This window comes from Anopheles coustani, chromosome 3 (assembly GCF_943734705.1).
Source record: "Anopheles coustani chromosome 3, idAnoCousDA_361_x.2, whole genome shotgun sequence".
In the NCBI taxonomy this organism is placed as follows: domain Eukaryota; kingdom Metazoa; phylum Arthropoda; class Insecta; order Diptera; family Culicidae; genus Anopheles; species Anopheles coustani.
The window spans coordinates 74934181-75078359 of record NC_071288.1 but is presented as its reverse complement, the minus strand read 5'-3'; the positions used below and the strand labels follow the sequence as shown (position 1 = coordinate 75078359).

At 45.7% G+C, this 144179-nt stretch overlaps 1 protein-coding gene across 3 annotated transcripts; it reads left to right on the top strand.

Annotated features, from left to right (window-relative positions):
• The first annotated feature begins 30406 nt into the window (after nucleotides 1–30406).
• Nucleotides 30407–143536, top strand: LOC131259492 (dystonin). Of its 3 annotated transcripts, XM_058260995.1 has the most exons (26): nucleotides 30407–30486; nucleotides 30856–30893; nucleotides 39907–39968; nucleotides 58727–58816; nucleotides 58908–59078; nucleotides 81188–81467; nucleotides 82797–83505; nucleotides 83569–83773; nucleotides 83842–84210; nucleotides 84855–85770; nucleotides 86664–87294; nucleotides 87368–87503; nucleotides 116884–117030; nucleotides 117097–124607; nucleotides 125179–127358; nucleotides 127442–127628; nucleotides 128555–128599; nucleotides 129311–129388; nucleotides 129641–129930; nucleotides 130008–130237; nucleotides 130326–130443; nucleotides 134911–135068; nucleotides 138195–138349; nucleotides 139188–139481; nucleotides 139829–139888; nucleotides 140830–143536. In XM_058260995.1, exons 1-26 carry the CDS (start codon nucleotides 30407–30409, stop codon nucleotides 140987–140989), a joined length of 15300 nt encoding a protein of 5099 aa, XP_058116978.1. In that variant the 3' UTR covers nucleotides 140990–143536. The 3 variants fall into 3 exon arrangements, with proteins under 3 accessions (XP_058116978.1, XP_058116979.1, XP_058116980.1); XM_058260996.1 differs by lacking the exons at nucleotides 30407–30486; nucleotides 30856–30893; nucleotides 39907–39968; ... (1 more) ...; nucleotides 58908–59078; nucleotides 134911–135068 and adding exons at nucleotides 76522–76686; nucleotides 137561–137736; XM_058260997.1 differs by lacking the exons at nucleotides 30407–30486; nucleotides 30856–30893; nucleotides 39907–39968; nucleotides 58727–58816; nucleotides 58908–59078 and adding an exon at nucleotides 76522–76686.
• The last annotated feature ends 643 nt before the right edge of the window (nucleotides 143537–144179 follow it).

Genomic DNA, 144179 nt, shown 5'->3' with positions numbered 1-144179 from the left:
AACATAGTCCCAAGAGTATCCTCCAACTGTTTCACCATTTTCACCTTACATTCCCCTTTCGTAGCTAGTATTGAGATTTAGATCGCTTTAGATGCATTCTGTGGGTCTTCGTTATGGCCTCGACCAAAGTCACTCAAGTCCGGCTACCCAGCGGTCATGGCCTATAAATAGTCGCAGAAGATGCCAAGGGCCGCCTTGGTTGCAGTTCGAGACCGTTGTGAAGTTGTGACTTCTTGCTATATTCATTCTTTGTCCGCCGTGTTGTTCGATTGTTCGTTGCTTCCGCGACAATCGTTTCAACCCGTTGCATTTTTAAACGGTGTCAACTTGCACCACTTTCCCCGTCCCACGAGGATAGAAGATAGATTTGTAAAATAGGTTAGGTCTGTTCTTCTTGGCGTTATCTTTCCCCAAGCAACACATTCTTGCATTGGTATTTTATGGTTGAAGAATATACATCTTCGAGTTGTTGCATATCGAGGTTAGAGTGGGCCCATACTTGCTCAATAATGGATCACATCGATTGATTGATCGTTTTCCCCCTTTTTCCCGGGGGTTTAAAGGAAAGGAAAAAAAAGGTGACTAAGAAGAGGGAGTAAGTTTCATCCTCAAATTTCGAAACATGATCATGCCTTCTTCGGGAGAATCTAACATAGACCTTACGTGTGCTTGTGCATAATCTGATTTTCTTGTCTGTGTTAGATTTATGGTTCGCTTGCAATGCAAACGAATGTGTTTAATATCTCTAGATGATCTTGCGCTACATAATCGCGTATTAATTGCCCATCGTTTTGCAGTTTGGTGTCTTGTTGTCCATTCCCTTAAACGGGTTCATCTTCTCAATCACCGTCAATCTCAATATTCCGGTTTCCTTCGTCAGGTTGTTATTCCTTTCCGGGCGGGGTGGGAAGCGCACCAAGCCCTTCCTCTAGGGTAGTCCGGGTCGGAAACTAACGAAACAACGAGATCGCGCAACGAGGGACAAGTTTTTGTGCTGTTTCGTCGGCTGATCGAAGGTAATGCACCGGCCGACACCCAACCGATGCTTGTCTAGGGCTATTTCTTGCCTTTCCGATCCGCGGTGGAGGGGGAGAGAATCGTTTTTGGTTTTCTGAATGAACGGCGAGGTCTTGTTGTTCGCGTGTGTGCGCGCTCGGTTCACCTTCGCTGCTTTCCAACGGAACGCCATGGCTGGGATCCGCCGGAATGGGACGGAATGTGGTGGTGAAAACTGTACCGCGAGAGTGACTGGTTCTCATTGACGAGCTCCAACTCTGCGATGATGCCGGTTGCATAGCCGACAACGTGTCAAACAAGCTGCCGCGCTGATGGCCGGATGGCATTGCACTCGGTACGACGCCTTTCCGTTCGATATGGCATTTAGCGAACACTTTCCATCGCGATCGTTATCGGAATTTTTTTTTCCGCTGCGTGTTTTTTCCGCTTCATCCTGTGCCATCCATCCTTCCTGTGTCGGGTTTTTATGTCTTTTGTTTTTTGTTATTCCTTGAAACACCCTTGTCATGCATCATCGAAAGGGGTCTGCTCGATAGATCGCAATCTTGGGTTAATGTTAAACGGTTGAAAGTGAAATGAAAATAGTGAAAGTAGATAACAATATTCGCTGGGATCGGATCGATTGCGTTTACTATCGCCAGGCAAAGACATTGTTTTACGGTCTTGCTAACAGTTTTATTTATTCCACTTGCAACTTTGTTGTTTTCATTACTTTATTTTTTTATCATTTTAATATGCTTTATGGGGAACATGTTTGATTTTACCATCGAAATGCAAAACACTGGTTTACGGTCTTGTTGACTTTTCTATTTTTTCCGCTTATCTTTCATTCAAGTTCTTCTATCTTATTCACTGTAAGATTAAACCAACATTTTCAACTTATTCACTGCTAGATGAAACCAAAATATAAAACTTTGTTGTTTATTATTCCTGTAGTTATTTAAATAAGTAATTTCAACGTATGTTTTGGGAAAAATATAATGAGGGCGGAAGTCTTTCTAATTTCTGATGCATTACGTCATTGAGATCGCGTAATCCTGTCTCCTTAGCGAGTGTCTGATTCTTGTCTTCACTGTTTTTGCTTGAACCGAGTTGGGTTATATTACTTACGATGGTTTTTGCATTCCTGATTCCTTTTTTAATTGCGCTTACCCCAGCACAGAAGCTCACACATTATGACTCAATCACAGTCATTCGTGTGTGTAGTGAAAAGTAATGTCTCGCGTTTCTCTGGTGGCATCAGTTTAATCAAACTAGGTGGGTTTTTTTTTCGTTTTTGGTGTGCTAACCTACTGAGTGGTGCTGATTTATGACAGAAACTGTGCGCGCCCCATTGCGCTGACATATTCAATTACATATGTCCAACGTTGTGTGGATGTGCTTATGATACGGCTTATTAGTCAACATAGTCTGCCTTCACCAGCCCCCTGGTGACCTCATGTGTTTGCTCTTCTTTCTCTTCGTACATAGGTCTTGTTGCCATGCTTTCACACGTAGCGTTTAACATTATCAGCGAGGAAATTAGAGCTTGCAACGGAAGTGAGCCTCGCCTTGGAGGCTTAGTTAGTGTTTACTTTCTTTTGCTATCGATAAACCTAATTTAATCACTTTTTTTTAGAACCCGTGTGTTGTGCTAGGATATTGTAAAATGCTGACTCGCTATTTTAATGCTCTGCCACACCTGTATGCCATCAGGTCGTTAGCAGCGCCACTCGCATGAGCAAAGAGTTATTCCTCTTAGATAATTTTTGCAAAACCGCAAACCCGCCCTGTATTCTAATGTTCCTTCAGGGCACCTATTTGGATACCGCAACCTGCTTTATTTACTTCCCATGTACACCGTAGCAGTAGCGTAATGGGTGGAATCGATTGGATGGCCATATTTTCTTACATATGCTCGACTTTTCCCGTCAAACTGACCACCAAACTGGCCGTCTGGTCTGCCGTTGTGTTGCAAATCGCCGTCGGAGAACTTTTCGACTTGCAGAGTATTCGTGAGCAGCTGGCAGCCCTAATTGTATGGTAATTATTCTACTACCACTGACGCCGAGCCCGGCGTTGACACTAAACGTACCGAGTTAGACAGTAGCCAAAAAATAAAAACGGTCATTTTATTCATTCATTTTGAGTTTTCATCTTAGCCTGTTTGAAAGCAAAACATGTGAGCAATTTCAGTTACGCAGCTAAAATTTTACTAAACGTTTAAGGGGTTTTAAACGATTGCAACTTTCACATAACAGCAACTGTCAAACACTCATTTCATTCATTTGAAACAAAACTTAACTTGTCTAAACGCGCAACTAAAATTTCACTTAAAGTGGCCACGGTAGAAATTTATTTCATAGCAATGAAATTTATTTGACAGCTTGCTCAACTGCCAGCTTTGAAAGGAATCAACAATATGAAACCTTTAAACGAAATAAACCTATTAAGATCACTCGCTAGATTCCCAACGGTACATTAATGTAATTATTAATTTTAGAAATGAAATAATTTAGTTCATTTACAATTTGGCACAGTTTGTTTATTCGGAAACTGAGTTGGGAAATTTGCGGTCAACTGAAATGAAAATGAATGAATGTTTCCGATGAATGAATCTTGCTGTCATCTATCTGCACCTCAACGAGAACTACATGTTATGTTTTGATGACTTTTTAAATACGAATGATCGTCAAATAACTCATCGCGGGTCGTGGACAAATTTCCCGGCATACGGCGGCATGGTCGTCGATATCTTCACCTACTGTGTGTATGGGTGTGCCACCTCGAAGATGATAGTCCGCCGTTTGTGTCGCGCGGTTTCTCCTTTCCTCTCGGGTTTCCGCGTATCGCGGCTTTTTCGTATCACTTCGCGAGGGGTGAAAAAGAGAGAGAACTGCCCCTTCTGGGGCGGTTGTAAGTGCTGTGGAGAGAAGAGCGCGCGTTTCTAATTCTACGGCCGTCTTAGTGCGTATTCGTCACACTTTGCGCTACGTGTGTTTGATTTTCCTCTCCGCTAGTCGGTCCGGTGCTAAGGTCCGGCGGTCGCGATTTTTAGTTACGTTTTAACGTGGGAGCTCGCGGGTCGTTTTCCGTTTTCCATTCACACTTGGAAACCGGGTAGGCTTGAGAGAGAGAGGGGAGGGGGAAAGTGCGCGGAAAAAAGCGGTGGGGTGATAGAGCGTTGGTTCTTCCTCTTGTGTGAATGATTTTTTTTTTTCACACACACCTATCGTGCTGCGTCCATTTTTCGCGAACGCATTCATTATCGATTAATAATTACAGTGTTGCGCGACCGGTGTATGTGTTTTCTGTTGTGTGTTTTTTATTCTCCCATGTGAAGTGTTCGAACATCGACCGGCCGACGTCAGTTCTTACCGATTATTTTCTACAAACCCGAGCATTTTTTGTCCAGTGGGATGTTTAGTGTTTTGTTTAGCTTGGGAGATTGCCGGCTAGTGTTGAAAATATGAAACAAACACTGGATTGCCTTGAAAACAGTGTAAATTGATTATTCCTTATCACACCGCAGTGTACAAAGCGATCGCTATCGAATTCGAGGTAGAAAAAAAATGCTAGAAACCCTACTGTGTACTGTTATCAAAAGAATGGCCCATTTGGTCGTGCTGGAAGTAATTAAGTTGGATGTATTTCGTTCAATATTCGCCATAATGAAGCCCAGGAAAGTGTTTAATGTTTCATCACATCAGAAGAATACCGCCGACTGTTGGCGTTGTACTTTTCACCAACACCTCTTGCTGGATTGCATTACGAAACGCATTACGGGTGCGTAACTCCTCGCCCCCCAGATGCACACGTCCGCCCAACGGGGGAAGAAGCAAAAGAGAACACCGTTCGTGCCGCGAAGTTGACTGAAAAAATTACGTGACATCAAACGTCAATGTGACTGGCAAACAAACAGCTGATAGCAACGAACGTGTATCGTTGTGTACGTGCGGCTGTTTATCTGCACCGTCTGCCGGCTGACACCTTGTGGACTTTGCTATCCCCCCTCCTCCCCAGACACTCCAACCCCGGTTCAACGTGTCCGGGGGGACGGAGTTTCCCGAAGAAGGAAGGGGAATAGTGCGTTTCCGCAAGCGATCGATAAACGGTTGTCACCACGGTTGTGATCTCATTAGCCTAGGGCTCTCATCCGGTCTGTGGGGGCGACAGTGGGACTATAGTTTCCAAAAATAAGCTTGACACACTACCCGCCGACGTCACTTTTCTTTTCGTTGCCAAGGGAGGGGAAAAGGGGTGGAAGGGAAATGCGAGATGAGTTGACGTTTGTGGAGCATTGTTAGGTTTTATTGTCACAATTTTCGTGCTTCTTTCGTTCGTCGATTTGATCTTGTTATTTAGTGTTTTTTTTCTATCACTGATAGGTGGTTAATTTTTCTACTGTTGTTTGCTACTCTTTCGTTTATTTCTAGTTGGTTTTGTTATGTATTTTCACTTAACTAGACAATGTAATATTTCTTTTGTTGTCTCATGATATCATGATCATTTTCACGATGGTTGTAACTTATCGTATTCAATAAGGGGCGTTTTGTGCTGATCGCTGTGTTCAGCTTTGCCTCCGGTGTGTCACGTTTCTAACTCGAAAGCGGTGAGAAAACGCGATTCTCTGTCGAATAGCGCAAACTACCGGAGAGCAGCTGAAACGCAGCATGCTACCCAGAGAGTTATTTTAATATTTTCCTGTGTACTCGTGCGATGATCACGCCGTTTTATCGCGCGTCTCGCGCATTTGCGTGCGGCGTTCGGTTTTTGGTGTGTGCGTTTTGTTTATTTCTTCGTCCGCAACCGGCGGTATCGTCAAGCAGGAAGAATCTCCGGTCCATTGTGTATGTGTACGGGACGGCGGTTTTGGCCACGAGACGGACGGTGTAATTGCGTCACTCGCGCGAGGAGCTGGCTCAATCGCGATCGATAAGCCCGTCTGCGATTACATCTACGGCCTAAGGACGGTGAGGTTCAATTGGTTTGTCCTTTCTTTTTTTTCCCGGATGCCTGTCTAGGCGACAAAAATTGCTTCACCGACTGGCCGGGTTATGGTGTGCGGTGTCTAATTTTATAATGCACCGGTGCAATGCACCGGCGAAGCATTACCAACACCATCACCGAAGCGCGTAGCGCGACATGGAACGATGCCCGTCGGTTCGGCTTTCCTGGAATTATGTTCTTTGACACGCGTTCTCGCCAGAACAGCGAGTGTTGTGGTTATGTATGCTATGCTGCTGTTGCATCGCCGAGATGCACCACCTTTTTTGTTCTACTGCTGCGCTTCGTGTGGCTTTGTGGCAGCGTTCGTTCGTGCATTATTTATGTTTCTGTTCGATCGACTCTGTTTTTAGTTTTCGGTCAGTATTTTTTCTTTTCGTCTCTCCTCCGCTGGTTTCTGGTGTCGGTTGCAGCCGAACGGAGCGACGGTGCGCACTGTTTTGTGTATGTTATTTTCCAAGACCTACGTACCAGATGCACTTCTAGACTTTGATGTCGATGGCGTGACTAGGAGTAATATAATGCTTCGGTGGTATGCATGAGATGGCTTGAATACCATCAATTGCTTGCTTGAAGCTTTGGCAACATCGTACAAAATTTTTCATTTTCATTTCATACGAACCCCGAGGTTGGGTTTCAGTGATCTCTTATGCAGAAGGTGGTCTAAGGCAGGGGTCGGCAAAAGGTGGCCCGCGCGCCTAATTCAATAAGAAAATTTTACTACAACACACAAAAGTAAAAACAAACATTTGTTCAAGATATTTTGCTTGTTTTTTCGTTAAAATGGACGTTGAAACTGTTAAATGAGGTGTGCAATACTATCCTCGTATAATTTTGTGAGTTTTTCTTATCACATATTCATTAATGATCGTTCTTAAATTTCTCAGTCTTGTGACTTTTTTCCAAAATCCGGGAGCAACATAACATGTTTGCTTTGTAGCCACAAAAACTACATTTAAGGAATACAACTTTCGACACCCCTACGTAACAAAATATGGTAACACAATATTCAAAGCATCCCGAAGCTGAGTTATTCTGATGACTGTTCAAAATGTTATAAAAAGTACAATCAAAATTTTCCCGAACTGTTTGACAGATTGTTTTGATCGACAAAAAAAAGCTCTCGAAAGTTTTTTTTCATCTTCTGGCCCCTTTCAGGAAACGTGTGCCGACCCCTGAACTATGAGTTTTCAATTTGTTTGTTCGGAAAACCATTTTAAAAATGGATCTTTTGGATTGATTTTTGGTCAACATAATCGGCAAAATGTTTACTAAATACTTACCCTTCCATTCTGAAGTTACCCGATCTTTATGTGTTTGTTTTGCTGCGAAGGCCCTTTCTATTGAAGTATTTTCGGTACATTTACATATGTTACATTTCCTCTCAGTAAGGTTTGGTCCTCATTTGTAATTTTTTTCTTCTTTTTCCTCTCTTTCGCGTTCAAACCTTGCAAAGGCAGTGAATATTAGCCATGTGGAGAAGAAGAAGAATTTACACGAGTTGGTCCCGCAAACAGATAACACTTCTAGAACTAGTGTCGCCTCCAATCGCGTTCCCGCCTGCGTCCACCAAGGGTGACCATTAGAAGGTGCATCATTGGTAGGTGTAGGTGGTCAGCTTTCTTTTATCTTATCACGTTGGCAATTACATTTTTAGCGCGTTGCTTTCAATTACGGGTGATAGAGTTGTTCGCTCGTCTCCCGGAGACAACCGAACGCGGGGTGTTTCGACACGGCGCTGGAGGGACGGGCACGTCCGTCCCTCTAGTATCAATTAGCCGCACACGGGTCTCTGTTTATGATGACCTTTAAAGGCCGAAAGTGTGGCGGTCGCGTCGGCGGCATCATCCGTTTCCGTCGCGGACGTCTGATGAGTGCCATACGTTTTATGGTTTATGAAAGGTTCGATTGATTTGTCCGCGTACCTCAGGGTCTACGTGTCTTATGGAAATTGCATTATTTATGGCAGTCAATGTTGGATGTTCGAAAATCGATCGAGATATATTGGCTAGCTGCTTCTGATTTGACGCTTCAGACGCGAACTTACAGTTTTTGCTGTCGTTTCTTCGTCTAGCAGCAGATCATCTCACCATACTTCGCTCCGCTTCGTTCGCTCGTTTAGTGTTAAAGCAAACAGTGACATCAGCGAACGGTGGTTTGTGAATCTTCTCCCTTGTACGAGCTGACGCGATTTTCGTGGAATGATCGGAGCGTGCTAAGCGGCCAGTTTTGCATTCGCAAAACCGGTGGCAACCCGCGTCGCACCTCGATCCCATCACCATCGGTTGCGTTAGGGACCGGTCTCGAGTGGCACAACACTTGACACTTACCCTGGAGTAGCAATTCCAAGATCATCCCCGCGCGCGCGCGATGTTTCATTGGTAGCTAGGCTTGTCTTTGCTCTCTCGATCGATGACGAATGCTGACGATGACGAGGATTGTGGTGACCTGTTGATCCCCCTCCCGTTTGTTTCCCTCAACCAGGAGCTCGAGATCTTAGTTCTTTACCCAAGAGATCCTCGGAAGGTGTCAGACAGCGGAAAAGAGACTAAGGCAAAATCTAGCGATGGTCAAGCCACTTCTAGATCTGTGACCTACACAGAAAGGAGTGGATGGTTCTCGCACTTATTCTTGAAGCAATTAACGCGATGCTTATACACACTTCCTCCTTCTTCGATAAATTCGAACAAGCTTCAGTACGCCAAGCAAAATGGTTCGGATTAACACCTGAATGACGATGCAGTCACTCGGATATTGACTTTTCCTAGCCCATCTGGACTTCCTCCGGTGCGCCTAGATCACGTCTCCACCCTTCTTGTTGACGCCGGAAGCATTTCCTCGAGGTCGGTGCATCTCGGTGTCTGAATGTACACAACAATATTTGCCATTCCAGCCGCCGTATGCAAATCGCTCGGGAGCGGTTGCCAGTGCGCAATTCCTCAACCTTAGATGGAGCTTGTCTATAGTCACCGGTCGCAAGGCCCCCGGGGCTTTAGGTTTGTGCGATTGGCACCTGCACCTTAAAAATGAAAATAAATAAACCCAAACAATCTCGAGCGAGTCATAGGAGATATTTAGAAGTGGACGACCTAAGCCATTCACCGTCTCGAGTATGCCCTGCTCTGCTGCATCCGTACGGATTTAGCGCTGCCCTCAGCGTTTGAGGAGGCGTTATCTCCGACACGTGTTCATTTCGGAATCGTTTCACGGCGCGAGTGATTCTATCCAGTGCGAAGAGGTTTGCAAGGGCGGTCGTCAATCGACTCCCTAACTACTTGCCGTACCGACGTCCCACGCAGACGACGCGGAGAGTGGTTCACCCCGACGGTTAGCGTTAAGTTCTTGGTGCTCTAGAAAATCACTGGCTTCAACAACGGGTGTCGATGGCCGTCGGTGCGGAGTGATTTCGAAGTGATGGCGCGTAGGTGGTACCTCGGAACCTCGATATGGCTATACTTGGACTTGGACTAGCGAACCTCGATGCCTTCGAGAATGTCGGGGGCTTGTAAGACATTCGGTTATATGTCCTTGTTTGTGTTGTAGGGAATCCCACACTAACTCGATGTTACCCATAGGGAGCTCTTTCGATAATTGGATTCAGTAGAAGTCTGGAGAAACTCGACGCGTGATTCTTCAGTATTGCTACGAAACATACGCTAATGAAAAAATGTTTTACCGCTCTACCATTCAGTCCTCGGGCAACTTGTCTCACAATCGATTTCGCGAATAATTGATTGCGTCCAAAACCTGCAGGCTATAATTGATTTCGCCATAAATTCGATAATTTTGTAGAATTACCCATCAGGGCCTCCCTTAGAGCCTCGGTTGGGACGATATTATCAATTGCGCGAATCATTGTTTTGGTTGGTTCTCTGTTTCGCCAATTCCATCCACCACAACCAATCAATCAGCGACCCGCAATGGTACGGTTGGGCAGTTTTCGGGTTTAATTGAATTAACCCTCACGTCCGCAGTGCACGCGGGAAGGACAGACGAGGACAGATAAGACCGGGAAGAGTTCTTGCTGCACATTTAAAGTTTCGCTTGGGTGGTCCAGTTGATTGTTTCTCTGTGTTCCACTCTGCAAGGCGGACTCTGACGACCCGGAGATGCAATTATTTACATCGATCAGATTTAAGATTCTCCACACCCCCTCTTGTACCGATTTGGTGGGAGATTTTATCTTCTCGCTAATGACTAATTGGCTTTAAAGGGGGGAGCATCGATGGACGACATTAATTAACCCGCAGGAACTCCTCCTCCTTTCACCCATTCGGTTTGGGTTATGGAACATGCTAACAATGTGCATATCGCCCTTCGTTTTGCATCACCCAACAAACACTGGGCTTTTTTGGACCGGGTTCCCCCGTTCTTTGCTTGTAAGGTCAGTGAAGCCTTTTCCCGATCGGAAGATATGTGGAGCAAGTCGGTGGAATATTTATGTGAACTAGGCGCCGCCGCCGCGGGTTGACGAATGCGCTCGCTCTTCCTCTAACGGGACGGGTGAAAACCGGGCCCCAGAAGGTGGTAAAATTATAGGGCCTTGGCACCGGTTTCTCCATCCACACGGTGCCTGCAACAGCCTTAAGGTGGTGGGTGACGAGAGTAGTGGTTATTTATCGCGCGGTAGAGAGAGGGTTGCCCGCGGGAGGATTGATTAATGTGATGATCAATCCCTTCGACGCCGTGCCGAAGGGCTGTGGCTGCCGCTCGACTGCTTCAGCTTTCAAGGAGCGGAGAAGTTGAACGTATCATTTTGCGTCAGGCTTTCCCCGGCGACGACCTCCTTGCCGCAGATTTACATACCCCGGTCAGGTCCGTTGCATCGGCGGGATATGAGGTCGTCGAGTGTTTGTGGTGGCATCTAATGAATGTGCAAATAGAACACGCAGACTGGCATGACGTACGCGTGCCTGTGTGCGGATGAGGTGTGTAATGTGAGACGTTGCGCGCGCACCTCCTGATCGAATCATGCTAGAGAGTTAGTCAACATATCCGATATGATCGATCGATCCGAGGGTCGTGGGTACACTTCACTTCACGATCCGGCTCGTCGAGTCTCGAGCGTCGTTTGCGTAGGTGTTGTAGGGGGTTTACCTCTAAATTTTGAAGCCATAGCAGCAAGCTTGATTGTTTTAACGACATGTAGAGCGAACCCACCTTTGGAGTTTTAAATTTACCTTTGGGAAGAGTTGATGTCTATAGGATAATAAAAATGTTGCCGATCTTTGGAATCATCGAAATGTAAATAATAAATGACAGTCAACAACTATCTTTTCAAACACCACATTATTCCTAAAATGTTAAAGAAAATGTAACGATAATGATGTGATTAATTCATCTTCGACATGTTCGATATTTTCTTTACAGTTTGCAATCTGTTTACAAGTTGGTGTTCCTCTTTATTACACTTCTATTATATGCAAAGTAAGGTCAATGTGGTAGGAAATCGCTGCATGGGTTTGTTTTTGTTACAACCGCAAACGCTGCCTGTCGTCGTACGGTGATTTATACTAATTTGTTTCGTGGGAGAAAGTCTTATCGTATCGCTGTTAGTGCTTGTCGTAGGTTTATCTTATTTTTCATGGTTTTAGTACAAACCGATTGGATCTCTCCCAGGTATTGCGCAACCCTACCGTGCCTTTTGTTTATGTTTCGTGGTGGTGTTTTTGTTTTCGTCACATTACTTTTGATGGCTTCCGAAAGCCTTTTTATTTAACTGCACCCTGCAGGCTTAATCTTGTGTTACATCTCTTAACCACTATGCGAGCCCCACGCACTCCCGCAGGCACTCCTAGATTTGTTCCTTTACTTGGGTGGACAGGGTAGATGTTAGAGCCGGACAATGGGAAAATAAGATCGTTCGATAGGAAGTCGATAAACGAAGCAGATCTGGTAGGATTGCTTCGAAGGGAACGCTACTCCGTTGTTGTTAGTTGTTGTGGGTGCAGTTGCAATGTTAAATTCCACCCAGCCCAACACCTTCCACATCCGATGACATTTTGACACCAGGGGATATTTTACCAATTTTATTATCTCCAATCGTTCGAGCGTTCGGGGGTAATGCCAAGCACTGGAGGGAAAAGCACTCTCCCAGCGCAAACATTAAGATATGGTGTGGTGTGTGCCATCCTGCGGTTTGGAGCGGATTGTTATCCACCGTGCAACGTTTCTCAAGGCATCGTAAACTCTTAAAAGCTGCATCTCGATTGCATGGTCGCATCGCTTTTTAAAAGCATTATCAAACTCTCACCCGCGGCAGCAGGAAGTTGACCGCAACGATTAGCTCATCAGTTTTTACAACATTTTACGATGCAAGTCGGGGCGGAACCGCGGGGTTGTGGTGGAGTAGTCAGTGCGTCTTCCTGGTATTCCGATTTCCGAGTCCGAGGTGTATCTCCCAATCGAATATATTTGCGGAGTTGAGGATATGCTTACGTGTAGGTAATGAAATGAATAGCACTACAGCCTGCAAAGAAAAACCCGTTCTGCCACGAAGCAAACCGGTGTGAAGTGACCGGATCATGGGCCGGAAAGAGGAGATAAACATAGCACCCCGAGCTGATGGTCCACGAGGCTCTAAGGTCCACGAACACGCTGAGGTCAGTAACGTTTTCTGCGCTTGTTTGTCCACCGTTGGCGCCGTTAGCATTTTTCGATCTTCCTCAAAAGTTGCCCGCGGGTTGAAAACAGTCTTACTCCCCCCGGTTGTCTCCTAGTGAGAAAGAGAGATCAGCTTATGCATCTCTGCTGCCTGGAAGTGACATCATTGCTTCTTCTGAAAATGACTTAACCACCAACGGAACCTCCGAATGGGAGAATCTATAGCTTTGCAGATGGAGTTTGTGGGTACGCAATTTTTACAACTTTGTTGGCCTTTTTCGTCTCCGGCTAGACGTGGGTGTTCTGTCGTCCGATTGCGGCGAGATTTACACGCACATCCATACTGGAGCTAGCTGAACTCAATTTGGATTGAACGTTTGTTCTACACACTTCCGAAAGTGGTGGGCGCCAACTTCCTTCCCGTTTAGGGTGCGTCGAAGAACGCTCCGAAGACAGATTTGAGCCCGGAGATACAAGGACCATGCGTGAGTCCGTAGGCATTGTGGAAAAAAACGGTCGAAGAGGAGGCGTTAGTGTCAGAATCTCGGTTTAGTATCTCATGCTAATTGGTTCACATTAGTGTCTGTCTTTAAGTGGAACTAGTCCATCTAGAGTCGCCCGCGGGTTATTGACGAGTTCTATCGGGGATGAGATGATACTGTCCTCTGATAGGTTGTAAATTTTTATGGATATTACTCCGTGTTGACGGCCGTTAAACTAGTTTTGCGTACGAGAAGACGCACTGTCGCGGGTCACCCCACGGTTTTCAGCAGACGCACGGCAAACGACGACATATTTTTGTTTGGTTTCCAGCTTGTTTGTCACGTCGCTGTAGGTGCGGCGTGCTCCGGTAGCGTAGGTCGAGGATGATGATTAACGGCGAGAACCGCGCTCCGGGTCGTGCCGGATAGATGGCGTCATCGTTGTGGGTGGATGTGTCTCGCGGTGAGCTGGAATTTTCGCTGTGGAACGTGCACCTGTTGCAAAAATTGACCCTGAAAGTGGCCTCCGGTAGGTCCGCAGTACTTCGTCGCATGTTGCCCGTCTGGAATCCATGCAAATTGTCTTTTGCGACTAAAGTCGAGATATAGAATGGGCTGCCTATAAATGAGAGCCATTTCGGGTGGGATTCTCAATTCCTGACATTGGGATTAGATGATCTAAAGTTGCTGATTTGGATGTATCGTCTCAATAACATACAACTTCCAGCGGTTTTAAAATATTTGTCGGATGATGTCATAGATACCAAAGCATATGACGTCAGGGTTGAAAAGGTGTCAACGGTTTTCGCACGGTTCCCGTCAATTATGGAAGGAGTGTTTGGTAAATCTGTGTGGCGGGTTGGATTTCAGATAATCGCCTAATGTCATTTGATGATCATATCGGATAAGATCTTCGACTTTGGAGTTTGTTAATCCATTTGGGGGAAGTAGAACCCTTGACGTCATATGCATAGTGGAGCCAAAGATGACCTAAGGGCGACATTGAGATACTGTTATTTTGTTGGGCTATTGGTTGGAGAAGTCATCATGAAGCGATCACTTGTTTGATGGTGTGGCATTTTTTGTCCGTGTCAGGACGTTTCTCCGAGTAAATGGCTTTTTTTTATTACCACCACGGAGGTGAGGTTCATCGAAGCCGAAACAATCTCGGATGAGATTACGTGAACGTGTGCGCGGCTCTCGTCCGGCGTGATTTATCTTCTGCCGTCCATCTATTTGTCTTTTATGGCTGGCCGCGCTACTGCCTTACTCGCATTTCGGGAGAAGGAACACTTGCACGGCAGGCGCATTTTCCGCGAAAAAGCTTTCGTGTTTTTTCGCATGGTTGTGCTTACAAAACAAACAGGCACAAAATAAAACGAGGATAGAGGAACCGCGCTGGTGAATGGGAAAACCCGCAGCCCGATGTGGCTAGTTGATGGGAGTTTAAGTGTTTTAGGATGTGCATCTTTTTGTTTGTTGTTTTCGTTTGCTTTTCCCGCACCGGACCGCAGTGGTGGACTTCAAACGGTCCGTAACACCCAGAGCTTACTCGGGTGGAAAATGCAGTCCGTCCGGCCGAAAATCCCGTCGCGCCGACGCTTCCCTCTCGGTCTCACCTTTTGCTGTGCCGAGCTGAAGGTGGTCATTTTCGCGATTATTACGTGACGGGGGTGATACAATGGGCAGAGGGGAAGTCGCGGCGGGGATGGAATACATCGGGCGCAGGAAAAAGTGTGAAAGTTGGGCCTCCGTACCGGTGTGAAATGGACTGGCAAAGCAAGGCTCGGGCAACTGTAACGGTTTCGGGGAGAACGTCATCGATCGTCATAGATGAAATGGAGAGTCTTTCCTAGCTTGCGGTACAGCTTGATGAAGTTGAAAATGAAACCACCTTTTCAGTTATTTGTTTTTAGTTTTTGTAGTTTTGTTTCTGAATGTTATGTTTTAACAAGTACTTTTTCTGTAATTTTAATTTTGTCTAGTTTTATATTTTTCTAAACCTAGAATAATGTAATGAATTCATACAATTGTGTTGTTTGTCAATTTCTCTGTTTTCGTTGACTGCCAAGGCTATCATTTTTGTTAGCCAGCGGTCAGAAGTTCTAAAATTTGTTTGCCCCATAACATTTTAGAAAGTATTGGTTTAATACATTTTATCAATAAATTTTATCAAACATGATTGTACTAAAAAAGAGTATTGATTGTTCTAAAAACATCTGGGATCAATTCAATCGACAGGGAAAACATTGCATTCATATAGGGGAATGTATCAGACAGCTAAGGAAAATGTGCATACCAAACTGGGAGCTTTGTAACCAGTTATGGAAGTTGTCAACCTAACAAAAGTCCTCGTTTATTGTAACTTGTTTCTTTACTTTGATCCGCGCAAGAATGAACTACGTTTGCGCAAGAATTGAATTAATTACTGTGTATTTCTACTCGTATGTTAATTAAATTAAAATTTGTACCTTAGACTTTTTCATCCACCAGTTTACACCCGTTTCTCAAGCAACGAATTCGGTACGGTAAACGTGGAGAACCTCGCATCGGATGTTACCCATCGACGTGGCATTTCATGTTTACCACGACGATAAGCTTAGCGAAGTTGATAGCTTGCTCCCCTAAATGTTTGCAAAGCTTCCCGGTGGGTTTGCTCGGCTGTCATATTCCCCTATATGATTGCAAAGCTCCCCGATATGTCTGTAAACATCCGTTATGTCGCCAACTTTCCCTATACTACTTGAAACATTCCATTATGTATATCAAAACCCTGTAAAAATAAATCGCTTAATAATCGCTCTACCTTGGGCAAAAGAAGTAAGTCGACAGTACATCTTTTTAAAAGCAACGCTCACGCACTTTAATTCTCGGCACACAAAAAATAAAGCCAAGATTGGTTTATTCAAATTAAGGCACGACCAAGCGGGCGACACCTGCGCAAGAAGTTGTTCACGTTCGGAAGGAGGGCGAATGGCAATATGACTCTGCCGGCTAATTTTAGCATTCGACGACATCGCCATCGTACGCGTAGGCATACGCCCAACTACGCTCGTTCAAAAGCGAAATCACTCAGAATTCGAGAGTTCGAGCAGGGCAGAACTTTGTCGTTCGGAATGAACCACCAAGCACCATCGAAGTAACGGTGCACTGTTATTCTTGAGCAAAAGTGAGGTTAAGATCAATCCACCACTTCCGCAAGCGTCAACACATGGCTACCGTTGTCTTTGGTGATTTTTTAAGGGTACAAAAGGTAAAAATCTGGAGTTGGAGTCGGGTTGGAGTTGACCAACTTCATCCGATGGGGGTACACTCGGGCTATGCTTGAGAGGACCACTCAAAGTCCTTGTTTGTAGAAGGTTTCTTCCTGCGTGTGTCGTATTTGTTTGGCCTGGGCAGGTGGTGGCACCGTTCGCCCGCGAATGGCAGATTTATGGATCATTGTGTCAAGACGAATGAAAGAACTCCTTTTTCGGTTCGGGCCCCCGTTCAATGTTGTGGGTTCGAAATAAATGCTTCTCGTCGAAGCCGATCTGCTTTTTCGCGAGATTGATGGTATCAGCAGGCAAACGTTGCCGTGGTTCAATTAAAGAAAATAAGAGTTTTAATTGCTTCTGCAGCGATATTAATTGATATTTTTGGACTCCGAATGGATGCAGCGTGCACACTCGTTGCAATGGGATGTTTTTTTCCGTTGTCGCGCCCGAGGGCTAAGGAAGAAGTTATGTTGATGACGGCGTGTATCAACTTTAATCGATGCTAATCGATCACAACGCAGCGTCGCTTAAGTGCGCTCAGTCTTTTTCGGCGCCGGTGATGACTAGTAGGAGGCCCCAGTCGCAATTTGAGGCAAAGGTTAAGCGGTTTGTTTTATGGCCGCCCTCCTCTCGGCGAGATCTCGCTAATTAATGGCGGCATGTTCTTCTTTTTGTTGTTGCCTATCCTTTCCGTGTAATGTCAATGCCAAACCGGCAATAGGGAAGAGTTTTGCGGACTCTGCAAGTGCGGATTTGTCATGACACGCGAGGTTGGTAATCTTTGCCTTAGGGATATAAAATATTATATGGTTTAATGTCAAATTTGAATGCGCCGCCGGGAAGTGCGAATTCAGAAGAAAACTTGTGACACAGTTCTACCTCTATCCGTAAACGGTCGTTGGACCTTGTCCGAACTTATTAAGCTCGTGTTGTTTGTACAATTAGTCACCAGACGTCGACAGTCGTCGAGTGTAGGTGCTGCAGCATTCAAGGTTGTCTAATTGAAAAGACAGCCTGATCTCTGCTTTTGGAGTAACGAATCCCTCACAAGTTTACGAAAACTACATCTGCGTACCAACCATCTTCCACTTTTGGATCTTCCCAGTCCCCCTGGAGAAGGTCACACGCCCCGGCAAAGGTGGCGGTTCCGCTCACCTTAACCTTACTTTCTCTCAATTTCGCGGACTCCTCGCCGTGTTGGAGCGGCTTTAATGGGGCTTTGGTTTACGACCGTCGGGTGTTTTTGTTTTTGTTTCAAAATTCCTCCTGTGTTGGTCCGGCGAAGTAGGTAGTGTTTTCGCGAGCTTAGTGGTGCTTTAGATGCCTTCGTGAACTTGCGCCGAGATATGTGGGTTTCGCTTCCTCGGCCCGGGGTTTTTCGTTTGCCTTTACTTTGCTTTCGAGCCAACCGGTTTCCGCCTAAATCAAACACTGCCCCCCGGTCTCCGGTTGGCCGAGGGTCCGGTCAAGGTTTTCTGGCGTGACCGTGACGGGAAACGCTAACGATGCCGCCCGGAACGTCATGAAAATAAGCGACTTGTGTCGTCGTGATCCATCACTTTCCTAATTTGCATCTTCCCTTTCTCACCGAACGCAGGTCGCGCGATGTCAGCTCCGCCCGGCTGCTGGAGGCGCCTAATTTTTTTAAAGTTTCGGACTGCGTTCGGGTGTATGTGTGCTTGTGTTGGACGAAGAAGGGCGACATCTTCCCACTCGCGGAAGCAACGCTCTTGGGATCGTGGGATTTTCTCGCACGTTTTAATATGGTTCCCGTGCAGCGGTGGGTTGTAGCCTGTCCCCGAAGGTGGAGTCGTGCTTCTTTCCTCCCCTCTATTCTTTTTTTTTCGTGACTAGTTCTTCCGGCGTTCTGGCGGTGGGCAGCTGGTTTCACGAACGACCAAAGTGTCCGAGCGGCGTGAAGGCTAAGTGACCACCGGGAACGCGTGGGCGGGAAATTATGTCACCTACATTCCGCGGCCAGAACAACCTTTACGAGCTAACACCGCGCACTGTACGGCACGCTCTAAAGGAGTCATTAGAGATTGAGCCACAAGAAATCGGTCGATCGATGACGACGGAGGCGAAAAATGTCTCGAGTGTGCCGCCACGCAGAAGTGGTGCAGCTGCCTTGCCACTCAAGGGAACACTGTCCGGAGCTCGAGGAGCGAGGCGCAAAGGTGTAGGTCTGCCTACGTTGGCGAAATAATAAATGTATAAAAGGAACAACTTTGCATGCGCGAACGGCATAGGTGCGATTTATGGCCTCTTGCGAAATCCATTTCGCCTCGCAAGAAAGCGATCGTTTCCGGAGCTCAATCTTGAACGTATACAAGGACCCTTGAGAGTCGTAAAAGCGAGCGGGGGTGAGTGGGGGAGAAGGCAAGGATAGACGAGCGTACGATATGGTATTATAACTCAATCAAAAGACCCAAGCGACGAACCTCCCCGCTGCCGGTTTGGGGACGGGGTTCGTCGCTCAAGTCTTTCGTTTATCTGTCGGTCGGTGGAACTGCTTAAGATTTCCGTGTCGAGGGTTTTCGAGCTCCCCCCGGTTATTATCAACTGTTTGTTTTTTTTTTTGTTGGGCTCCTCTAGGAGCGTGTGTGACTGCTGAGGGCCCACCTGGCGAACAAATAATCTAAACCTGTGGGGGCCACACTCACCAAAGCGAATTCATTGAACTAATTTGAATACATTTTGTTTCGTATCCCACATTATCGAGCGCTTTGTGGTGTCTGGGTCGCTTTGATTGGGAAGAAAAATGACAAAGTTGGCATTCAAAATCTGTCGTGCGGAGCCGTACGAATGTCTTGAAGGCGCGCTGGTATTGGATTCTAGATCTTGTGCATAAAATGGTAATTTTTTTGTCGTTCCTCAATCTTTTCTATCGCTTTGGTTTGCGATGGTTTGTTTTTTTGTTCTGTTAGATATTTTTATTTGATCGTGCCTTTCACAAGTTTTTGTTATGGTAAAAAAAGAAACACTAATTTTTGCTTTGTTGAAATTTAATATCCAGATGTTTTAGCATGCATTCCTGGTATTAAAGAATTTGAGGATTAAAGTAACGGTAGTTTTTTTGTCAATCAATGTCTGATTACGATCTCAGAGTGACCTTTTATGATTCTTTTCCGCAGTTAAGAAACTTCCTTATATTTTTCTTAATTTTTTGACGATTGTTAGCTTGTTTTTTTATATTTTAAGCGATCATTATTTTTATTCGTAACATGAAAGACATATCTAGAAATGTATAGAAATTCCAGGTTTTGATGGCAATGATAGGTTTTTGTTTGCTTAGGGTTTTGAGTAAAGTACTCTGCTGTTAACTTTTCCCTTCATGCAGGATGTGTGTATGTCTTTTCCTTTACTTGATTATTAAATTATTTATCGATGATGTCCGCATTTGGACTCTTTTCGTATCCCGGCGTTGGGTGATTCAATGTGGGAAAAGGGAAATCGTCCGACACATTCCCTTGGGCACCCTTGGGTCACTTATTGTGTGCATGTGTGTGGCTTCGGTTTATTTTTCTTCACTTGCCAACTGCTTCAATTTCATTTGTTGTCGACCATTTTCCTGCCCAGTGCACTTTCGAACGCGCAATGTAGTGCTCCCACGCATGACAACCGGGGGACTGGTTTCGGTACAAATCGGAAAGCCATTCCAACTGGATGGAATGGTGGCCTTTTGCGGCCGACGACCATATTGAGAGCCCCAGCGGAGGCGCCAGGCTCCCGCCCCAAGGAATCGTCCAGACGTCGTGGCGCAACTGGCGCTGAAGTGGTGACCGGCCCCCGCCTACGCCCATCACTCCACGGTCGAAAGTTCCATTGTGTGCGCAAGAAGTCCTCCGCGCGAACCTCGACCTGAATCGTTGTAGAATCTCCCCGACCCCCGGCTCGTCGGTAGACTTTCGGTTACGATCTCAAGATCTCATCCGCCGGTGATGCGGAAATTCCATGTGGACACAGCACAACAACCGTCTCCCAAAGCGTCACTAACAAGACAATGCACAAACAAATCCAGAAACGGCGGGGACGCGCCATCCATCATCCAATTGACAGCAGCCAGCCAACCTCGCCGACTCTTAATAAGAGGTTTGACACAACGGGAGCAATGGAAAGATTGATGTGGGGGTTTTTGAGTGGCCTGGGATGAGGGGGTGAGAGGACGCACCAAACAACAACGGATGCAACGGATGACCCAGTGGGAATTGCAGATGCTTCAATTCTCCGCCAATTCCAACAATGGCGAAATGGTATCCAGCATCGGCAACGGATCAAAACAAAAAGAAGGAAAACCATCGCCTTATCGAAACACAATTGTGTGTCTCAAGAAGCTCGACCTACGTATAAATACCACCACATGAGCTGTTGGGGAGGGAGACTGCGCAGCGTCCGGCAAGCGTAGGTGTTGGCACTTTCAATTGCACACGATTGGAGCGGTGAAAGTAGCTCGAAATCGTTTGTTCACATACCGTGACGGGAGTGAGAAGCTGCTGAAGATGTGGTACGAAAAGGAGAATCGCGCGCTTGTCAAGATATTTCCGCCCCGAAAGGCCCCAACACCTAGGACGGTGGTTGAAGAGGCATCCCATCACCTCCCCAATGGCTGAGGCTGAGGAATTAAAGGCCTTCTTAGTTGCGTACGGTGCAATTGTACCGTTTCCTCCAACTCACACTGGACGTTGTTTCACTTTCCTCCCGCCGTGTGGTGTTTTTAATCCACTCCGAATCGCTTCGTTTTCGGTCTGCTTTTCGGTATTTGATGTGGCCACCTTCTGCGGTTTGGGGGTGTTAAAACAAACATATCCCATTTAAATGCGTCCAACCGAGCGTCGAGCGTACCGTCGTGATGGAGCTGATTGCGCAATTTCGATATTCCGAGTTCGCTTTTGGACGGTCCGCGCATTATGCATCGCGAGGATAACCACCATCAGATCGCGCCTCGTTGCAAAGGAGGAACCGTTCGGGGGGGTTTTTCGAGGTAACGTTATCGAAAAAAGAGAAAATCTGCTCGCGGGGGAGCGCGCAGCGCAGATTAATGGAAGAAACGTGCGATTCCGACCCCCCCACACAACAATCCCCGCAGGCGATGATAACCAGCCCGATCTCTGGCTACCGCAAGCCGGTAGACTGTTACTTTTTAAACGCAGTTAAAAAAGGTGGTCTATTATTTTACCCCTTTTCCGCGGCTCGGCGTTCAACCCTAGGCGCTTTTTTTTTTATTAGGGTCTCGAAAAGCGAGCGGTTAATAAATTTACATTAATGAAGGAGCGAGAGCAAGAAAGAAAACCCGGTACAGGCAAATAGCGAGGAATGGGGGGGAGGGATTGGAAGAAAGGAAGATTTAAAAGATGCGATAAGTTGCGAAAAGCGTATGGGCGTGAAGCTGTAGCTACATCGTTTTCCGGTCGCTGGCGGACGGCTCGCTGCGATAGTTTTCTGATCGTTAATGTTTTAACGAGACGCGATAATTGTTTCGAGGTGGATGCAAACTAATCGGCCCGCGATATGATCCGGCCTGAAATAGGCTTAGGATAGGAAAGTTTTCAAGTTATTACTACGTATTAGCATAATTCGTTGAGTGATTGGAAAACAATATTTTTGTGATAGGAGTAATAACCGCTTTAGGGATTTGGATCAGTCTGAACAATAAATGAGTAAGCAAGAGTTACAAAAAAAAAAATAAAAAAGAAACGTATCATCGTTATGATTGTTCTGTACGATTCAAAACAGTGAAAATAGTTATTACTATCGTAACAGATTTATGGAAAAAGTAAGAACGATAATCAATCATACAGTGGTAGCAATCACAGCTTTGCCTTCAACACATTCCCATGATAGAAAAAAAAGCTAAGAAAATAACTCAAACATTTTCACACTGTTGTTTACATTTTTGTATAGTTTTTAGTCTAAAACCAAAGAAAAAAATAGATTTGTCTAAAAATATTAAGATTTTATTGATTGTCAGCAACTATGCAAGTATTTTTGTTCTACCATATATGTTATTTGTGATTGTGATCAGCAATATTTTGGCAATAATAAACAAAAATTTGGTTCAGTTGCCCCTGTTAGTTCCATATGACTATGAATAAAAATGTACAAACACATTAGAACGTATTTTTGAAGCAGGTGCACTTGAAATGAACGCCTCGTAACGAAAGTAGAGCAAAGCAGTACAAATTCCATCCGTTAGGTTCGGGTAAAACTCTGAACGAGTTGAAATAAATGTAAATATGAAGATTTTTGGTTGTACTAAAAACTGATTTTATAAAGTAGTTTGAAAAACTAAAATCAGACAAAACTATTAACAAATTAAAAGTTTGGTGCTGAGCATAAGTTGAAAAATATACGGTAGCGAGACAAGTGATGTTTAGTAGCTATGAAAATACGTTATATACCCGATTTAACCGCTTCTGTGTGGATTTCGAAATTCGCAATCATGGTAATAGGTATAAAATAGTTGTAAAGCATAAATGAATTTATGTTTATTGTTTTTACAATGTTATTGTCTAGGAATAGCACACAATACCACAGCAAATATTATTCTGTTTATTTTCATGTTTTCGGGTGATAAGTAAGAGAAAAACTCAGCTGCGTTAGGGACAGAAACTGATGCGCTATTTCAAAATATGCCTTAGGGACTTAGTTAGCCTGTTACACATAACACGTACTCGAATACTTTCTTGAATATAGTTCTTCCCTTAAAAATAGACATAAATCTTAACCATTTAAAGCATTTGTTTGTTGTTCCTCTTTTTGGCCACGAAAATCCCGGTTAATCGAAATCGTTTCCCTACCGGTTGTTGATGGTGGATGTCCCGATTAGGCCATCGCTTGAACTCAATCAGCAGCAATAAGCCCCCGCGAAGTGAGAGTGCGTGGCGTCGCGACGATCACCGACTCTCCCACATCATCCGAATATCGATGACGTCAGGGTCTTTTTCGGGGCGGTAACTGATGGCTTGCGATCGGAAGGCAATTTTCTTCTGTTTTTATTCGTTCCTGCGTATTTGCTGCGAGGTCGACGAAAACCTGTTGTTGTTCATCCTACTTAGTCGTCCACGGCCGGTTACTACTGGCCCTACTCCTCCGTGTAGGTGTTGCAGGGGAAGTGCTTTTTTGTGGCTTTTTAAGGAGATTCGAAGGAAATGATTTAATTGCTGATCGTTCTGGAGCGACCGTGAAGTCATCGTTATTTGTATACTGGTTAGTCGTTAGCGACATCTGCCATTTCTTTATTTGTTCTATCGGGTTCCGAATGGTCAATGTGTATTTTCAACATTTTTATTTTATTTTCATTTTACTTTCATATTTTTTGATAATTTTTAAACCAATTTTGAATTATTTGGTTGTTTCAATTTTATTTATCAAATTCGTTTTGTCCTACTGCTTACGTTCGACGGTTTCTTATGTGGGCAGAAATGTTCAACCCATGGGGTTAATATTGTGCTATCTACCTTCCTCTTGGTTTCTCCTGTTGTTCATATGCTCCGGAACCGGATCTGCGACGCAGCGAGCTTCCGTTGCGAATTGACTCGCCTTTCCGCGATCCGGTTGGCGCTGACTTCATCCGAGGCGGGTGGCTCCAACCGGTTCGATTCGCTCCGCTAAGGGACCATTGCGGTCAACAGTAAAGTGGTTTCGGATTGACAACGTAGCCGGTTTTCAATATCTGACTGCACATTCTGTAGCTGTTGATTTCGTTGAACCTAGCGGGGAACCTTTTTTCGTCTCCACGGGTATTGGATTTGTGAAAATGATTCAGAATTCAGTTTCTTTCCTTGTATTTCGAGCTATTATTTCGTAAAGGATAACAAAATTGTGATTTCGTGTTCTTTTAGCTTTACGTTAGATCTTTTTTTCCTTATTTCTAACTAAACATTAGTGGACTATGAGAATTATGGATATCCTTATCCATTTCTGGGTTTTCTGTTTGATATCTTTTCAAACTGCTATTTTTATTTTATTTTCCAATTATTTATCAACTTTTTTGCATGTTTCGTATTTGCACTTCCATTTTGCAACACTCATATATTCTGTTTCTCTTCGTGTTTATTTTGTTTTCGTTGTGTGGACATTCCTACCTCCTTCTTTTCAAACTTGCCTTTTGTTTTGTTTCTCTTGATCTTTGAAGATCCTTTTTCTCCTATCTTCTGAGTCTTCTGAGAGTTTCTCGTGGCATTTTTTAAGAGTTTCGACACGGTCGGGGACGGAGAAACGGAGAGAGTGTTATTTGAAGACGTGGGAGATCGTTTAACGGAGAGTGATGGAGAAATCTTTCGTCTCGAAGACGATGAAAGCCTCGCGGAGAGCAGTTTGTGGGTATGGTGAAAAAAAAGGTAAGTCGCCCGCACCTACACATACACACACAAACACGCCAACGCGTGTGCCTGGCTAATTCATGTCAGGTGCGCGTCGGCGACTCCAACCGAACAGAGAAGAACCTGTGACGTCGCCGTCGCGACTTGTCGCGGTTTCTTGGAAGCGGGCCTACATGAATCGTTCTTTTCTTCTGTTGTTTGGATGTATGTGTATGAGTGGCGTCTTGGAGAAGTGGGCGAGAACTGCGAGAGCACGCGGTAGAAACAGGCTGCGATGGTGAGAGCGTTGTCGCGTCTCGCGGTTCGACGAAAATGGAGAACCGGCGAGTCAGGCACCATTTGACTTAACGTTCGGCCGGCGAAGCACGGAATCCGTCAGTACTTGGCTGAAATTCGTTGCGTACGGTTGCGCATCGAAGCGAGAGGAGTTGTTTGTACGAGGAAGAAAAAAAAATCCCCCCGTGTAGTGTTGTTTGATGATCGCCGCCCGGTTCCCTTCTTAAGTCGGTTGAGTTGTGTGATAGTTTCCTGCTTTTCTGTTTCATTTCTTAATCCCTTCTGGGTCCGTCTCTTGAATTTTCTCGCCGTTTGTGCGTGCGTGCGTGTTTGGTTAGTGATGTAAAAGTGTATATGTGTGTGCGTGCGTTGCTTATATCGTATCGTTAGATAGACACGAACGTGAGCAACAAATGTGCCCTTCCGAAACGTCAGGAATAGTGTCACAAATCATCAAACCTTAAGCTTATAAGTTATCGGTGGTTGAAACGGGTTCGGGAAATGTGAAAACTCTGTCCAACGCATCCACACAGATCAGAGCGCGATTGTTTACGAACTATACGGCCGATACGATGAAGAAGTCCTCCCGTGTGCCTTTCTTTTCTCATCGCTTCAGGAGGCGTTTTGTGGCTGGTGGAATGGGAACGTAAAAGAAAGACTTTAACGAACCAAATGACGCCCCGAGACAGGGAGGGAAATAGTGGGCTCGATAAGAGGAAGCCTCGCCGGAGCAATAAGGACGGGGTGTGCACCAGTCTCCAGCGTGTTGTCTTGTCGGTCGGTTGGTTGGTAGGCCCCCCTTCGTATCTTGGAAGGGGTTTTTCTTTGCGCGATTTCGCTGCCTCCCAGGCGATCCACGTACGGCGTCGTGCGAGATAGCGCAAACTCTTTCTGATACGGCGGCCCACAGAGACGGCCACGGTGTGAGCGAGCGTGCCGAGCCATTTCTTCCGATGGTGCTTTCCTTGTTTTCCGCGCGTCAGAGAGTCAGTCCTTCTCCCTGCGCTCGCAGCCCGTATAAGGCGAGCTGAGGCCCCGAAAAAGAGGCTTTTAATTCTGGCCATTTGTTTTCCTTTTTTTTATTGTGCCTCTCGAGGCCCTTTAAGAAGTGGCCTTTGAGGAAGGAGAAAAGACCTCAGAGACAGAAGCGGCGTGAAGATGAGACAAGTTGCTTTTCTTCGTTAACTGTGGAAGGCCTTCTTGCTTTGCACACACACACATCCATGCATCTTAGGGTTGTTTTTGGGAAATTCCTTCGTTCCTCACGATGTCTAGGTTAAGCGAGTTATTAATGGAACCCATTTATGTTGTTCATTTGGAGTTGAAATAAGTGATATTTCATTTAAAAAATCAAAATCTTATACATTAGTATCGAACCACTTGTCAAATAATTACGTTTTCAAACACGAAAACCCCTCAACAAGTATATTAATGAGTTTGAAAACTCATTTCCAACGAGAGCTAACGAGTCTTGTTTAGAAAAACAAATAAAATCATCAAATTTTCTCGGTGTGGACACGAAAAAAAACTGCTGTTCACTGATTTGATGATTTCACAATTAATAACTTCAAACCCCGAAAAAATGATCAAGGAAAACGCTTCGTTTTTTGTTTTTGTTTCATTGATGCAATGTGAAACAGGGTGAAAAACTATTAAAGTGACCATTTTTCATCGTTTCAGCATCATTTCTCTGTGTTCGCTTTGCGGTGCTTTTCCTTTTCGTTTGCTCGTTGGATAATGTTTTCGATCATCCCCAAACCAATCCGGGGTTATACAACAATGGGATGGATCTTTCGTCCAATGGCCAGGTGGAAAATGCATTCCCCGAGTGGTAGTTGTGTACAGGTGTGTAAGTGCGATTCGTGCGACTGATGAATTATTGATGTCCTCCTGAGATGATTTTCCTCTTCCCAAACGCAGTTATTTCAAGTTAGGTGAAGAGGTTTCAGTTCAGTTTTCCAAAACTTTTACGGTATCCAATATCGAAGTCATAAATTCGTTTCGGAAACGTCGTCGATTTTTGCAAATGCTGATGAAGAGATGTAATCTGCCGATGCATCGGATGGATCGTTTCTGCTTTTATATTGCGACTTTGTGATTCGTTTACGGTTCGAAAGGCGAACATCGTTCGTCAGTGACTGTTTCGGTGATGTAAGGCCTTTCCGTTCGATTAATTTTACAACCATAATTCATTTTTTCTGCTTATTTTTGATCTTGTTTTGCCTATCTACAAAAACCACAAACACGACAATGGGTATCATCAACACTGCATTAGCAAGTTTACGGCAAAGTTGACAAAATATAAGCTTTCAGGTTTTCTCATCTGCTTTTTCGTGACTCTAAGCAGCAATCTTTGCAACCCAAATGTGCTCCACACCTTTCTTCACCCTTTTCTCAGATTCCGAATTTGAGGAAAACAAACCGAACGGAGCAAACAGAAATGTGCTTAAAATTCAAGTTTAATCGACAGCTGCCACTTTTATTGGTATTTAATTACGATCATTCCCTCGCCGAAACCGCGCGGAATCGAAGCTCGCAGACTTCGTCGATCGATTATCAAAAGTTGCTTAAACTGGTTCGTACTACCAGCATCGGACCCATTTGCATATCAATTTGTGTCGCTTTTCGTTAGGGGTGTTGTATATCAGTTTGTTTGTGACACACGGGGAAGGAAGGCTGCTTTTGCTTCACCCAAACGAACGTGCTTTCGAATGCGATACCAAGCGAAGTATGATAACAGCTTTTTTATGGCTGTTTTCCTGCACACCGACTGCACATGACTGTTCTCGGTTTTGTCTTAATCTTGCCTGATGGGAAACAATCTGGCTTGATTATGCGAAAGAATGTGAACTTATCTTTTTTTCTTCTCTCCTTTCGGAACCGATTATGCAAATCGGACGCGAAAGCCAGTTTCCTAAACGTTCGTGTAGAATGTGTTTCAGAACCGAACAAAAATGTTTTGTTCGAGGGTTTGAATTTGAGACAAGAATGCATGTTTTCGAAAAGAATTTAAGCCAAATTTCGTATAAGTAGCCAACAGCTGGCTTGTTCGATTTGATTATGTTGTTTTGTTTAATAATCTTGTTCGAACAGTTCGTTTTTCAGAGGCAAAGTTTTTTTTGCGTTTAGCGAATGTGGCGAAGAAAAAGGGAATGTGGTTTGAAAATATGTGTTCTTAATTACCTTAAGGCAACGCGGAACTGGCGCCGGCTTAACGACTTGCTTTTTGTTTCCGTCTGGAGCCTATAAAATTTACCCAGAACTTCTAAGGGGTAGAGAAACGTTGGGAAGGTTGTTCTAATTTTCTTTGTAAAAAGAATAAATTGCATCGTTCTGGAATGAATGCAAACATATCTGAATTTCATTTGAAATGCTAAATTCATTTGTTTAACTCATGTTTTAGCCTCATAGTCCGTTTGCTTTTGAGGGGTACCACTTTAAAACGCTACCCGAATTGAATTTATATCCAGCGATTTTCATACCCCCTGCAAACAGGCGAGAAGACGGAATAATTTAAAGGCGAACTCGCGGGTGCAAGAGAGATAACTCCAGCGGTTCGTTTCCTTCCAAGATCCAATTCCGAGAAGTCCCGGATATCTCGCGAGAGGCGCTGTACCTGTTTTCGAAGGCGATTCTGTTGTTGGGTTTTCCTTCTTCCTTTCGTGCAGAAATACCTGGCGTCTTCTGCAGTGTGGTATGGGTGTTCTGAAGCACCCCGTAGCTCACAGGAGTGTGTCTGTGTGTGCTGAAACATGTGTGCCATTTCGCGAACCGGGATTCTTTCCGATTCTTTGCGAACTTGGTTTGGTACTCTTCGTTGTACGCTGAAGATGCAATCCACAATCGCCGTCCAGGGAAATATTTGCAAAACCCCGGCGAAAGATGGGACTCGCTCAGTTGACCCGAAACAGCTCGCCACCAAATACCGGTCTGTGTTCCCCGCTTCATTACACCCCGTTCCTGCCGCAAACGTTCTTCTTCCTGCACGGTTCTCGCGATTATGAATTCCCTCCCCAAGCTCGGTCGTGATGGTCGGAGATCGTCGCAGGCAGCGAAAGTGGTGACCTGGATGGAGAGGAATTTTCTTCGCTCCTGCTTGGCCGAGCTTCCCAGCGCAGAAACCGGTCCCGCGTGGAGTTCCTGGCCGCGAATGGCATCCCGCTGGAAATGGGCAGTTTTGCGCATACATACATGCACATACCCGTCGTCTTCTATGTCGTTAAGCCTGTTATGTTTCGCGTGTTTGTTTGTTCTGTGTATCCGTTGTGTGAACCGAGGGCCGAATAGTCCCTTCCTTCTTTTTGTTGGGGCTATTCGTAAATATAAATTTCATAAGATATTGAAATGTTCAAAATTAAAGAAGGAATGTTTGTTAACGAGAAAAACAAGAAGAACGATGATTAAAGAAAGGAATATTCGACTACAAACTGTAGGGTATCTGATTTGAACTGTTTTTACATACTTGGACACAAACGATCAATTCTCTCAAACCCACGGGAGATCATAGCAAAAAGTGACCTTCCGAACCGTATTTCAATTTCCATTCCGGGCATTCCTCACCGTGGAATCTTAAGGCGAAGCACGGAAGCAGCACCACTTGTGAGTGAAAATACGAACGGTGAAGAAAATTTACAGGAATGCTGCTTCAAGTGCACGCTTAGAGGGAGGAAAACGAGAAAGCGCCTTCCCAGAGTGTGTGTTTGTGTGCGATGTGCGTGAAGGGAATGGATAGTTTCGGCGAAAGAAATTAAATCCATCCGGTCTTCCGGTTTGCAGGGCCAAATAAAAGGTCAGCTTTACTAAAGTTAGCAGCTTCGTATTTCAGTTTCTACTGGCGTGAGAAAAAAAGGAGAAAAATACCCGATCGAATTTTGAAAACAGCGAACGACAACAACAACGACGTCGACGACGATAACAAACGTGGACGGAACGAATGCAAAGCCATATTCCGTTGTGCAGCTTCCAGCTAGAGTGTGTTTGTGTTTGTGTGTCATTAGTGTAGCGATCGAACGCGCAATTCGCGAGTGAAAAGTTATTTCGCGTTTTCGTTTTTTTTCGTTTATTTACTACGCTGTGTTTGTGCGAGTGTCTTTTTTTTAAATTAATTAATAATCCACTAAAGTGCCATTAACAAGATCAAACCACGCGCCGTTAAGTATTTAATCCCGTGATTCAAGCGTAATATCAAGAAGAAGCATATCCGTCCCAATTATTCTACTACCACCTGCAATAACCACTTAGCTACGAATGTATAAAACACAAGTCAATCCAGCCTACTAAACAAAACGTTCAACGGAACGTGTAAAGTAACCTGCTTAAATTGTAACGAAGTTCAACGAAGCGAAAGAAGGAGAAAACGTTGCGAAAATTTATGACAACCGGTCGAGAAACCAAACGCAAACGAAGGCGATAGCGAAACGACAGCGAACAGAGCGAAGAACGAACAACTTTTCACCACAACGACATGTCGACACAGTCGTACTACAAGGACCGTCTCGGGTTCGATCCCCGGGAGGCACTGTACGACAACAACAATGGCGAGGTGTCGCAGCATCACCACAGTAGCAGCAGCAACGTCAACAATCAGCAGCAGTACCACCAGACGATCACGACTACCACCACGCACCGGCACAGTATTGGTGGTGGCGGCGGTACCGCCGGTGGAACAATAGTCGGCAAGCACCACCACTACTACAGCAACAACGGTGCTAGCGGTGGTGGCAGTCCGGGGCCGGGCAATGGGAACGTGAGCGTCGGAGCAGCTGGCAGCAGCGGTGGTAGTCCGCACAATGGCGGCAGCGGCAGCCACAATAACAATGGCGGCGAGTACTACCACACGACGCCGGCTAAGCGACACCGGCAGTCGTTCACGGCGACATCGCCGGCTACCGGCTCGACGCTGAACGTCACCAGCCAGGGCGGCTACGAGGACGCGCTGACGCAGTTCAAAGGTACCGAATTGATGACCATATGGGAACATTTTGTCTGGGATATCATAGGTATGTCGCGATGGCCGTGCGCAGGTTGGTTGGTCGATTTTCGTTGTCTCGCAACGCCCTGCTTGTTGACATCGCCTGCCCGCGCCGTTACTTTTCGATGTTCTTCTGCCGCATCGCCGAATGTGTTTGTGCAGCTGAGGGCGGCTCGTTCGAGGAATCACAAGGACTGGCGCTCGGAACGGGTCGCCCATAACTCCTGCCTCTAAATGTTATCCGAGTCGTACTAACCAACGCGAGAGATCGGTGTGCTCTTACCTGTGTGCAGGATTAATTTCCTGTCTTTTCTGTAGTGTGTTTGTGTAAGGTTTTTGTTTGTTTAGGAATCTGGATCGTTCATTCATAACTGTTAACGAAAGATTCTCTTTTTATTCGAAAAGAACATTTCATGTTCTTGCTCTGAACTTGTCCGCAAAAGTCTCACATATCGTGGGATCCTAGATTTTTTTTTAAGAAAACATCAACAAACGTAGAAAGATAAACATCCGCTATATGCATAATACCGTCAAACATCCTGACAGTCAAACAGGACAAACAATTGTTTTGATGGGTTTTCTTATGTGGTTGTCGATTTTAGTGTTTCATTAACATGGCTTAACTTAAAGTTTTATATTTAATCATCGTAAACGTCTGCTACGCTGTTTTAGTACATTTTTGACAAAATTTAGATGCACAATTTATTATCACGTTAACTGCCATGCCACCCAAAAAGCGGGTAACAAGAACAACGCTCATCAGGTCTTCACGCTCATAGTAGTGGACTTAGTTTTCTAAAATCGTTGATTCAATAAAATTTGATGATCAAATTTGAACGTAAATGATTGTACTAAAATTTTGTACTAAAATAGCATGGAACGTGTCAAAGCAACGTTTTCAGAAAGAAAGAGCATAAACTAAGCTTCTCAAAGGATGAATGTTTGTATTTATTGTGGCTTACTTCTATATAAGTGCACTACTATAGTAAGACAAGTTTCTTGCATTTCTTTGATGGATAACTTATTGTTGTAGGATGTACATATTTTATTGTATTCCAAAATAGATTTTTAAAAACTTTGGCTTTCTGATCACAAATGACGCTGAATGTGCACTCATGAGTTTTTTATCCTTGATGTATGCTAATTGATTCTTAAACATCCAGTAACGCATTCGAGTAAAAAATATGGACGAAACAAAGGCTGGCCTAAATATCGTAGGCACAACTCCTCATCGCAGTCGGCGTTGTAGTAATTTTTTGCTTTCGGACATATTCGACACCTTGTCGCGTCGCTATGCGCGGTTTTGTTTTTATAATTTGATATGACTGTTCAGTGATCGTGAATTTGACTGCTTTTAATTTTTTATTTTAGCTACTGATAAAAGACGCGCTTGTTGATTGCTGCTTTCGTTCATTGTTTTTTTTCTGACGTTCCTTCACTTTGTTCGACATCGACGAAGAGGGGTTTGATTTCGCTCACTCGCTCGTTCGCTCCACTAAATGATTATGGTGTTGACATATGCAGCCGTGAGTCACGTTTCCGCGCACAATGTAGTATGTCCTGTTCGCATTCGCGCTCGTTCGTTCGTCGATTAGCGACGGGAACTGTGGAAAAAAGGGGAACAAAAACCATCCAAGGGTTTGGGTTTCGCTCGAATGATGTGATTGCAGTCAGTGGCAAAGAATGTGCCAGGGGGATTGGTTTTGCTTGCCTTAAGTATTTCCTTTTTTTTCTGGAAATGAAGATGATGTAGCAGCGACCCCGGGCGATTACTCATTGAGGAGCGTTTTGTTGTGCAATTTGCGAGTCATTCAAATGAGGAAGGCAGGGTCGATTGTTTCGCCGACCACAGTTAGTTGCAACAGTAAACCGAATTAGCAAGCAATTAACAAAAATATCTGCACACCTTCTTGATCATTTTCAATAAAAAGCTTAAATGTAATCGTGAACTTGCTATTGCGGCTAGCTTGCATTGTTTTGACGTCATTTGCATCGACTGGCGGTTGAAAGATAACATAAAATTCCCCACCGTTCTCACGTCACTCTGCGGTCCTCATCGTCGTCGAGGGATTCATTTTGATTTATAGAGAGGAGATAAAACTCTGTAGGAGTGGTTACAATTGAGTAGACACACTCTTAAAATGAAATTGATTTTTTGTGATATGAAATCGCACTGTCTTAAATGTTTACTGCTTTATTTGGGGAGTTATTTGGTATGGTGTCGTTTTCGGCGTCGTTTGATCTTAAACGGTTTTTACTGGAAGATAAAATTGTTGCTGATAATAGTAATTTGGAACCCAACCTGGGGGTGTTTGATGTGCATGATTTGTTAAACTACGCCGAGCTTTCTCAATAATTACACTACACGTATGACAATATGTTGCTTTTTTTAGAATTTTACCCAACGAGTTCTAGTTTCATGCGATGATTGGTCAATCTGTGGCAATTGTGTAATTGATTTAGTTATATTAACACGTTGACAGCCGTGTCACCCAAAGAGCGGGTGACAGCAACAACGCTAATCACTCTTTTTTCAAACACAGTAGTAACGTTCTGTAGTAGTTGGCTATAATAATTTTTAAAATGTATCCTTTGCGAAGTCTAGTTTTTGTTTAGTTTGGTCCAGTAAATTTGATAACCAAATTTTTCAACATCATTGATTGTACTAAAAATAGGATTTTCTAGAACAAGTTTTAGTACAATTATTTTTCATAAAACTTATTAATTAAACACATACTAAGATTTGGTTTTATACAAGTAACATATACACTAAGTTTCATAAGGATAAATTTAAACAATTACTATCGTCTACTTCTATACTAGTGCAATACTGTACTGGTTTCGTGGTAAGATCAGAATTACCTGTCACCCGCTATGAGGGATGTTGGAAGACAAAGTGTAAGTTGATTTTTGTATGTAATCGAATGTTGCAATTGAATTAATCATCGAAGCTACTCGTAAATCTCGTAAATACACAATGATCATTGCTGACACAATAGAATTCTGGGACAACATTGACAACAACAGCGGGAATTCCTGTACAGATTCTGACGAAAGCGCCTCCGTGAGGTCGAACACAAGATGTGTTTCAAATAGAAGCTCTGTCGTTCACATAATTCATCATACTCTCAATCATTGTCCAGCGGAGTACAGCGTCACTCTCGCACTGACGTTGTCAGTATCGGGGGATGGAACCACTTGCTGGCAGTGTAGCTATCTTGATGCTCGCCGTAATTGATTGCGTAAGGATAGGACCCTCGGGGAGGGATGTTGAACAAGCGGACGTCTATCACCGAAATCCGACAATCGATACGGTAGTTTGGTGGTGGATGTCAAGATGGGGCTTGTGCAGTTAGTCACTGCCAATTGCGGGTGTAAATTTCGGACACCTCACATATCCGCTTACTTTTCGTTTCTCGTTCCGCAACTCTGGGTGAGTAATCGTACGTCGGGGGAACGAATCGGTCAGCGTTTTAATGTTATCGCACGTTTTTATCGATAGCCGGCGGTGTCGGTTTCATGCGACTCACGCGCGATCTTTGATCGATCGGTCACAATGTTGACGTCCCCGTACATGCTTGTTTCCCCTCCCTGCTAGAGGAACTAGTATATGAACAAGTCCAGGTGCATGTTAAAAATAAATCAAAAGCTACACCATATTCACCTAGGCGTGTATGTGAAGCCGAAGATCGAAGATATGTTATTCCTCGGACGATCGCGAGTGTCACCCGCTCGACCCTACATCGTTTATCGAATGTTAAGCAGCAGCAGGGGGGAGCCAATATTTTGTACACACTCGTTTTGGCATTTTCTGGCGCCAGTGCAACGTTTTGCCTGCCCGTGCCCTGATTGAATTTCAACTCACGTAAGGCGGTGTGTTCGCTGGTCAGGTTCGTTCGTCAGCGCACCGTTTTTATTCACATGATGCTTTAATTTTGCTTTGCAAGTTTTCGGATCGGACAGAGAAGGTAATTATTTTTGAAGTGGTTTCATGGTTTTTACATAGTACAATTCGTTCGATTTAGTACAATTCGATAGACTTTCCAAATCGATGTTTATTGGTATTTGTTTTTAAAATGTGTTTTCGACATGTAGGGTATGTGACTCATTTTTCTAGTAAATTTGAACAAATTCTTTCTCATTTTTGCGTTACAAAATTCACATATTAATAATTTTACTGCACTAGAAAGTTAACATCGTTTAACAACAAGACATCGGTAAACCTCGATGCCAGACGATAAATTTCTATAGGGTAGCATTGATCTTCATTAACGAATTATAAGAATGAAAACCAGTTTGTTTTGATTTTTATGGACGCAGCGTATGATAAACTAAAACAAACCGTCCTGTAGCCTATCAATCTTATAACGAAGTTTAACACGTTGACTGCTATGGATATCATTTTTGATAGTCACCTGTCATTGATTCTAAAAAATTTTAGTACCATAAAAAAATAAAAATGCAATATTATAACGATAGGAATATCAAAAACTAATTCTTTGGAAGTCTTAATATTCGCTTAGCCTTCAAAAATCGTCAGTTTAACAAATTTTATAATTACATTTTATTTAACAAGATTGTACTAAACATGTGTACTAAAAACGTTTAGCAGCCGGTTCGGTTCAAGATACCCAATTGAAATTATCGATTCGGTACCGAGGTTTGGCAATGCAATGGAAAACGACGATTATCCAAAGTTAATAAGCGACGAATTACATTTAGCCTTGTCATCTTCATAAAAAACCCGCGTGACCCTGTTCATCTATCCTTTAGGTTTCAATATCCGGTGCAAAATAAAACGATGACCTTTTTGATCCTTTATCGTTGCAATTAGTAATTTTTAGATAATATTTTCTGATACGTTACTGAATAACCTTTTCAGTGCTGTCAAATTTTTCTAAATATTGGTGCCCAAACATAAGAATAGATTTTTTTATATTTACTCGTACCAAAAAAAAAAGTCAGGCACTCCTCGATGAGATGATTAAGGTAATAATAAATCGGAATAAGCCAAAGAGTTTTGTTTCCTTGAAGCATATTTTTGGTTTACAACAATGCTTTAAAATTGATATACCGTTTAATGAATGAACCACCAATGCAAAGAGTAACTCAACACACACACACACAACCGTTCACACTTACCTTAAGCCTATCAGATCACATCAACCTCATCTCGGGGTGCGTCAACTGTTGTTGACCGTGATTTTATTTGACGATGAGAGGAAGCTTGCGCCATTCCGCTGGACAATGGTGGCCGAAGTGATCGCCCTTCGCGGCATTCATCGGTGTGTTGAGTTTTCTCGATTTTTTTTTCCTCTGCCCTCTGAGAAACGTTGTGCGCACACCTCCGCCGAACATTCCGTTCCGGGGTTCGGTTCGTTTCGGGTGGCCATTCATCTTCTTTTCTCCCTGAAGACTGCGTCAACAGCGTCGACGTCCCCGCCGTGTGTTGGGGGTTTTCGGTGGAGAAGAAGTCGGACGCGGCTGAGATGACGGCGTGGCGAACCGGTTCTGGTGTTTTTTTTTGTTCGACTCCCCTGGCGGTGTGTGAGGTGCCCATCATCGGTGGTAATTGAATTTGAGCGGGCTAACGAACGGGGAGGGAACGCGCAAAACATTCGCGACCTCACTCACTGTTACGCGGATGGAGCGCGAGTTGCTGGATTTATCTTTCCTAGCTCGAAGGAGGATCTCTTGCTTTATCTTGCTCAGCGAGAAGCAACGTACGCAGCTCTAGGGATTAGATATCGCGACTCGTGCATGATTGCCCCGCAGCACCGTGAGATAGACTATTAAATTGTTTTATGATTCATATGAGATTGTCTTCAATCCCATGCCACAGTTTGCTGCCATCTTTGACCATGATCATCGTCCGTTGGTGACTCGTTATCTAGGGATCTTGTGGTATTTTTCCTGGATGAAATGACCAGTTCGTGATGCAGCAATGAACAAATGAAAGGGAGAAAGTTCAGATGACATACTTTCAGAAAAATTTTGGAAGAAATTGAACACAGTTTTAATGTTTACAAAGGGTTTTTTTGAACGAAGTTATGTTTCATTGGATTAAGTATATTATGAATGAACATTTAATATTAGAGTTGTGTAATTCAGATTCAGATTAAGAAATCTGAATGATTCTTTTTTTTTAGAGATTCATGAATCTTTCGATAAGAGATTCATGAATCCCAAAGATAAACAAATTGATGAAAAGTGATGAGCCAAAACAGGGCAGAGGAACCCTTTTTGTTTTTATTTTTTTCACATGATCCAAACTGACGAAAAAATCGTGGAGATTCGTGACAGATCCATGAAAGATTCATGAAGATTCATGACGGTTTCGAAATATTTTTTAACACGTTGACTGCCAAGCGTTTTTAGCACACTTATTTAGTACAGTTTTTTTGATTAAATTTGTTCATATAATGTATTTAATCGACGGTGTTCTAAGGCTCAGCAAAGACTTAGCTTCCCAAAGAATTGATATTAAATGTTACTATAATATTTAAGCTACATTTTCATTTATTTTTGGGACAAAAACTTTTTAGCACTCATGATTTAACACGTTGCGTACCAAGCGTTTTAGCACACTTTTTAGTACAATTTTTAAAATTACAATTTGTTTACAATATTTGTTAAACCGATTGTTTTCAAAGGCCGAGCAAAAACTTAGCTTCCCAAAAAATTTATATAAAATATTACAATAATTTTTATGTTGCATTTTCATTTATTTATGGGTCAAAAACTTTTTAGAATTCATGACAGCTGGCTATCGAAAATGATAGACATGGCAGGCAACGTGTTAAGGTTTGAAGAGTTGAATCCCTAAAGATTCATGAATCCATCTTAGGTGAAAGATTCATTTGAACGAATCTCGCCAAAAGATTCATTAGGCATAACACTATTTAATATGGGTCACGAATGATTCTAGTGTCCTTCAGTAATAGAAGTAGGGTTTGATTACGCCTTTCCTTTCGTGTGTGCGCGTGCTACTCACTTCATCGCTCATTTCTCACAGCAATTTAGCAACGACTAAGCTCCTCCAAAAACCAAGCCGCTCGAGCCGATAATTGCGTAATGTGATAACGAGCTGACAAGATGTCATATGCGTATCCGACCGCCAAGGGCTTCCAGTGGTGAAGTAGTTCCGTTTCGTAAGCTCCCTTCTCTCCGTACAAAAAAAAAACCCTACGCTCTACGCGGCGGGTTTTCCTTTCATCCACCAGCGGGGTTGGTAATCAGCGGGGTTGGTAATCAGCCCCCCTCTCCCACGTTGAAAAAGGGCACAGCCTGACAACGCGCCCGGTTCAACTCCTTTTCTTCTTCGTTGGAAGTAGCGGACAAAATTACCTTTTGAGCAGCAAATGAAAACATTTTGTCGAAAGAGAAAAAAAACCATCACTCCACCGATGATAACCTTCTTCCAGTTTTGGAGGCAGCAACTACTAGGGGGAAGGGCAGGGGTGAGGGAGGTGGAAAATAGTATGCTAATGAGTGTCAAACAAGTTGTACCACGCGCTGCGCTGCATACGCACAACAACTCGCCGTCATCCCGTGCCGTGGTTCCCTTTCTTTCGGCTTCGAACATTCGGTGACAATAGAGGAAGTAAACAAATTTGTTCGGTTATCATCATCGCTGTAATGGTGGCTGTTTTGTGCGTGTGTGGCAGCATGTGTTGCGTGGTTCCCACTTTTTCTGGACCTTGAAAAAGGTGTCTTCCCCCCTTCGCCTAGTGTTGTGTCCCCTAAAGATTTGTTCCCCACAAGCGGGTTTCTTTTCGGGCGTTGTACACAACATCATCATGTGTTTTTTTACCCCTGGTCGTAGGCACCAACAATTGAACCATCCACTATTGCCAGCTAAACGACGTTTCAAGCTCTCACTTGAGCAAATCATTAGGGCTGCATATTTGACAGCCCTTTTACGATTTTTTGAAAGGGTGAGTCCAAACAACGGGCTTTGTGCATATATGGCAAGTGTTAAAAAGAGGAAAGCGAAAGGTTGGTTATCTGTTTGTAATGCACATTCGAGTTGGCCACTACATTATTACACTAATTTAGTTGTCAAAATAAACAAACTGGCATTATTTAAAATTGCGGGAGTAAATTGATATCTTTGAAATCGTCCATTCCCTTTTAGAGGTAATTCCTAGATTGATGGATTGCAACAAACGTACTCAAAGTCAAATAAGTTAAATATTTTTTCACAAACTTTAATATTGTACAACTAAATTATGACATATGTTATATTTTTGCTTACTTTTCCTCTAGTCTATTTCTTGGGAAACGTTTTGAAGTAAGATCGGAAATGAGTGTTGTTTTACTTCCTGCTTCAAATTACATCTCTTCCCACGAAGCGACCGTGAAGCTGGTGCTCTCCGCAGTGATTTGATCACTTCCTGGCGAAAGCATGTCTGTTAGTTCGATCATAAAACCTCTTTTTGCAAGTAAATCAATCCGACGTCGATGGCTTGTTTCCCGTGCCGTAAACATATTCAACCACGATCAGGAATGTCGCTACCGATTCCGGAAGGGTTTTGCGATCGGGGAGGTTCTGCGGGGAAGTGAAAGAAGAAATGGAATATCTGCTAACTAATACAATTCAATTACTCGTAGCAGAGCTGAGATTGAAGCAAAGATGCCTGGTCAACCAGTCTACGATGTGTTGAATTTTACGATAAATATTTTTCTAACACACTGTTGTCAGTTTTTCGTGTCCGTTTTTTTCCAGCATGCGCTCGTTGAAGTTTGATTGATTTTAACAATTCATCATTTTTATTAGATAAACTTACTAATGAATCTTCTTTTTCTTCATTTTCACCTTTACCACCAACCTCTGTTGCCGTTCTTTCAACGTCAAACTAATGCGAATCTAACGATACGAAACGAATTCGCCATCGGTTCATCCGATCCATCCCGTGGTGCCGTGCCGTCTCCTCCTGTCGCAATGGATTCCGATGCTGCCCATGGCGTTACTTCACCCATCCTCGCCGCAGATGAACGAGATGCCATACAGAAGAAAACTTTCACAAAATGGGTCAACAAACATCTGAAAAAGGTAAGACACGGACATGGTTAATTTTCGTTTTTTCGTAACCATTTTTCGATGACACCGATGAGATGCCGTCGATGATGATGATGGTGATGAAAATCATGCTCGTTTCCCATACACTCACATATTTACACCGGTACTACCACTACATCGACCTACAAGCAACGATTCGTGTGTGCTTGGTGGTGGGAGGTGGAGTGCACAACATACTCGAACACCTTTCACTCACCGTACATTCCTCTGGCACCGGATATTGGTTGATGTTTTCATTGGCTTCATTTTCTTGTCCATAATTGTAGTGTTTTGGGTTTACCTTCATTAATTTTTGTAATTATGGAAAACGTCCAATTAAATTTCGAAGCAGAAGAAAAGTGAGAGTGTAAACAAATTGTTTTATAAAACGTTCGTGTTCTATCTACCGTTGAACTCTTTCTAGTTTTTGTAATATTTTTGTCTATTTTGAGGTCATATGCAAATGTTTGCAATCATAATCGTATTTCCATTGAGTAATTTGTGCTGTTAAGTAAATTTTGTCATTTTTACTCAGATTTTGTATTTATTAGAATGAATTTCGGAAATAATTTGTTTTCATTGTTTAAAAATTCAGAATCGGCGAGAATAGGAAACTGTTATGAAAATCTGCCAAAGTCATTTTATGCGATGACCTTTCCGCTTGTTATGTTTCATTTAGAGGTTGAGAAATGGTTGCGAGTCAAGATATGTAAGAAGCTTTTGTTGTCCCCCTTCTAAATGGGTGGTTTGAGTCATGGGAATTGTTACGCTCCGCAACCGCAATGTTGAAGAACGCTCGGGTTTCGAGACTCAACGACGCCAATTTCGACGCCAATTCCGACGGTCAACAATTAACTGGCCACCGGAATGGGTAGATGATTAATTGATGTGGTTCTCGAGCTGGCATTTCGTCTACCGAGCATGGGCGCGATTCCTCGGAACCCTAATATAGGTCGACCGTTCATTTGTGAAAACACAAATCTCGGCGTCTGTGTGCAGCTTCCCCGGGGACGGGTTGATATCACCGTCCGTCCAGTTAGTGAGAGCCATCGATCGAGACGCCCGTCGTCCGGCTTTTGGAAGCTGTCGATTGGGTGTGTCGCTCGAATGAATGGCTTAATAGAGATTTATTTCGATCCGGTCAATCGAGGGCATCCATCCGCCTCGGGTTGTTGGTTAGCGTTGGGCTGATTTTCTTCGATGCAGCTCGCAAAGACTTCGATTTGTGTCTCGTGATCGATCGTTGAACGCATCTAAAGTACATTTTCAATTGCGTCCATCGTTGATTAACTGCGTCCGGTTGCATCAAAAACATGATCGTTGTTTGTGGCCAATATATTGATGAACTCAGCGTTATTTAAAGCCCATTTAAATTGATCAAAATGTCGTAAAAATGTCCAATCTTAAATTCTGGAGACATTTTGAATAATATGCACAACCGGTGACAACTATTTTCAAAATGCGCTACATCCTGTTGTTTTCCAAACCATTCTGCACGGTTGCTCCTAGCTTTCTAATAATCTGCATTGCAAATTCGAATGCGATATTCTTTTTAAGGTGTGCCTAGTTCAAACTTGTTTGACGGCGTATATTGCAGAACCTCATCGGAACGCGAAGGCAAATGCGTTCCACACGGTTTTTTAGTGTGTTTCGAAATGGTTGCTTCGATGTGTCTTCGTTCCGGCTTTGATTTTGCACTATTTTAATGGTGTTTTGATCGAAAAAAAAAAAAATAATAACTAGAGTTGTGAGCGCGTGAAAGTATGTTGGCTAAGATGAAGTCATGGACGCGAGGCAAGCGGTCCATTAGAAAGGAGAAGTTTCTATCGTTCGCTCATTTACAAGCCACTCCAATGTGTCATTCCTTTTCGGATCGATGCTGGAGCTGAACCCCAGGAGGGGTTCCTCTTCGTTGCGATGGTAGTTGTCTTCGGCCGGTCCCAACCAAGAAAGTATGCATTTCTCTCACATTCACAGCAGCGCCGTGCGTCAAGATCGAATTTCTGACTTGCGAAACTTTCGCAATGGCGCGATTTGCCGCTTGCTTCGTTTCGTTTGATCGATTTTTGTGTCGCCTTTCGGTGGCGCGACTGCAGGGGCACTCAGGTTCTCGCTGCCGTTATCGCGTGTATGTGTCCCAGTTGTTCGGTGGTATATTGAGCTGCTCGACACGGCGTAACTACGCAACTACCGACCGACCGCATGCGTATCGGGCGGCTCGATTGAAGAAAACCGCGAACTACCGGAGATTCGAGCAACTATGGAGCTGAGGAAACCCCCGGAGGCTATAAATCGTTGCGGTGGAACGTACTCTGGAGGTTTTGATACTGTGTAAGAGAGAGCATAGCATGGAAATCCACCAGAGGGTTGCCTCCGATGTTGGCAAAAAGTTGGAAAGGCAGGAAAAAAAACGGCGTTCAAAACTGGCTAAGTATGTAAGTCATGCGTCTGATCACACGAATGATTTGTGGCGGCGTCCAGCAGCCAAAGCAGCGTACGCACCCGGCGTCGTGTGCCGCGTTGTGCTCTAGAAAGTGTTGTCCCTTCGCCTCTTGCGCGGCGAGGCTCGAGTTACGTACCGATACGCGTAGGATAACTCGGGCTTTCCTGCGTTTGTGCTCTAATTTCTCCGCCTTTGCGTGGACTCGATCGATCTGTAAGAGTTTGCTATGCGAAGCGGTCGAGATTATACTCTTCTGGTGAAGTCTTAGGTTGCCTCAGAGTATATCTGAAGTTGGCTTAATCATAGCAAGGTTTCCTTACTTGTTTCGTTGAGTATATGAGTCAACGTTGTCTAAAATTGGTTATAGACTTAGCTGTCTCCATGCTAAGCATGATTCAATTCCTATGGGATCTTTATCTAAGTGCCTTTGGAGCTTTGAAATCTTGTCACCGATAAAGCAGGTAACTTCGGTGTTTCATAGGTGCAGCCTCTGTTTTTAGTCATATCTGAGTACCCTTAGTCATTCTTGAATACATCTCACTTGCTTTCAAAACAGCCAGAACTGACTAAACCAAATGTGTCAATTCGTGAAAAATACAATATGACGCACTCTGATGCAACGTGAAGCCATACAAAAACAAATACTACCAGACGATTCATCCAGATATAGCCGAACGCGAACTAATTGTATATTTATGCATTTTGCTAGACGGACATAAAAGTCTTGCACTTCCTTTCCAAAACTGCAGCCAAGCGTGGAGCCAATGCATCGCTGATTCGAGAACGTCTCGTCCGCCACCGTGTCAAGGATTTTGACAGCTAGGAAAGCATGTCGTGTGTGTGTACGTGTGTGTAAGTGCCCGTTGCATTTGTCGTTTTATGGACCTAAGCTACTTGTCATACTTGGTCGGTAATGGTTCCAATGGTCATTGCCAGCCGGCGGCGTAACGTTGTTGACGTTGCCGATGCCTGCCTGACATGATGCGTACATCGCGTGGATTCGATTACTAATCGCGGTCGTGGTTTCGTTGAGATTAAATGAGCCCTACTCGACGTATCCCAAGGTGTATTGTTCGAAATGAAGCAATTTAAGAATTAACTTAAATACTTCATATATTAAGTAACAAAACATATACTTTATTTTCAACCATTTTAAAACTGTCAGGGTTCAGAAGGAATGTCACCGAGCAATACTCTGTTCACCCTGTAAACTGTCTGTTGATGGTCACAGACATTACGTTAATGTGTAATTTTCTTTATTCGTCTGACCGTAAGGCGTGACTTATTTGACAACCGTTAGGTAGCTCATAAAATTCATTATCTCGTTGTGGAGCCTCGGTGTGGGTGGAACACGTTTACCATGCTGGTCGTGTACCGTAGGCACCAGTGTGAGCCTGCGGTTTATTGTGGTTACTCCGGTCGCCCTCCACCGAGTAACTAACACCAAATTAACCATTCGTATGCTAATTCTTCTGAGGGTTTTTGAGGTCTGTGTTAACTCAGGAAGTCAGTTTTCAGGCAATATTTTTAACTGGCTAGAGGACGCCAGAAGAAAAATTGGCGGAACTGGAGAATTAATGGCAAGGGCAAGAGGGAATCAAATTCGCTATAAATTTCAAACGCCATAAGAATCCATCAAGCGCAGGCAAACAGAGATAGCTGTAAAGCTTCTTCGGATAGTGTTGCCTGGTGTTTATTTTTGCCAACGCTGATGACGGTGCTGTTATACAACCGATGCAAATGCCATCGTTTGTAAGCAGTTCCCCGACAGCAGTTCGCCGTTAATGGGCGGTTTGCGTGTTCAGTCGCGGGTGGCGCCCAGAAGTCGTCTGGCTGGGGTCAGATTCGTTTGGGAACGGGTCGCTGCCTCAATCCGTGGGACATGCGTTGTTCCAAACGGCTTCGCGTACCAAGCGGAAGCGGGCCAAGCCTCGTCGTTGACCGACATTTTCCACTCCAGCGAGATGGCCCCGCAATATCTGGCAAGAAAGTGATCTATACGATGGGTTCTTGCTCCATCGCGAATATCTCGGGCGTGTTGGGCGTGGTGTGCGGGGTCCGTTTCGATGTAGCTCTTCCCCGAAGCGCGACTATGTGCCACATTCCACAATTTCGACGCACCGTGAAGCGTGCGCCAGCAGTGTCCAGCCCGGGGTTGGCATTGATTCTTTGTCCCGTTCCCGCTTCTCCCCTCGCTCTCCCTCCCTTCCTCCGCGGAGATTAATGAATGCCGTTTGTTATGCACGCGAAAGCCAGCAACCAACACGCTAAGATGCGCGCTAGGTTCACAACGGTTGCCTTTTCTGCCGCCAGCTCGGTAGATGATCAATCGGCGAACTCGCTGCATTCTTCATTAACGCCATTAATGATCTGAACCGGGCGAGGCTGACGCTAGAACGTTCACAAGCGGTCGGGTCGGGCGAACAGTAAACCCGTGTTGACCCAGTGAGGCGACGGACAATATTGAAGCACGCTTTACTGGTTCTTGTATTTTATTACATTCATAGTAGAATATGAACTAGAAAAGAAGAATTTAATGTTATTGTTCTCAAATGCTATGAAACACAAAATTAAGTTGCAGACTCACTATCAAGTTCATCAACTACTTTCAAACTTCAGAAAATCGTTTTCTTCATATTACCAGGTGTGGTAATTTAATTTATCTATATTGCTTTTAACATGTTTTGTATTGGACATTGAACTTCAAAAGTATGTTTATGTCCAAATTGTGTCTCAAATCACAAGAAATTGGAACCTTATTGATTTTAGCATGTCGGGTTCCGATCTGAATAATGGAAATTTGTGGTGGTTATTTCTATCATTCTATTTTCTAAATTATTTATTTCTTTATATTCTAAAATAAATCAATACCAAATATATAAAAATAGATTGCAAACAGTCTGAAAGAAGAACCTAAACATCTTGAAACAGGGATTGTTATAGTACTAGCTTTAATCTCCATGCTTGGAGCCATCATATAAACACTATTTTGTTTGTAGTGAGTTATGAATTTGGAGTTAGCAGCACTTCACCGCATGTATCGAAATATGAGCCAAAAAATTGTAACTGCCCAGCGTTTTTATTTCAATATTTGATGACGTTCGATGACGAAAAATTGTTCATACAATTTATCAAACCGATAGTTTTTCACTTACGATTCATTCAGATTGTATCATGAATGTTTTTTATTAGAATCTCAAAACATTGATGAATCTTTCGAAACCTTAATGAATCTTTGACGAAATGTCACGAGCTGTTGATTGTCGGGGATCTAGCGACAAATAAAAGGAGGCCTCTTTTTCAATTCTTGTAACTTTTTGGGGGCTTAACTTTACTGTTCTTTTTACATTCTTAAATCTTTGGGATTAATGATTCTCATATTAAAAGGTTCATGAATCCCAAAATCGAAGCAAAAAGTGGTTCGGATTTCTGAATCGGAATCTATAAAATAGGTATTGCTTGAAAGTGAAAAAGCAGTTTAACATCCTGAACAGATAATGTATTTTTAATTTCAATACCTGGCATACTTGGCTATACAGCTGGCTATATAGGCTGTTCTTCACGCAGCGTTTCGTTGTCAATTAACAATTATCGAAAAATAAGGAAAAACAAAACATGAAATTAATTATGCTTTTTGCTTTTTGGTTGCATCACAGAACTAGTACCCTTTGCCAATTTCAATTTCATTTGTGTTTTGTGCCTTTGCGGTCGGTGGCTAAATGTAAAACGGGGCCCGATGAGTAACGTGTACGTGTTGTACTCCTTTTTGTCCCTTCCAAGGATTTTTAGTACATGATTCATTGCAATGACTGTTTTCTTGCAACACAAACTCTCGATCTCGTTGAGTCACGTCGCTGCGCGTTTCACTTTTATATACTTTCGTTTCCCACCCGGTGCCGACGCTTCGGACGCTCCCGGTGACGATTCCCCAAAGCCACGGCGATCCTTGAGACTGCAGTGATTCGGATAAGGCGCTGCTGCCGTCCGTTCGGTTTTGGTCATTTCTTCCTTACAAGGAGCATAGCCCGGTGTAAGCTTGGACACAAGACACGGGCACAGGAGTTGCTGTGCCGCCGCCTTTCAGTCTGCCGCTGGCTGGTTGTGGATCAATTTAAATTCCCGGTGGCCCTCAGCACACCGCGCTCGTCTTGAACTTCTTTTCCATTTTCTTGCATTGTTCCCCGTTCGGTTGGTCGGCTACTTTTTCGATTAAAAGACATTTGCATACAATGGGCTCACAAGAGGTTATGGAGGGAAAGAGAGAAAGAGAGAGAGAGCCACGAGTTGATGAAGGGAAGATGGAGGGACGGTTGTCCCTGGAAGGTTAAATAAAAGTTGACCGTTTTTTCGATTTTCTCACCAGGGCTGGGAGTTATGTGGGTGCCCTCCTCTGATGTTGGCGATGATGGTATGACCCTGTTTGTTTGTGCGTTTGAGTGTGTCTGTTAATCCTGGGGAACAACAATGGACTTGACGAAAATTTGTGCCGTTTTTTTAAAACAGTCTGATGATCTTTTGATTGTCTGGTCGTTAAAAAAAAAAAGTTTTAAAACAGTTGAAATGTGTTGGCAATCAAACTAAATGGACGATTAGTACAATTGTACCTAAGTTTCTGTTAATGTTTGACAGTTTTTTTTTTAATTTTCTACTGTTCATTCCACTTGCATATTATTACACAATTTTCCTTTTGGACATTGATCCTCTGTCCTTTTGATGTTGATGCCTTATCTTGCCGATCCATAAGCCATCTCTCCAATTTGATAGAAGCACGAACCCCTTCAAGCGACCGTCAGTATCATCATGAGTTGGACGAACCAGGAAGTTTCACTTTTCGTCCACCAACCCCCCAATCAATATCTCGACATCTCGTACAACATGCCAGCGCATGGCTCTAACATTTTCACGTCGGGCTAATCACAGGCGTCGGTGCAGGACAAGCTTGGTTTCAAATCCACCTTGTCACGGGAGAAAATCTCCAACGAAACGAAGCGACATGGTATACCCCGTCATTTAGCACACCTCGCCGCATGACTGACAATCGTGTGTGTGTGACTGGCGGGTGTCAAAACAAAGCTACTAAGGGACGAGTAGAAAGGAGAGCCACAAGAGCCCTTCCCTTCGTTGCTGCTTCTTCAGAAATCGAAAACTCTTTTGCTGCTCCCTTCTTCCATCCGATCCGATCGATCGATGATCCGGTTGTTAACTATTCATTAGCGGCGCGGTGTTGGAAATGTTCGCGAAAAACGTGAAATATGAAGCCGGACACTTTCCACCACGCGCCGGCCGACTTCGACACCATGGGAAGCCACCGGACGATCGATTCTCGCCGTGCGCAGGGAATTACCCCGGGTTTCTCGAGGGCTTTTCGAGGAGCGGTAACTGTTGAGCCTTCGCGATTGATTGGGACAGCAAATGTACACCGGGATCCAATGCATCGTGGAGCCACTTATTTATCGGGCACCTTTGCTCTAATGGTTCTCTCACGGATGGTACCTTTTGGAAACCTGGAGAAAGGAAGAAACCCTTGGAATGTTGGAGTTTGTGTTTCTCCGGGACTTGAGATCCGTTATGGAGCTCCGTTGTTTCCAAGTGGACCGTCTATCCTGAAACTTTGAGTTCCTCTTTTGCATCAGCAAATTAAAAACATACATTAAATAGACTTGTTTTTCAATAACCCCTGCTGCCATAACTCTTCACGACGATAATCATTTGGCAATGCACCTCGCGGTGAAATCATCTGCCCGGCGGCACAATCGGGTAGGAAATTGATTCCCCAGTGGCAAACGTAAACGAACAAATTGATTGGCTAATGGCGTGTGCACTGGCGAACCACTCATTGATCGATACGCCACCGCTGAGAGCGCGCCTAAGAGATAGTGCCGGCTGTTCATTTCAATTTTATCGCCATCTTGTCTTGCGGCTCGGGCTCTACTACCTCTGTTCTCCCGTAGCTACCGTTGGTTGTTGGGCTGTGCGACTGGCGCAATTATTGATGATTAAATTGAGTTATTGGTCGTAAATTGTGTTGTTTTATGATCACTGGCTCGAGAATGCCTCTGCCGGCCGGGTGATCACCCAGTAACCTTTTCGTCATCGTCGCACGGCGCGTTTGCGCGGAAGCTCGCGTTGCGTGCTGTCTTTGGAAAAATTATGATCAATTTTTCATTCGTCATCGAGAGGGTTGGATGGAGGATGGGGTTGTATCGATTGTTCATGAGATGGATTGATTTGAAAAGTGTCAGACGTTTCATATTAAATTTCTATTCATCGAACTATAATAAATAAATAAAAAACTGCGTAAAGTAGTACGTAAAGTTAAGTTAACGCGAACCGTAAAGAGATTAATGCGAAAGCTAGAAGCGTTACGTAACGCTCCGTTGTAACTATTCATTCTGTTAAAATGTTTTGTTTCGGTGTTTAGAAATCGGTTTTGCAAAAACAGATGCGTGTGCCAATTTATTTGTTCATGATATTTTATAACAAATATATTAAAGTTTAAACAACAAAAGCGAAAAAGAAGTAATTAAATTGATAAGGAAGTTAACTTAAAATTTTGCACTGTCTGCAAATTAAATATACTGTTCCATAGAGGATTTTATATTCTGGTTGTGATGATTTTATATTTCTGATACCCTTGTCTGGTTCGTTAACATGTTGACTGCCATGTCTATCATTTTTGATAGCCAGCTGTCATTAGTTCTTAAAAGTTTACAAACAAATAAATAAATTGAAACGCATCTATTATATAAATTACTTCTTTAAGAAGCTTTCTTTTTGCTTGGATTTCGAAAACCGTCTGAGTGTAGCTGAATAAGATAAAACATGGTTCGATACGAGCACATGTTCTGTATGAAACAACGGCTTCAAGTGCTACTATTATTATTTTCTTATTATTTTATTTTTTAAATACTTCATGGAATGTTTTGAAATATTGGCATTGCGATTATTCTTTCATTACCTTTGGTATTTTCAACTTTTTTTTCCAAATCTTTTCACCGCTCCGTTGCAAGCCAGCTTCACTTTCACTATTTCTTGAATCAAGGTGAATAAAATGGCTCCGTTGATTATCAGGCGTTTGTTTGCGTGAGAAGACGAGCATATTTGTGCAACTTTTTGCTTTATTTGTTTGTTTTCCCAACTTGATTCCTTTTAAAGTTGCACGCTGGATTGCTGGCCAATACAATGGGATAAATGCCATCGTTCCTCAGAGACCACTTTGTTGTAGTCACGTGCCGCGAATTTAGCGGGCCAATTAGGTGAGCGAACAAACGTGGGCAAGCCTTTCGCGCACGTTCCTGCAGCGGAATGCACCGGAGTTGTAATCTATACGACGAGTACCCTGTGGACGTTGGTGTGTACCTGCTGTTGTAGCAGGCAATGCTTGCTTCCATTACGCTCAACCTCTCCGTGGCATCGCAACATATGGCCAACACCCTGGCGGGAATGTTCGCACCGGCTCATCTTTTCCTCGCAAACAGGGCGTTCGAAGACACAACGAGAGCAAACGTTGAACGATAAAGCTGGGTCGAAGTCATGAGCATGGCACGATGAGCATCTTTTACCATTAAGGCGCCTTGAGACCGAGGTGGAGCATGACGCGCAGGGGAAGATGGTATCATTTCGCGAAATACTGTTTTCGTCGTGCGCCAATTCGGTGAATCGCGTCCATTGTGCTCGTGTTGTTTTCCCGCCACGTTGCGCCGACCTTAGCACGACCGACGGACAGGATTAATTGATTGCGGCGTGGTGCGGCCGCCAGGAGCGTCTCATAGTTTTGAGCTGTATTTTTTCCATGTTTTACCGTTTCATTTCTGTGCGGAGGTCTTTCGCCGATGGGAACACTGTGGTTCGGATCGACCGAAAAGAATAGGCAGCAGCCCCTTTTATGCGCCAGCGGAGGAGGCTTAGCAAATCAGCTATGATTGTGGAATGTAACCGTGTCGCGCGGCCTTCCTTCTCCCGCTCGTTTGCGCTCAAAAGTATTTGGTAAAGGTCATCCACATCTCGAAGAAAGTCTCTACTTAATTGTGCCGCTGTTACAAAGTAAACTTTAAGCAGACCGGAGAAACACCGGAGAGCGTTGTGTCATTTTTAAGATTGATATGTTTTGATAGATGAAGAGTGAAATGATTTACTAGCATGGACATGAAAAATATAAATTTACCTTTTTTATCTTCTTTTCTTCTACTGCTCCATTTCGAACTTTTGATATATTTGTGATGAAAATATATTAACCAAACAAATAATCATATTCACTGCTAGTTTAACACGTCGGCTGCCAAGCGTTTTTCTAAATTTTGTTTTAGTACAATAGATTGTGATAAAATTGGTTTATAAAAGAAATATCAAGACTTGTTTTTAACTCTTTGACTGCCAAGCCAAGCCAACAATATTTTAGTACAATTTGTTTATCACGTTGACTGCCAAGCGTTTTTAGCACACCTTTTTAGTACAATCTTTTTTAATATAATTTGTTTGTAACATTTATTAAACCAACGATTTTTGAAGGCTAAGCAAAAACTTACCTTCTCAAAGAATTGATATAAAATACTACTATAGTTTTTATGTTGCATTTTCATTTATTTATAGGTCAAAAACTTTTTAGAACTGAATTTTGCTGTCACCCACTTTTGGGTGACATGGCAGTCAACGTGTTATAAAACAAAAGCTTAGACTTTTTTTAAACCAATAAGAAATAGACTAAGGATAAATTTGTACTACTAAAGCAGGTCATATACATACACACTTTGCTATGCTTCTGATTCTTAATCAATTCCAGTCGCCTACTGACAAATAGGTCAACTGCAACGTCAGATAAATATTACTTTGTTCGACACGATGCCAAAAAAGGATGCAATCCAATCGAATCGCGCGAGCTGAACAAGCCTCTGTGCACATGCTTATACGAGCGCTATGCTGCGTTCTGTACTAACAACAACCCCAATTAGTAGCAGGCGTTGCAGAGTGGGCAGCTGCTCATTATGGCCCTAAAGCGCAAGTCTTCTGGCTTGCCGTACGAACAAGAAAAAAACAGAACTGTCTTGGGAGTCACTTCACGCCCTTTCCACGGGTCTGAAGAAGAAAAAAACAAATCCCAGATTGTCGAACAGAATCGAGCACAGTTCGGACCAAACTGGGGATGGATGGGAACGTTTAAAAAAAGATTTAATTAAATCGGCCCATACTCAAGAACGGAGCGCCGAGGCAAGAACACGTGTTAGCGGTCGTGTCCGACCGCACTCGCGCACTCTCCTCTCGAACAAAAATGTCAATCCGTCGCTGTCGTTCCCTCGTTGTCGTTGTCGAAGCAAGTGCCACGGCTTGTACTTGCAACGGATCGTTTGTTTATATGGAAATAGCTCACTGTCGGTTGTATGTCTCCAAGCTGTGCTAATGGGTAACGGAACGAGGTGTTGTTTTAAAACTGGACGGAACGGAAAGCCACTAAAGCCACCACCGAGAGATGCCGTTGAACGAGACGCCGGTTCCGTGAATGAAGGTGCCAGCGAAAAACCGCACACAGATTGAATTATGGTACTCGATTGACGCGATCGGCAATGGACTGGTTTCGGCGATAAGACGTTGACAAGATGCTTTCCAATTGCGCCTCGCTGAATGCGGTGGAAGAACTTATTTGCGAGCTCCTATTTCTCTTCCAGTATGCACCGGTTTTCCACAGAAGTGCACTGAACCACTGGTTTGACAGAACGAGGTGACGGATGAGGTCACGCAGTAATTTCATGTATTGATCGATGCTGGAGTTGGGTTATTCATATTCTGGTTGATAAATCTGTATGACTCTTGTCTGAATCTTTAGATGAAGGATTCATGAATCTCAAATGTTTCATAAAGATTTCCAAAGGATTCAAGAATCTCTACACATTGAGTGCCAAGCGTTTTTAGCACACTTAGTACAATCTTTTTTGATAATTTTTTTCTAGTAACCGACGTTCTTAGTTAAAAGGCCAAGAAAAGATTTAGTTTCCCAAAGGACTAGTATTCAATATTATTATAGTTTTAATGCAGTATTTCATTTATTTATGGGGCATACATTTTTTTGAACTTATATCAAAAATGTTTTTTTTTTCTTATGTGGCACGACATCCCCTAGTGGGACAAGGCCTCTCTCCGTAGAGAGTTTGTGTGACCGAAAGACGGTATATTATAGATCGGTAGTCAGCCGTTCGTAATACCGGAGGGTGCCAGACTCGAGATTCGATCCCACACCTGTGGTGTGGTGTTTCCTCGCGCTATCGCTGCGCCATGGGCACCCCCAAAAAAAATGATTTAGAAGTTCTAAAATTCTTAGTTTATCACATTGACTGCCATAATGTGATAAACTATGAATTTTAGAACTTGATACAATGTGCGAATTGAATCTTGGATGAAATATTCTTAAGAATGAATCTCGTCGAAAGATTCATGGGATAAAACTCCTTTGTTCGAAGCCATTTAGACAAAAGTGTACATACTTCACGTCTCCTATTCGAAAGAGGTCGAGAACGTCATTCATTCTAACCTGGCTGTTGTGTGTGTGTGTGTGTGTAATTGAAATGCTCATAAATCTTGCTTGGCAATTTCAACTGGCAAAACTGGTGTCCGGGTTTTTTACAGTTTATTTATCGTTTTCGCGAACGATGACGATGCTAATTGTATAAATTGTGGGTCCATTGCCTTCACAGCAGCACGCGGTTGGGATGGGTGAAGCAAACTGCATCGTTGTGACGTTCGGAACCCTACAGCGAGCTTGCGATGCTCCGTTTGTCCCTCTTCATATGCAGCCCGAAACCCATCACGAACCGTTTGTGTGCCATCGGACAATTAATATCCATTTTGACGTTGGCTTTGGAATCACCCATTAATAACGCGTTTCATTGGTGTAGAAGCGGCATTCGGCGTCGTCGTCAAGGGGGGAGGGAAGTCATCTGCAAAGACGAAATATAAAAATCCCTCTAAATGGATCAGCTCGTTTTTCTCGGTTTGTATCCGAGTGCTTGTTGACATTATTGATCGTGCGTGCTCGGAAACAGATCAAAAAGGTCAGAGCCGGTCTGGTTCAATTTCTGGAAGATCATCGAAATAGAGTTTGTGCGCTTTGTTTTCCAATATCCGGATGCACACGAGAGTGCATCCGTGGAGTAATTGAACGTTGTTTCGATGGCAACGAAGATGTGCTGGGCTGGTGTGTCCGTTCCCAGTTAATTTAGCTGCCGATTAGCGGGAGAGCTTGTTTGTTGTGGGATGATGCGCGTGCAGGGAGGTTCTAATTGCCTGTGACAGCTGACCATATAGAGATTGGACGTTTAGGTTGTTGTCCTGTTAATGCCTCTGGACACGATCTGGCTGTCGTTTGGTTCGTAACATTATGACTTTATTTAAAATGATCAATGTCGATTAATTTTGTATCTGCTCTTGAGTTATTTCTTTCTGTAAACTTCTGCTCTCTTTCAAAGATATAGTTGTTGATATAAAAGTGAACTGAACATTTTCCTAACCATATTTAAAAAAAAACAGGTTTTTTAATACTTCCTTATTTCATTCCTCACGAGAAGAATAAATTTTCGTTTTAAAGAAGAGCTAAACCTGTGGTTTATTTTTTTTCCTATGTCATGCAGAATGAAATCAACCTATTCGTTACGCCGCAAAGCGAATCTCGAACCAGGTCCGTACATCAACCATATGGAAGCCTGAATCAACTCCACACATAGTTTACGTACACACGAATGGCGCACGAGATTTTTTCCGGCCCATGTGTTGTATGTTGCCATCTTTTCGTACCACACTTTGTAGTGTTGGATGGTTGTTCTTTTCTTCGCGAAACGATGTTGCGAAAGTGTGTGTCGGCCGGGTTTCTTGCGTTCGTTCCATAGGGTTTGCCAACACCGGCCCAGTGCTCATTGCTATCTAGGCGACCGTAAAGTCCTCCTCGAAGGCGTATTTCCTCCAACCGACGAGACAACAGATTTGTATTCCCGTCTTCTCGCGTACTCGGGTACAATGACCTGCTTCGGGTGATGCGCACAGGCGCAAAATTGTACCATATGCCGTCTTGACGCGAACGGCTTCATACTTCTCCCCTCGAGATGCGGTGAAACACTCCTTTTCTCCGGCCTGAAGTTGCAAATGCCGGTGACGATGATGGATACTTTTCGCCTGGCAGTTGACTCTGTACGCGCTGTCGGCGGGGTCTACATTTACGGCTGCATTTGCATCGCGGCGCCGCATTCGCGAATGGGGTGATGCACGTGAGTCTTTGGCTGGTTGTTGTTGCCTTTCCCACATTGGCGAGTCGCAGCTAAGCAGGAAATGGAATCTATTTTTCGCCTCAAGCTCGGTAACGATCGGTTTGGAGCGTATGAATGAGATTTCACACACTTTCGTTCGACTAAAAGATGCCTCAACCGCCTTAAGTTATTTATGGTTCCTCTTCAAAGAATGCAAAAATAATCACCCCTAACGTTGTCGAAAGGGCATTACAAAGATTAAGGGTTAATTTCTCAGCTTAAGGGCAGCACATGTGTAGGATTCATTTGTTCTTTCACTTAATTTATGGTCAGTTTTCTTTTTTTGCGGAAGTCAAATGAATTACTTAAATAATCAAATGGAGTAACATACTTCCAGTTGATGTGTTACTTTTCGAAAAAAGAGGCATTCTTCTTCAGCAAATCTTAAATCGAAATGAATTATTACCCATTTCCGCAGGGTTTGGTGCGCTTATGTTGTCTACATTTGTCTTCTGAAACGCGCCATGTTTACGACACATGCGTTATTTTATCCTCCCTTCTTTGTATTCGAATCGTCGTTTACACAAACAGGAACATCAAATGTGCAGGCGTGCTTCCTGAGCCGAAAGACAAACACCCGAGCGAGCGAAGAAACCGCGCGGAAATTGCAACAGCACCAGCAGTATGGAAAATGCAGTAAACATCCTTGACGGATGCGAACTCATAAACCTTCGCGATGCATTAAGATGACATACACATCATCGGGGAGTGGGGATTCGGGAAGGTGCGTCGAACCGAAAGGCGAACGCATTTAGAACTCCGTTAAACGCCTTCCCGCATTACGGGGCATTCCACTCATCCGGTGGAGGTTCGTGTGCATATGCATGGTAGGAAAATTGGTTCCAAACTTATGCTGGGCTTATAGCTGGGTGGCAATTTCCCGCATCCGCTAGCGGGTAATTTTACTTTCGACGTAGATGCAGGTAGATTAAAGAGAAGATGTTTTGAATTCAAGGTTATTATACAATAAGGGTGCAGAATTTCATGTTTGCTTTTAAAAGAAACAACATCTCCAAAAGTGAAATCCAAAAGGTTACTAACATTTTTGTTCATTCAAATGAAACGTTATTTTTCTTCCTCCGTCCTTGCAAACAGCGGATCAAAAGAGCAAATTTTCAAGCACAATTCAATTACTTTGGTCGAAATTAATGAACATTTTAGGCCATGCATACTTCGTTTCCTAAATTTTGCTTCATCTGGAAGCCGGATCAACGTTTGCTTTTCTTTATCTTGAACCTTCAGAGCCACCTTTACCACCCTCGAGTGTTTGAGGATCAATTTTCACGCATGGGGAGGTCGCTTTAGTTCCGCTTCGGAGCCTCGCTGGTGGCACACATATTATATTATTTCGTACCACACAAATGCAAATGCCAAACTGTTTCAAACCCGGCTGATGAAGTGTGAAATCGAACCCGAGAGAAATCAAAGGTCGCCGCGTTTTGTAGAGGCTTTTCGAAACGATGCTTTGCTTTGATGATTTAAATTTGGTTTTGCAGAGCGAAGAGCTGGAACTTTAAAGCTCACGTGCACCGTTTTGTACAGCAAATAACAGAGTGTTTCAGTCTCTTCCCTTCTCCAAGCGTGAATAGCCGATGTTTCTTTATTACCTTGTTTGGCGTTGGAAAGTTGCAGTTTCCCATCAATCAATCGATTAATTTTGGTGGGGAATGAGTTTCTTCCTCCTCCACTCCAAGCGCTGCACAATTTCATGTAGTTAGGTTTCCTTTTCCTATTGGCTTCCCTTAATTCCTCAGTCGGCTTCAATTGAGCCTCAGTGAAGTAGCAGCGGGTTCAATCGTTTTGGCAGAATCACTACACATACGCGCACTTTCCGGATGGATGGATGTTAACCTTTGACAGAGACGACTGAAAAGATGCTTCTCTAATAACCGCTCGCGGCATAATTGACTCGAAACGTGTAACATCGACTGCGGGTTTTAGGTGAAAGCTAAACAAATTATTCGCCAGAAGATTAGAGCTGGCGCGCATCATTCCATTTAGACACTTTTCGTAAGACACACCGGCTCGAACGATAGCAACGGAAAATGTCTGCGATGTTGATAATTTGACCCGCCCATGAGCTACCTGCATGATAAAAAGCTGGTTATTGGTTCTTTTATAAGTGAAACTAGTATAAAAGCGATCAAAATAACATTGTTTACACATTTACAAAATAACGTTTCTACAATCAATTTTTTTCCTCACTTTTAATTTCGCCGCGAGTCGACATTAATTTGATAAATGAGCTAGCGAGGCAGCATGTAGTTTTTTTTCTGGTATATCAGATAGTGTTCAACAAAACAGTCTCTGATACCACTGTTGGTTTGCTTCACAACATCCTTCAACGACCTTGCGTGGATTGCGTATTCTCTTATCGGAAACCGTTTTCCGGGCGGCTCGCAGCAAAGCAAAGTGCGTGATATGTTATCAGTTTGGTGGAGAATTATCATCCGTGAGGTCGTTAAATTAGGCATTACCAAAGCATCTGTTCTGTTTTTACTTAATTACTTAATCCATCAAATATTAACGCGCACAGAATTGTTTTACATCAATAAGTTATTTACGCCTCATGTAGGTATCTTTATAATATCACGATCCTTAACGAAGGTCACGTTTGCAAGTACGTATCGTGGTAACAAGAGGACAATTTTTAGTCTCATGATTGTCAAACTTCGTAAAGGTTGTAGTTTAACTTATCTTTTTTATCAATCAATTGTTCCATTATGTTTTTTACCTATATCTTTTCGTTTTGATCTTGTTTTATTTTAATTTCTAATAATTTTGTTTGCATCATTCTCATTTAATTTTCTGAATGTTAATAAATGATGGTTGATGATTTAATGCTGTTTATTAAATATTTCTTGTTCAATGTATTATCTCCCCAATTTCTTCCTGCTGTGGTTGGTCCGCTAAAGCATTGGAAATATTTAAAGGTACGCTAGAGTTGTTCTATGATATGATTGTAGTATATGTAGTTACATGAATTTGCATTTTAGCTTTGCGTTACCGTGTTTCTCTTTTGTTTCCCCTTACGCTAGCGGTTTCATTCTCCAATACGCTGTTTACATTTGAATCTACTTTGGTTTATGCATTATTAGTATAGGTCGTTTTAATTTTTATAAACACGGCGATGACTTTTGCTTCCTATTTCGTAATTATTTTTACAAATTCTATTTATTTTTGATAGATTTAAAGAGCAGTTTGGTTTTGTGTGTTGCGTTTCCTTTCCTGGGCAATATATTAAGAACTCAACCAAAATCCTTTTCGTATTTCTTTTTTCTTCCAAAAATCTATTACAGACCTACACCCATTTACATGTTTGCGTAATGATCAACGGATTACCGTGTTGTCCGCCAGCAGTAAGTCTAAAGTTGTGTTTCAGAAGAGTGCGACGATTGCTCGATGAAAGCAAATCGAGTTTTTTCGCACACTGTTTGAGAAATCCGTTTTGTTTTATGTTTGTTAATTGATGTGTGATGATGTTTGCTGCAGCTGAATTTCTTTTTCGACTTTTATCTTTCCTTTACTGTATGCTCAATGTAGCTTTTTATCATTGTTTGGAATGTTGCGTAACTAATTGCTGATTTTTTTTTATTTTCACTCGCGCAGCACCTCAAGTATCATGGTTACTGGTTGAGGTGTTAAAGTGTTAATCTTCTGCAAAATGATTACGTTTGGTCTTTTTACATTTAAAGATTAGTCAGGATGCTCGCTAGTGTGCTTAATCCTCCGTCATGGCTAATTACATTTGTTGTGTTTTCCCTACACATTGCTCTCTTGGTTTGATTCAACCTGATTATAGATTTCCAGATAAGCTTAACCTTCGATATTTTCTTCTATTTTTGGGTTTGGTGTTGATAAACGTGTGGAGATACTTTTCAACTTTGGTCGATAAAAACCGTGATGCTTTAACACACTCAGACACACACTATTTGTTGTTCTTGTGTTTACGTTTGCAGCATGTAAAAATCGACAAATTGGTGACCAAAATTTCTTACAAAATATCTTTTTTTCAATTTCTACAGGCCTCCCGACGAGTTGATGACCTATTTGAGGATCTGCGCGATGGACACAATCTTCTTTCTCTCTTGGAAGTATTATCTGGCGAACATCTTGTAAGTTCTTAAAACGCTACCGTATGATTGAGCATATTTTTCTTGCATGTTCTTATTCTTACTCTTGTTTATTTTCCTCCAATACGAACAGCCAAGGGAGAAAGGAAAAATGCGCTTTCACATGCTACAGAACGCCCAGATGGCGCTGGACTTTCTGCGGTACAAAAAAATCAAATTAGTCAACATTCGGGCGGAGGATATCGTCGACGGAAATCCAAAACTAACGCTCGGCCTGATATGGACCATCATTCTGCACTTCCAGGTAGGTGTTAAGATTTGTTGTATTTTATAAATTGGAAAGCTCTCCAAATTTCTTCATATAAATTGTTGGAGCTATATTACTGACATTCAGTAGGACTAGAATCACTTGTTGATTGATGATCTGGGATTTATCTAACTTCAATCAGAATTTACATTTTGAGGAAGAAATCAGATTTTTGTTGGTTTTAAATGAAAGCAAAAATCGATAGCAAACATGTTAACATATTCTGTCATGTAGTTTACCGAAGCATATTGTAGTTTAGTTTTCATTCTTCTTCAAAGATTCTGAATTAAAATTTCACAAATCTAATGTTTCTCTCACCATATTTTCCATTTTATTCCGCATCTTTTTCACGCATAACACGATGCTACTCAACTATGTTTCACCTCAAACTGCGCATGTTATCTGTAACACATGATAATTATTTGAACAAACCATCAAATCCATTCTTCGTGACATGATTACAAATTGTCCGATGAACTGAAATAAGCGTCGTCATCAAATGTTGTTTTTCCATACTTACATTTGAAACGATAATTGCATAATGAAACCATGAATTGGAAAACATAAAATCGATACATTTAAATGATGATTCTACATCGTATTTTGTGTAGTGGACACGACGGGTAAGTTTGGTCCATTTTAGATTTGCTAGCATCAGTATATCTCTTCGTACTGCCTCAGCGCGTCTGCTTGCGCTTTATGCATACATTTTCATTTTCTTGTCATATTCATACAATTCATTTCAATGTGAAACAAAAATGCATGTTATCATACATATGGAGAGACTAGAAAAACTTGCAGACTACGATTGCATAACATTGTTGAAAAAGACGCAAATTAGTTTCTTGTATTAATTTTGTTCAACGATGGCATGATTTTTTGACAATATTTCGGATGCTTTCGTGTTAATCCCTCTCTTCGCGAACCCATCCTACGCGAGTCGCAAAGCAGTGCCAAATTGACCAGATCGATATATTCGATAGGTGGACACCCAAGCGAAAATATGGCTCGATCGAACGAGCACATTTGTTTTCGGCATATATATTGCTACTTTATTTTATTGCTTCGATTTTTGACAGCATAATCTTTAAATTTATTAACGTTTCTCATGTTCGCAAAGTGTAGGCGGTCCAGAGTGCGTTAAGGATTGTCCAGTTTGTGTGATACAACCTAAGTTCATTTGGTATAAAATATTTTATGTGTTTTATTTTGTTGAAAATTGTATAATATATAAAAACAACTTGAGAATTACCTGTGTTGATGCAATATTGAGATGTTGAACTGCAGACAGACGAACAGGATGTTACGATTTGATCTAAACGGACAAGTAAGTTGCATTCGTAACTAATTAAAATGACAACTATCGATTACATTTACCAGTGTAGTAGATAGTAAGCAATCGCCAAAGTAATCGGTATTGTTGTTTCCATCACGCGCTGCCTGTTGGCCGTCGTGGGCAGCGGAAGTTGACTAATGAAGAGAGAAGTATGCAGATTTTAGCGGAAAGGCTTGCGGCGGGCAGGATAAACGAGGCGTACGGAATTATTTGCCATGAGTAGCAGGAACAGATATACTGGCCTAGTAGCATACTTAATCTGTAGATGTAGGTGTTTAGTTGATGATGATGACGAAGCGTTACGGGGATGTTATTGCACAAGCGCGTGTTGCTAATTTGTAGGTTTCAATTAATATGTTTTGATATGGCTTTTACAACACAGACGTATAATGTTACAATTGCATTTAAATATTCCACTATATATTTTTAAGGTATTTCAAATCGATGATGAATACGATATCGAACACTTAGAACTTTGTTGGTTTTTTTTGTGACGGTTGATGTTTAAACTAATAATTTACTACAATTCTATTTGTGCACGCAGCAAAACCTTTTATCTGCTGAGTGAAACAAAATCGTTTTGGCAGAGATAATATGGAGGGAACTTGTTTAATCTGAGTTTTATATGTATTCCACATCTGGCTTTTTCTAGTCAACATGCTTAAAAAATAAAAGTGAATTACAAACACAAATCCCACTAATAAGGTTCGTCGCTTAATGAATATTCTGAGGGTGGAATCTTGTTTTTAGACATATGATTTTTAAACCTTTGGATGGTTGTTTGTTTTTTTCTTTGGACGTCAATGTTGATCTCCGATTCACTTACCACGCTGAAAGGTGGAAACTGACATAGTCCACAAAAAATGTCACCGGAACATCCGGTTGCGAGGGCGAGTCCGGTCTTGCCGGTGGTGATTTTTATTCCAGTGGGTTGGTTTTTTAAATTTTCTGTTCGTTTCGTTCCATATTAATGACAGCAGTAAGGTTCTCTCCGCTGAATAGTCTCAAGATCACCTCCACCCACTCCAGCTTGGGCGACAAAAACCACGCACGGGACAGCACAGCTGTGTTAAGCGTTTTCGTGTGAGGTTCTTGCGTATATTTCTGCTGGTAGTAGGTGTTGGGTGGAGGCAATCAGAAAGTAAAAAAAACCTATATTTCACCCGCTCCATAGAACTTGCTTACCTTACCACACTTTTATGAATGAATTTTCTATCCTTTTCTGTCCACTCGTTTTTTTTATTCCTTTTTGCTTTCAAACTACGGTACGATATTTTTATTGGCCGTAAAATGTTACAGAAATGGTAGGCTGCTGGTGATCGAACCACATCTGTTCGTTTCATTCTTGCAATTTATGAACCGACGAAGAAACAAACCCTTCTCATTCTTGTGAGGGTGACTTTGGAGTTTTGTGGCTCATGGCGACTGATTTACGGTTTGCGTCGGTAGAATTCGGCATGTCTTTGGCGGTCCGAGTTGGCGAACACACGTTGCACTAAGCACCTGAGTGTAGGCAGCACGCTGTATCGTGTTTCATGCCACCCACCCAGTAATGTTGCCTTACTTCGTGTTTTTTTTCCTCTGAAGAAATCGTTTGAGATTTACCTTTTTACCGCGCCACCAGTAAAATCATCCCACGCCTGGCTGCGTGCGCACTGATCGGTTTGGCCGGGTTTAGCTAGAACCTCCCCTAACGATGATGATATGCTTGATTTTGCACCATAAATCAATCGAACGCGTATCCATGCGTGAAAGCTTTTGGCTGGGAGAAGATCATCATCAGAACCCGGTTGCATCGGTAGCGAAGCAAGCGCGCCAATGCTGACTTTCCTCTGTCTAAGTTCACGATCGATCAATTAAATGTGCCCTCCTTGCTTGTTGGCAAATCAATTTGGCTATCGCGTTGTGTCATTATCGCAAGGCAGCATCTCGCTAACGTTATTGCTCACCATATTCGAGAAGGATGGGAAAATAATTGCCGCACAATGGTTGCGTGGAAAGCCGGAACCACACCTCGCTTCCAGGAAGTCATGCGTAACCATCTTGATAGCGTTGCGAGCGATTGAAACAGGTTGACAAATTAATCCCCTTGACGTTATCCGGCAATCTGTACCGTTCCGGTAGAAATCAACCCAATACCGTACAGCGGATTGCAATAACCAAGGTATAGTGTAGATTTGTTTTTCAATTGGGATGGTTAAAGAAATATCCAGAACCATCAAGGACTAGGTAGCAACGATGACTCACTTTAGTTATTGTTAATTACTTAATTACTCATATCATAATCGATCCGAATTGACGTCTTTGAAATCATTTCACTGAGATTCAACTGGGATCACACATACAAAGAATTATATTTCTTCCTGAATTATACATAACACCTTCAGTTATACAGTTCATTACATTGAAACAATAAAAATGTATTTTAATCTACTTTGACTGTCATTTGTGATATCAACGGTGTTCAATAATAATCTCAAGAGAAAACTACCTTTTCGTTCCCCTTTTTTTAATACGTTTTTGACGTTTAATTTGTTTTGATTTGATGATTTAGGTAGACTGACATGTGCCCTTCTTAAAATTATTGAATTGATAATTTCTTCGATTTGCTTGATTAATTGACACGGGTCCACCAAAACCTATGTCAGTTATTGAAACACTGGATATACTGCGATACACATGCGTGTGTGTTTAGTGTGTTGTGAAAATGATGAACCTCTTTCGCTGGCGTCACAACATACTTAGCTCGTCCATAAAATGCCGATTGCGAGACCATAAAATAATTTAGACCCTTCTTTGTTACGGCAATCCCAATGGCGCCGAGTCCACTGACGTTCGGTTGGCTCGAAGAAAATCTTCACTTCCATTTTGATCCCCAACCCTGCTGACACATTTTATGATGTTTGCTTGTGGCTGGGGTGTCGAATGAATGGAAAATTTATTCCCCACAAAATCTGTCAACGAGTGAATCGAACGCGGTGGCGCTGCGATGCGGTTGTCATTGAGCTGAAAATGTCATAAGCCCGGGTAGGCGCAACCATTTTCGATGGGAGCACATATTTAATGCATAAGTCGAAGGATTATTGGCCATACGGGGGCGCATTACATCCCACGCCGCCGGCGAACCTTGTCGGCTGGTGGATGTGTTTTTCCCCCGGTACGCAAAAGTAAAATCCTTCCAGAGTCGCCGACTGCCCTCGAGAAAAAATCGGTTGCTACCTTCTGTCGGCCTACGCGCAGTGACCGCAATATTGCTTCTGTTGTGTCATAGACCGCTGCTCTGAGGCTGCGCGTCGCCCGCTCCGTCCAATCCGTTCGATTTTGCTTTGAATTTAATCAAAATAACCATTAAGCATCCGTGTCACGCGCGATCATCGGGCGTAATGATCACGTGCACGAACGATATTTTCGTGACGTTGAATAATGCTCGATGCGAGTGCGCGCGTCTTCGTCTGTTCAAATGAGATCTCCCTCGAGCGCCATCTAGCGGCATCTGAAGCGAACCAAACCGTGTTGGTGTCTTGGCTAACGCAGACTCGACTCTTTTTCTGCCGTCCTCCGCTGGGAATGCTTCGTTTCCTTTGATTTATGCGTTGGGAACGAGGTTTAGGCAATATTTGCAAATCAGAATAGAATCGCTCGAGCTTCGTTGCAGATGTCCTTTAATGGCTATATCGGCTGGCGAATGTGTGGTTTGAATAAATATTGATTTTGCTTCAAGTTTGTCGGCTACGGAACGGAATGCATAATGTATGATTGCAAATATTTTTCTCGGTGCATTTGATTTCGATCGCAACCTTACGGAGATGTTTTCGTACCCAGTGGAGATTAATTGCAGCTTTTGATGCGATGAAGGATGATGCAGCTTATACAAACGGATTGACCGATTTACGAACAACACCATTTCATCGGATATTTTATGGAGTATTTGATAACCAAAATAAACCACTTTGGTATTATGCCGAGGTAATGAATTTATTCACTGGCTTAAGAGTTTGAATTGGCCACTCATTTGCTCACATTACGCCATGACTAACGCTCTGCAATGCATATAAAAAATCCCATGTCTTTTAAACGACACCGCACACGATGGTAGGCAAATTGTTCAAATTGCGTAACCCCGGCAACAACTTCCAGTATCCAGCTCTACGTAGCTATTTAGCATAAAAGATACTCTTGAGACTTTTTCAATCCCGCAATCACCACTGTGCACTTCAGTGGCGGCTAGCGGAATCGGGAAGGAGTTTTAAATATGTTGATTTTGCATAAAACCGATTAACACTTAGCTTGCAAGCTTTGTGGTCTCGCTTAGAAATCGTTGAAGTCAACCAGGGGGTTGCTGTGGATTGGTGGTCGCTTTTGTACTTTACCGCAACCGACATTTAAATGCAGCGTGTCTGATGTTTGCTGCGATTGAATGCTACCGCCAGCAGCGCATGTTCAGTGGGCCAGTATTTAGGCGAGGGACAACGGTAACAAGCACGTGAGAAGATATTTACATGAGTCCAATTATTATTGCGCACATAAAGAAAGGGAAAGGTGGGAAAGGGTGCAAGAGTTGTGCTGTTGTGCTCGGCCTTTATGTCAAGCTGATTAAAATTACTAAAATTATAGGTGCAAACGCCACTGCTGCTTGCGATTAAGGCTCTAATAATATTGTTATTATAAAAAGTACCTGACTGTGTTCCGTTCACTCAAATGTGTTTGCATGTGGCATGCAGATGTTGCCACATTAATCGTTTTGGGGCGAAAAGTGAAAAGCAAAACTCCAATTTCCACGCAGCCGCTTTTGAACTAGACATAACTGCAAAAATTAACGTCAATCAGTGACATCCATCCACTTCCGAGCTTCCGGTGCTGTTTCAAAACCAGGCGACACCCGGCGAGCGGAGATGAGATGTTTTCCGTTTCGCTCCGGCAGCGGTTCCAAAATCCGCAATCGGTTTCGGCATCGCGCCGCTAATTGGACACTGTTTCGGAAGCCTTTCACATTGTTTTATTTTTTTCTCTACCCCCGTCCCGTGGAAACCGCAACAGTTTATCACCGCTTTAACTTTTCTCCAATTTCCCGCGAATGTTTATCTTTCCAATTGAGACGCTTTTGGTAATAGAGTTGTTTGCTTTTTTTTCGCCGTCCGTTTGGCCTTTACTCCGGTGTGCCGGAAAACTTATTTCCGCCGGTGGGTTTTTTTTGCTTTTGGGCAAAACAGTTTAGCTTTGTGACACAGATTTTAGGCTGCGGGACACACAAAGAGAGGAGGATTGTTGGGAATCGGAACAGATGTGAAGCAGACTGGGGGTGTGAGTGCACTCATTTCACCGGAGTTCGTCTCCTATATTTACGCGTGCCGCGCATTGAAGTCTTTTGTTTTCTCGTTCTTCACCAGAAAACGAAGTACCCGCGTTTAAGGTTTAATGGTTTTTGAAACATCTGCTGGAAAAATAAATTGTTGAAATTTAAAACCAAATAAGTTGTTTTACCTACTTCATTGGGATGATTGAGGTATTTTTGTTTCATCAAAGGAATTTTAGTTCTTTTCTCGTGAAAATAGCAAGGAACTTTCCAAATTCTAATTTCTACACTCCGTTGGGCTTATTTGGAAAAATTGCAAGATTGGAGCAAAACTAGAAGCAACCTGATAGAGGCGAGTTTTGGGATTGGCCCCCGATGCAGGAGAATTAAAAATAAGCCTAGCAGTAATCCTTTCCGCGTTTCGGTAACGTGACGCAAAACAAAGATAACGAGGCGCACGATGTCCGGAACATAAACACACCCAGCAGTGATTTGATAAAGAGAAAGATGCCTTAATCCTTTAAACCATCGGAATGTTCACAAATAAATCCATGTCTAAAAGTGATAAATTGAGTCAACAAACTCTGGCGCTAAGTGTAGCAGCAGACATTTTAATGTCCTTTCCATTCAAAACTTTACTGAATCGAAAAGGTTTTTGGACAGTTTTTCTTTCATTATCTACGGACAGCAATAAATAATTGTTCGCATTAGCTTAGAAAGCAACATTTAATTTGCATGTTAAAATCGTGCCATTTGTTTCTCTTTTCTACTTACACTTTGTGTGAGTTCACTCGACCAGCTGAGGAGAGTTGCCGGTTCTTCAACCGGAACAAACGGTGGATGGATGTCGACCGGCGCAGTTGTGCGGCCTATCAGCATATTGTGCATCTGGGTGCTATATTCACCCGGGGAGGAATTTTGAACAGGAACACTGGAGGGTTGCGGTACCAGTCGTCATTTTCATACTGGCTTTCTTCCACGGGATCAACCATGCGTGAATCTCAACGGCTAAGTTCAAGCTGTCATCTGCGTGTCCGCTCCTTTGTACTGTGGAGCTCGTGCACCATACATTTCTGATCATTAAGAGCCAGCAGGGTACGGACACACAAAAAATGTTCTAAACAAAGGGGATTTTGCGGTTAGTTCATGCGAAGGAAAACAGCTCTCTTATTGAATATTTTCTCTTGTTAGGATTGGGTACGAAAGAAAACAAGTAAAAAGACGACATTTTGATCAGACTTTAGTCATATGAGTAAGACCTTGTTCCTACAGTATTCTGAAAGATATGGAGGTAGTTAACGCAGGTAACTAGGAAAACATACTCACCATCATACTAGTTTGCATGCTCCGCAAAAGATTGTATAAATACGCTAGGCTGCTGTCAACAAATAACTTTATTGGCCTTCAAAAATGTTTCCCAAAATTGGTTACCAACATATCTGCTGCTAGATCTAGCTGCGCCTTTTGGTGGATCAATGTCTATTGAATTGTTAAAGGATTTACATAGAATCAGCTGTTATTTTAACTAATATTTTCTATTTTATTCTTATTTCTTTCCAGGTAAGAGACACGGTTTTCCATTACAATAACAAATGTCCGGGATGCCGACTTTGTTTAAGATAAGTATTTTGCAACCGGTTAAGTGAGTACGTTCTTTTACCTTTTCGGGAGCTATGATGATAAACAAATTATTTATTCAACCACACCTATTGGTTTGTGTAAACCCTGTTTATGGGTTTGATAATGAATGTGACTTGCTAATTTGTGTATTTTGGTTACAAACTAGGGGCGCCGCTAAACAATCGAGCTCCTTGAAGGGTCCGTAGGAATTATATGGTGAAGTGCTCCATCCAGCTTGGTAGTTTATATACCAGGCCTCAATCAGCGTAGGCTACGCTTCCGGTGTAGGTAGTGTCGCTAATAGACTCTCGATTAGTGGGCTACCTAAACATCTGTGCCCTTGCATAGACATACCTGGACAAGGGCTGATCCCTCGGGTTGGCTGTGCGGTCTCAATCCCACCCACACGCACTACATAGGTGTTTCTCGGGGTGTCGGCGTTTCCGAACTTGATTCACTGGTGGAAAACCTTGAAAATGTGCTTCACACCAACGCACGGGACGGACCTTGGTAGTTTGTCCTTGCCCTAATTCATAGTACAACCTGCGCGCGGAAGGTTCGATCTTCATATGCCACCGTGCGGGGTGTGGTGTGTGCGGTGTACGGGGAGAACTCCCACACGTAGTCCAACGTCCGCGAGGTCTGGTGTTATCGAGCGTCGGTAATCTCCTACGCGGTAACCGCGGATTTGCTACTTCTGTGCTAGTCTTTTGAAGACGGTGGGTTGTGGTGTGTCTTTCTCTCTCCCTCTCCCCTTGAAACACGCCAGTGTGTGGGCACTACCGCCTTCGTCCTCCACTTTTTAAACACCACCTCCCGCTTCCAGTCAATCCGTGACGTAATCAATCTCTCGAACGAGACGCTGAACTTGATCGTACCATTTTTGGTAAGGATCGCTCGACGGCTTATGGAGGGCTCCACGGACGGGCGTCAGTTAACAAGCGATGGTTGAAGAGGTTCCGAAGAAGGGAAGGGAACCCACCTCCCCTCAGCAGCGGAGACGTGCGGTACATGCACGAGTACTACATTTCGCGGGTCGCCGGTGTGGGTTTTTCAGCTGCGACATAAGGAGCTGGCGCCGCCGTGAGCAGCCAGGGTGAGACGACTCAAGCGCTTTCCTTACATCGATCATAAATCTTGGCGCGTCCAACGACGCCGAGGTCTTGACTCGTGCAAACTTCGAACAAGCGCCGCTGGATGGGATGGATGCCACTGCCAGAGTAAATGCTCAAACCATGACCTGCCTAGATCAGGCCGAACCACGACTAGGAGGAACTGTTCGAGGCGAGTTAGCTGTGGATCATCTCCGCCAAAAGAGAGTCGTTTCGGTAATTAAGTCACAGCCACAGCGACTGACCGCACAAAAGTTCGTACCCGTTTGGTGTTGCCATGCTCCGGTGTAAACAGCGTCGGTTTTGGTTGCCTCCGCTCCTCCGAAATTGGTCATGTACTAAAGTTGCCAAAAGCTGTCAAAAACCACCGACACGAACGAATGGAGATCCCACCCGTGGTCTCCGGGTGTGTTGGTAATGTTGGCCACGGTTTAATTCTTGGACTTGCGGGTGTAGTTGTTGTTGCGTAGGAAAAGGCAAAGAACCTCCCGTGGCACCGATGACCAGCTGCTGTACGGTGTGTGTTATATGGTTTTGTAGAAGAGGGGAAGCACCGTTGTTGCTGCCTGTTCCGCTCAACATTTGCTGCTGAGCCGAATTTTTCTCTACGGCTTCCCCAGGCGTTCCGGTAGGGTGCACAGTAGCGGTAACAGGAGTGTGGATAAACCTGCGAGTTGAAAGGTTTCTGGAACATTCCAGGCTTTCATGGTCTTATAAGAATTTTTTTAATAAAAAACCTACAAACACACCGCAAACATCTTTATCAAGTATTAGGAAGTAAGTAAAGAGTGGTGTTCATGGCCCAGTGGTAGTGCGAGTACACACCAATCTAGAATACGTGGGTTCGAACCTCGACGCTGGCTCCTTCTGGTATAACGACCCGGTATAACAGTTTGGGTTGATTGGTTGTTCACCGAGCTGGAATCTTCATTTACATTATACCAACTTTTAAGAGCAAGAGTCCCTTGCTCCTCTACTTTAGTTATCGGTGTAAGGGACGTGTAATAGTGTTGCCTCTTATGAATCTTTTGGCAAGATTAATTCATTTGAACCTTTCACCTAGGATTCATGAATCTTGTGGGATTCGTTTCTTCAAGCGTTAATGAATCTTTCGCAACCTGTATGAATCTGAATGAATTTTTCATGGATGTTTGACGAATCTCCACGATTCTTTCATTAGCGTGGATCAGGCGAAAAAAAGGGTCCTGCTACCCTTTTTTGACTCTTCACCTTTCATCGGTTTTTGCATCTGATGGGATTCATGAATCTCTCATTGAAAGATTCATGGTTCTCATATCAGGACAATACTCACTCACATTAATGAATCTGAATTGAATTACACAACTCTAGTTTGTATTGCTTTATTTATCCTTTAAATTGAACGGGGAAAATGCATTTAATAAACCAAATATTATCTAAACTTATTTCCGTTGGAAATTCCCTTCAATAAACTTTTCCATCCATTGCCATTGGCCTACATCCGGGAAACAGGGCCACCCCCAACAGCCCTCATCAACGGCGTGAACTGAACCATTTTCGACTTTTGCGGTTCGTTGCGCCAACCCCCCGGAACGACAATGTGCAGGGTTGGAAAACTCCACAGTATCCAGAGAGAAACAGTGAGAAAAATATGCGGGATAGATCACACACTTGTCGTTCCTCACGAAGGGGGTTTCGGTGGCCAAAAACCTTGTAGGAAAAATGCTGGATGCCTAGCCGATCATCGGTACACCGAGAGCGGGAGAGACACCGAAACCTAACCTAACCTACTGTGCCATCCTCTAGCAGAGAGTGTCGGTCTTGGCGCGTCCCCTGAACCGGCGAGAGAGCGACGGTATAGTGCTTTGCGACCCACACCGATATGCCGCTGAAGCAGTAGGAGGTTCCACTGGCTCGCGGCTCGGTCTAGGAATGGAACACGGGCGCGACATGTGGCGGAGGAGGTGCCGCCGCCAACAGCGGCTCGCAACTACACCTTTACGGTGACCGAGAGGCATCACACAAGAGCGAGTGAGAGCGATCGACATCGCGGGGGAAGGTATCGAGGGGGAGCAACAATGTGTCCACCGAGCGCTTCAGTCAGGTTGGTTTAGTCAACTGCAAGCAAACGTCACGAACGGTTCACACAGTTCGGTTTCGGTTCGATCGTGGACTTTTTCAAACACATTTTTCGATATCCTTGTTTTCCTCTCCGTTGCCATCTGTTTTTTACCCCTTTATCTATTTTCAAAACTTCCACCCTTGTGTTCTATGGTGCAGTGTGTTATTTATTTTTTCTTTTCTACGGTTGAACGAAACTGATAAAATTCAGTTGAAAGTTTTATCTAATCGCGAAGGTTGGTTCGTAACCGTTTTCCTGGAAGTTGTGCTACTGTCGAACAACTTTTTTTGTGGCGTTCATCCTCAAATCATACGAATTGTGATTTTAAGTTAATAGAAAATGACAGAAAAATTAATTCTTTTGAGTTCAGTGTGAATTTGCAAGTGTGTTTTTTGAAATGCCAATAAGTAAAACTTAGTCCAAAAGTTTGTGACAACAGGCTTGAATCCCTTTACTGCAATGGGATGCATGATAATAACATTCCGTAAGTGCGTCGAAAGAGTTTACCAGTGATCAAACCGACTTTTATTCCGACCCCGTCCCAAAAAGTGTGACTCGCTTTGCCAGTGATCTGTCAAACTTTCTTCCGCCGGTCGACGAAGGGTCCCCATTGTGTACGGGTTTCCCACCGTCCGGCAGATTGGGATCTCTGGGTGCACCGAAAGTGGTTGTAATTGTGCGTTATTTGTCTGCTCCAGTTTTTTGTTGTTGTTGTTGTTGCTTTGCGGCTAGGTGTGTTTCTTTTTTTTTCGTTATCTGTGCGATCCCTTTTGTCGTTAATGTCGTACTAAGGTGTCATTTGCACGAACCTCCAACAACATTGCGTTGTGAAATGTGTGAGAATAAGTGGTAGACGGAGGAGGGCGGTGTAATCCGATACCAATAACTTCTCCGGTCGAAAGTAACTTCGCTGTGTGCGTCTGGTGTGCTGATGGCCGTGCGACTAAAATGGTGTATTTGTTTGCGTGACTTCGTGCAGGTGCATCCGGTGCATCTTTCGAGACAGGAATTGGTTGCAATGACCTGCTGTGAAAAAAAGAGTATTTCCCAACCGCCGTGCAATGTGTTGTGAAATTTAAATGCCGTGCAACCACCCCCAAGATGCAAACAGGGCTGATATTTGACTGTTGATAATTTGTCCAATTTGTTTCATTTCGTAAAGTTACCCAGAGAAAAGCGGAAAGATGAAAAGTGGAGTGAGGTGAAGAGTTCAAAAATCATTGACCCCTAAAATTAGCGGGTCTGATGAAGCCACCGGTTCACTTGAATGTTTAAAGGCAGCGTCCCATCCAGAAATGAAATCACTCTCTCTCGGTTGCCCCTCGGAAAGAGCTTGCTGGTATTAAAAAACCAACGCCCTCAACTAGAAAGCCGTACCGTATTTTTTCCCCTTTTCGGTCTATTTTTGATAAATGATGCTGATGGCAATGAATTTATGGTTTGTTGATGTTGGTACGCGCCTTATCGAACGCGACGTGCAATCAGCGATATGTCATTGATAACGTCTAGTAGTAGTTCGTCGAGCAAGCGGGAATAGAACACCAATGTACGTTCGTTGTATTGATGGAAACTTTCGTCATTTTTTAAATACTAAGGGCTCCCTCACGGACGACCTCTACTAGTGCTACCGATAACAGGTGTGTAGGGTAGCAGTGGACTACAGAAGTCTATCAACACATCCTACACGCGGTGGCGCCCACAACAACAGCCTCCTACGTGCCAACCAGTATCGTCAACAGAAGAGGTTGCGCAGCGTAGTATAACCTGGCCACATCGAACGACGCCAGTTGAAGATCTAAGTCAACAAACGAGGATGCGGTGATGGGCACGCGCGCTCACACAGTGACACCGCCTATCTGCCATCCGTCATCCATCGACAATTGTTATTGTTGACAGTTGGCAAAAGCAAAAAGAAATAGACTGACAGATTTGAACGATGATGTCAGGTTGGGATGGTTTGCAATGTAAATTTATACAGATTTTTGAAGCATGAACCACCATCGGCTATTATTTTTGAGTATTTAACCCGAAACTCGTTAAGTTTCGAGTCCCAAAAGCACTTTTAATGAAATAAATTAAATCCTTATTTTCAATTTCTCGTTAGTGGTTTGCCATTCGTTTTGTTGCCCTTTTTTGAGCCACACTGTAAAGCAAGTAGTATGAAGGAAACATCATCCGTCATATCGTCAGCTGTAGGAAACCCGGCTCTTTGACGACTCTGGTTAAATTCCTTCAGTACGGCAACAAACACCACCCTTTCGGTACCATGCACTTGACAGTCGTCACTCGTCATTCACGAGCCGCCATTTCCTCACTGCATGCGTCGCCTCCACTACCCCCCCACTACTCGTTGTTGTGGCGTGTCACGTTTGTCAACTGCGATTGCGTTCGGCAGTCGGTGGACGCCTAATTGAATTAAATTACGTGCACAACGAACCCGCGCGGGAGGAAACACCAGAGGCCGTAATTGGGCATCGGTGTTCCATTCCCGGACGGGGAACGTTTAGGAAGCTAGAACTGAGCTGACCGAAAGAGCAGCACGCAGGTGGGTGTGGACTCTTCCGCGTGGAGGCGGGTTCAGAACAACGCTCCGGGCGCTCTTTCCGAAGCCACCGAAGGCAGAGAGAACCATCCGCACGCGGCCACAAATGGTACAGCAAATAGATCTTTTATTTTACCGTTTTTGTCAAAGTTAGTTCCGGTGTCGCGACCGTCAGGAGGGAAGGGGGCGGGAGTCGGTTTGTGTATGGCAAACAAATCCGGACCTCCGCAAGTGGCCGGTCGCAAACCAGCGTGGGTTTCTTGATGTTGTTTTTATATCGCCCTACGCGAGCATTCTTTACCCGTAATAGGCTACAGTGGGATTGTTGTTGTTGTAGAACTTGTTTTGTAGGATATCAGAACGATTTCGAATAGTATTTAAATCATGATGCTCGTCTTAACACGTTGACTGACACCCAAAAGTGGCAGCAATTAATTCTAAAATGTTTTTGACCCATAAATAAATGAAAATGCAACTTAAAAACTATAGTAATGTTAAACAAATTCTTTGGGAAGCTAAGCCTTTGCTTGGCTTTCGAAAACCGTTGCTTAAAACTTTTATTAAACCAACGATTTTTGAAGGCTAAGCAAAAATTTTGCTACTTAAAGAATTGATAAAAAATATTACTATAATTTTTATGTTGCATTTTCATTTGTTTATGGAAAAAAAACTTTTTAGAACTTTTTAGAACTGTCACCCACTTTTGGGTGACATGGCAGTCAACGTGTTAAAGAGTATTTTCAAATTTCTTAATTGATTTTAAATTTTGTAAAATAATATTTTTGATCGCTTTTGTACACTCCTGAAATATGAGCAGTAATAACTTAATTCAAAATCGGCCGCGCGATTCAAAGCGAAATGCAGTCAATGTAACGACATTTGCCGGCAGCGGATGATGGCTGCGATCTGCTTTTTAGTTTTGTTTTCCTTTTTGCATGCCATGATGGCATCGCTTTGTTGCCCGCTTGCCAAATGTGTAAAGATTGCAATTTGAATGCTGTTATGGCCAGTCTCTTCCTTCCTCGCTGCTGTCCACCGCCTGTTTGCCAACGTGCGGCAGTATATGTTATTGCAATTTGGTGCGGATTTGATCGCTCGAAAAACCATCATCATCGCCAACGCCATCGTACGCGCACCCACCGTTGTTCCGGTCGGATGTGCAGGGTCGACCCACACCGAAGTGGTCAGTGATTTCTGACACGTTGTAAAAACCCGATGGCATTGTTGAAAGCTGGAATCCATGTCGAGCCGTGGGATGAAGTCGACTAAAATGGGCCATCAAAAATGGTGGACATGGTCTGGAGCGTATAATTTTATCTTCATAACTCTGTCTCAATTCACTTTAAACTTTACATTTAAAAAAAAAAAAAATATTGCTTTGCATCACTTGATTTGGACTAAATAGTAAAATGACAAGACATGATTGATGTATAGCTATCACTAATTGTCATCAATCTTCACAGGAAGCCTTCATTATGAATGTTTCTAAGACGGGAAAGGGATTCCTATCGTGATTAGGCTTGTTCCACGCGTTTGACATTCTACCAAATTGGCGAAGGCGGCCTTCTGCTCATGTTTAATGCGCATACCATAGATACATTTACGCGCAGATGTTACTTATAATCATGGTCGACATTGACAAGCATATTGGTTTTAAGTTATTTTGATGATGTTCCAAAACTTTTATGCCATTAGGCGATGGAGTTCCCTTCACTTTGATGCAAAACTTCATCTTCAATTTTTTTGATATAATTCCAATTGTAAAATCTTTCTTTTGTTTTTTTCCTAAAATATGTTAAACAAATTTTAAACCAACTCATTTGTAATCTGTGAAGTTATCTGAATTGATATCGTTTGCAGTATTTGAATCAATTGGATGAATTTTCCCGACATAGAAAAACTTGTTTCGGTAAACGTTAAAATAAATATTGATAACTCTTGGTTTACGTGACGCAACAACGCATTTAAGTATTTTATTCGTTCACGATACAAATCTTTATTTTATTGACATCCCCCTTAAGGATGTAACTAGCACTTAAAATGTATTCATTACGCTTCAAACACCTTTCAGCGTGCTTGAAGCATTTTACCCGAGTGGCACGGAGTATTTGTTTGATTGACATTGCGCCACGGCCCCCGTCATGGTCCCGTTACTTCCGGAAGTGGTGAAGGGATGAGCTACTTCGTAATTAATTCTTGTTGTTACCCCTTGCCTCAGGCTTTCTGTTTTTGATTCTTTCATTCTACCACCGTTTCTAGCGTCGTTTTTTTCTCGGCGGTGTCTTCTTAGGTCGAGAAAGAATTACATATTCTTGCGATGGAGAAGATAGGAGTAAATAAATTGTTTCAACGTCACATATGCCACCTAGCGTGACCCAAGTATCTTCCACCATACGGACCGATATTCTGTAGTGGTCGTTGCCTTTGGGAGTGCACGACTAAACAGCCTTAGGTCAATGGAACCAAATACAAAATAGCACAAAATGTTACCTCATTCGTGTTGAGTTGTTTAGGGAACCGCCTTCCGTAATGTGAAACAGGGTATTTCGTAAAGAACCTTCGCTCTTCATTCCTCTCACTCTAGCTTTTCTCTTTCTGGGTTAGTTGTTCTTTCCTCAAACGTGTTGACACGTGAGTTAAAGTGTTGTTTGGATTTTTTTTCTTATCTCCTTCGCTACTGTTTTCTTGACAAATGAACTCAGTCTAGCAAATCACACGGAAACGCGCGCGCCAACGCAGTTGCTGGCGAAAAACGAACCATTGTGAACCGTCGAAAAGTACTTCCGTTGTGATTGTTACGTTAGCGCATACCGAGTCGTCCGGTTGAAGACGTTTCATTCTGGCGAGCGAAACGAACCCGGTGTTGGTGAGTGGTGGTTTTATCGATTTCGCAAGCGTATAAAGTGTCCCCGTATTCGCCGCTGGCAAGAGTCGCGAAACTGGTGAAAGGCGGTGAGGAGGTGACACGATGTACAAAATCGACGACGAGTTCCGACCACGGGGTCGGGTGTTCATGAAGGCACAGCGCGAAAACCATCCGGGCGGTTCGGAAGGCAGCTCGTACGCGCTGGTCAGCCGCTCGAACTCGCGCTCGAGCACCGGAAGTGGGGTGGTGCCGCGCGGTCCACCCATCACGACCAACCTGGACGACAGCAACCTGCGCTTCCGGCACGAGATCCTCAACGAAAAGGTGATCGAAGCGACCGTCACCGAGCTGCCGGACGTCATCGATGGCATCAACCGGGACCACTGGCGGGCCCTGCCGTCGTCGCTGGCGTACGGCAACGAGCTGGCGGTGGCGGCGGGGTCGACCCTCCGCGGTGGCCATCCGGATCCGGGCGGTGGCGCGGTGACCGAGGTGACGCGGAACAAGCGCCTCTCGACGGAGGTGCTGGGCAGTACGCTCGAGACGACCAAGAGCTCGCAGCGGGCAGCGGATGGTCATCGCCGGATGACGACCCACATTGTCCGCAAGATCACGACGCTGACGCGGGCCGAGGAGCAGGCACAGGCGGACAACATGATCCGCCAGAACCGGGACGTGAAGACGACCGAGATCGGCTACATGCGCACCGGCACGCTGGACCGCAAGCGGGCGAAGGTAGTGGTGGTGTAGAGCTGGCCAAAGAGTCTTAACGACGTATTACAGAACCTTTTATATTTAACTGAGCTTAATTGAAACGATTCAATCTCTATCTTACTCTTGATATCTGAATTATTGTGGAACGAAAAGCACCTTCCTTTTAATGTTTTGAAGGTGACTTTGTTTGATTTATATCCTCCATAAAATATGGTTCGGTTGAAAAAGATGGAAGATGGTTGTAAAATGTGATTTGGTAGCCCGATGGTTTTTTCTTTGACATTTTATTGTACCGGAAATTTTGACAGCTTTAAAAAGAAGCTTACAACGATCACCGATCGCAAACTTTCAGATAAAATTGGAATTTTATTTTTCAACCTTAATTAAAATGGGATTGTAAATTTGTAGTTGTTTAAAGGACAATATTTCTGCTGTTGTAGGTTTATTTTTTTTAATTTTTTATCAAACCTTTGATTTACCGTCTACGTACACGAAAGACTTCAACGCGTCAGCAAGCGACGAACCCCTGGGGGGCATGCACATCTACTTAGGGCGTTTGTTTTGGCCAGCCTGGAACCGGTGGCTCTATATTGGTAATTGCTGTTGTACCGTTCAATGTTTACAACCGTGTTACATGTGAATCTCGTCGAGCCAAAACCTTCCCCGACGCCGAACGTCCACACAGGCAAGAGGTTATTTGTTGTGAACGCCTTGCAATCGGTTCTCGGCCATTTCTCGCACCGAGGGGTTCGTTTGCTTACCCTGGGGGCAATATTTGGTCGAGTGCTCGTTGGTCATATTTTGCCTCCCCCCTGGTTTGTTGTGGCGCTTCGTGGCTTCGTTTTTTACCGTGAGGTTGGTAACGACGACGGAATAGGAGCTGGATCAGCATCTCTATCAGCAACCCGAGTCGGCTTTGTGCCCCCCTAGGGGCTTTGCAAAGGGCTTGGTATGCTCACGAGAGTGAATAATTTATTGGCGATGAATTCCATTCACCCTCCGCCCGGTTTGCCCTTTACCCGGTTCTCTCTCACATATCTTTAGGTGATTGAATCGATCAACGTGTGCGATGGCGGTCCAGTAGCTGCACATATCGCGGCATTTGAACGTGTTGTGTCGGGCAGCTGTGAGAAAAATGTGAATTTTCGCGCAGAAAAACGGCACTTTTGCGACCGAAAATTGATCCAATCGATTAAGGGGGTAGAAAATGATACTCCTACTGCAGAAAAAATAGCGTTAATACCGTTTTTGAACGACATTCGCCACGCATTCCTTTTTTGGGAGAGGCAGGCAGGCGTGTGAAGATAATGGGGAGCGATATTTATTTATTTAAGCTCTTTTTTTTATAACGTTCAGCCGCTCAGTTTCAATTAACAAGCGGGCTCCGGAAACATTCTATTTTTTCGCGGTTCCTAAGATAAACTCTGTCAACAAACGCCAAATACGGATCGACGGCTGACGGTTTCAGCTGCTTAGCGTCGGTTGCTCTCGCATTTGGAAACACTCTGAAAATGTGTTAAATGTCACCAAACGGTTTTTCGTCTCGATTGTTTGCCCAGCCACCTCCTTAAATAACAAACTTCATCATCATTCTCCAATTGTGGAGCGCGGAAAAGCGATCGCATTGGGTTGGTCGTGGTCTGCGGCCAAACCACTTGGGAAGTGTCAAGTTTCTTAATTTTTAAAATGCGTTAGTCGATGGGATCATAAACCATACCGCCTACCATAAAGGGGGGAGAGTTCCTAAATTTCGGACAGGTTTGAGTTGAGACGAAGCTCTTTAGGGCGTGTAAATAATAGGGCTCTTCCGTGGCGCTTCTGTGTGGCACCCTTTTAATTAAAATAGAGTCTTCAACTTCCCTTTCTCAAAAAGAAACGCAACGAAAAAAACAAATCCATCGGCTAATCCATCATCACGAATAGTCGCAGACGTTAAACGATCCCCCCCGTGTGTCGTGTGGCGTGAAAATGAGGCAAGGCGCCAAACCGAAAGCCACTTTACGCCTCCCGAGCGTGCATTTTTGATTTATTCATTTGACTGCTTCAACACGTTGAGGATTTGGTCGATACTTTTTTTTTATTTTTCGATCCACCGAGTGCATGAGTGATGGCTTTTGGTGTAAATACGGTTGGACTGCGCCGAGTCCTTGCTCATTACCAGCCAAAACATTCACGCGGTCGTGTCTTTGGCTGCCGGTATTTATGGTCCCGACATCGCTATCGGTTTCGTCCGACGCTCGGCCTCGGTGCGATTAACAATTTCATCAATCTCCGACGATATGTCTTGGGCAAGAGCAGTTTCGTTTCATTGATTCTGTCCCCCCCCAATCCCTCATCTATCAAATCATAGTGAACATAATATCGCAAACTCCGCGGAAGCGTACGTTGGATTATGTTACAGCTGACCCCAGCTGAGTGAGGTTATGGCTGTAGATCATAATTCCCGTCAGCCGGACGATGTTTGTTTATCTTTGTACGTGTTCTGCCCTTTTTGGTGCGAAATCGTTTACTGGCCTGCTGGCGACGGGGCTGAGGGGAGGCATTCTCGTGCGGTGGATCATGTCTGCAAGGCTATCCGTTTACATTAATGAGCACGATGTTGTCGAGCTTCGGTCGTTGCGTTGGTTAGAAAATATATATTTGCCTCACTCTCCGCTGGTTTTTTAACCGCAAGTGCTCATTGAGCTTGTATTTAATATTTTGATTAGTTTATTCACATAAATCACTGTCTTGATCGTTTTGGAAAGGTAACTGTAAAAATGTGTTTTAAATAATAAATATAAAATTTCAACTCAAATTCACATGATTATTGAGACGATTGCGACATTAAATAAATTATTATATAAAAACTTATATCCAAAATCGTCGCGGAACACCTCGTCCAACACAAATGCGACAGCATTACAACCGGTCGTGCAATATTAATGGAACCGAAAGCAGCACAAAAGCTATGCTCCCGGCAATAAATCTACCTTTCTTAGCCTCGTTGTCGGATACACATTCCCTGTCGAAGAAGGAGTAAAAAGGATAACATAATCAGTCCGACCGCCCGATAAATCCTGCACTATTATGCGATCATGATGTGGCAGTTTACCCTTTTGCCGCTTCCCAGATGGTTGTACGGGAGGCGGAGCCACTTGGACATTGATCGGTCCGAAGAAGGAGAATAAATCATTTACGAAACGATTAAGCGAAATAAAAAAACACCCCACTCGCCGCGTGTTGGTAGATGATTGGGGCGTCTCGCAAGGGGAGTCGGTGGTGCAGATTGACAGTAAAATGAATTAATTAGTTTTCCCTAATTCAATTAAACCTGCGTCAAACTTGGTGGCAACACCGCAAGTTAATCGAGGCAGCTCTTTTTTTGGATATTTTGTATATCGTGAAATGGAATGCGGGGCTGATTAAACACTGTTGGGTGTATGTTGGGTTGGCAACCAGACAACTTTTCCTCCCGTGTACATTGATTGATGGCCGAATGGGACAGCACAGTACACGGGTTGATTGAGCCCTAACAGGTTGCTGTGATCTGGGCTTAATACAACAGCTCATTTGAGCTGCGGAGGAATGGTAAAACCTTCCATCTACCGTTGGTGATGTTGACGCTTTTCGCCGTGAAATTGTCATTTCAATCGGTCCACGGGATGGTCCTCTATGTGTGAGGCACATTTTCTGTGTGTTGATTTGACATTGAACCAGTAGAACGCCACGCCATAGGCAATTCAAAGTACAATGCAGTGTGTGCATTGTTGCGGTGGAATTGTTCCGTTCTGATGGGCTCCGGCACGATTTAAATCAGTTCGCGGTTGGTATTAAAATGTGTTATTTTACCATGTAGAAGAACATTGTACGATGCATTGACGTTGGCATCTGTTATTGCGCTCTAGTAAAGTAGCTTGCATTCAGCAATCATCAACTCCGTGGGAACCATGGTTTGAATCAATTTTTCAATCTCTTCTTTCTTATATTTTGCTATGTTTGAATTGTTTTCTTACACATTTTCACAATTCCTAAAGAATTTACAATGTTTGCGTAATCGTAGGATATTTTAACGTTTACGTTGACTGCCTAGCGTTTTTAATGCACTTTTTTAGTACAAACTTGTTTGATAAATTCTGTCCATCACGTTGACTGCCAAGCGTTTCTAGCACACAACTTTAAAGTCTAAGCAAAAACGTAGCTTCCCAAAGAATTGATGTTAAATATTACTGTAACTTGTTTGTGGCATTTTTATTTATTTATAGGGCAAAAACTTTTTAGAACTAATGACAACTGGCTATCAAAAATGATAGCCATGGCAGTCAACGTGTTAATTCATTTGTGGGGAAATTTTTTTAAGAATTAATGACAGCTGGATGTCAACAATGATACATGTCAGACAACGAGTTAAATAGCATTTAGTTCATTTTGGGAAAACAACTTATCTCTCTTCCGGTTGCAAAATCATAAACCTCAAACCTCTTATCTTTTCCAGTAACGTTCTAAACTCATTATTTATTGTTCTTTTTTCTCTCCGTTTTAGATTTCCGACATTGTCGTTGGGCAAGAGGACAATCTGACAGCCCGCGAGGCGCTGCTTCGCTGGGCCCGCCGCTCGACGGCCAAATACCCGGGCGTCCGGGTGAACGACTTCACCGGCTCGTGGCGGGACGGTTTGGCGTTCTCGGCGCTCATCCACCGGAATCGGCCCGATCTGATCGACTGGCGAGAATCACGATCGCGCCGACCGCGGGAGCGGCTCGAGATGGCCTTCCACGTGGTGGAGAAGGAGTACGGCGTAACGCGGTTGCTCGATCCGGAAGGTAAGGCTCGGCCACTTTATTTTGCACCGCTTTTTACACACACACATATGGGGTTTGGTGATTGATATGATCTGATGATTGATTAAGTCGTTCGGAAAACGTCGCGTGACTGCGTGAAGTGTGTCAGACACTGAGATATTAAAAAAAGATCCAAAAAGAAACCTAACTAAGATGCCCTTTTCTAATGAAATCAATTACATCATACGAGTACTAAAAAAGAGCACACCTACCGAAAGCAAACAGAAAAAGTCAGTAGTTCGCCCAAAGAGGCTTAACAGATGCGGCAACATCAAAGACGAGCCCGCGAGCCGTAGCGCTGTAGGTAATCAAAACAAACACATCGTGTACCGAAGGAGGTCTTTTGATGCACGACGAGTGACGCGTTCGTCGTGGTCCAAAAAAGGCGCTTCGTGTAGAACCAAGTCCAACAATGCCAACGCTAAACTGTTGATGGCCCTTAGGGCAATATTTCACGCTTGATCTGTGAACGAGCTCTCTAGCCTGAGTTATGGGGTTGTCCCTTGATTGAGGTGTTCGTTTTAAGGAGGTTTTTGTCATGGTCTTTCTCTTGGGGATCATCGTTGCTCCTAGTTTAGTAGTAAGACATGAGTGATGGTTACCTCAAGGTTCAGTTGTTAATGCTGTTTGTTTACTTTTGAAGCTAAGATTTCACCTTTAAGCCATAGTCTTTAGTACAAAAATAGGGAAAAATCCCAAATATGACAAATTTGACAAAATTTTAGCTTTCTGAGTCATTTTATTGCCCTTTTTGGATGTTCTCCTTCCTTTTTCGTCGAATCTCTTTCCTATATTTAACAGAATTGGCAATTTGTGAATATTTAAATGAACTGTTAACATTCCAAAACGGACTTGACCTTTTGTGTTGAGAGGTTGGATTCGAAATAAGTCTTGAGAAAAATTTGTTGATCGTGTACAACGGAAGCGAATATACCAACCAAGGTGACACCGATGAATCACAGGATGGTTCTGGTTGGCTTACCCCGCAGTTGATGATACAAAAATGTGTATTAAATTGCATCAAATTGCTGTCATGGTTCTTGGTTTCTGAATTTACTAATTTGTTAAGCGCTGCTTAAGAATCATTGTATACACAGTTGTCGCTTCCTTGGAGCATAACGCGGAATTGTTTAAAGTTAAATGCTTTGTCTTGATCATAAGGTTTAAAGCACTGTTAGTTTAGCATATGGGGGATTTACGCTAGGAGTTAGTTATAACGAATGAAAACCAAATATCAAAATTGCACACTTTTGAAGTACCCATTTTGTACCAAATGTTCTAATTTCTTTTTCCTTCCGGTGTCTTCTACAGATGTCGACACAAACGAGCCAGATGAGAAATCGATGATCACCTATCTGAGCTCGCTGTACGACGTGTTCCCGGAGCCACCGCAGATGCACCCGCTGTTTGACATGGACTCGCAGAGGCGCGTGCAGGAGTACCGTGAGCAGGCCCAGCAGCTGCTCTACTGGTGTCGCGAGAAGACTTCGCTGCTGCAGGAGCGTGCCTTCCCAACCACGCTGATCGAGCTGAAGCGACTGCTGTCCGATCTGAACCGGTTCCGCACCGAGGAGGTTCCTCCGCGGCAGCGCGATAAGCAGCACCTCTTCGCAATCTACAAGGAGCTGGAGAAGTACTTCGAGTCGATCGGCGAAGTAGACGTCGAAACGGAGCTTCGTCCGGAGGCGCTCGAAAAGGCCTGGCATCGCCTGATGTCGGCGCTGGCTGACCGTGATCTTATCCTGCAGCAGGAGGTGCAGCGGCTCGAGCGGCTCCAAAAGCTCGCCGAGAAGGTGCAACGGGAGTACAAGCACACCGAGACGGTGATCACGAAGATCGAAACGCGAATCTCAGAGGAAAGTCGGCGCATCGAGCGGCTACATCCGGTGGAAGCGAAGAATATCGTTGAAGGGCTCGATGGCGACATCCGGCTGCTCGAACAACCGCTGCAGGAGATGAACGACGACTGCCACAACCTGAAGGACGGTCGCTATCCGCAGGCTAACGAGCTGCACAAGAAGTAAGCACCGGAATAATTCTAAAATATCATAATAATACTAATTGTAATTTTCTTTCTCCTTAGGGTTACAAAGTTACACCAGCGTTGGTCACAGCTGCGGACAACATTCCATACTAGCCTAGTACAAAAACTGTCCGGTCTGAGCTACCCAGTGCAGGAGACGACCATCACAAAGCAAACGCGCGTCGTCACGGAAACGCGACAAATCGGCACCAATCCGTACTTCCGGGACGTCCAGGAGTACACCGAATGGTGCCAATCGAAACTGGTAAGCAGCATTATACTTTGTTTATAATACTTTGCGTAAATAATAATACAAACTTTTCCTTCCATTAGAAACAACTGCACACCTCCGACTACGGTTCCGACCTGCCGTCCGCTAAAGTGGAGCTGGAGCGCCACCAGCATGAGCACAAAGTGATCGATCAGTTCCACTCTAAAATTGCCCAGTGCGAGCGGCACGTCGCTAACTTTACCGGCGAGGAGCAGCAGCTGTATCGCCAGCGGTTGAGCCAGCTGCAAAAGGTGTACGCCGAGCTACTTAGCACCTCGACCAAACGGCTGTCGGACCTGGATGCGCTCGTTGACTTCCTGGCCACGGCGACGGCCGAGCTGAGCTGGTTGAACGATCGCGAACAGATCGAAGTGAGCCGTGATTGGGCGGATAAGAACCTCGACCTGTCGGCGGTGCATCGGTACTATGAGGTAAGTGTTTGGTTGCGGAATTCTTTTTTCAACAAAGAAGGTATACCGCTGAATAGGTTTAAACTTTTCTTCTGTTCTTATTCTACACGATCACCGTTATCGATCGTCATGTCCATCTTCTGTTCACCTACTCTCACTTCCTATCTCTTTTCTTTATCTAACTTGTCCTTGTGCCAAAATTCTAACCTCAAAAGTCTACTTGCAAGCGTACGTACGGAAATGGCGAGGAAGTAAGTAATCATGCTCAGCCTTTTACTTGTGGATGCATTTTGTTGTATTTGGTAGTTTTGTCATGTTTGTTATTGTTGTTCCTTTTGTTTGAAAGAATTTTTTTACCATTCTTCATTTTTAATAATGTTGCTATGATTTTGTTCGTACTGCATTGTGGATTGTTTAGATTCCGTTTCATTTTACCTACTTCTAGGTAAAAACACATAATTTTCTTCATTTCACATAATTTTCTAGGCTATGTTTTGTTCTTCATTCGTTTGCTTTACTGATTGTTTTCAAAGTATTATTTCTTCTTATTTTTCGTATTGTTTTTGGTTTTGTTATTTTGTCTCATTGTTTTTTTTTTGCAAACTGTTTTATTGCTTTTGCTGATTTTACGACGGTTATCTAACGCAATGTTCAATCCTTTATAGAATCTCATGTCCGAGCTGGAAAAGCGAGAAATGCACTTCGCAACCATCCTGGATCGTGGTGAAGCCCTGCTGGTGCAATCTCATCCGGCATCGAAGTGTATCGAGGGTCACTTGCAGGCGCTCCAGTCTCAGTGGTCCTGGTTGCTGCAGCTAACGCTTTGCCTGGAGGTGCACCTGAAGCACGCCACCGACTACCATTCGTTCTTCGACGAGGTGCGAGAGGCCGAGAACTGGCTGACGAAGCGGGACGAGATCCTGAACAGCAAGTACTCGCAGTCGGAGTTCACGCTTGACCAGGGCGAGGCACTGCTTCGTGGCATGCAGGATATTCGGGAGGAGCTGAACGCGTTCGGTGAAACGATTGCGCAGCTCCAGCACCAGGCAACCGCCATCGTTCCGCTCAAGCAGCGCAAGCAGCCGGTGAATCGCCAGTGTACGGTGCAGTCGATCTGTTCCTACAAGCAGGGTAACATTTCGCTGGACAAAAACGAAACCTGCACCCTGCTCGACACGTCTGGGCGCGTCAAGTGGCGCGTGAAGACATCGAAGGGCGTCGAGGGGTCCGTGCACGGCGTTTGCCTGCTCCTGCCACCACCCGATCAGGAAGCGATCGAAGCTGCCGAACGGCTGAAGCGATTGTTCGATCGCTCGGTTGCGCTCTGGCAGAAGAAACAGCTTCGCCTGCGACAGAACATGATCTTCGCCACGATCAAGGTGGTGAAGGGCTGGGACTTTGAGCAGTTCCTGGCGATGGGAGCGGAACAGCGCACGGCGATACGGCGCGCGCTAAACGACGATGCCGACAAGCTGCTCGCTGAGGGCGACCCGGCGGATCCACAGTTGCGTCGTCTGCGTCGCGAGATGGATGAAGTGAACCGACTGTTCGATGAATTCGAGAAACGTGCCAGAGCAGAAGGTAAAATCATCACGAGGAGCCGACAGTTTTTTTTCGTCATTCGAAATCACTTGCTCTACAAAACCACGACCACAAGAAAAAATGTATGTGGCCATCTTCAGCCATCATTCGAACGATATTTCACTTAACCTCACCAATGTGGTGTCGATATTTGGATGTCAAGGAAAAATAATATCAATGATAATGCTATGAATGAAGGCGATTTAATTGGATAATTGGGTGATCGCATGCTCTGGATCGCACTGCATTTCCATTTTGGGACTGTCGCGAAGGTCAAGAATTATAGACCAATCATTAAGAACGTTTGTGGGTAAGAATAATCGTTTTCTATCCAAATGTGTTTTTACTGAAGATCTCATATGAGATCTTTGTTCGGAGACATTGTGGGCAACGTTTTGTTCGCCTTCTCTGTGGTCATTTATTTCCCAATTGTTTTTCCCAACAAGGTGCGTTTGGTGGGTGGATGTTGATCTATCGGTTTGCTTGTGCAGTGAAAATGGCCATTCATTGGATTCTCGTTTAGTTAATTTTGGGTAGCGGATGGTATCGAGTAGGTGACAATTCTTTAACGTTCTCCTGAATTGAGCAGCCAGTTGTGGTCAATCAGTTTGTGTTCTGTCGTGGACCAGTCAGGTTCTACAGTTGAGACATTATTTCATCATAAAAGTTTATTTCTCCCGCTTGGAAAAGAATTTACATTCGCTTAGTTTTCTGTGTAAACTTGAAGTGAATTGTGATAATTTGAAACTTACCCAACATGAAGGGGGTCTTTCGTTTTCGATCTTTTCGTGGTGAGATAGAGTGATTTCGACGTCGAAAAAAGTGTCGTGTTGAATGGTTATTTTTCGATCAGAACTGATAAAAATATTTATTGTCGATTTCACGGTTTACAGAGGAGAGTAAACAGGCGAGCCGCATCTTTACCGAGCAATGCATTTCATTGAAGACGCGCTTGGAGGAGATGGCTCGCGAACTGGACCATATCATCCTGTCGCCGATGCCACGCGATCTGGACTCGCTCGAGCACACGGTACAGATACTGGAAGATTACAAGCGCCGACTCGGTGGTCTTGAGCCGGATCTGAAGCACCTACAGGAAACATTCCGTACGATCACGCTGAAAACGCCCGCGCTCAAGAAGAGCCTTGACAACCTGATGGACCTGTGGAAGGAATTGAACACGCAGGCCGTCTTGCACGGTGATCGACTGAAGCTGCTCGAGGGTGCCCTGGCCGGACTGGAGGACAACGAGCAGGTCATCTCCGATTTGGAGGGTAAACTGTCCCGCCAGCTGGAGCTCCCGTCGACACAGGACGGTCTATACGAGGTGTATAAACGGCTGACAACGATCCAGGAGGCGATCTCCAGCCAGCAGCCCGAGATGGACAAGATGAACGACTCGGCTGATCAGCTCGGTCGTATGGGTGTTCCGACGAAGGTGCTCGGAGATTTGAAGCGCTTGCATTCCAACGTAGAGCGTTTGAATTTGCGCTGGAACAACATCTGCGGACAGCTCGCTGAAAGGTAGGGTCGAATCTGTCAAGCGTACTTGGTTGATCATGTACTAAACTTGGGTCCGCCGATTTCGTCCACACAGAATGCGCAGCGTTGAAACGGCAATCGGATTGATGAAAAACTTGCAAACCAGCATTGTCGTCGAGGAGACTTGGGTGGAAAAGCAGACGGAAAAGCTGCAGTCTCTTCCGACGGCAACATCCGCGCGGGAGCTCGATGTAAGTATGGCTTGGTCGTTGACACCCCACCCGTTTTTCGTTTGCAGCACCGTGTTTTTAGCTTGACACGCTTCGAACGTTCAGCGTCGGGCAAGCTTTGGATAGGAAACTGGACTAGTGGACATATTTCAGTGGTGTTAATGATGATGATTCAAGAGAGATATATAGAGAGACCCCCGCTTTCGTACTTAGCTGTGATATAAGAGGATGACCTTTTTCCCATAATCGGTGGAACTTTCTCTCTCGACGACCGAAGGAAGAGTGTTTTCAGGTTCACACTCCCAATCTACTCCTTACATACACTCATTAATGATCTTTAAAGCAGTAAAGTAGCACATAGAGCACGTAAACTGTACTACCAGAACTAGACGGAGAAGGCAAAACATAATTCTACTGTTAACTAACCGCATCTTTATTAGACAACCGAAAATGTGCCTCAAATCTTATGAGCAGTGCAAGAAAAGGGACTGTTCTTTAAGAAGTTCATATAACGAGCACTACTAGAACACAGCAATGACTAACAAAAAAGGTGACAAAGGCGCACGCGTAAGGACACAGAAAATAGTTACATTCGAGTCTTCGATTCTGCTTTGAACCAAGGAATAGATGTTCAATCGTTGGTATGATTGTTCATCGTCACATTTTGTGGTAGTAATGAGGTTATATTTTCTTTATAGTACAAAACACACAGGTTCAAGGTTTTGACAAGCATGCGACACGTCCAGACATGTTCACAATTACTTAGGAGTTTATCGCTCCAATCATACATCATTCTTGTAGGCTATACGTAGATTAATGACAACGTAGAAGAACATTACTTTTCCGAAGTTTTACACCCCTAAATCTTTATTAGCTGTAACCATTATTAGCAGCTGTTTTAATACCCACTGTAACGTCTAACAATGTTCTAGTTGTTAGCGACAGTAGATAACTTCCATACTAATGCGTAAATTTGTTTATCTCTTTCCCCTCCCTCCAACCATTTCCTCCGTAATCTTCACCATGACACGAATTTCGAATTACGAACCACAAACATCAACAACCACCACCACCACCACAATACCACCAACAACAACAACAACATCAACAACAAATACCACACCAACACAATCTTCTCCACCGTCTTCTTGGTTTCCCCAAAACACATCTCGGTCATGTTGCTGTGTTGTTGCTCCACTATTTTACCTCCCTGTGCCGCGCCCTTCCCTCCGCGCGTTTGTGTTGTTCTTTGTGTTGGTGTGGTTTGACGACCGGGTGGTATCACTTCGCTTCCGGAAAACGCAGTCGATGCTCGGTGAAACGGTGGAGCGCATTCCGAAGGTTGAACAGGTTAATCTCACCGGTGGCCGCTTGATCCGAGAAGCTAAGGTATGTAGTCATTTGGTCCTTCTCCCACTCCCTCTTCGGAATAGGGATAGTATTCTATTTTTTTCTCCACCATCAACGTCCTTCCGATCCTTCTGTAATCTACAAAAGTGTAAGAAAACCTTCCTTCCATGTCGTGCTTGTACAGTACTGTTGGAAGGATTGCGCAAAACAAAAACTTTCCTTTCGTCTGTCGTCCTTGTTTTTTTTTGGTATTCAGTGCGTTTGCTATTCCATGCTCTTGGGAAAAAGGTTCTATATTTCTGTGATGATGATTCCTGTTTTCGTCCCTGGTGCAATGATACACTTGGAGGCAGTGCCTCGTTCGTCTTGCGTTTCGTCTTTGCGAGAGCCAACTTTCTCGCGTGTCCTCCTTTCTGCTGTGACAATAGCTCTGTCCGTGTACTTTTGTCCACTGCGAGTGTGCGTTTGATTGTGTATGCGTGCGTGTGTGCGATTGTGCGTGTCTCTCTTTGCACCGTCCGTTGATGGTACAGAATGCAGGATTATTTGGTGAACGGGTACCACACATTTTCCCACCATAGCTGTAAGGATGCTTTTTTATCCATTAATATACCAAAGACAGACTTCATTGCTTTCCAACATTTGACAGCTTTTTTTTGGTTAGAGAAACAGCAGCCAAGTTTTGCGCTTCAATGTTAATTTGTTTGCGATGGCAGTAGTTTGGCAAACAAATGAACGTCACCTTTAAGTTGCCCTGCCGGGTCGAAAGCATTTTAATCAATTTTAGCTTCCAGAAACTCTAAAATGCTCTCCTACCGCACCGGAACGGCCAGTAGATGTGATTAATACCAAGTTTGCACTTATTGAAAACAAAATGCACCTACAAAATTTTTAATTCTGCAGTTCAAATTATTGACTAACTGAAAGTAGAAGGAAAAAATATGTCGTTTCGGTGTGAGCGGGAGAACAGCACGAATACGACTCTGAACGAACTTTCATAGCATTCTCTGTGGCAAGTTCACTGTCGCTATGGTTTACCCTGCAATATCTTACATTTTTGACGATTCCTCCGCAAATCCTCCGGTAGTTGTTGTTGCTAAGTAGCGAGCTCGAAATTAATTTGGAACCGCGTTGAATAAGACGTCGGTGCAATATTTTTGCGAACCCGGTTTTCCTATCGTCCGGAAGACAAATTTTGGATTCCTTTTGCTTGCTACCTACCGACATCGATGAAGTCATTTCCTCCTCTTTCCGAACTTTGATGCCCACTATTAAGTTACTGCAAATACTAATCAATATAATAACTCGATCTCAATACACATACACTTACACTATTCATTCGAAAAATACCAAAAACCATTCGTACACAAATACCGCTCTCTACAAACCATCCAACAATACGCCATTGTTTCACAACAACCCTTTGCGCACCCTAAATATGCGGCAAATCCAACCTAATATCTGCACCCGAACAACCGAACCGATGCTCATCGAACTGGGGATGAACATTTAACACAAACAAATCCGAACCGGCCACCGCACTTCCGCCACAACGCCAACTACGCTTCTCCGACCGATCTCAACGTGATCCGAAACGTGGCCCAAACTCAAACAACCGTACCGATAAACAAACAACGCAACCGAAACTTCCGCCATTGCTGCTGCGGCATGCGTCAATCGATCAGATCTACGATGGTAAATGTGTCCACTATATCGACTGGCTGAGTGAGGTGCGGCCCAGCTTTTCGCCCCCTCGGCAGGACCTGCGCCCGCCCGATGCGGATCCCGGCGCGACGGAAGTGTACTCGAAGCGGCTCGATACGCTAAACGGACGCTTTGAGACACTGCTTGAACAGCTGACCCAGCGGCTGAAGACGGCTATCGAGGTGAATGGCGCGGACGGATTGGTAAGTACTGCATTTGAACTCTTATTTCCGTAAATATTTTCTTTCCGGACTTCAATTACCCGAAATTCTCACGAAAAGTCAGTCGTGCGTACTCAAGCTCCAAAAAAGTCACTCAGATGTTCGAAGGTCACTCACATGTATTTGTAGTGAAATTCTTTTTTCTACTTCGTGGATGTTTGGTTTTCAGTGCCGATTTTGGTAAAAAATAAGAACACTTTTTCCAGAAAAACCTGTTTCACTTCTAAAAGTCTCGAATCAAGTCGGGCAATAAAGCGATAAAGGCGTCACCTCAACTTGTTGGTTCGACCAAAATCCTGTTCCATCTGGAGGGCTCCAACTTTCGGAGCAGTTCCTCCGTAGACCAGGGCCAATAGGAGCTATATGGTTGACATCATCACCGTCCCCTTGAGTTGATTCGATGTCGGTTCTCGTTTCGCACAAATGCCGATCGAGTTCTCATTCATGCTACGCAAGCTCGGTCAATACCGTCATTTCCTATTTCTACCGCATGGTGGCTATCTCATCTTGTATTTCAGTTCCCTTGGTGTCAGCTTCTATCTCGATCCTCTCTTGCCTACAGAGGTCAACAGAGATGGAGTATTTGATTTTACATCTTCTTCTTTAGCCTACTGTGGTAGGTTTTTATAGCTTTTTGAATGAAATCAGCGTTGACACTGTGGTTTCTTTTTCTTTCTCGCCTTCATGCCCAACAAATGGTAAATGCCAATTTGTCTCGATGGCGTCTGTGGAGGCGCTCAGCGTTTAGGATGTTTGCGTTGCCAATTGTCACGGTAACACTTGGGTGATTGTGCCCAGGTTAATAGTAAACCTGTTGAAATTCTACCACCTGCGCATACTTGAGGCACCCCGGAATTCGGTTTCGTTTTTTTTGACAACTCATGTGGATGGACATTTTTGATTTTGTGCTTCAAATTAATCTTAAACTTATAAACATTTTGGAAAGTAATAATTGTTACTGTAGCAGTTATTCATTTGTTAGTAAACAGTGTTTAGGAAAAAAAACATATACATTACAGAATGTTTGTATCGGTCAAATCATTACAAACCCTACCAATCTTAGTCGAGGTGACAAGTGTCATCGTTCATTGCATTTTATGCATATTTTTGATGTAAAATATACGACTTGACTTGTTTAGTTCGATGCCATACCAGCAAGGTGAACTTTACGTCATCAGTAGTTGTCCATGAGATTTGCGTATGCCCAGAGCCCGTCACATTACGTAGGAGCTATAATAAAATATGACGCCATGAACGAATCGAGGGCCAATAGCCCTCGAAACGTCGAGTAAAAAGCACAATATCATTCGTTATTGTTTCAATAACCTTTCACAGCCTGTTGCAATGTTATTGCTTTATTTTATGCACACTGTTGCTGACATATTCTCTTGGATTAATCTTCGAACATATTTTTGCAGTTTCATCATAATTAAACTGTTCGGAATCTAACACGATGCGTTTTATCTATATGTATGTTTGAGCTTTGGTCAACTCATTACGTCCTGAGTGGTTTATTTGTTATCGCACTTCCCAAAACGTAGGGGGCGATGCAGAAACCCCTTGAACGTACTGTCTACTAGCGGGTAGAAGGTAACACCAAGAAACTTAACGTTCCGCAACGGCAGATTGTGAAAGACCACCAGATAGTGGACCGTTTCACTGCGAAACGGAAAGGAAAACCGAAACTTAATTGCTTGCAATCCGGCCCCAGAAAGCTTGCCTGCTGGCGTGTGTTCGTTCCACCAGCGACTCAAAAGCGCACCGAAGCGTACGTTTATTTATAGCGTCTGACATCATACGCACCGAAGAAGTCGCAGGCGTCGTCATCGTTTTGGGAAGAAGACGTCCGATTGCTTGAGCTCGAGCTTCGCCATGGGTTTGTGGCGCAAACCCTGATCGCTGAGCGCAGGCGAAGATCCCGAGCTACTGATCGAGTTGTCCCATTCCAGAGTCACCGCCATTCGGGCTCGTCAGCGCTTACATTTGTTTACCCATCGCATTCCCGGGTGGCAGGCACTCGGCGATTCATAAAGTTTCTGCTCGGATGTCCTTCTTGTTGTTCTCCTCTTGTGGCTCTTATCTGTAGAAACCGTTCGTCGTTGCTGCCCACCGGAATTGGTTGTGAATGTTTGCTGAAGAGGAAGAAAAATATCCCATTAAAAAATCAAAACAGGCTTTTTTCTCAGATGTAGGTGCAACTTTTTATTTGGGTGCGACCACGATTTTTCTTCCTTCCTGGCGACTGTTGTGCCAGTGATGTCATATAACTCTCGATGCGATTCTTCCCACAGATCACTAGTTGAGAGAAGCGCGCTCAAACTTGTTGGGAGAGTGAGTGGTCTGTTTAGTAGATTGCCTCCTCCTAGTAGATATCCATCCCTCCCATTCAGATGGAACTCACACATGAATCTTCCCCTCCACGTCGTATCAAAAGCCCGAGATATAGTATGCGCCAAACTTCTCCGTGCGTCTATTTTCGCTCGCGATATTCTCTTGGATTCGCGACCCCCCGGGGGATGTTGTTGGGAGCCGGCAACTCGCGGCTCTGTGTTTGGGGCCCACTGACCATCCCCATCGCGGCCGGTCAGTTCAGTATTGACAGGATAGTGAAGCCGATAGCAAGTGCGCGCGCGAACGCTCTCTCTCACTGTTCCGAAGTGACTGCTTTTAATACTAACAGTTTGACGTGAAGCGCGTGTGTGCGATTGGGGTGTTTTCTATGCTAATGAAATTCGTTGCGGTGTGAGCCGGTTTGCCGAGATTTGGAAGAAGGCAACGGGCAAAGTTTGAAAAAGAGCAACGTGTTACTAGTTTGTGAATTGATCAAGAAAGTGTTAAAGGTTCGTTGGTTTGGTGTTCCTTCAATTATTTAACAAGGCACCTCTGTTGCACAAAGCGTTGAATCGGAAGAATAATTATATTTATTCCTTTCATCGGTAACGTGCGTCGTTAAACGGTACGCCGCTCGTGGCTATCCGTAGTGACGTTGATGTTATTCTGTGAAGAATATATTTTCGTGTGAAGGTCGTCCCGCATGGGAGGCGGCGCAAAGTCAAAGGAAAAAGAAATGTCTAACGAGTGTCGCCAAATGAAGTGATATTCTTGTCGTTATCGCCATCGTTCAGCGTCGACAGAAAAATCAGAATATGTGCCGTAGTGTTGGAAATGTTAACCAACGCTATTGAAGCAGTGATGATCGCATGTTTTGGGATTAGGGAAACTGCGAGTGAAGCCGTCAAGTGGAAATCGGTGTTGATTAGCACAGCACGTGTTTTGTGAGAAGATCTGTTCGATTTTGATAAGGTTAATTTAGGAGCTCAAGTTCTTTCATTAAAGGGGCATGATTTGATATAACTTCTAGTCTCGAAATCGATCATCAACGATGAAGCAAAACGAAAATGCATTCCCATGTTTGAATTACCCTATTGATGTGAAGTAGTAAAATGAGAGTCCTAAATCCACACAGTGACGCAAAAATCGATGCCATACACCAGCACAAACTGTGGATGTTTAAATTTAATCCTTTTAGAATTCCAAGAGCTCAACGTACAAATCCACCGTTTGTCCCTGAAATCATCTAATCAATAATAGACTCAGCCGCCTAGTGCTTCTTTTTCCCGAACTCGACCGAAGCTAATCGTTTGAAAGTTGGCTCAGCACGCACACAAACAGGTACCTTTTCGGTACGGTAGTAGAGCAATGGGGAAAGATTGTGTGGCTTTGAAAAGAGAGAGAGAGAGGGAGAGAAACAACCGACCGATAGCGATAGGGGGCTCAAGTAATTGGGGCAAAAATAGTTTTTCCCGTTCCATCCCCCCGCGTTTCGGTTACAACATTCGGCATCATCAACCAGCTTAGTGAACGTGGATGCCATGCTGCCTGCACCGTTTGTTAGTAGATGCAGTTTGCACTTCGAACGGTCCCAACAGTGGAACGGCGAGTGCAACGCGACTGCATTCGTGATGGGAAATGTAAACAAAGTTGATATTTTTAAAGGGCGTTAGGGGAGGCGGCACCGATCGAAAAGAAGCAAACTAAAAAGAATTATAATAAACGCGATTGCATCACGGAGCAAAAGTTGTAGCTGGTTTGGAAACAGTTTTCTAGAAATATTTCATCGCTCAAATGCGACTACGCTTATGCAATCGATTATTCTATTCGTCTGGAGCGTTGTACATTAAATATTGTGTTTGTGAGTTGGATGTAGGCTCGTTAAAGTGATGAAATGTTCTAGAGGACGGTGGTGCACGACCACCTAACTTCTTATCAGCAGCAGCTTCATGACTCCAACGCAAAGAGATCACGTAGACGCTCAGCTGAGAGATTCAAAGCAAAGCTGCATGAAACTTGTGTTGATACTTGGGACGAGATGAAACCTTGCCATACTTATCGCCACAAGTACGACACAAAATCCAGAGGAAATCGTAAACGAATGTTTGCTTCAGTATCACCCTAAGGTCAACAAGGAAAGTTGGATGAACGACTTCTATTTTCAAATTTATATATGGTCACCACAGTTGACCAAAGCTGTAATTATTATATACAGAACACAAAATTCGGAACCAATCGTATGATTCATTACTTGTTGGTGAATAAATCTGTGCTAAAAGTGGGGCTATGGGCTAACATCTAACATATCTGGTTAATTTTTCTTCCAGCATCATGCTGATGTCATAAAATAAAAAGAAACAATGGTTTTTTGGAAAGTTTCTTCTTGGAAAAGAAGTGACTCTCAGAGGGGATGCGTTGCTCACGCCATGCAGCAGCTCGACCATACGCAACATTTCATTCATTCGGCATCCGTTTCATGGTCATTATCACGGAGTTGCCTCTCTTTGTGACCTTTACGGTTGTTTATGAAGTCGTTTGGATTCAGATTATGCTAGTCAGTTTAATAACGCTACACTGCGTTCTTGAGAACATCGTTGAATCGAATCTTAATTTATTCAAGCAGATTTTCACGGGAAAATATGGAATTCCTTGAGCGTAAAGTTCAAAGCCGCATGAAGGTTGATGAAAGAATATTCGAATCAGTCGCGGATAAAAACTGATCATTACCGTGACGGACCAGGTCTTCGCCGGTAGCACGCGAATGCGGTGGGAAGTTGGTTCGAACCGACACCGAGCGCATATTCATTTTAGCAGCCCGTCTTAATGGTTCGCCACTTTATTAATGTCGGCGGAGGGATTATTTTTCTTTTTACATTTGCCTTAACCGTCGTCAACGGTTTAAAATGTTATTTTTGTTCGCATTTTACTTGCGTCAGGCCGTGAAGGTGCGAATGCTGGTATGCCTTTTCATTGCTCGGCTGATTTTGGTATTTGTGTGTGTGTTGAGCGAGAAATGTTTTTGAATATTGGTTGATTGCCAAGCTCGGTGATTAATCTACACTTCCTAACCTGTTCCCAGAAGGGAGTAAGTTATGCGCGTCCCACCGAACTCAAACTGCCAGCAATAATATAGATCCAGATGAATATTGTGTGAACGTGCTTGCTCCACATGTGAATGAGTGTAGAAGCCCCTCCGAGTTTCCGGTGACATAAACATTCGATGCTGTTCGATGTTGCCCGCTCGCCTCTCGCTGGTTGCAAATTTTGTTTAGTTTTTTTTGCCTGTCTGCATTCGCAATCTCGCAACATTTACGATCCAATCGGTCCCGCGTCTCCGGCGGTGACCTTTCGCACGAGCAGTCAACATCAGCAAGGGGCAACAACATGATCATAAATTAATCAAGCATCAAACATCTGCATAAACCGCCCCAGCACACGCTACAAAAGAGACCTACTCGTCTGCTGATGAGCTTGGAGTTATGTGTGGGGTTGTTTTTTCCTTCTCTTTTCGGGGGTATCCGAAAAGAAACAGCTCATAAGACGAGAAGAATGTCTCGCGCAGAACGGCCAACTCTTTGGGTCGGCTTTTATTGGACGCGAAGGCGACAAATTTAAATTCAAGGATAACCATAGAAAGAGCACGTCTTGCTGTTCTTGCCCGCTTCGTGGTTTGGTTTTCGGCGTTTTGTGACCGCATGAAATTTTAGCCGGATGAGAACTTGCACTGGCAAAATGAAGCGCAACCACCGTCACCAACCGTCATGGTTGGATGGTGGGGAATATTTTGTGTGCATAATTTCTCACGATGATAGCATAAAAGAGATTGGGGGTTTTGCGTCTTTTCGTCAACTTCTTGTGTCACAAAATGAAAACTGGTTTGGATGTTTAAAAAATTTCTTCAACAAAAAACTAGAAAAAAAGAACCTCAGTATTTATTTGTTTAGACATATTTCATTTTCGCAATATCCCATTAACAATTTTGTTGAATGTTTTTTACGATCAAAATGCAATGATGTCACGTCACAACGCTTGGCTGTTTCGTTACTGGCCAGTGGTTTACAGCCCATTTGGCAATAACTCACCCTAGAACAGAGGCAACGCTGGACTTAATGTTTATTTTCAGATTTGACGAGACCAATTGGTGTGGGGTGGTGCAGTGGTGTTGCAAATGAAATCGTGTGTTTATGGCACCCGATCGTACGGGCTGAAACGTGAAGGTGTGGCTGGTAGATAAGCGTCGAAGGTTGTAGCAATCATTGACTACACGCACGAATACATGCTGGAGGATTTAAAACCACTTATAGTAATTTCCCGTCGCTGGTATCTTGCTTATCGACGCATTCCGCAAAGCGAATGGTAAAGGCATAACCAGAAAGATCCTCCACCGGGCGGAGTAATACAGCACATTTGATAAGACTATCGCTGGTCCATGGCGTCGGCGCTGCACCGCTAACTCCGGGGAGACAGCAAGTATTTAAGACGGTGTAAATGAAGCGTTATCGGAGAATTGTAAACAAAACACTAAAGTGCCATGTAAGCGCTTCTATTTGTGCCAATTATTGCCTTACGGGTGTATTGGCACGATTTCGCGCAGAGCAGAGCGTGTGTCATAACTAGATAGGTAGAGCGAGAGAGAGTGGTCAAGATGAACTCATTCTGGTCGAAGTCGCGTTGCTGCGATAAAGTAGACACAGACAGCGAGGAATTGATTTACCGAACGAAATAATGGAAGCAAAGTTCCTGGACTATCTCTGGAGCACAACCGTCCGAAGTCGTGATAGGCTATTTTTACATCAATGGATTTGACCTCAGGGTTGCTGCATGAGAAGTACAGATGATGACGTATGTCCAGAGTATCAACGAGTTGCACCGACAAGTATATTCTATTGTACTCGGCCGGATGGGTAAAACCCCCGACATGCCAATAACTGCCGGTGTTTGTATACCTTAACCTACAAAAGTCACATTGTGCCACTTATCCTTTGTACGTGAGATGAATTGACACATGGCCATTTATTACTCTGCGAACCTTTTGACAAGCATCTTGGAAGTTGCTGTTTCTGCTAGCATTTGGTGTGAGTATTTCGCGAGAGGTCGAGGCACAGATTCATCCAAGGTGTTCGAGAGTTCCCTGGAGTTGGCAAACGTGTGTGTCAAGCGCCGGCAAATACTGGGTCGTTCAATGGCATACGCCTTATTTCAACCCATTCTTGGATACCTTTTCGTTTGTTGTTGGATTTAACCACACGAATCTTCCTCAGTATCCTCTTTCTCGTGAAGGCTGCAGACAGGCACGCGACACAATGCTTCCATTATGTGTATCCGGTTGCGATTATGTGTTTTCACTGGTAAACCAAACCTCCGGAGTTGCGCAAGCTCTGCCTCATTGGCATGCAGCTATTGCGTACAAGGTTTCCGAGTTTGTTGATCATTCCATTGACACCGCCACCGAGTTGATTGGACTGTCCCAGACGCCACTGGGGAACGTCCACCGGCGGCGACACAACCCATATGAAGGAAACCTCTTAGCCCATTGTCGGCCGATGACAAGTTCGGCAGACTTGTTACAACTCGCGGCGAAGCGTACGAACAAATTGGATTAACATCGTGCCTTATGTTGATGGCGGAATTCTTGTCTGTTCCAAAGCTCACTATGCTTCCCATATGCTTCGCAAGCACTTTTACAGCTGTTTCCGGCTCGAGACCGGCCGAAATCGTCGAGACGAGCGACTCTGTTGTGCTGTTTCAATTATCACCGCGCACCGGCTGTATCTTTTTTCTCTCTTTCCTCTTTTTTTTTGATGTGCTCGTTTAAAACGATTACGAGTTGTTCTACGGTACGTTTGGTTGTTATTATTCTGTTTCTATTTGTCAGCAGTCGTTTTCTTGCTATTTTTCTTTCATTGGTGGCCTTCATTTCGAAGTGCCTCACTTCGGGCGGGCTGAAACCCGCCTATGACACGGAGTGAACGTACTGCTACCAAAACCGTAGAGGAAGTGGCACTTCCATTTCTCGCAGCGCAAGTATCATATTTCGTCGGGGGAATTGTGTTTCGGTTGTGTGAATTCCGCAGCACGCAGGAAGACACGATCGTCGAGAACGATGACGCACTCTGAGACGTTGGTGGCGTCTTCTGTTCCATGTAATGTCTGCGACGATCGGTCATGGTAATGTAAGTGGACGCCCTTCGTCGAGGTCACCGAGCGCAGCAAACCGTTAAGCAGAGGCATTCTCACGATCGTGTAGCAAGTGTTTATGACTTGTTGAGGTCACGGGTGTGTGTGTGGGGAACAAGTTAAATCGGACGAAACTGCCAACCGGCGATGTAAGTGATGAGTTGCCATTAACTCATCATGAGAAACATGTAACCGACAATGGCGCCACCGAACAGCTACGAAAGAATTCAACCTCGTTCTCCCCGAGGGCGATCGATCATGTTTGCCAATGACAAACCGCCCAGCCCAGACGGGAGGGAATACCGTCACTCACGCGGAGACGATGATGATCGAGCGTGGTTTATAAATAGTTTCCACCGCCAGGTGACGCCACTGGGGGGCAAAAGTACAAGTGATAGAAGCGCACGGATAGACGGATAGTGGGGCAGATCGTGGCGATTAAAGTCCGAAGATGCTGTGTCCGCGTGCCACGTTTTCGTTTGGGTGAAAGTGTTGTGACCTTGGGAGAGAGTAACGAATAAAGTTCAGTTTGTAGGACTATTTTTTCTACTCTTTTTTCATCGCAGTTTATTGATTTTGGCCTTGGTGGGTTGGAATCTAATGCTTCGTAGGGGATATAGATAAAATTCTGAACTGATGCCATGGTTTTCCAATGGTTATCATTTCCTTGATGTGGTCTTCTCATGGTGGGGTCTTGTAGTAGGACCAACTTGAAGAAAATATTTTAATAACGAGCTGAAAATACATTAGCAGCATAAATTTATGCTTATATCTTACCACTTCTTCATAATAGCCAATTTTTCAAGGCAATGTTAGCCAATTCTAGCATTTCCATATGTATAATATTTGGTATGGATTTCGATATGGATAAGATTTGGTGCAGTTTAGATGCAATTGGTTGTGAATGCAACCAGCATATACCGAAGGAGGCGCATGGTCGCTCACACCAATGCAGGAATCGCGTCCATGATTTGTGTTTTCAAAGATATAAATTATAACAAATTGACAAATTTTAAAAAGATAAATAAGTTTAATTCAAAACAATTTAAAATTATGCGATTATGTGGCAACGACATTTGGTTCATGTGAGCCTTTTTTCGTGAAAATTTGGAACCCTTTTTCAAAAGGAGAGCAATTTTCTTTCTCTGCATCTCACAAGAGCCATCTCAGCAATGATGAGAAGGAAAGTCTGCGAGTAATGTCACCCCTATTCTCATTCCTGTTTTGACCACGTTTGCAGCATTTTGACATTCACGTGGATCATCTGTTCTCTCTTCCGGTTCGGACGCTTTTTCTTAGTGTTGGTGTGCCTTTTAGGAAAACATTTCATCCTAATGCTACCAACACCTATTGCTGGCGAAATGTCACACGCTTGGGAAAACTAGCGTACTCGCGAGAGAGGGAGAATGTTTCGGATAGTAATCTCTTCCGACCACCCTTTTCCCAACGGTGTGTGTGTGTGTGTGTGTGCGGTGAACTGTCAAACGGTTTTGTTGTTGCCGGTGCGCCATGTGACGGCACTTCGCTGCCGCAGTCCCGAATCGAGCAAGTCATCATCGCTCGCCCAGAAGGGCGAACCCCAAAGGGCATCGTCTCGTGTGCCGGTATTTCGAGTGGAACACCCTTGGCGTGCGGAAGTAATCGATGTTTTCCCTCTGGTCGCACCGGACGGCGAGGCCAGCTGCAGACTTTCCTGCAGTAGCGAACTCGCCTCGCGCTTGTGTGGTGGTGATTTATGCACTCTATTAACGGCGCTGGGTGGAGAAGAAAAATAAGTTGTTCTAGGGCAAGATCCGATTTCACCTTAAAGTGTTTTAAAAACTCCTCTCCTTAAGTGCGCACCCATCATCTCGACCTTTATCGGACGGGCATTCCATAGTGTGGGCGTTTCTGTTGCGTGTCAAACAGCAGAGGAAAAGCAACCGTATGCCCAAGGAGTGCTTTCGCAAACCCGGAACACAAAGAGCAATGGAGGCGCCTAGTCGCTGACGTAGACACGGATTTCAGAATTTATTTATTCATGTTTGTTTCCGTTTTTCCATTTGTGTACGATCTCGCTTACGAAAACGTTTCATTTTCGTCACGATTATGTAATGTTCGCGAAAATGAATGCATTGCCTCATCGGTTTCGTACCGGTTTTCTTCTTCGCAACAAGCACATTCGTGCGAAAGGATGACATGATGGCCCCGTGCCACGTTGCTGGGTGTGCGTTTTCACTTTCGTTTCGCAAACGCACGGTTGACGCTCGAAGCACAGATGGCATCAGACGGAACGGACGACGATTTGTCGTATTTTTATTCGCAACGTACGCCTTTTTTTATTTATTTTTCCTTGGCAAATTGTTTCTGAGCGAACAACAAAAGCACGGGAGTTTTGCAATGTTCACAGATGTTTCACCGGGTTGAGGAACGTCAGGTTTTTATTGTTGCTGGCGTTCGTTCTGTAACAAGGGTAAGGAAGAGATGATTCATACACGTTGGGATAGTGTATCTCAACGGAATGTTTCAGTTTTTGGTTGCTCCTTTGGGAAACGATACAAAAATGGATCGCCCTACATCTGTTGAACCATCCCAGCGTTTCCGGTTTTAATTTCAAAACGAACTGGCATGAACTGGCACTTGCAACGGGTGGTACGAAATTAATTAATTCAACCCGAACGGCGCTTTAAACAATTGTTTGCTGTTGTTTGGGCGCTAGTTTAATTTAGTCATGCAATTTTCCACTTCCCAAGAAAACGTGATCCAAAGGCACTTCGAGGCGACCTTCGTGTGGAAGTGGATGTTTTCTCGTGTTTTTATTTATTTTTTACCGCTACCCTACGTGGCGTTCGGTGAGGCGACGGTTGGCGTGTTCGAACGTCATTTGTGTGTTGAGCTTCTGATCGAGCAGAGGTAGATAGTGTGGAGGGCGGGCACTTGAATGGCTGACGATGGCATCTTTTGCGAACATTTCACTGTGGATTATAGAGTTTGAGGGAGAATTGTGCCACGTCGAACCCGCGGGTCGACTGATCGATTTGCTCTATCGTTGTTGATTGATTTTTAAACTCATGCGTCATTGGTAGGTCTTGTCGTGACGTGAAGATAGAAGAAAATACGTTTCATATAAAAAGAGCTCGAAAGAGCTCGCTATAGTTGCCTTAAGTGAGGAAAAAAGCGTCCTCGTGAATGCAAACAAAATGAGCCATCCGGAGCAAAAGGTGGCGAAAAAGTCTCGAGGGTCGAGAAACAAGCGTAAAATGACCGGAGATAGCAGCGTGCCAAGCACCAGCAGTGGCACCAGCAGTACCGGTAGCAGCAGCATCTTTGGCAGCTCATCTTCCGTTTCCGCCACCACTACCCCCTTCCCATCGTCGTTGCCTTCGCTATCGTCGTCGTCGTCGTCGTCCACCGTTACCAAGCGCCTGCGAGAGATCGATGAGTACGTGTACGAGTATGACTTCTCGTACGAGTTTCGGGTAATTGAAATCGTCCTTGTCTTCGACTGTTTCCAGATTAGTTTATTTTCCTTCCACAGAATCATATGTACTGGCATAATTTACTGATGTTTGTTTTTTCCTTTCTACATATCCAGCGCTACGCAGAAAGTCTTCATAAACCGCTTCGAACCTACCGGGTCGAGTTCAATCTAGGACGGCCGGCGAACAATGGCACTGAGGGCCACCACGAGGTCGAAGAGGACATCTACACAACAACGTACAGTACATCGCAGTAAGTATTCCGAAATTCACTCGCAGCAAAAGGTTCTGCAAAGTGTTGTTTACAGATGGAACGTTTTTTCTCCTTCCTTTCCTAGGATTACCAAGATCACGAACAACAAACTGATCTACGATACGCTCGAGAGCAATGGAGCAGCAAACACACGCGAAGATGGCTCACCGGCCGGCAAGCAGCCGAAGGCGAACGACCTCGGCCCGACCAACGGTGCTTCCTCGGTGCAGTTCACGGAAATTCGCAGCCTAAAGCGAATTCAACGCACGAGCGAAGCGGTCGGCACCAGCGCAAATGGCGTCAATGTCGGGCCGGAGAACGACACTGCCACCGGTGGCGACAACATACTGAACACGCCCGGCATAGTCGATCCGGCGACCGGGCGCACCCTGACGGTCGGTGAAGCCATCCGGTTGCGCGTGCTCGATGTAAGGAGCGGGCTGCTGCATGTGGGCCCAACGGGGGAGCGCATCAGCCTGGAGGAGGCTGCGCTGCGCAAGCTGATCGATCCGGAGCTGGTGGGCAAGTTGTTGCGCCCGGGTGCGGCCGTCGATCGGGACGGGCGCCCGATGAGCCTGCTGGAGGTGATCCAGAAGGAGATACTCGAGGCGGAGAACGGCGGCTCGTACGAGAGCACGGAGAAGCGCATCAAGGTAACGACCGTGGGCGGCGGCGGCGGCAGCATCGTCGACGAAGGCGGCGGTGGAAGTAGTGGTGGTAGTGGTGGTGTCGCTGGTGTTGTAGTAGCAGCCGCACCATCAGCAGGCGCAGCAACGTCGTCGTCGTCGAGGCGCGCTGTACAGTATAGCACTAAGGAAGCAAAAAGTATTGTCGAGGCAATCAGGCAGGGCCTGGTGGACACGACGGCCGGCGGTGACGGCGGGCTCTACCGGACCCCGTCCGGCCGCGAGCTCTCGCTGGCCGACGCGTACGAGTGCGGGTATTTGGTTAGGAGTGAAACGATCAAGATAGCACCGCACACACTGTGCCTGGCGGACGCGCTCGCACAGGGGCTGGTCGATACCGGCGGCTGGGTGACGGACCGTAACACTGGCGATACGTTCCGGCTCGACTCGGCCATCGGGCGGCAGCTGATCGACCCGCACGTGCGCGAGGTGGTCGACACGAAGCACGACACGAAGATCACGGTGGCACAGGCGCTCGAGCAGGGCATCATCAATGCGCGCACCGGGCGCTACATGAACCCGGCGACGAAGGAGAAGCTCACGTTCGCGGAGGCACGCCAGCGGCAGCTGATCGTGCGCCCGCTCACGCTGAAGGACGTGTGCGATCTGCAGCTGTACGACAAGCGCGAGCGGATCGCGTCGCCAACGCGCCGCGACTGGGTGAACATTCCGGGGGCGATCAGTCTGGGGGTGCTGGACGGGGAGACGGTGCGGTCGGTGTTCAAGACGGCCGGCGCTGAGCTGCTCACGCTGGCCGAAGCGATGGACGAGGGCATTGTGCTACCGTTCGAGAATCGCTACCGCCATCACGATACGGGCGAGCTGATGACCATTCCGGAGGCGGTCGATCGAGGCCTTATATCGTCCGTTTCGATCCGCTCAATATTCAACATCTTCGGGTTCAAGGATCCGCACAGCGGCGAGTTCGTGTCGTTCAACATGGCACTCGCGAAGAATGTGCTTCGGCGGGGCGACGGGGGTAAATTTGTGCTCGACAGTGGGAAGGGTGTGCTCGTGCCGTTAGGGGAAGCGGTCGGGCAGGGTCTTGCGCGACCGGAGGTGGTCGAAATGTTTAACCGTCCGATCGGCGTACCGGCCGAGGGAGAGGAGGGCCGCGAGTGGACACTGCTGGAGTTGGTGTACCATGGGCGCATCGATCCGAAGACGGGCTTCCTGCTCGATGCGACGGGTCGCGTTGTTCCGCTGGAGCCCGCCATCGAGCGGAAGATTATAACCCCCGAGGGGGCCCTGCTGTTGATCAGCCTGCTCAACATAACGCTCACGACCGAGACGGTTACGAAGCAAATCAAGCGGTACGTCACGATCACGCACACAGGCGAGGCGGCTGAATCGCAGCCACAGGTGCTGCTCTCATTCACCGAAGCCGTACGGCAGGGTCTTATAGACGAGCGTACTCGCACGTACCGTGATCCGGCAACGGGTAACCTTTACTCTATCCAGCAGGCCCTCAACCACGGGCTGCTGCTACCGGACACGGAAGCACTCGCTCAACAAGGGGATGGGAATGGGGAAGCATCAATCCGCTTCGAAACGCGCGTCGAACGGGGGACAAAGACACTGAACATTACCACGGAGTACCTGGCGGAAGACGAGAGGCAAACGTACGAGCTACCCCCGAACGGGTGGCCGCTGAACGAAGCCATCGAACGGCAACTGCTTAACGCGGATACGGGTCTGCTGGTCATTCCCGGTACCGACCGGTTGGTGAGCTTCGAGGAGTGCATCAAGCTGCACATCGTTAACCGCCAGTCGGCGTTCGTGTGCGACCCGAAGAACCCGCAGCGTCGCGTCACCATCGATCGGGCGCTTGAGAAGAAAATACTCGACCCGTTCGGTCGGTACACCATCCGCAAGGGTACCGAGCCGGTAACGATGCGTGAAGCCATCGAGCGGGAGTACATCATCTTCGAGCAATGTCTACCGACCGGCACGGACGGATCGCGCAATCGAACAATACAGATCACCAAGCGTCCGGGGTTGCCGGATCGGGTGGAAATTTCCTCCCTCAAGGGGGCGGCCACCACGATGGTGGAAGTGCGCAGTGTTGCCGCTCCGACGCCGGAGCTGCTCAGCCCCGAGCCGCTGCAGCTTGCGCCGGGAGTAATATTTGACCCCAGCACGGCGCTAGTGATATTCGCCGAAACGGGTCGCTCGGACAGCATTGTGGGGGCGGTGGCGAGTGGCAAGATTGACCCGAGCTTGGTGCAGCTGCAGCTGCCGGGTGAACCGGACACGCGGCTATCGATCGCGAAAGCAATCGAACGGGGCCTTATCGATGCACAAACGGGTGAGATTCGTTTGGCCGACGGTACGTCCAAGATCAGCATGATCGACGCGATTCAGAAGGGCATTCTGTTGGTGGCCGGAGCGCCGCTGGTGGCGGCTGCCGGAGCGATTGACTCGCTCAAGCTGTTCACCGACCCGACGACGGGAGAGGAGATGCCGGTGGAGTTGGCGTACGAGCGTGGGCTCATCTCGCAGAGTCAGCTGCCGAGCCCCGAGCGGGCGGCACTGCTGCGCAAGAGGTTCAGCGTCGAGAGTCGTGGAAATTCGACCGAGGGAGTGACGGTGAAGGCGGTGGTACAACCGGCGGACAGGCTGAGGGAGCCGCTGCAACTGCAGAAGATTCGCAAGTGTGTCCTCCGACCGAAGGACGCCGCCGAGCAGGGTCTCATGGATGCGGCCACGGCAGACAAGCTGGAAGATCCAAGCCTTTTCGCTGATCCCGCGCTAACGTTGGCCGATGTGATACGCAGTGGTCGACTGAGCGGGGAGAGTGGTCAAATCGTAGACCCACAGCGTGGTCATGTGCTCAACCTGACTCAAGCATCCCAGCGGGGAATACTTGATCCGCAGGGAACGAACAAAGTGTTCATCCCGATCGCTCGCTCCCTGAGCTTACCTTCGCTGGAAACTCAGGGACTTTTGAACCCGGTTGATTCGCGAATCTACCATCCGGAGTCGGGTCAGCAGCTGACACTTCGGGAAGCGCTGCTGTGTGAAATCGTTGACCCGCTGGCCCAGGTCACCGTCGACGGTCGGAAGATGCCGTTGGAGCAAGCGATTACGGCCGGGTTGGTCGATGAGGATCGCTCCACGGTTGGTAACCTCCAGCTCGCTGAGGTCATCGATAAGGGCCTCTGTCAGCCGTCGAACTATGATTCGAAAATACCACCGATCGGCATGACACTGCCGGTGATTGTCGAGCGGGGACTACTCGACACCAATGCGAAACAGGTGCTGCATCCCATCACACGGATACCGATGGCTTTGCAAGACGCACTGAAGAGCGATTTCATTATGGCCACACCGTACACGCCCAATCCGGACGGGGTGCAACTGTTGGATGCGATCGAGCAAGGTCGCATCGATACAACCAGTGGGACATTTTTGGCACCGGTGAAAGGATCCACCCAGGCCTGTCAAGTTCCGCTGCGTGAAGCCATTGAGACGGGTCAGCTTGTGGTGAAACCGCTGCCGAAGCTCATCCGCGCCCTTCAGGCGAACCGTGCCGTCACCTCGGTGAAGGAAACGGTGTCGGCGTACCACACAATCACCACCAAAACGGTCGAGATACAAACCGGGTACGCGCTGATTTCGGCCAACGAGGTGCAAAACCTGCAGACGGGCACTATCATGTCCGTGGCGGATGCCCGCGAACAGGGCATCATTTCGGAGGCGGAAGAGTCGCAGCAGAAGCTCGCGCAGCACGAGGTCAGCATCGGATTTAACGATGCGCTCCAGCGGGGCCTGCTCGATGTGACCAAGGGAACGTTTACGCACCCAACCAGCGGCGAGGTGATGTCGATATCCGTCGCTGTCGACCGTGGGTTCATTGGATCGCACTCGTCCAGCGAAGAGACGCTGAATCGGTCACCGGAAATGGTACACAAACTGATGGGAGTGGATGTCTCCGAGGGCACGCCATCGTCGCAGTCGCCGAAGAAGTCGGTCGACGATGGTGACGTCACACCTGCCTTGGGAAGAAGTGCCTTGGAACGTAGTGAACCTAGCGGACCTACGTCCTACTCGACACCGTCCGGTGAAAGTTCCTCGACCGCTAGCGCTGGTGGTAGCAACATTGGCACCAGCATTAAGGATGCGGCCAAACTTGGCCTTATGGCCGTCGTTGGAGCACCAGTGCTTGGCGGTATGGCCATCGCTGGGGCCATGAAAAAAGCCTTCGAAAAGAAAGACAAGGACGACGCCGGAGCACCCGTTGCTGGGTTTGAGGTTATCGGAAGCGCGGAAGTACCGACGGTGCCGTTTGTTAATCTGGCGGAGGATTTCATCCCTGTCCAATCATCTGGTAAAGCTTCTGCGTCGCCACAACAACTGGAATCAGTACCCGCTAAAGAACAACAAAAGGTGGTTATTGACGTATCACTCAGTAAGATGACAGAAGTAGCCTCTGTTGTTTCTAGCGATCAGGTAGAAAACCAGAAATCCGCTAGTGACATACAAAAGGGCGTGGGAGTAGCTTCAACTGAACCATCAATTGCTTCCCCACAAGATCAGGTTAGAGAACCCATCACCAAGAGTGATGTAAAGGACCCTGCCATCGATACTCCAAGCCAGGGTAAAGATGAACAGTTGCATCCGGAGACGAAGAAACCGCAAGTAAATAAAGACAGTCTGGTTCAATTCCTGGATGCCGAAAGATCTGTCTCACAGGCGAAGACTCTCCCGTCGGCAGCGACCGATGATGATGCCGTTTCGAAGCAGGGAGAAGTCACCCTCGAGTCGAGAGATAAAAGTAAAGATAAGTTGCCCTTGGCGCAAGATGCCTCAAATCAACAGGAGGCCATTGCAACAAGCGGCGTAGCACAAGAACAACCTACAACGGAACAAGAAAGTGCCAAACAACCGTTGACTAACGAGCCGAGCGTTCCTGATACGCAGGTGACGATTCCATCCGAATCAGAAAAGGCTCCAGTAGTTGAAAAGGAAATCGCCCGTGAGGAAGATAAACCTGTTAGGTCGGGTATTGATAGTCAGGAGAGTGGGCAAGCTACCGCAGTGCCTCTGAAGACGGATACTGATGGCTCAGTTGCTAGCTCAGGTGAAACAGATCCTTTGAAGACTTCACAACTAGCAGAATCAAGCGTGGTAGAGCAAGTTCTACAACCTACCGTGAAGTTTGAACCAATTGTTTCAGAACCGGAGAAGGATGCCTTAGTAGTAGTAGCACAACAAACGGGAGTACCTTTGGTTGGGGACGAAAAGCCAGTGATGGTTAAGTCAGAAGAAGCAATGGAAGGAACTGTATCCGCTAATAAACCAGATATGACTGCCTCTGGTGTGCCAATGGAAGGTAAAACGTCGAAGGCAGATTCTACTGCTGGACAGTTGGTGGAGAAACCCTCAACGAAGTCGGTGGAGAGTACAATTGCTCCAGTAGTCGAAGCGTCCTCTGGTGGTGACGCTGGCAAAAAGTTGATGGATGCGGCAAAGCTGGGTCTGATGGCCATGGTGGGAGCTCCACTGCTTGCTGGTAAAGCGGTGGTGGACGCGCTTAAGTCAGACAAACAACCTGCCGGCGACGCGACGGAACGTCACGTAACGTTCGACGAGCGTACGCCCGATCGGCGCTCGATGACGGAGCGACCGGAGCGGATGACACTCGGCGAGGCCATTTCGCAGGGTAAGATCGACCCGAAGAGCTGCCGCATCCTGGTGGACGACAAGGAGATGCCGTACAGTGTTGAGGAGGGGCTGAACAATCGCAACGTGCGCATCTACGACGTGGTCGATGTGCTCTCGAAGGAGCTCATCTCGTTCGTCGAGGGCGACGAGGACGAGGGCCTGCTGGTGCTGGACACCGCCCTCACCGAGAAGCGGCTGGTCGAGCTGGGTGTGTACGATCCGGCGAAGGGCCACTACCTCGATCCGACCACCGGCGAGCGGGTTTCGTTCCGTGATTTCATCTACGGCGCCGGCGCGCTCATTGATCCGCGCACGGTGTTCGTGCAGGATCTCGGCCGGGGCCGGTTCGAGCGGCTGGACGTGGCGCTGCAGAAGCACCTGATCGACAAGCACACCGGCCATATGCTGGACAACAAGACGGGCCGGAAGGTGCAGTTCGTGGAGTGCTGCCGGCGCGGATGGATCGTCCAGCGGGAGCCGGCGGGTTCGCCCGACGCTGATCTGTCGCCAACGCTGGCCGAGGTGGTGGACGCGGGCCAGATCAACCCGCAGACGGGCGAGTTCGTGCGGAACGGCGAAAGCATCCCGATTGCCGAGGCACTGCGAGCGGGCCTGATCGACAGTGGGTCGCTGTCGGTGCGCGACCCAACCGACGGCCAGATTGTGCCGCTCGCGGTTGCCATCGAGCGGGGCGTCATCGATCTGCGGCTTGGAGTTCTTTTCAACCGGGACACGCAGGAGGAGATCGATCTGAACGATGCGTTCGTGCGCGGATACCTGCCCGAGGGCAGCCGCAAACCGATCTCGCTCGAGGCGGCCGTCCGGAAGGGCCTTTACAACCCGGAGTCGGGCCTGATTCTCGACACCATCACCGAGGAGATGGTGGACGTGCAGCGGTCGGTCGACAAGGGCATCGTCGATGCGAAGATCTCGAACGTGAAGGACACGAAGGAGAACACGCTCGTGCCGCTGCAGGACGCGCTGGACAAGAAGCTGCTGGACGCCGGCTCGGGCAAGCTGAAGGACACCGCCAGCGACGAGCTGGTGCCGCTCGATGTGGCGCTGGAGAAGAACCTGATGGACACGCGGCATGTCACGCACAGTCTGCTGGACGTGTTGGCGCGCGAGTTCTACAATCCGGCCACGGGTGGAATCCTCGATCCGGCCAATGGAGATGAGCGTACCCTGCGGGACGCCATCGGAGCAGGGTTGGTGGAGGTTGACAGCGTGCTCATAAGGGACGAGGAGCGAGCTGGGGTGGTCCGGTGTGGGGATGCCATTGCGAGTGGGCTCGTGGACGATGTGCGCGGTGTACTGACGCGTCCCGAGCTCACGCTCGACCGGGCCTACCAGAAGGGTTACGTGTTGAGTCGCCGGAAGCCGATTTCGCTGGCCGACGCGTTGCTGCGTGGTTTCTACGAACCGTCGACGGGCAGGTTCCGGCTGGAGGACGGGGACAACGATGACGGCGGTGACAAGGAGCCGGTGACGCTGGAGCAGGCGATCGCTGAGGGCGAAATCTCGACCGCCGATCTGTGCGTTCGAGACTCCAAGTCCGGCACGGTGATCAACCTGGGCGAAGCGATACGGGCCGGGCTGGTGGATGCCCACGCCGGCCTCGCCGTCGACTCCGCCTCCGGTCTCAGCATGGGCCTGGCGGAGGCGATGGACCGGGGCCTGATCGTGGCCTCGAAACGTCGCTGCAGCCTTCCGGACGCCGTCTACCGGGGTTTGTACGACCCGCGGTCGGGTCAGTTCAGCAGCACGACGACGCCGGAACGCATGTCGACCGAGCGGGCCATCCGGCGCGGTATGCTCGACCCGGAGTCGACCATCGTGAACGTGGGCGGCAAGATCGTCCCGTTCGAGCTGGCCATCGAGAACGGCACGGTGGACGTGCGCCGGGGAACGGTGCGCGACGAAGCCGGCACCCGGATCGATTTCCGCGAGGCGTTCGACCGCGGGCTGCTGGTGGAGGTCCGCAAGCCGATCGGCTTGAGCGAGGCCGTGCTGAAGGGGGTCTACCGGGAGGGTAGTGGGCTGTTCGTGGAACCGTCGACGGGACGGCGGGTGACGCTGGCGCAGGCGATCTCGCCCGACAAGCGGCTGATCGATGCACACTCGGTGCAGTTGCGCGATCCGGCCACCGGCTACTATCGGGATCTGGATCTGCATGAGGCGATTGCGAGCGGGTTGATTGACGGGGAAACGGCCGCGGTGCGGCACGGGGAAGGTACGATCTCGTTGCGGCACGCGTTCGACATTGGGTTGCTGTACGATCGGAAGGCACCGGTGAGTTTGCAGCGCGCAATCCACCAGGGTATCTACGAGGACGCGAGTGGGCGCTTGATTGAACCGGCTACCGGTCGTAAAATAACGCTCCAGGAAGCGATGCGGAAGTTCATCGTGAACCCGCAGCTTCCGTGCTACTTTTCCGAGCGCGACGAAACCATGCTCAACCTGTTCGAGGCGTGCCGGGCGAAGCTGATCGACCGGCGGGAGGGTGTTTTCCGAGAGCCAGGTAGCGAGGTGTTCATCCCACTTAGTGAAGCGCTCGCTCTCGGGTTGATTGTGGACATCGAGAGTGCCGGCTTCGGGTTGTACGAGACGCTGGCGATGGGTTTCTATCGGGCCGACACGGGTCACGTTCTGCATCCGATCACCGGACGTCAGATAACGCTGGCCGAAGCGTGCGCCGAGGATGTGGTCAGTGCGGCGGGTTCGATCGTGCGCCAGGGTGATCGCTACATGCGCCTGGACGCGGCCATCGAGCGGGGTGTGGTGGATGCCGAGGAGGGTGTTTACCGGCTGCCGGACGCGGCGATCGACCTTCAGGAGGCGCGCCGCCGGGGGCTGATCGTGACGAACCAGAAGCTGCTGGCGCTCGAGAAAGCCATCCGCATGGGACTGTATCGGGCCGAGTCGGGGACGTTCGCGGACCCAAGCCCGACCGAGGAGAGGGGGGGTGTGCCGGAACTGCTTACGCTGCAGGAGGCGCTCGACGCCGGACTGCTCGACTGCGAGACGACCGTGTACAAGGACGCGCTCACCGGGCAGGACCGGCCGCTGCGGGCAGCTATCGGGGCGGGGGACATTGACGTGGGCAAGGGTAAGGTGCTCGATCGGAAGCACGATCGGGCGCACAACTTTGATGCCGCGTTCGCCAAGGGTCTGCTGGTGACGGTGGCGCGCCCTATTACGGGCCGCATCCTGGAGCGCAAGGAGTCGATTGACAACCTGCTCCAGCAGGAGTCCCCACTCGGGCGGGGGCCGAAAGAGATGAGTGTGACGGATGCGCTCCGGCACGAGCTGCTCTCGCTCGACGAGTCGGTGGTGCGCGACCCGCGTACCGGACTCTTCGTGACGCTACGTCAGGCGCTGCAAGATGGCGCCATCCTGCAGGAAAGTGCCCGTGCCACCGTCGATCCGGCGCTGCTGTTCTTCACCTTCGACAACGACTGCATCGTGTACGTGCGCGAGCCGCTCAGCTTCGACCGGGCGGTCGAGTCGCGGCTGCTGGACCTCTCGACCGGACGGTTCCAGACCGCCACCGACCCGAAGGTGGTTGTGACCCTGCGCGACGCGATCGTGCAGGGCCGAATCGACCCGGAGTCCGTCCTGCTGAAGGACGGCGCCAAGCGCAAGCTGCTGCACCTGCCGGAAGCGTTCCGCAAGGGGCTGATCGAGCCGGAGAAGTCGCACGTGCTCGACACGGCCAGCTCGAAGCTGGTGCCGCTGCAGGCGGCCGTCGAGGCCGGCCTGCTCACCACGCCGCGCCGCTCGTTCGGGCTGCTCGAGGCGCTCGACTACGGCCTATACGCGCCCGCGGCCGGCGGCCTCTTCCGCGATCCGTTCCACCAGACGGCCCCGGCCCGGACGCTGGCGGCCACCGTCGACGCCGGACTGCTCGATCCGTCCACGACGGTCGTGCGCGACGGCGCACCAAGTGTTGCTAGTGGCGGTGGAAGTGGTGGGGGTGGTGCTATCGTGCCCCTGCAGGCCGCCATCGCCAGCGGGCGGGTTGATGCCACGCGCGGTCAGTACCGCCTGGACGATCACGACACGATCGATCTCGTGCAAGCACGTGAGAAAGGATATCTTTTGCTAGCCGAGCAACGGGTAAGTTCGCCGTGCTGCACACGAACCCTTCGTTTCTCACCGAACCCTCTCCCACCTCTCGGACCTCTCAAACCCCAAGCCCTCTTACTCTTTCTCCCCAAATCCCGTCCGCCGCCTCTTTCCACTTCATTTAAAACCCCTCCTTCTGCTGCTGCAACTGCTGCTGGGGTGGAGAGAGGGTATCGGTGGGTTTTCGTGTTTCCTGCTCTTCATTCTTTTTCTAAACCCGGTGATAAAAACCATCCTTCCGTTCTATGTGTTTTTATCCCCGCTGGGCTCTCATCCATTCTGTTATTTCGTTGGTTTGTTTTTTTTACTTAATTCTCAATAACTCATTCCATTCGAATATGTTTTCCATCTTTGTTTTGGTATGCGTTTTTTGTTTTTTTTTTCGTGGAGAATTGTGTGCGCAACTGCTCCCTTAACGGCAAAGTGCGGTTTTCACAGAGCTTGTGCATTATGTAATGGATCTTGTTTTCCTTTTTGGCATCGTTTTTAAACCAAAGAAGTTCACGGAAATGAAACGTTTGTCTTTAAATCATTCTCATCATATCCTAACGCAAGTGGCTTTTGCAAGCGTTGTTTTTTTCTGTTTTTTCACACAAATTCAGTTGATTCTTTATTTTAGGTTTTGTTTAGCTTTATGCTAGATGAAAGCCATTATCATAAAACTAATTTGAGAATTGGAACTGTCACATCATCTACTATAGAAAACAGTTAGTATGTCTAGTTCTCATTTGTTCTTAGTTTTGTTTTGTTAATCTCTCGCTCTCATTCAAAGTGTTCGAATGAGCTTTGGTTGGCCATTTTTCAGCAAGTTAAGCAACCACAGTGTTAATTTTCGTTTGAATATTTATATTTTTTTATTTTTATATAATAGTTCAATGCCACTTTAGAAAAGTATTTAACTAATCAAACAAGACCAAGCGCCTTTTAAATTGATATGATGCAAAATTCTTCCTTCCTTTAGCAAATGCATAACGGTTTTTTACTTTCTGACATTCTTTTTTCTGGCCACTCCTTCTCAATTTCATTCAATCTACGTTTTCTTTTTTCCCGCTCCGCATGGAAATCTTAAAATACCGCTTATATAGTACCTTCAACAATCAATCGTTGACTTTATATCAAACTGTTCTTCACTCTTGTTGTTTCCAATTCATTGTATTTCTATTTCAAATCTATTGTTCGGTTTGTATCTGTTGTGCATGTGATATCTTTCACGAGCAGAGCAACTGGGTTTGATTACGTCCTATAAATGATAATCTATTTAAATTAGTGCAATTAACCTAAAGCAATTAACAATTTTCTTCCCCTTGTTTCTTTACTCGCTTAGTGTCGTAACATGACTTCTTTATCGACTATCAAGTGCTTTTTTGTTTGCTTAACTGTCTTTGAAGAAATGGTCAACCAAAATAGTGAGCATATGCTGATGCAAACTCCCTTTCGAGGACGTGGGAGTGTTGGTAGTCGAGTAATAGAAATAGATATTGTTTCTACGTACGCCTTACTGGGCAAAATTACCTTAGACTGCACACTACGGAATAAGGACTGAAATAGTCTTGAATTACTAGTAGAAGGAATGTTGAAGGACACAATATAACAATCGTAAAATTGTTCCAACACCTCGCGGTGCAAGTCCACATTTTACTTTCTCATGTCATTTCACTTGTCATGCCTGCTCATTCACGTTCACCATGGCATATATTGAACCTTCAAAACCTAAACTGCATTGGGTAAAAAAAATATATATGAAGAAAAAACATTTGCATGCGGAAAACAGGAATGGAAAAGTGAACATTATTGTGGGGACTGCAAAAAAGGGTTTAAAACATGTGTGCGCGTGTGTGTGCTTTTTACTTGTTTAAGAAAATGTATGTGCGATAAAACTAAGCAGCAAAAACAGCTTTTGAATAGTGTAGGGATGCGAAATTTTCTGCTAGAGAAGAAAAAGGTTTGCATATTAAAAAGCATATTGTGAAAACCGGTCTGTTTCAGGATACGATGGTTTCAGACCTAGCAAATAGAAATAAGGAAAATTAGCAAGGGCCTCAATTTAAGAACTTTAATGCCATCTTCAATACTTTTGCTTCCAATTTTGTACAGTTTTATTAGATATTTTGCACATTATTAGTAAGACAAGTTTTTGCTCTTGCCACTACGGCGTAACTGTAATGTTTCTCTCGTACAATACTTATAAGGTAGAGTCTCGACGTGATGTCGGGACAAGTGTAGCATTATGAAAAATATTTTCAAATTATTTTAAATTATTTGACAATTTTTACAACAAAATTTCTTTTCAGGACTTGTAAATATGCTACTGATTTTACTAAAGAACTTTTGAACATAATATAACCTTTTTTGCGGACCATTAAAATAGAAAAAATAACACACACCGTACCAACGTTGTGCACGAAGCATATGTTTGACCACAGCTAATACTAACACATACCTCCTAACAACAACATGTTTGCTATCGTAGAGCCACTAAAATTTTGTGTGCTTCATTTGGCATTTTACCTAGGTCGTAGTAATTTTTATGTTTATTTTAATATTATTTACTCTATGTTTTGCAACGTCAGGTGGATCAAAATCCGCACAGAAGCGGTCAACAAAACGATACAGTTCTTTTTGACAAAAGAAAACCCAAAACAGCGTGTTGTCCCACTGCAGTGTATCTCCTTGTTCGATGTTCCACATTATGATGTTTGGCCTAATTTATCTCTTACTCCACTGCTTCTATTGCGTTTGTGTGATATTTTCGTTCATTTTTGTTTGCGTGTTATGTTTGCGTGAGTCGGTTTTCCTCCTATTTATTTACCCATATTCTTCCTATGTACTCAAACTCTGTGGTGTTTTCACAACTGTCGTTTATTTCCATCGATTTTCTGTATCATTTAAAAAATATCCTATATTTTATTTACTCCCACTACGGTCATACTTTCTTCTAGTCCTGCACGGTTGTGTGCATCGGGATTGTGATTATGCTCTGTTTTACCCTCGTTCTATCGTACTCGTTTGCTTTTGGTTTGTGCTGTGTGTTCGGTTTGATCGTGTTTTTGGTTGTCTTCTCTTTTTTGTTTTTCTGCATTTTGTTTATTTGTATGTATCTTTATATACTCTCTCATTTTATCTCTCTTACTCTATATGTTTCTTATTTTCTAGAACCGTGTGCATTATCATCATCATTAATATCTGAACCATTGAAATGAACTTTTTTATTCCTCGTTTGTTGTGTTTATTCTCGATTTTTGTTTTGTATCATACTTTCAACATGAATTACCCAACATTTGTGTACATTTCATAACGTTGTAAACTCGTAAAGAACGACATGTGCTCAGTCGAGCTCTTTGTTGCATTCTACTGAAACTGTACTAATTGTATTGCATTTAATTTCTACTTTCTACCTCCGTCAAAACCCAATTATACCAATAACAGCAAGCAGTGATCGAGAAGTTCGCTCTCTGTGAGGACCACCTAGCCAAGCTCCTGGAATGGATAACTCGCGTCGAGCAAGACATCGCCGCCGTCGGTGGACCCAAGGAACGGGTCGACGATCTGCGCAATCAGATCAACTCGCTGAAGGTAAATTATCGACAGTTGCACCCGTTCTCTCCAACCCTAAAATTAATTCTTTTTTGTTTCTTGCAGCAAATCAAGGAAGACATCGATGCACAGAGCCGGCCGGTTGCTTCATGCTTGGATCAAGTGCGCCAGTTGGTGCTGACCGGTGGAGATGTGCTAAGCGCACCTGAAGTGTCCGCATTGGAGACCTCGGGCCGTGAACTGCGTGCTCGCGTCGACAAAGCACAGGACCGCACTGGAAAGTTGCTGCGACGCCTTGGTGCTGCCCGCGACGAGCTGGGTAAACTGCGCACCGAGCTGGACACGTTCTCCGGCTGGCTGCAGACGTCACGCCGTACGCTGGAGGAGAAGGAAAGCACACTGTCCGATCTGAACAATCTGCCGTCGCAGTCCGACACGGTGAAGGAATTCCACAGCGACGTTATTGCGCACCAGGCCGATCTGCGCTTCATCACCATGTCGGCCCAGAAGTTTGTCGACGAGTGCAAGGACTATTTGGGTGTGCTGAATGACTTCCGTACGACGCTGCCGGATCGTCTGCCTCACATTGAGCAGATTTCCAGCTCGGACAGTCCGATCCGCCAAGAGGTGTCTCTGGTGACGGCACAGTACCGGGATCTGTTGAACCGGGCCAACGCGCTGTTGGATCGTCTGGCTGGCCTCGGCAGTCGCCAGCGGGACTATCAGGAATCGCTTGAGAAGGTGCGCAGCTGGCTGCGGGATGTGCAGCCACGTGTTAGTAGCGCGCTGTCCGACCCTATCGCTGCGGACCCGCAGTCGGTTCAAGACCAGATGAATCAGACTCGAGCGCTCCAGAGCGAGTTCCTTTCACAAGGCCGTCTGATCGACAACGTACAGTATTCCCTCGATGGGTTGCTTAAATCACTTGCCGGCCGGCTCAGCCCGTCGGAGGTGTCCGCGCTGGAGATTCCGGTGGAAGAGGTGAAGGACAAGTACAGCCAGCTTCTGGAGGCACTGGGAGACCGTGCCAAACTACTCGATACGGCGCTGGTGCAATCGCAGGGCGTGCAAGATGCACTCGATGGACTCGCCGTGTGGATCAACCAGTCGGAGGAGAAGTTTAAGCTGCAGAACCGGCCCGCTTCGTTGATCAAGGACCGGCTAAACGAGCAGGTTCGCGAGCATCGTGGGTTACTGAACGATTTGGAATCGCACCGCACTAGCCTGGAGAGTGTGACGCTGTCCGCACAGGAGCTGATGGCGACACCATCGAACACTCGTCTAGCCAAGCGCATCGAAAGTAACCTGATCGATGTGACCGGGCGTTTCGAGAAGCTGCTCGATAAGGCTCTGAAGCGCGGAGAGTTCCTCGAGGACACGCTGTCTCAGCTGACGAAGTTCCTGAACGATTCGTCCAACCTTGAGCAGGAACTGACCGCACTGAACGACGCACTGGAGGGCCGTGAACTTGTGTCGCTCCCGGCGGAGGTGTTGGCCCAGCGTATGGTGGAACTGTCCCGTCTGAAGGGAGATCTGCGTCCACAGTACGACGCCACCGTTCGTCTGGGTAAGGAGCTCGTGGGCAAACGTGATGTTACCGACTCTGGTGTGGTACGAGATTTGGTGAAAACGCTGGAGAACCTCTGGAAGACGATGGACACGACGTTGGAGGAGAAGCTGAAGCTGTCCAAGCAGAAGGCCGAGCAGCTGCACGCGTACGAAGACCTCAAGGAGCAGGTGTTGGTGTGGCTGTCGAGTATCGAGACGCGCACCAACAATCTTGCCCCAGTGGCAGTGGACGTTGATGCGATCAAGTACCAGATCGAGGAGGTGCGTCCCCTGGTGAAGGAGCACCGCGAGTATGGCGTGACGATCGATCGCGTCAACGACTTGGGCGCGCAGTATGACGCACTGATTCGGCCAGACAGCCCCACGCGCAAGCGTTCGGTGTACAGCCCGATCAAGCGCTCGACCGTGAGCCCTATGCGACGCCTTTCGGGAGACACACGCTCGCCCAGCCCGACTAAGGGCGGTGCCGGCGGCGGTCCATCGCCGTTGTCGCCCGCGAGTGGATCGAGCGGATTCGGTAGCCGGCGCTCGTCCCAGGACGGCTTCCAGCTAACCGATCTGACTCCGATCCAGCAGCAGTTGACGGAGATCAACAATCGCTACAGCTTGGTCGGCGCCCGGTTGAACGATCGTCAGAACGAACTCGACTCGGTGCGCGACGAGGTGCGAAAGCACGCGGACAGTCTGAAGACGTTGGCGAGCTTCCTGGACAAGATTCACCGGCAAGTTCCGCGGGACGTTATCAGCAACAAGGAGGAGGCGGATCGCTGCAACAAACAGGCCCGCAAGATTCTGGAGGAGATGTACGAACGCCAGAGCCTTCTCGACTCGACCCGCGCCCAGGTGAAGGACCTGCTGAAGCGCAAACCGGACGTACAGGGTGCCGAACGGCTGCGCTCGGAGCTTGACGCCGTGGCGGACCGCTGGAAGAACCTGAACGACCTGTGCAAGGACCGCATCACGTTCTCCGAGCAGCTGCGCGACTTCTTGGACACGCACGACAACCTGAACGGCTGGCTGGGTGCAAAGGAACGCATGCTGACGGTGCTGGGTCCGATTTCGTCCGACCCGCGCATGGTCCAGAGCCAGGTGCAGCAGGTGCAAGTGCTACGTGAGGAGTTCCGCGGCCAACAGCCGCAGCTGAATCACCTGCAGGAGGTAGGAAATGCGGTGTTGGAGCACTTGCGAGAGTCCTCGCCCGAGGGCCAAGCCGTTTCGACGAAGCTTCGTAATGTGCAGAAGAAGTGGGACGAGCTGGTGGCACGGTTGGATGAGCGTGCGCAGAGTCTTGGTGCTGCCGCCGACAGCTCGAAGGAGTTCGACGCTGGGCTGAACCGGCTGCGTGAAGCGCTGCAGACGATCAGCGACAACTTGGACGCGCTGCCGACCGACCGGGACCATCAGGAGGCGTTGCGAAAGATTGAAAATCTCGAGCGACAACTCGAAGGCCAGCGACCACTGTTGGCCGACTCGGAAGCGGCTGCCGAGACGCTCTGCCGTGTGCTTAGCGATCCGGCATCGCGAGCTGACGTAAATGCACGCGTGGCCGCCGTCGGCAAGCAGTATCAGACGTTGCAGAAAAAGCTCGACCTGCGCAAGGCGGAGACGGACGCGGCACTGCGGGACGGACGTCAGTTTGCCGAGACCTGTGCCAAAACGCTCGGCTGGCTGTCGGGCGAGCTGGGTAATCTGACCGATCGGCTGCTCGTGTCGGCCCACCGACCAACGCTCCAGCATCAGATCGATACGCACGAACCTATCTACCGTGAGGTAATGGGCCGCGAGCACGAGGTCATCATGCTGCTCAACAAGGGCCGCGAGCTGCAGGAGAAACCGGGCCAGACTCCGGACCGGACGGTGCAGCGTGATTTGGAGAAAATTTCCCAACAATGGGATCGACTTCGTTCGGCGGCCGTCGATCGTCACTCGCGACTGCAGACGTGCATGGAGCACTGCAAGAAGCATGCGGCCGCTTCCGAGGCATTCCTGGCGTGGCTGCGTGGAGCCGAGGACAAACTGGCCACACTGAAGCCGGGTGTGCTGAAGAAACAGCAGCTCGACCAGCAGCTGCGCGAGCTGCAAACATTCCGCAGTGACGTGTGGAAACGATCCGGCGAGTATGAGACGTGCCGCAGCCTCGGGGAGACTTTCATCGGTGCGTGCGACGTGGATAAGGAGGCCATCAAGGCGGAACTGCAGGACATGCGCGATCGCTGGGAGCGCCTGAACAATGAGTTGCTGGCACGTGCACAAACACTGGAGACCTGTGCCAAGCGATTGGGAGACTTCAACGAGGAACTGCGCGATCTCGATCATGCGGTTGGACGCTGCGAAGATCGGCTCGGAGCGCACGATGCTCTTGGCGGTGCGGCGAAAGATCCGAAGCTGCTGGAGCGAGTACGAGCTATCAAGGACGATGCAGGCGCTTTGCGTAAGCCACTACAATCGGTGCGCAAGCTAGCGGGAGAGATCGCAGGGGAGGCTCGCGCCGTTGGAGGCGATGCGGACCACCTCAAGACGGAGGTGGATGGCATTGCGGATCGCATCGAAGACTTGCATGCCCGCCTGGACGACCGTTGCGGTGAGCTTCAGTCGGCGGCCACGGCCGTCGCGCAGTTCAACGATCAGGTAAAACTTCTCGGAGTGGATCTCGGTGAGCTGGAGAACCATCTGGACTCGCTGGCCCCACCGGCACGTGAGATAAAGCTCGTGATGAACCAGCTCGACGAGGTGGCCGGAATACTGGGCAAGATAGATCGTGTAGGAGCGCACGTCAGCGAGGTTGAGCGTGCCGGTGAACAGTTGGTCGACTGCGGGTTTGCGCCGGATACGGCACAGACACGCGATCAGATTGGTTCACTCCGCAAGCAACTCGGACGGCTCGAGAATCGTGCCCGTGACCGCGATGATACACTACAGCGTGCGCTGAAGGCGCTGGAGAAATTCTACGACATGCACGCTCACGCGCTGGAAGATCTGAGCGAGGTGAGCGACGAGCTGCGTAAGATGAAACCGGTCAGCTCGGAGCTAGAACAAATCCGCAACCAGCAGGATGATATGCGCCGCTTCCGGCAGCGCGTTGTCGATCCGCTGGCAGGCAAGATCGACGAGATCAACCGAGCCGGCCAGGAGCTTATCCGGTCTGCCCAGGGTGGCGTTCCGACGGCGATCCTTGAAAAGGATCTCGAGAAGCTGAACGAGCGTTGGAGCGAGCTGAAGGAGAAGATGAATGAACGCGACCGGCGGCTCGATGTGGGTCTGCTGCAATCGGGCAAGTTCCAGGAGGCGCTCGACGGGCTCTCGCAGTGGCTGAAGAACACCGAAGAGATGGTTGCGAACCAGAAACCTCCATCGGCGGACTATATGGTCGTGAAGGCGCAGTTGGCGGAGCAGAAGGTCTTGACACGGCTGTTGTTCGATAGGCAAGACTCGATGTCTTCGTTGTTCCAGCTCGGCCAGGAGGTGGCCGCCGGTTGTGATGCCACCGAGAAGGCCGCCATCGAGCGCCAGCTGAAGGAACTGATGCGTCGTTTCGACGACCTGACTGACGCAACGCAGCGCCGCACGCTGGACCTCGAACAGGCGATGCATGTGGCGAAGCAGTTCCAGGACCAGCTTGTGCCGCTCACCAAGTGGCTGGAAGGAGCCGAGCGAGCCGTCAAAGCGATGGAGCTGGTGCCGACGGACGAGGAGAAGATCCAGGCACGCATCCGCGAACACGAGCAACTGCACGACGAGATCCTCTCGAAGAAGCCAGACTTCAGCGAGCTCGCCGACATTGCCGGGCAGCTGATGGAGCTGGTGGGCGACGATGAGGGTGTAACGCTGAGCGAGAAGGTCAAAAACGCCACCGACCGGTACACGGATCTGGTGGTTGCCAGCGAGAACATCGGTCACGTGTTGAACGAGTCCCGGCAGGGTCTGCGCCATCTGGTTCTGACCTACCAGGATCTCGTGTCGTGGATGGAGAAGACGGAGAGCCGGCTCGCACGGTTCAAGATCATTCCGGTGCACACGGAGAAGCTGCTCGAGCAGATGGACGCGTTGGTGGTGCTGAACGAGGAGATCGCCAGCCGCTCACCGAACGTCGAGTCGACGGTGGACGCCGGTTCGGAGCTTATGAAGCACATTTCGTCCGACGAGGCACTGCAACTGAAGGACAAACTGGACTCGCTGCAGCGACGGTACGGTGAGCTGACGACGAAGGGTGGCGACCTGCTGAAACACGCCCAAGACGCCCTTCCGTTGGTGCAACAGTTCCACGACAGCCATCTACGCCTGGTGAACTGGATGCAAGCGGCCGAATCGTCCCTGGCAACGGGTGACGCGAACGAATCCGACATTGCTCGGCTGGAGGCGGAACTGTCGGAAATCCGACCCCTTCTCGAGCAGGTGAACTCGATCGGACCGCAACTGTGCCAGATCTCGCCGGGAGAGGGTGCCTCGACGATCGAGGGAATCGTTACGCGGGACAACCGCCGTTTCGAGGCCATCGTCGAACAGATTCAGCGTAAGGCCGAGCGCCTGCACCTGAGCAAGCAACGTTCGAACGAGGTGACGGCCGATATCGACGAGCTGTTGGAGTGGTTCCGTGATATGGATGCCACCCTGCGGGACGCTGATCCACCGGCGATGACACCGAAGTTGGTGCGCGCCCAGTTGCAAGAGCACCGCTCTATCAACGACGACATCTCGAGCCAGAAGGGTCGCGTCCGCGACGTCACTGCAGCCGCGAAGAAGGTTCTGCGCGAATCGCAGCCAAACGACGGAACGATGGCGCTGCGCGAGAAGCTTGAGGATCTGAAGGAAATGGTCGAGACGGTGGCCGCTCTTTGCTCGAACCGCCTTTCGGTGTTGGAACAGGCACTGCCGCTGTCGGAGCACTTTGCCGACTCGCACACCGGGCTGGTAGGCTGGCTGAGCGACATGGAGCACCAGATCTCGATGCTCTCGATGCCCGCCCTACGCCCGGATCAGATCGCGATCCAGCAGGACAAGAACGAGCGGCTGACGCAGTCGATTGCCGAACACAAGCCGCTGCTGGATAAGCTGAACAAGACCGGCGAGGCACTGATGGCGCTGGTTGCGGACGACGATGCGGCCAAGATTGGCGAGCTGCTCGACTCGGACAATGCACGGTACGCGGCTCTGCGTACGGAACTTCGCGAACGCCAGAACGCACTCGATCAGGCGCTGCAGGAGTCGAGTCAGTTCTCGGACAAACTCGAAGGAATGCTCCGAGCGCTGCAGAACACGGCCGACCAGGCGAACCAGGCCGATCCGATCTCGGCACATCCGCCGAAGATTCGTGACCAGCTCGACGAAAACGCAGCCCTGGTGCAGGACATCGACAAACGAGGCGAAGCGTTCGCGGCCGTTCAGCGGGCGGCCAGCGATGTGATCGCAAAGGCGACCAACCAATCCGACCCAGCCGTGAGGGACATCAAGAAGAAGCTGGACAAACTGAACGCCCTCTGGGGTGACCTGCAGAAGACGACATCAAAGCGCGGCACTGCGCTGAACGATACGCTGTCCGTGGCCGATCGGTTCTGGCGTGAGATGCAGGCCGTGATGGACACGCTGCGTGAGCTACAGGAGGCGCTCCAGACGCAGGAACCACCGGCGGCACAGCCGCAAGCCATCCAGAAGCAGCAGGTCGCGCTGCAGGAGATCCGCCAGGAGATCGACCAGACGAAACCGGAGGTGGAGCAGGTACGACGCACTGGCAGCAACCTGATGTCGCTCTGCGGCGAACCGGACAAGCCGGAGGTGAAGAAACACATCGAGGATCTGGACCACGCGTGGGACAACATTACGGCCCTGTACGCCAAGCGCGAGGAGAATCTGATCGACGCGATGGAGAAGGCGATGGAGTTCCACGAGACGCTGCAGAACCTGCTCAGCTTCCTGGCGCGTGCCGAGGAGCGCTTCCAGAAGCTTGGACCGCTCGGCTCGGACATCGAGGCAGTGAAGAAGCAGATCGAGCAGCTGAAGCACTTCAAGGACGATGTCGATCCGCACATGGTGGAGGTGGAGGCGTTGAACCGGTAAGTAGCATGCCATGGAACGACCTGACGATGTTTATACATTCCTATATATATATGGGTTAATTGTTTCTCTCTCGTTTTCATGCCGTCACATATGGATGTGTTTTTAGAGCTCTAAACAGGCAAGAAATGGATAAGCTTTAACAGTTGCGGAATGCGTATTTAGAAGATGATGTGTATCAGGGGCACAACAACTTTGATGTAGCTTTGTGGCTTGTTGTTCCCTTCAAGGGAACGTTGCGTGGGAAAATATTGGCAAACAGAGGAATCGTGGGTTTGCATATTGTCGCACTGGTTGCAGAAAATGTTGGCTTAAACTAGTTCTCTGAGATTTGGTTTTGTTTTGGAATCACTGGTCGTCACGTTCGAAAAAAACGACGAACGGGACCTCATTCTCTCTTTGACTAAAAATTACCTTCTTTAAGCCAACACCACTTGCCCTACCTCGGGTTATTTCTTGTAAAGCCCTCGAAACAAAAATTATTGCTAGCTGATCGCATGAATTTTGCTTTTTATGTGTCACACAACGTTTGCCGGTGCTGTTACTGATTGCTTCTTTTATTTTCTGCAGACAAGCGGTCGAGTTGACGGAACGTACCTCCGCCGAGCAGGCTAGTGCCATCCGGGAGCCACTGAATGCAGTCAACCGTCGCTGGGAGAACCTGTTGCGCGGAATGGTCGAGCGTCAGAAGCAGCTGGAGCATGCGCTGCTGCACCTCGGCCAATTCCAGCACGCTCTCAACGAGCTGCTCGTATGGATCAACAAGACCGACGCTAACCTGGACGAGCTGAAGCCGATACCGGGCGATCCGCAGCTGCTCGAGGTTGAGCTAGCCAAGCTGAAGGTGTTGGCGAACGACATCCATGCCCACCAGAGCTCGGTGGATACACTGAACGATGCCGGGCGGAAGCTGATCGAAAACGATCGTGGTTCGCTGGAAGCGTCGACGACACAGGACAAGCTGCAGCAGCTGAACAAGCAGTGGCGCGATCTGCTCCAGAAGGCTGCAGACCGGCAGCACGAGCTGGAGGAGTCGCTCCGGGAGGCGCAGGCGTTTACGGCGGAAATTCAGGACCTGCTGGGTTGGCTGGGTGACGTCGATGCGGTGATTGGTGCGAGCAAACCGGTTGGCGGTCTGCCCGAGACGGCATCGGAGCAGCTGGAGCGCTTCATGGAGGTGTACAGCGAGCTCGAGGAGAACCGTGCGAAGGTGGAAACGTTGATCGCGCAAGGTCAGGAGTACGTGCGCAAGCAGACGCAACTGCAAGTGTCGGCTAGCAATCTGCAGCACACCCTACGCACGCTGAAGCAGCGTTGGGATGCTGTCGTATCGCGAGCGTCCGATAAGAAGATCAAGCTGGAGATTGCGCTGAAGGAAGCTACCGAGTTCCACGATGCACTGCAAGCATTCGTCGAGTGGCTGACGCAAGCGGAGAAGCAACTTTCGAGTGCACCGGCCGTCTCGCGCGTACTGGAAACGATCCAGCAGCAGATGGAAGAACACAAGGTGCTGCAGAAGGACGTTTCGATCCACCGCGAATCGATGCTGCTGCTAGACAAGAAGGGCACACATCTGAAATACTTCAGCCAGAAGCAGGATGTTATTCTGATCAAGAATCTGCTCGTATCGGTGCAGCATCGCTGGGAACGGGTGGTGGCGAAGGCAGCAGAACGCACCCGAGCTCTCGACCACGGTTACAAGGAGGCCCGTGAGTTCCACGATGCCTGGGCTCAGCTGACCACGTGGCTGAAGGACACGGAGAAGACTCTCGATACGCTGGCGGAAGAGACGAGCAACGATGCGGTGAAGATTAAGAAGCATCTTGAGAAGCTGCGCGAAATCCAACGGAACCTGCAATCGAAGGAGAGCCTGTACGACAGCACGATGCGTAGCGGCAAGGGTCTGATGGACCGTGCGCCTAAGTCCGACGAGCCGGTGCTAGTGAAGATGCTGGGCGAGCTGAAGGACGCCTGGAAGCGCGTTTGCCACAAGAGTGTCGAGCGGCAGCGCAAGTTCGAGGAAGCGCTACTTCTTTCAGGTCAGTTTGCCGACGCACTGCAGGCTTTGCTCGACTGGTTGCGCAAAACCAAGGCACGGCTGGCCGAAGACGGGCCCGTGCACGGCGATCTGGATACGGTAACGACGCTCGTCGAGCATCACCGGCAGCTGGAGTCCGACCTGGACAAGCGATCGGCGCAAATGCAAAGCGTAATGAAGACCGGACTCGAGCTAGAGCGCTCGGATGAGACGCGTGAGACGAGCAAGCATTTGAAGGAAATGCAGCGGCTCTGGGACGACGTGCAGGAGCTTAGCAACCGGCGCAAGAGTCGACTTGATGTGGCGCTGAAGGAAGCGGAACGCCTGCACAAGTCCGTCCATATGCTGCTCGAGTGGCTGTCGGAGGCAGAGCAGAAGCTACGCTTTGCCGCTGCCGCCCCGGATGACGAGTCGCAAGCCAAGGACCTGCTGGACGTGCACGCTAAGTTCATGAAGGAACTGCGCGAGAAGGAGTACGACAAGGAAGACACGATCGGCCTGGCCAACAGCATCCTTGGCAAGGCGCACCCGGATGCCATTCCCATCATCAAGAACTGGATATCCATCATTCAGTCGCGCTGGGACGAAATCTCGCAGTGGGCCATCAGCCGGCAAACGAAGCTTGAACAGCATCTGAAGGATCTGCAGGATCTGGACGAGTCGATCGAGGAACTGCTGGCATGGTTGGCTGGACTGGAGGCAACTTTGCTGAGTAAGTGTTGACGCTTCGCCTCGAGTAGCGGTGATGCAATATTTGTCGACTTGATATGTCTAATGAACGCGTACTCATTTTAGATCTTGAAACGGAACCACTTCCCGACGAGATTCCGCCGCTCGAGGTTCTGATTGCGGACCACAAAGAGTTCATGGAGAACACGGCGCGCCGCCAGGGCGAGGTAGATCGTGCCTGCAAGCCACGACAGCCTCCGCCAGGTTTGAAAGAAACACGCAAACCATCCCGTGGTGTACTGAAGACACCTGTGTAAGTACCATTTCCAAAACTCCAAGTAGATCTCTCACGGAACTTACCTCCAGCAGATTTCATGAACATAGACCGAGTTGTTTGCTTGCGTGTTGTTGTTCATTTGTTCTTATGATTAACTAAAACCAGTAAACTTTAGTTCGGCATCGATTTACTAAATTTTGAATGAACAAAATCCGTTTGATTGTTGCATCGGAGTGTGTTTCCATTCTGCCTCAAAATAACAGTAACTCGTTATGTGTTCAACGCGCACATGCATCCGTGTGTTTATTTGTTTCGTTTATACACATTTTGATTTTTTTTTATTGTACTTAACACCTGTTTTATTATATTTTTTCGTTCACCATTATTTGTGTGTTTGCGTTGGACAACAATTCCACGAACCATTCAAATATGTCCCATCCCCGTACGAACCATCCACCCATACCCAACAGTCGCGGATCCCAGGCCGATCTTCGTGAGCATTCCCCAGACTACGGCACCCTAGGACGCAAGCAGAGGTTTGTTTTACGTTTTTGGTTGTTTGTGCTTCACTTTTCTCCGTTACGTTTCTTATTTTTGAGTTGTCATAGCTCTACAAACAATAATGGTATATTTTATTATTATTTAGAGTCTTTAATTGAAAAAAAACAACCATGAATCTTTAGCCATTGTTCTTTGTAAAAGCTGTGCATATTATATCTATCAATGATGGCATTCATGGAGCCTATATTATAGCGCATTTCATATTCATTTGTGTCAGTGTGCTCCCATCTTATCTTAATGAAGCTAGCATGGCATGATATCATTGTGCTCATAAGTTTTTACCATCGTTGCATGCACCGTGTGTCTTTCACTTCATCATTTTCATATGTTTGTTCTGTTTGTTTGCGTGTATTATCTTTCTTTCTCGCTTCCTATTGTTTCGCCTTCTTCATTTCGTGCAGCTTCAAGGGATCGCGTGATCAAGGTCTCAATTCACGTCGTACAAGGTGTGTATTGGTTAATGGGTTCTTAGCTCTTAAGTTGGTATTTGTTTCTTTGTTTTACACGAATAAGCCTCAATAGTTTTCCTCAATGTTTCGTCAAACAAATGTCATGACATTTGTAGACACTTAAACTTAAATTGTGTCTAGTATTCTAAAGTTTTTCATTTTGGTATATGGGGAATACGGTTATTTAAACATTTGTCTCATTCCACGTTTCACTGTTCAAGGGTTATCAGGCTTCTTCTTCGCTGTATACGTTATTGTACATACATTTTCATTCGATTTCGTTGCATGCTTGTTGTTATATATATCTTTGTTTGGTTGTTTTTTTTCTTTTTCTTATGTACTGTTCGCCGTTATGTATCATCGTCGCTGCCGTTCTGAATTTATGTATGCTGTATTATTATGTGTATGCGTTTGCCTGGCTGGAAATCATCTATGTGAATATGTATTCTGCGGTTCGAAATTTCCAAAATATGCTGCACTCGACGTCATTTTTGCCGCTGTGTGTATGTTTTTGTGTACATTGTCATGCATCATCGTTCATCGTTCGGTACTGCCGAAATGGGAAAAATGAAAATTCAAATAATGATATAATTGGAAACATGGCATACCAATATCCATTGTGTGAATCGTTGCTCCTCTCCATTGCCACCGCTGCGTGCACACTTATGTTACGAATATCCGCACAACGACTACTACCACCACCAGCAGCCGCGTGAGTCCTGGACGCGAAACGCAAACGCCGGAGCGGGATCGATTGCCACATTACGGTCCACGGTTTTCGCCAAGGTATTGTAGATTAGTTTTGTACCGCTCTAGAAAATTGTCGGTTGTGGTGAACCACTAACACATCCTCTTATCGTACCACATAAACATTCGCCATTCGCATGATCATGGTACTCATCGTCAAATAGAGCGAGCTGTGGCTCCTATACACAGGACATCATTTGTATCATATTGTACACATCATTTATCTCACTGCATGAAGCGTTAGGCTTACCTTAGAACAAAATGCTAACCGTTGCAAACATTTCATTGCAGCAATCAAGCGGATACGGAACTCCGGTCGCCACGTGCCAAGCTGCTGTGGGAGAAGTGGCGGTACGTGTGGATGCTGGCGTGGGAACGACAGCGCCGCCTGCACGACCACTTGCTCTACCTGCAGGACGTGGAGCGCGTCCGCCAGTTCAGCTGGGAGGAGTGGCGCAAGCGCTTCCTGAAGTTCATGAACCACAAGAAGTCGCGCCTCACAGATCTGTTCCGCAAGATGGACAAGGACAACAATGGCCTGATACCACGGGAGGTGTTCATCGATGGCATCATCGGAACAAGTATGTACTAGGGATAGTTGTGTGCGGTTTAGTGCAATGCTCACTTGGTTCTAATATTAATTTTCTTGCACCTGCAGAGTTCGACACATCCAAGCTAGAAATGGGCGCAGTGGCCGATCTGTTTGATCGCAACGGCGAAGGCCTGATCGATTGGCAGGAGTTCATTGCGGCCCTGCGACCGGACTGGCAGGACCGTAAGCCCAAGACCGAAGCGGACAAGATCCACGACGAGGTGAAACGGCTGGTCATGCTGTGCACCTGTCGTCAGAAGTTCCGCGTGTTCCAGGTTGGCGAAGGCAAATATCGGGTATGTCTCGTTGTGCAGGCTGCGAAAAAGCAGCATGTATCTAACAAAAGCAAAAATGTAATACGTTCTCCTACTCGATGCCCTCTAGTTCGGTGACTCCCAGAAGCTCCGCCTGGTGCGTATCTTGAGAAGCACAGTCATGGTACGTGTCGGAGGTGGCTGGGTAGCGCTCGACGAGTTCCTGGTCAAGAACGATCCTTGCCGAGGTACGTACTGTCATTCCATCACTCTTGTTTTCTTTTTTTACTTTTACACGTTATTTTAGCGTGCATTTAGGTTAGTTTTAGGCATAGAGATAGATAAGATTAGTGCAGCTGAATGGTGAAAAACATGACAAATTCAATCTTACCATTTATTCCTTCGTTAGAGGATAATGGAGCATTACTCGCATGCTTCGTTTTAAAGTAGGCTGAAGAGAAAGTCAATAATTAATAATTATTTTCAAAACATCAAATTTTCAAACTATAAAAAGATGCCAATAAGAGGTTTCATAGGAGGACTCTTTTACATTCGCTAATTCTCCCAGTTCTAACTGCTGGTGCAAATGATTAAACATGAATACAATAATGGTGAGCTGTGATAACACTTCCCCAAGTGCCCTTCTCAAACCAATCTATAAAGTAATGCTTTAATGCAAAATTTTTGACACTTTCAAAAAACAATCTATAATATTAACGGGCGAAGTTTTTAATCCACGAGCTACTTTAATATCGCCACTAAGCGTACAACAAAATAATCCATGGTCGGCAAGAACGCAAACTTCTGTTTATTAACAATTCTACTTATCCCTAAACATCGCGGGAGTTTCATGCTCTTATGAAGAAGCCGTTTCTGTATTCCTCCAAAGCTAGCTCCTCCCCACCCTTTTACTATAACGCCCGGTGTCCTATGTTTTGCATGCCTTGTGACAACACTGGCCCATCTCTTTAAGAGATGTTTGTAGCAGTTATACCAAAGAGAAACATTTCCTCTTTATCTTGTGGCTAACCACCTTTGCTTGTGTCTAGTTTGGATGAATCGTGTTTAACAGTTTTTTGACGATATAAAGCAACGGTTTTGGATGCCTGAAGCTCATTTAACAAATGGTGCAAAAGATCAATCAAATCAAAACTAACAACCAACAAGGAATCATGAACAACTACTAGTACATCAAAATTAGGTTAATTTTCGAAACAGATGCTAAAACTTTGAAGAGCTAATGAGGTGTTCTATACATGTGCAATAATTTCGCCTTGCTAACTAGGAAATGTAGCATTCCACTGCACTTTTCCATGCTCAACTGCTTTTTTTGTTCTTCGTGTGCAAGCAATGAAAACTATACTAAATACTAAATGAAGTGCATTTCATATTGAAATATTTTCAAACGCATCATTCTATCGTCGCTTTCTGTGCAACAAAATCTTCCTTTCGCATCCACTCGGAAGGTGGACGCCGTTCATTCGTCCTTCTCATAGTGTGTATGTGTTTTTATGTGTGCGTGTGTTTTTTTAACGTGCTGCTGCCGTACTTGCCTCATCATCGTACCTATCCACCCCTTGCTGGCCGCGTGGTGATTCTAACAAACTAATCAACCAATTTCTTCCTTCTTTTCTTTCTTTTAACGCTAACATACTCGATACTCGCATACACACCATGAATCCGTTCCTTTACGGCTCGCAACCGTCAATTATATTGAATATTAAATAAATACCAACATATTCGTGAAACTACATAATAAAACATATATCAACATCACACCAATGTCACCGTCATAACGAACACACAACACTGCCAACAAACACACATCTCAACCATCATCTCATCCTGCGGATTCGTCTGCGTCGCGTCCGGAAAATTTGATAAATGGAAACACCACAAATGGTTTCGTTAACGCGGGTGACTGAATGAATCCAAACATGGAAACCATGGCGCGCTAATGGGATTTTGTTAACTTAACTGACCGCTTTTCCATGCCTTATTTTGATTTTAATTTCATTTGTTATAAACTCTGCTGCCTTCTTTTATTATGTTGGCCAATGTTTTATATTTTCGCGCGGGCGACGGATTGCTATATTCACCGTCGCCCAATCAAATTGCGTATGCTTTACACTTTCGTCCTTATACGGCAACAGTGGCCCTGGTATTGCCACTACCGAACCCGAACGATCCCCGCCAGCACGAAGCCTGCTGTCCGTTGTGTAAGCAGCCTGAATTACTAAGCCTTCGACAGTTGCTGATGTGGCAGCGGAAGAAATTTCAGTTCGCCGACCACGGTGGCGGAGGCCCGCGGTACATTTTTCTCAACGAAAAGGGCCACTGACAGCGGGGCGGTCAGTGGTTGCCTCTCGTCGCCATGCGGAGCCAATAGTCTTTTCCAATTTTGTGTGCACTTGCCGAACGCTGAGACTTTTTAGTGTTTCGTCGTATGTGTGTGTGATTGTGTTTTTCTATCTTTCGTCGCTAATAAGTTTGGTTTCGGTTTCTCTTTTGCCTATGCAATGACTTATTTCACTTCGTTTGAAACACTTAAATCATTTTTTTCGAGTTCTGTGTCCGTTTTGTTTTATTTATTGCAATATTTTTTTTATCGTAAATTTTGTTTGAAAAGTTTTAACGTTTTGATTTTCTTTTTCTTTTGCTGTACGTATCGTGAATGTTGTTTGTTAACTGTTGTAAAAAATAAAGAGCAGATTTTTTGTAGCTATATCTTGAAAAGAAAATCGTGAAAATATACTACTCTTTGTCTGAACGAAACGATGTTATTATCAATCGTCAAATCTATCATTCATACCAGTCTAAACATGTCCACGCCATGACTATCCTGGTAACAGGAGTTCAATTATTTTGAAGTGATACTTTCCAGTACATTCAATGCAGTATCTGTTGACATATGGCAACTATACCTTGAGTATATTTTTAAATCAATCACCTGGTACACACAGTACGTTTTGCACTTTTTCCGATTTCATTTTTTCATCACTCGCACGAACACTAAACATTACGTTAAACTTCATGTTTTACACATCGCACTTACAACTTCACACCTTCTACTGTTTTATCGTCACATTTTTTTTTATCGTGAGCAATATTTCTATACTTTCTAAATGCTTCTTCTAATTGCTAAGCAAGCTTTTCGTGTTACGTTTTGTTGGCATCTGTTTTTGTTTATCTGTGTTTGTTTTTATTTTTGTTTTACATTGCTTAATTTTTATCTTAGTTTTTAATGTAAGTTGTTTGACTGTTGAATTTTGTAATATATTTTAGCGAATATCATAGTTTAGTTTTACGCTGAATGTCAAAAAAAATTTTCTAGAATATGTTGATAATGATATTATTCTTTTTATTTTAAATGAAAAATTATGTGCATTATTGGTTCAATTGCAATTATTAACTTATTTTCAAGCTTCCCGTTTGTTTAGTTAATTCTTTCTTTCGCATTGTTTGTGAGAGCCTACTATTTTCGTCATTCATTGTTTGCTTCGGCTAGTACACAAAATTGGAAGAAAGAGGAACATAAATCGAACGCGAACCAAACTCATCAAAGGAAGAGTGAACATGAAATTTCATCCCGTTTGCCACAATTGCATATCATATAGCCTAAAGGCAAATTCCTTCAAACATTTCGGCAACCTAAGCTTACCGTTCACATTATATATAGATGCAGTTGTACATCTATTGAAAATATAACTCATACATCCATCCAAACCATTTCGCACCCATAAGTTGCCCTCGTCGTTTTGTTTCTTAAGTTTGTGAAACACATGCCGCGTTTTGAGTTCCTCACCTGGTGTAACGCACATACTTTTTTATTAGTTGGTACCCGTAGAGTGTGTTTGATAAGTTATTATTTCAACTGCTGAAGAAATGTATACGTTAAACAAATAATTGATCGGGTTGAAGGATCGACCAGATACTATAACTATACCTTTCTTCAGTATTTTAGTTTTAAGTTTTAGTGTTAGTATCGTATTGAGTTGATTTGTTTATTTGTGTTGTTTTGTTTATTTATTTTATATTTGTTTGTTTTTCTTTCTTTTAAACGTTTTGTTTTGTGCTCCATCTTTACTCCCAATATAAATATTATATATCCCTTCCACTGGCTTATAATTTACCCTTTGGTTACATACATTTACATTCGATTTGATTTATTCTTCATTCCAATTTCACTTTCTTTATTTTGGTTTTTGGTGATGGGTACCCAATTTTTCGTTATTATTCTTGGTCAAAAATTATTAAACGATCTAACAAAATTTGCATTTCAAAATCTTTCATTTTCGGAATTCTTTTCTTTTCTCCTTCTTACCATTTTGTTTTCTTTCCTATCAAACCCCCACCAAAAACAATCATTTCCCATTACGCTCAATCGTCCTTTATTTCACTGATTATCTCTGAACATGCTGGACTACTCGTAACGCGATGAACGATACGGACATATTCATCCCTTCTTCGGCTGGACGAATTATTCCGACGAATAATATCATTCTAAACCGACTACGTGTGACCTTTTGAACTGACGCGATCCCGATCACATGTGTGCTGGTCGAATTGATATACAATTTATAATTAATCAAACTTACCTGACCCCTCAAATTGCTCTCCCCTGCATTCACGCATTACATCATTCTCACTCACCCGCCTCGTTGTAATGAATAAAATCGGAATTCAAAACCACAAATTCAAAACCGAAATAATAGCCAAGGGACGCACAAACATCGAACTACGTGAGCAGTTCATACTAGCCGACGGTGTGTCGCAGTCGATGGCCGCCTTTAAGCCGCGTATGTCTGGCTCGGCCGGTTCCGGATCGAATCAAACCAGCTCGCCGATACCAACACAAGGTCCTATTGTGAAGGTAAATATTTCCCTCTATCTCTCTCTCTGTCTCTCACTCTGCTCCTTCTTATTCTCTCCCAGTTTCTTCTCTCATTGGATGTGTCTTTTTCTTTTTTAATGTCCACCAGAATTGGAAGGTTCCGTTTTATTTTATCTCTTGTACTTGTTGAAAAATCCCTTAACCTACCCCTAACACTTTTTTTGAATTTTGATCTTTTCATACGTAATTTGTGTTTCGACGTGGTTCTATGTTTCTGTTTTGCACAACAAGAACTTATGTTTGAATAATTTCCCTACTTTACTTCTGTTACTTTCTTGTCTTACTCCCATTCTCTATCTATATCTTCTACTGTTCCATTCCGTTTTTCTTTTTCCTCCTGCAAACGATTATTCGATTTTGTTTCCCGAGTGCACATTCCCTACACCGGATTCTCTGCAAAACTTGACCAGATCTCTCCAGTCTCGAATTCTTCATACGTCTCTTCCTTTTGTTCGAACGAAGATCTTCTTACGCCCTGTCCACATAACTTGTACAATCACCCGTTTGTCAGTAGTTGGGAAAGCATTACGGAGACCATAGAATGACTAGATCACAATCACCTACGTGCAAAACCTGGCCCGGCGGTGGCGTTAAACTCGCCCCCTCCTGTCCACTGTAAAACCACTCGATCTCTACTGGTGTGGGTCTCGTAACATATCGTTTCACACGTTAGGTTCTCCCAGCCGAGGCAGATGCTGTTTTCGGTTTGATTAGTGTATATACCACCGTTCTATAGTTTCTAGCCGTTAAGTGTAGTCTACAGATTTTGTAATTTTCGTTGTCTCAAATCCTTTCTAAATGGTGTCTTCCTATGTGTTTTTTTTCTTCTATCAACTATCAGTATCTAAAATAACAATCATGAATGTTGCGAGGATTATCAATGAATGTATTCTCTCGCTGTACACAATGTCTATATGTGATGGGTAAAACACACGTAACGATATCATCTAGGTGATATTTGACGTGAAAATTTGGATAGTTTCATTCGGCTTTTGATAAATGAATGCTAATTCATTTCACGTGTCGAATCCCATACATCCTTATTTTTGTCGATAGTTTATGAATGCAATGTTTTTTTGTTTCTTAATTTTTTGCATCAACAGTTTGTTTCATTATTCTTTTTCTTCCATGAAATACTCCTGTGTATCGTTTCGAAAAATTCGTTTTCCCCCAAACCATTTGGTCGTGTTCTCTTTTCTTGTTACCTTGTTTCATAAAAAATATTGTCCCATCCCATTGAATGATCCTTTTCCGTAATCTTCTACCGATCTCCCTCACTTCCCGTCAATCCCAATTTGCGAAAAGGTACGTATATCGCGTGTTGCGCTTGGATCGTACAGTGAATGTCTTAGACGACGTTGATCGATGTGTGTTGAAATGCAATTGACTAGTTTGAAATTGTTCGATGTTGTTGTTATTGTCACTGTCGGTAGTTCCTTTCGTTTGGTACAGTTATCTTTGCACATACAGTATGCGAAGGATGATGCATTTTGCGAAGTATCGATGAATGTTTTCCATTGCACCACCTGCCTGTCCTAGTTTCTTGAAGTTGCCTGTTTTGTTGTTTTTTTTCCTCTTACTGCAGCACCTTGCGATATGAGAGTATGTTTTTATTTTGATACTCGGGAATGTTTGAATGTGTGTTTTCTATTTATTTCATCATCTTTCATCGGTTTAGTTTTTGAGTTGGATTTTTTGCATGTCTTTTGTTTTCTGTTGAGTGATTTATATTATTATTTCAATTTCATTTCTTACGGGGTGAAATCATGAGTCATACAAATGCAAGATTCACCACCATATCGTCATTGCTGGTGTCCTTACACACTGTCTCTCTACCTCTCTCTAACACTGTGCATATTGCAACGGCTCCGTCGAGTGTGCGTATAACCGGCTATACACGCACTTCTCGTACACCACATCACACGGGTGTGCTTTACATTGTTTCTCGTCGATTGGATTGTCGCTCTCACAATCTGTCAGCCATTGTTTACTAAAACCACATCTTGCATTGCATACGATAAGAGTATAGCAACAACATGCATTTTCCCCGATTTTACCGTGCTTATCATACGAGGGCTCATATTGCCATGCATCTCACTTGCAATATTCTTCTTCATGCTCGCAACGAAATTCCGCTGGAATTGTTAATAAACAGAAAAGCTATAGCACTGACGAAAGGCTACACGCTGATCCCTACGCTGCTAAGTCAAGCGTGGCAATATTGTTGGTTTCGTGCAACATAATTCCGCCCCGGACAGAGCCTGATAGAAATGAAGAAGGAAAACAGTAGCTAATTCAGCTCAGGTGAAATGTTATCCAGCATCAGGCTCTCACGGCTTAGTTGAAGCGTTATGAACAGAGTAAAAAGCATAGTAAGCAAAGTAGCTAAACTAGGAGAACAAGGACGCGAACCGAGGAATACTGTAGCCTGTTTCACAAACAAAAACCAAAACCTCGTGCAATTTTTCCAGCTGACGAACATTTGGCCGAACTGATGCCAATCTTCGAGCAGTTGCGCGCTCAGGGCAATCTGCCCTGTACCTACCCGTTGCACGTCACGTCCAGTGGGACCGCCTTTATCCGTGGCGGCTCCCGGTCGACACCGCTCAGTCCACACGCCCCTCACTGTCATCCGTCGACGCATTGGGTAAGTCAGTTCCACGCCAGCTCCCTGCCAGTCTGCCGCGCCATCAGGAAGATAGACCAGAGGGCAACGTCCTCACCGTCGTCTGCCATCGCGTTGTTTTCGTTTTTGGTTATTTATTCGTTTCGTTTCCCAAACACATCGTAACTATCGTTTCGTTATCGGTTTTTCAAACCTTGTTAGCGCCCTCTAGGTGTCAAGTACAAAAGTTCCATTTGATCTAGATCGTTGTAACTGTGTCTCGGGTGTATGTGTGGTTTGTGTCTCCGGAGGAAAATCGATAATCGTAAATCCGTCTGGAGGTCATCTGTTTTCGGGACGTTCGCTCCACCTGTTCCACCATCATTTCTCCTCTTTTAACGACCCCCGGACCTTCCTCTTCAGTGAATATTTTTCCTGTACATTTTACTGACCCATTTCTTCCTGCTTCCCGTTCTGCGCAACGCCCACCAAACGCCCAGGTACGCGAACGTTCGGCAAAATCGATCTCGATGTCGCGTCCTTCACGCTCATCGCTGTCCGCCTCGACGCCCGATTCGCTAAGCGACAACGAGAGCGGCCTCGGAACGCCAGGACGCTTCCAGACGCCGAACCGTAAAACATCAGTGCCAGTTAGGTAAGTCTTTCCACTTAAAACATCTCCCTCCTTTGGAAGAAATGTTTTCAACATGTCGAATTGATGCTTACACTTTCGAGAAGCAGCACAACCCCATGGTTTGCTTTCTAATGCATTTGTTTTAGCCAATTTCGGAGTCAATATAAAATAGAATAAACAAATACTGATCTCACCGATGGCTGCCTAAACCGAAACTTACAAGATAAATCAAAACTTATCCTAATTTGTACAATTTGTTTCACCTGAACACACTCAAAGTGATCCGTCATGAATAAGCTTAACTAAAATGCACAAATTTAATTATAATCACCACTACCTTTTTTTAATCAACAAGTATCAACACCTAATGATTCGATTGAGAAATAGTTTACGCGAAGTCATCACTCCGTTTATAGAGTTGAAGAGCCACAAAAATGAATTGTTAGGTTCGTTCTATGTATGTTAAAGAAATTGTACCTTTGATGAACATTTCTTACGGAATAATAATTTCGATCGATCAACTTCTATTATTCAAAATCGTTCCATAAAGTTTAAAGGAATAGTGATAGAATTTGATTTTATGGACAGACTTTTATTTTTTTTTTCAACTTTTATTTTTCGAACTCCATCCCTAAAGTTGACCATTCCTGCAAAGAAATGCAAATTTGTGTTAGTGAATCGAATCGGTTTATTGCAACCAATTGATTCCTTCTATGTACGAGCTAAATTAAGTTAATGGAAAGAGGAAAGAAAACAACATCGGTGTATTTCGATGTTTGCGTCCCTTCCCTTGTTGTTATCTGAAATCGATTTGTCGCGATTTCTAATCGTCCCGATGCCGTTATCGACTCTCCAGCAGATCTCAAATGACACCGGGTGGCTCGAGGGCGAACTCTCGGCCCAGCTCCCGGCCGGCCAGTCGCGCCGGCTCGAAGCCCCCATCCCGCCACGGGTCCACGCTGTCGCTGGACAGCACGGACGACGCGACCCCGTCGCGCATTCCGACCCGCCGTCTCACACAAACGTCGACCCCGCGGCCGTCCCGACTGTCGGTTGGATCCGTCTCGGGTCGCACCGGCAACACCACCACCACCACCACGAACGGGGTCTCATCGAGGACGGCTTCCGGGGCCGCATCGCCCGCTCCCACGAGGTAACCATCCGGGGAGGCGCACACATATCTCCGTCCACCTTCAACCGTTCTTCTTAATTCGAATATGTCATAGATGTTAATATAAATTTTACTCTTCTATCCCTCCCACTCACATCAACACCTCTAAATATCCCGCACCATGCCTTACTGACTGCATCGCCTGCTGCAAAACGACACGGAACCTACCAACCTAACCCGACCTAAAATTCAACCTCAACCAACCGCATCTGCGCATCGCTCACTAAATCAATCCAATAATTTACAAAACCCTCAACAAACACATTGACGCAACTTAACAACTCATGGCTTGTGGCGGTTTGCTGCAACTACTCGCTTGGATGCAACAGGAACGGTGGCATGAGTCGATCATCCAGCATACCAACACTAATCGGACTACCAAACAGCAGGTAATTATTCCTACCAAAGGAGTGTGTCGAATCTCGGTGAAAGTGTTTCGAAACGGATTGCACCAGCTCCACAGCTCCCACACTATCTCGTTTCTCTTTCTCTCCTACCTCCTTCCTAACTGTTTACTAACCGAACGATTTGTTTCCGGACCTTGTAACGCTATAGTCAACCGCGCTCACGGATACCGGTTCGTCAAACGTCCAACGTGTCCAACTCATCGTCAGCGACGGGGTAATTGTTGCAGAACAAACGGGAACGTCTAGCGTCCCGGTTTTGTTCCGTTTCGTTTCGTTTTGCCAACCTTTAGTTACTCTTTGTGGCTAGTGTGCACAACACCTGCGTGTTAGTGTTTCTGCTTTCGTCCTTTTTTCCGGACAACGCGTTGTCGTTGGCACAACCTCCAAATTATTTGGCGTGTTTTGTACGCTTAGTTTGCTTCCTCAAAGTTTCGTTGCTGATTAGTTTTACGTTTTATACATGAAATTTTGTTACATGGGCATAAACCCCAAAATGTTTTATTCCATACCGAATACGGTTGAACCGATGAACGACAAACTGCATGCTTTTCCAATTTCTCTTATAGTATTTTCCATACTGCAAAGTGATCGTTATGTTTTTGCTGATGAGTTGAATGATCTATTGCTTGCTTATGTCACTAACTTGTTTTAACAAACCAAATATTCTAATTTCCAAATGATTTTGTTTTACGTTTCACATTTATTTGTGACGACGTTGTGTCGCAATGTAATTTGATTTTCTATTTAGATCTTATGCATCCTATTGTTTTTGTTACAACAACGATTGTCAGTGTGAAAGCTTATATTTCAGTTTTGTTCTTACTGAGTTAGTTGTTGCTTTACATATCACATATCAGGTTCTTTTTTCTAACGTAACGTTCTTTTGTTTGTTTTTCCCCCCTGCAACACGCACCGATCAACAGAAAAACGAGCGGAGCATCGACGCCTTCCGGCATGCAGACGCCCCGCCGAACGTCGGTAGAACCTGGCACGCCCGGCAGCACGACGACCGTGCCACGGCCGGAAAGCCGCAACTCACGCGGGGCAACCCCGAGCGAGAAGCGGGCACCGTTTCGGTTGTAAGAAAACCCCCACCCCTTTCCCCCGTCAACCAGTGCCACACAGGATTAAACACAAGGGGAAGGTGCAGCACAACTAAAAGGCGGTCGGGTGTGTGCAAAAGTATTAGGAAGTGAGCCCCAATAACGCCAATGAGAAGAAGAGCATCCGCATCGCAACGTGTACGTTCGTGGCCGGTGGAGACAAATAACACCACCTCCCCCCGGTACACCCAGAGCCATCGCTATAATCATCCTGATCGAAAACGAAAGTAGAGCATTAAGACACGAACGAACCAATTCCAAGCGAGGCCAAACAACAATCGCCAAACAAAAGTGTGCGAACGTTCTTCTCAAGGCACAGAATTTTTATGCAATCGATCTACAGTCATAGGAACAAATGAAAGTCTACGATCGGACGTAGAGGATACGAGCAGCAAGAAGTGAAAAGTTAAATGAAAGCAACAAATAAGAGGGCTACTTGCAGGGTGATAGAATTCTTGGTTTTCTATCAAATTATTTTTGATTCTTTAACAGTTTTGAAACCAAGCGCCTTCGCATTACAAAAAAAAACCATAGACCACAGAAGGTTGAACCAGTGTAGGAACTAAAGTCAACAGTGCATTGTGGGGGGAAATGCCAGAAAATTGTTAACAGGAAGTTCTAAACTAGGTGTTGCCAGTTATGCCAGAGCTTTTCTTTGCTGAAAACGTTAAAGTAAAGTAGTTGTGAAATATAACTAGAATTCGTATGCTTGGAAGCAAAAACATACATCTGCCCGGAAGATCATAGTATTGCGTCGTTTGTGTGCGGGGTTTGAAGGTAAAAATCGCCAGTTTTACCTTCACCGAAGCTAGGACGACGCCCAAGGAGAATAGCAACAACGATCCATCCGGCACAAAACCCAAGCATCATTCCGTTTATTTCACGAAGCAAAATTATGCCTCCGACCGTTGGTTTGGCATTCTTCTGTTTTGTTGTTTTTTGTTCTTGTTCATCGATTTTATCGATGCTTTTCGTTTCATATTTTTATGTTCTTCACTCTTTAGCTATCATATGAAAAAAAGGAAACAAATCAATTATTTATTGTCACATTAATATTTTTTCGTTCTATTCCAATCCTTGATCCGATAGGACTCGGTAGAAACTAAACTAAAACACCAAATCGCAAACAGGTTCTTGAAAAAGAAAATCGCGTCGCGCAACGAGACGGAAAAGATCGCCAGCTTTTCCACCGTTTGTGGTCGAGTTTCTTTTTCAACGGTTTCCAAGCGATAGTTACATCGGACGACATTTACCTAGATAGGGAAGAAATGAAGGAAACATTATCGATCAGGGAGGGAAGGAGATAGCCTTTCGTGTGAGGTTCCGTTGCTTTATCTGAAAGTCTAGATAGAAAAGAAAATGCGCGCGGGATTGAGAAAATCGCCAGTTTTTCGATTCCGCGCCGAATGTTAACGAAAGGTTACCCCCGAGCTTCAACTAGAATCTCCTAACCTCTTCTTTTACCGTGCTTGTTAACTACTCGGTACGATGGAAGAATATTTATTACCGAACAGAACAGAGTAAATATTCGAAAATGAATGCATTGGTTCTGCTAGGGGTTTTCTTGTCTCAAGGGAAAACCCAAGATGCAGCGGACTGCCGTGAGCCAAACGATGAATGAACGACAGCTGGGCCACCGAGAGCCATTATGATGGAAACGTTTTGAGAAGGACAGAGTATTGATTTGTTTATTGTTTTATTTTCTTTACGTCTTAACATTCATGCGTCTTTATTTGTTTTTTTTTTACAAAAAATCGTTGTTATATACAATTTTCGCAATCGATGCGTCCCGCGAGGCGAACGGAATGCCGCTGAATGGGCACGGATGTGGAAAGCATCTGTCCCCGCATACCCGGCGGCTTCCTTCGGTGTCGATTTCAACAAACAAAAAAGTCATTTAGTCCTTAAGCGCAGGGTAGGGAAGGAGCGACGGCGAAGCAAGGAAAGCAAGCGAGCAGGAATTAATCATTAAACACTAATAAAAGTAATTACGCGCGCCGTGTTCGATAAAATATAGTAACAAACGTAGTGATATAAGCGAGGGCGATCCGGACGGCGACGGACGATCGAAAAACGACGACTAACTTCACAAAGCTAATGATTTTCTTTTCCAATCGCGCCGATTGTTCATTATCTTTTTTTTATATAATTGGCTTTCCCTGCGTTGGTGGCAAAGTGTAACGTCGAGCCCGACTATAATTCCATTTACAATTGCTGCGCAACCGTAAGGTTTCCTTTCCCCCCGCAAAATTAGCTCCCCCTTTGTAATTATATACATACACTTAACTTTAAACCCTAGTACATAATCTCGTAGCGCGCTCTGTTGTTCAGTAGATTAATAGATTTTTTTTAGAAAAAACAAGAAGAAAAAAACAAAAAAATACACCCACACCCAATTGCTCTCCATTCGGAGGAAATAAACGATTAACTCTAGCTTATTTGTAACTGTAACAAACGAAATTGACAGAAATAAAGAAAAGAATTAATCTAACCACCGCTGTTTTACTATTCAGAATGCAGTGAAGAAATTGATCAACAAGCAAATAAATAACAGATTGAATCGCATACGGATTTGTTTAACTTTAACGATGGTAAATAAAGCGATCGTCAATTTTCATAGACTTGAGATGATCTCGAAGTTGGTCAAGGTTAGTGACGATCGTTTGTTTTGATTTTAACGATCATTTATTTCGACGAAAACGATTGACGAATGCATTCGAAAATCAACGCAAGACGGCAGATCGTTAAATAAAAAAAAAAAATCCATATGCGATTTCGATTTAGATTTAACCTGACTCTGAATTTCTGACCTACGACATTGCACTCATATCCACAAATATTTGAATGGCGTCTCGATCGATGCTGATTGGTCGGTTACATACAGCATATCCATCGCCATATGTCGGCATGGTGTGGATCTATGGTGAGTAATACTTTCTTATAGAAATTGTTTAAAGTGTACGGTGGTTCAGCCCTCTTGCTCGAATGAAATTCATAGTTCGTGGAACCACTTTCACAAAAAAAATTGCCATTCAAACGAAAGCCAATACTATAGGTTTAAAATTGTCCATGTGCTGTTTCAAAGGGGTCGTGGGCCGCATGTTCGATACCTCTGGCTTAGGAGATTTATTCTATCTTTCTTCCTGGAAAAAGGAAGGAAGAGATGCTCG

Excerpts from the sequence above, each read along its gene's own strand:
- LOC131259492 (XM_058260995.1), top strand. The coding sequence starts at position 30,407 with ATGTCGACACAGTCGTACTACAAGGACCGTCTCGGGTTCGATCCCCGG. Across the intron at positions 30,894-39,906 it reads CGCGCTGACGCAGTTCAAAG|ATGAACGAGATGCCATACAG; the intron begins GTACCGAATTGA and ends TCCTCGCCGCAG. Across the intron at positions 139,889-140,829 it reads ATCGGACTACCAAACAGCAG|AAAAACGAGCGGAGCATCGA; the intron begins GTAATTATTCCT and ends ACCGATCAACAG.